General features: G+C 35.0%; 1 protein-coding gene across 6 annotated transcripts; it reads left to right on the plus strand.

Annotated features, from left to right (window-relative positions):
- The first annotated feature begins 51,576 nt into the window (after positions 1-51,576).
- On the plus strand, positions 51,577-120,235 carry Tank (TRAF family member associated NFKB activator). Of its 6 annotated transcripts, none has more exons than XM_026393122.2 (8): positions 51,577-51,718; positions 74,404-74,551; positions 90,954-91,065; positions 91,828-91,961; positions 109,227-109,303; positions 109,934-110,049; positions 115,167-115,747; positions 119,447-120,235. In XM_026393122.2, exons 2-8 carry the CDS (start codon positions 74,453-74,455, stop codon positions 119,621-119,623), a joined length of 1,296 nt encoding a protein of 431 aa, XP_026248907.2. In that variant the 5' UTR covers positions 51,577-51,718; positions 74,404-74,452; the 3' UTR covers positions 119,624-120,235. The 6 variants fall into 6 exon arrangements, with proteins under 6 accessions (XP_026248907.2, XP_026248910.2, XP_026248909.2 ...); XM_026393125.2 differs by having other exon boundaries at positions 91,843-91,961; XM_026393124.2 differs by having other exon boundaries at positions 90,957-91,065.
- Positions 120,236-121,896: the final 1,661 nt, after the last annotated feature.

Consider the following 121,896-nt stretch of genomic DNA (forward strand, 5'->3'; position numbering starts at 1 on the left):
TTGTTATCTTTGAGGGAAATGCAAGGTGTTATCTTTCCAAGGTTACTTACATTTCAGTGGGATAGTTTAGAAGATCTCAAGAAATTAATTCTTAATGGTTAAACCATAAGGACTGAAAGAGTAAGAAACAAAAATATCTTGGAAGAAATAGGACTCTCCCAGTAACACTGAAAGCCTATCCTAAATATGACACATCACTCATAAGGAAAGCTGTGTTTACAAGATGTACAACAGAAAGGAATTAGTAGGCACCAATAGCCTGGAAATGTTACAGAACTGTAAAATGTTTTTCCTGTCTTTCACTCTTCCTGTCTGTCCATTCATCAATCTTTCTAACCTTGGAATACTCAGTACCTGAACATCACACTGAAGGCAAATATTGTAAAAGATGAGAAGTAAAAACATTTATTATTTACTAGTATTGATAAGCATAAAAATTTCACTCTTACTTTTTCAAGGGACCAGTGATGTGGCTTAGTCTATACTGTGACCTCTCACCTTGCAATTCCCACTAAATGACTCAATTGAAATGGGGTGTTCATTTATTTATTTAAGTACATTTTTCAAAGTACTGAATAAAAGATAGTGACATTCTGGGTGACTAGTGGTCACCTTCATGAAAAATGGTCCATGTTGACTCTTCTCACTGACCTCTAACAGGATGGGAAACAAGGAAATGAGGAAGGAGATTGACAAAAAAAAAAAAAAAAAGTACAGGTTTATTTTACTCCTTATCTTACATTAAGTTTCCAAAATGGCTTCTTTCTTTCTTATATGCTCCAAATCTTTCCAAAGTGTATATAGTGCTTTACATTCAGTAATTTACTTTCTCATTCAATTGTTCTGATACTGCAGTTCTTTTAGATTTCACAATAGTCTAATTGCTTCATCATCTGTCCAGGCACGGTCCTTTGTTCCTTTAGTTTTCCTTCTTCCTCCCCTGAGAAACAGAGAGTGTGTTGCTTCCTGGCAGCTGTTCGGAATTTCTCACTGTGAAGACTGAAACAAAGAATTGGCTAGGTCTGATATATCTCTCAGTCAAATTACCATTGGATTTTATATTTATAACTACTGTTTCACTTATGATATAAAAGAGGAAACTTTGTTTCCCTTCTTCCAGTTTCCATTTTTCTAACCTACCACTATCACAAAACACAACAGACCATCAAGACATAGGCACATCATTTACTAATTTTAAAAAACAGAATGAGGAGGAACAGGAGGAGGTGATACTTTTCTAAAATATCCAGTATCTCAGAGTTTTATAAAATAATCCAAAAATTATCACTGTCATTGTAGACATAGCTTTTTTCTAATCCTCAATCTCATATAAAATCCCTAGATCCTAGACCTTTTGGCATTTTGAAGTAGTAATTATTGTAATGCTTGTCTCTATACCACTAAGCTCCCTTTAAAATGTTGGACTAAGTAACTATGCTTAAAGTCATCATCATCTAGAAAATGTTTAAAGTCTATTTTTATTGGTGCATCATAATTATACTTAATAGTTGGATTCATTATGCCATATTTACACCTGCACATAACATAATTTGGTCAATCTCATTTCCAACATAAGTTGACATACCATGTCACTGCCAATTTTTTACTAACTTGGAAACTTTTCCTTCTTCAAATGGGTCTTCTAGAAGAGAATGTCACATCTAGAATAACATATTTGATGATAAGTAAAGCCCATTTGCACTGTCTACCAAGGAGAATAGCCCCTCAGTTTCTCAGGCTACAAAATAGCAGAGAATTAAGTATGGAACAAGGTAAGCTCCTGTCTAAAATAGAAGACATCATTGCTATTTGTGCTATAATTGGGAGGAAGAGAATTCTTGATATAAATTTTACAAATATGCTAAATGATAATAAATTATTAATCAAGAGGGTTTTTTTTTTCCCTATGAATCATGAATACAGAACATGTAGAGGAAATTCAGTTGCTACTGCCATCTGGAAGCAAACTAAAGAGGTCAAAGACATCTAAGACCTAGAGAAATGTAGATGAGTTGATAGGATGAATAGCTGCTCCTTTTTCAAAAGCTGCTGACTTTCTTAACAACTAGCAATGTTAGACTTTTTATTGGATGCTTTATTGATTATTGTTTATAGCAGCATATGATGAAAGGATATAAATGTGCAGACAGGTTTTGAACAGCGAATTGCAGGGGAAATGTCAAATTTTAAAAATAAATCTAAACAGAGAATAATAAATGAGATAAGTCATTTTGACATTCAAAATTAATTCTGCAGTATAAAAATCATATGAAATTCACATTTGCCTCCATGTAACAAATGCTGCCCAGATTTGCATAGCCCCAATATAATAAGATTAAGAACATTTTATCATTGTTTATTCTTTGTGATCAATTGTTTATCCCGTGTTAAACAAATATTGTGGGAAGAATAGATTGGAACAGGCTTCAAAACTATTCCTTGGATGCTCATCAACAGAAACACAGAGAGACAGCCGAGCTCAGAACTTGGACAGATAAAATCCAACAGGAAAACCAAAAGAAACTGACTAGAATTTTAAATCTTCAACAATGAATAGAGTCATGGGATTACTGGTATAAATGCAAACCTGATGCTGCAGAAAATAACTTTGAATTTTTGTTTCCAAAAAATAAATATATCAACTTGTCTTTCCAAGGAGATCCTTAATGATACATGTGCCAGGGTAATGTATGCATGTATATATATAATGTGTGTATTTTATATATAGTCTTTTTTGAAAAAAGCAGGAGGAAAAAAAAGCATGAAGAACATATAACATATGGCACTCTCCATCGCCTCAGCTGGTGTTTGCCATTTCCTGCTTGTAACTTTCTTAATTTTACATCTTCCCCTCAATTTCAATATACCAGACATTTAAATCAGATTTGCAAGTTGGCCTTCCCATTTCTTCACTTGCTGCCCCTGCTCCTATTAATCTTTCTGTTATCATAAGGTCTATTTAATTTAAAAAAGAACTAATAATTGCAATGCCTCTGCTGTCTTCATGAATAATAAATACTGGGCTCATTGTAATGTGGCTGTCAGGGTAAGATGCACAGATGCAAGAGGCAATAAAGTAAAAAACGACTCTAATATTTTAATCAAATTTTGTAGGACTGATAAATGTTATATTAGTGAGAGTGGAAATCAGGGAGTGCCATGGAAGCAGCCTATGAAACCAAAAATAAAACTTATTTTGATTTTCTTAAGCATTACTCTCCAATTTGGGCCTCAGTTTTCTTAACTTCTAGACCTGACCAAAGATAGGCTACCTAATGAAGCAGTTCCCTTTAGGAAAGTCAGGAAAACAAAACTTCTTTAACACTCAGGCAAATGGGTTGAATATCTTCCTCACAACAACTCACTAGAATTCCAGAGCCTCAGTATCCTCTTCATGGCTAAAAAAATCTTCCTCACCAACTCCATAAGTGAAAGCCACTCCAAAGATTCTAAAATAAATAGCTCCTTGTTCACAGTAACTGGGAAATGTCAGTAACTCAGGGTTATCCTCATTCCAAGCCTCTTAGTACAGTCCTAAGAATGCTGCAGTCCTAAATGTTCTTCAGCAACTAGCCCCTGTGCCTCCAGAAGTACTCCAAGAAGTATTCCTGGTACATGCAGAGTAACTCAAGCAAAACAATACTCTGGTAGCAATACCTAAGAGTAGACAATATCAGTTAAGGAATGGACATGTCCAGATAGGGTTCAATGTTGACCTTTCAGATATTAAGGTGTACATGAGGGATCCTGAGATAATTTACTAAAAGTGTAAGTACATAAGCAGGAATCTGATTACATTTTCTCTGCACCACTAAGATAGCTAACAGAGAGCAGGAACTTCACATTATCTTAAATTTCCCACCACATGACAGCAGACTCACCTCAGAATCCCAAGGTAACCTCCTCACAAGGTAATGATCAGAAACAGAGAAGTATGATCTATTCCTTTCCTTGCCTTCCAGCCAACAACCTAAAATGGAAAATCACATTTTAATTTTCATTTCATAGCCATGAAAATTACTAGTCCCTATTGCTAATCCATAGTTCCTCCCTATCATATAGCATAAACATACTTCATTGGTTTTAGAAATTAAAACTCTCTGATGATTATAAATACCAGTTTAAATTTTTTTTAAAAAATTTACTCATATAAAAGAGCAGTCATTACCTTATGTCAATGTAAAATTAATTTCTCTACAAAGAAAGTCAAAAAATTCAAAATTAAAACATCTCAGAATCTCACATTGATCAGAGTTCCAAAACTAGAGGTGTCAGAATGAAATTTTGTCAAGAGAATCTTTGAATCTGTGAGAAATCATGTCTAAATAATGCTAAATATAAGAATTTACATTAACAAATAAAATGGGCAAAAGGATAAAAATTACACAGTGAAGGAAGGCCAAAACTTACCCTGACTTCACACAAAATTTAACATTCCTATTTTTTGTCCTCATGCCTTACTCTAGCTAGAAAATTCAGGCCTAAGGCCTGAGGCAATTAGGTATCACCATCTGCAAATCACACAGAAAATGATTGAAAATGTAGTATCAAAAGACTGACAAGGAGGAAACTCTCATGATGAGAATTTACAGAATTCAAGAAAGGAAAAAAAAAACAGTGAAGCCAGATGTCAAAATATGTATTTAGTGACTCATAAAATTTCATTGCCCTAAAGTAAAAAAAAAAAAAAAGGAATACCACAGTTAGGCAACATTTTCAGCAGATGCCCCTAAAATACTTCTAACTTTAAAATAGTTCTTCAAATTTTCTTGAAGTACTTTATCTTCCTTTCATATTTCTCTTGTCTTATTAACATTTTCTTACCACTGTCCCACAGGATTAGGAGTGGATTCAAGAAGAGAAGAAATCAAGATACACTGAATGTCAAATTTACTTGTTCCCTGCTTAGCCTTATCTACTCACACGTGCTCCAGATGTGTAGTCAGATGGAATAAGCTGAGAGATAAAACCAGAGAAAGAAATGGATCCCTTTTCATCACATTCCTCTTCTCCCTCTTTGTGAAAGGCAATTTACGAGACATATTTCTTACATTTAATGTTTTAACATTGTTTTATAAACCTTAAAAAGAAAATAGCACTGTGTATTTCACACTGGAGAAGCTGAAGAAAACTTAAGCATAAGAAAAATCCCCCCTTCCTCTAGCCCTGACCAACCTCCCTGAAAGACTTTTTATACTCCTGTAAAAGTGGAGACCAAAGGCCAGATTAGTCCACAGATACTGCTGTTAAATTAAGTGCCTTTCAAGAGCCACAATCCCCACCACTACCTACTATATTCCACAAGTCGCATCACACATTCTACCTTGCCTATTAGCCCCTGTGTGTATTTCAGATACTGGCCCCGCCAGTGAAGACCTATCTTCATATTATCTCATATAAACTCAGCATTAGGGGAGGTCTTTAAGTACATCTTCTAGAACAATCATTCATTACATAATTCAATTCTCTAACACATTATGCACATCAGAAATATCAAAAGAACTATTTCTTAATATATTAAGAAATAGATGCCTGAGTTTCATTTCTTACCTACTGAATTAAAATATCCTATGAATGGGTGGGGGTCTAAACATCTCTTCAGGTAAACTTGATGAGCATGGAGAAATACAAATTATTCCTTATCATGTCTAATAAGAAAGAACTCACAACAGGTTCTTCTTTTTTTTTTTTTTCCTAACAACGTAAGGAAGTTCTTTCCTCAGGCAAATCTTAGTGCTCAGACTAGAGATAGAGAAGAGTTACCTGCCTCTCAGCCCTGGGGTAGTTTGACAGTACATCAAAGAGCCTTGTCAAAACTCAGAGGGTTTGTTATAGAAACTAGTCTTCACTTCTTCCTCTTCCCGCCATATGCTTCATTCCCTGCTGGCTTGATGCTGAGAAAATTTTCTATCTCTATGCCCATGTGAAAGCTAAAGCTACCCATTCAGGTGTTGCAGCTGTCATCAACAATATCCTGGTGATGGGACGAAATAGACTTTGCTTCTGAAACTATGAAAAGAAAGCCAGTGTGCAGAAATGACACATTATGAAATGATGAAGTACAACATCTGGCTCAGAAGTGAGTCATCCAGGTGCCATTAACAAGACAAACAGGAAGCTTCTTTATTAAACAGCAAAGTTAAATTTCCAGGCTATTTTGGACTTTCTCTCTACAGGCTTATAAATCAGTTCAGTGAAAACAATGGATTTGACTAGATATTTGACCAAATTAGCTGAAATGACTGGTCACTATAACAAAGCAGAAATACATCCACACAGTGTTCATAGAAATTTAATCAACATGGATTTTAAAATACATCATTATTATACCGAGTCAACATTGTATGACACTTTAAACCTTTCAAAGCATTCACTCACAAATAATCTCATTGAAATGTTAATGAATTCATGTATCAGGTAATAATAAACCCATATGATAGATGAAGAAACAGAGACTCCTGTCATGTGACTTATGCAAATTTACTCAATTAGAATCAAAGCCTGCACAGATTCCCAGGTTCTCCAAGTCTAAGGCCAAGACTCAAGTTCTAAGGATCTTCAATCTTTAGATTCTTAATTTACAAGAGGAAGCTGCGGGGGAGGGGGGGAGGCTTAACCAAAATAAACGGTGATTCTAAAAAGCATGTGACTGAACAGGAAGAATGCAGGAAAGAAAGCAAATATGAGAAATATCTAGCCCTGGCTAACAAAGAGAGAAACCTGTCAGTCTTCAAATTGAGTCTTAAGGTACATGAACATCTACAAATGATTCCTAGGCCCATCAGGAACCAGCTGTCAAGGTCCCAAATTCAAGGCAGAGAACAGAAGAATGAGACTGTGCAGCACTTGCTGCAGCCACAGGGAAGAAATGAGACACATTTCTCTGTTAGGTAGATACTTTGAGAAACACTGAGGCTTGGGAACACTGTGGGAAAGAACACATGGAGTGTAGCCACATGGGTTTTCTGTACCTCAGCAATTGTGATGCTTCCTGACAGTCAGTCACAATAGTGGATTGAACTAAGGTTCAAAACAGATACTTAACTCAGCAAAGAAATCACTTCAAAAATGTAGTACACAATGTGTTGTTTGAGTCTGCCATATTTTGTTCAGTCATAGTAAATTGAGGGAGAATATCCCTTAAATACTAAGAAGATTAAAAATCCCTGTAAGATTAAACCCCTGGATCATACAACTCTGCTATGGAATTGTTAGCAGACTATAAATCTCTTTGGGGTTCAAACTACATAATTTCTTTTTAGTCATAGATTTTACTAGTTTTTAAAGTTGATTTTAAGGATGGGAGAACTTTCTCAAACTGTTACATATCTCTATACTAATATTTTAATATGATACATACTAAATATTTAATTATATATATATATATATATATATATACACACACATACACACTACACGTACACACACACTTTAGGAAAAGCCAACTTAGTTATATACATATGTATTCCAGTTTAAGGGAAAGATAATGTAATAAAATTCAAAATAATTAAATCAATAATTAGGAGTGATTATTTACCTTAGCAAATATTTATTAAGTACCTATCTTATACAGAAACTATATAAAATATAAAGATGCAAAGATGAGTACAGTTTGGTTACTGATTATCAGAAATGCTTATGACAGAGTTTTTCAGATCTGAGTTCTTCAGATTTTGGAATATTTGCATAGACTTTACTGGCTGAGCTTCCCCCGAATCTGAAAATCTGAAGTCCAAAAATTCCCCCAAATCTGAAACTTTCTGAGAGTTATATGGGTACTCAAAAATTTTCAGATTTTGGAAAATTTCAGATTTCAGATTTTCAGATGCTCAACCTATAACTAGGGCCCTTCTCTCAAGGGGTTTACTATGAGAGGAGAAGGAATTAAGTGTTATAAGGGGGAAAAATGGTACTCTGGGCATGGTGGAGACACAAATCAGTTGTCAAAGTTTGAGTGATAAGCAACCTTATATACTTCCACTAGGAATCTGGACTTTATATTATAGGCAAGGAGAATGAAAAGTTCTAAAAAATTAGTAATTATGAAAATCATATTTTATAAATAGCATTCCAGCAATAGAGAACAATATAGTTGAAAGGATGAACACCAAACATGAAAAAACCAAATGGAAGACTATAGATGAGAAAGTTCTGGAAGCCACTTTCACAACAGTGTGAATATACTTAACACTATTGAACTCTATATGCAAAAAGTAGTCAAGACAATAAAGAGAGAAAAAGAATGAAAGGCAAAAAATCAGAAAAATGTATTCACTTCTCTCTTACCCTCTTAGGAGTAAATTTCAATGTGCTTTGTTGTAGCAACACCCACACTGAATGAGAAAAATAGGATCCCAAATCAGGAGGTTGTCTTCTGGTCAGTCTGCAAATCTCTCAGAACCCCCACAGTGTCATGGAGCATCATCCAACATGGCACCTGAGCGTTAAAGAAGAAATAACCAATGAGGATCATGACCATATAGGTCCAGGAAAGCATCCTGTTCCCTAAGAAGCATGGGACTAGAGTGGTCACAGAAAATAGTTCAGAGTATTAGCTCTCTCGATCTGAAAGGTTCATCAATAGTGTGAGTATGGTGATTTCCTCAGCAAAGGACCACAAAGAAATTCCTAAGCCAGGGACCACAGTCCGAACTCAGATTTGTCTCATTGCAACTATCAAGTTGAGGGTCAAGTCAGCAAAGAACAGTGATCCACAAGAGTTCACAGGGCCAAGGACACTTCTGTAGCTCATTCAGCAAGAACCTAGAGTTCAGTACAAAGCAGACATCCCTCTACAATTGCCAAAAGGATACCTAACCTCTCCTCTCAACTAGATGCCATCTTGAGAAGGAGAGGGAAAGGAATACATTGAGAAGGGGAAATGAGAGTCAAAGCCAGGTTTTGTAATGCCTAAATCTTGCAGTTTTAGCAGTCCTCTTTAAGAAAAAGGATGCAAAATAAACATAGAAATTGCTATGAATTCTCCCAAGCCTTAAAGGGGGCCTAGGCAAGAGAGGGGCCCAGAAGCTTCTCGTCAGTCTACTGACAGAAAGAGACCCTGAAAAATTGAATCATTACTGAAAAAAGACTGTTTTGAACAGTAGAAATGAAGCTATGTGGTATTGGCAAAGCCAGTGCATTCTGCCATCAGTGAGAATGAGGTCTCAAGAGTACACTGGAATCAGTTGTAGAAAATAAAGTGAAAATATGAGACTTAGTGTATAAATTTCTACCACCTGCTACATTTTCTACATTCAGGATATAAGAGTCACTTTGCAAGTTGCACAAAAAGGAATAAACTGCTGGGAGTCATATTTGAGTTCTGTTGCTATATGAATTTAACCCAATGCATGCCCATAACAATGAGAGAGGAAAACCACTTGAAAGTAACATATGTGAAGATGGTTAAGATCACCAGATATCCAGCTTCCTGTGAATATTTTTCATTTTTCCTGGAATTACTATATATGTATACTGAGCTGAAAGCTACTCTATGGTAGTGGGTTCTCAAAAAGGACATGGGGTCCTCTCTTTTCCAACTACATAGCTGTGTGAAGCTGGATTTTTAAAAATATACACTTCAACCAAAACAACATTTCACAACAGATTGAATGCAGGAGCAGACATGCGAATCCAGCTGTCTTCTATTAAAGCCAGACATTAAAGAGATTTTCCAAAATAAATGTAAAACAATGCCACTCTCCTCACTAATTATTTTGTTTAAAAGTATATTTATATATGAATCTATACGATATATAATTATATTGCTAAGCTAATCTAATAAGTTAAATATGTTTATATTTCTCTAGTTTCTAATATGGCAAATATTAATAGAACCAACATAATCACGGATTTTGGGAGATCCTCAACAATTGTTAAGAACATATCCTGCTACCAAAGTCTGAGACTGATGCTTACAAGAACTTAAATGTGTGTTGTATAGCAAGCTTTATTCCAAAGGAATTGGTAATAAAATACTATCCTTTTACAGCATATGGGACCCAGAAGAGATTAAGGAGCACATAAATAACACAGGTAGCATATTAATAGTGGTTTTAGACCTCAGCTTCAAGATTATTCTCTCAAAAATCTTCCTTGAGGGCTGGGATTTTGGCTCAGCTAAAATTTTGCTAGCCTCGCAGGGACGGGGCCTGGGTTCGATCCTCAGCACCACATAAAAATAAAGATATTGTGTTGTGTCCATCTACACCTAAAAATAAATAAATATATGTTTTTTTAAACTTCCTTGATCACTTCATCCAAAGGGAGGGGGGGTCTGTTTCTCTTTCTTTCCCACTCCCTCCTTCCATGCCTTTTCCTCCTACTTCGTTCAGGCACTTTTTAAAAAAGCTCTAGGGCTGGGGATATATGTAACTAGTGGTAGAGCAGCACTTACCTAGCACATGTGAGGCCCTGGGTTCAAACCCCAGTAACACACACACACACACACACACACACACTCACAGAGTCTTATTTCTTTTGTTTCTATATGTTTATTTTCTGTATTTGCTACCCCTTTGTTGCCAAGGACCAGAAAGTCTTATTAAGTACTCTGTCCCTAGAACTTAGACAAAGACCTCACATATAGTAGAAGCTTAATTAATATCTGTTGATTAAATGAACTAAATAAGTATATTAAATACTTGCTTCCAGAGTTGTAAAATGAGCAAAACTGAGAAATCTAGAGAATTGTTTTTTTTAAAAAAAAATGCATTTGACCTTCTTTTCTGACCTACTAAACATTTCTTAAATATTAAAGGAGCCTCAGTTCTCACTGTGGTTTTTCTTGTGAAGTACCATGGTCTTGCCCACAGCCAAATCTACCTCGACCTGCACTGAGAGTATTTTCCATCAGTGGAAGATGATGCCCAGCTCCAGACTTGAGGGAAACTCGCTGAAGTGCATCAAAAATCTCACAAAATAAAGGTTGGATGTTTGCCTCCAACCACACTTAACTTCTGCTTTTTGTCTAAATTTGTTCCAATAATAGTAGCTTAGCTCTGATTCAACCAGAATATCAGAAAGTTCCACTCCTAAATGTATACATACACACACACACACGTGAGCACACATACATACATGCATTACATATTCACACACATATATGTGATTGACCCTGACAATTATAAACAAATATTTGCATCAAAAGGATATATATATGCTAGAGATAGACCTTTAAGTATTTTCACCAAAGCAAAGGATAATTTAATGCATTTACAAAGAACTTAGATTACATATGTGATCATCATTCCCTTGAGCAAGATGATCTGATCTTTGCTCATAAGATCAGGGACAATGCTTTTTAAGTCATTAAATTATATCTAGGACTATTTCCCCCTAGATCTGAACAATATAGCTATTGCAAAAGTGTCCCATGCTTAACATTACTTAATGCACGTCCCTAAGCCATACTGGCTAGGAGTATGACCTTGCTTAAATTACTGAACCCTGGGCCAAGGTGTTGCTCTTTGTGAAGTATAGATAATAACAGTTATCCCAGTCACTTACCCTAAAAGGATGTTGTAAAGACAGATGAGATTAGTGACAGCAGAGCTCTTTGTTTGAAAGGTGCTATTTAAATCTCAAATGCTATTATTAGGGCTCTCTGCAATTTTTCAGCTAATGGATTATGCAACAGATGGTACCTAGAAGAGGTTTAATATTATTGATATCTCCTTTGGGTTTTTTTTCTTCCCACCTCTCTTATTTATTATTTATTAAAATTTTATCTCCGATCTACATAACAACAAAAAACAGAAGGCTTCTGTGTTTGGGCTGAATTTGCCAAGATTACCTTATCCCAACAGTTTAAAATAAATTTTTCCCTCTATGCATTTGTAAATGCACAAGGTCTTAACTATTGGAATAACTGACACAGTTGAATTAAGCAGTTACAAGTGTGCTAGGATTTCATATAGGTGAGGAGATAGATTTTAAGTTAATTTAATTTAAAAACATTCTGTTTCAGAATTGGCAAGGGTGTGGAGAAAAGGGAACCCCTAAATACTGCTGATGGGAATGTAAATTAGTACAGCCATTACAGAAAAAGCATGCAGGTTCTTCAAAATATTAAAAATAGAACTACCATATGATCCAACAATCCCATCTCTGGGTGTATACCCAAAGGAAATGAAGTCAATATATTGAAGAGACCTCAGTACTCCTGTGTTTATTACAAGCATTATTCACAATAGCCAAGATATGCAATCAACCAAATTGTGCTTAGATCAAGAAAATGTGACATATTTCACAATGAAATATTCACCAGTCACAAAAGAATGAAATCTTGTCATTTGTGATATTGATGAATCTGGAGGTCATTATGTTGAATAAAATAAGATAGGTATAGTAAGACTAATACCCCCAATTATCTCATTTCAGGTTGAATCTAAAGTTGATCCCATGGAAGTAGAAAATAGATGGAGATTACCAGAGGCTGGTGTAGTTGGGAGAGGAGAAGGAGTAAATACTGATCAAAGTCTATATAATTACAGTTAGATACAAGGAATAAGTTCAAGAACTACAATATATAGTATAATGTATACATTGTGCTCTTGAAAAATAGAGTGCTCTCACTGCAAAAATAACCATGTGAAGTAAACATTTGTTAATGAACTAGGTTTAAGTATTCCACAATGTATATGTTCTTCAAAATATCATGTTTTACATGATAAATACATATAATTTTATCTGTCAGTTAAAAATAAATAAATGTTCTTTGTGATGTTTGATGTTTGTGCAATAAAAATGGGACAAAAATTGGGGCTGGGATTGGGGTTCAGAGGTGGGATGCTTGCCTACAATGTGTGAGGCACTGGGTTTGAGGCTCAGGACCAAAAAATAAATAAATAAAGGTATGTGTCCATCTACAACTAAAAATTTTTTTAAATGGGACACAAACTGTAAGTGCTACTCATACACAAATATTTATCTGGGATGTCCAACACAAACCCTAGAGACAAAACTAGAAAACTAGTAGTACCAGATATATACCAGTCATTTATAGTCCATTGATAAAAGGAGATCAGGAAGGCCAAAAATGGGTGCACTGGCCAGCAGGAGACAGAAGAGTTTGGAGGTTTTAGATAGGGCAGGTGGAGACATTACTGCAGGGATAATTTAAAAAAAAAAAAAAAACAAAGAAAGATCTGATTCACAGACCTAATATAATCTCAATCTCATACCCAGCATCCTTCACCATCAGCTTACTTTCTGCTTACAATCACCTCTAGCCAAACCAATTCCATTCTGAGGATGATTTACTCTTCCTTTTAGTGCAGGTTATTTCTATAGTTAACCCACTGCAATGATACAGCTCAACAATAAAGAATACATGTAAGATTGGAGAGGAAAATGCCTCGGAAGATACTTTACTTGGCTCCAATTTGGTTTAACCCAGTCGTGTAGAAAAGGATGCTGCTTCTGAAGCAAGCATCCAATGAGCAGGCTGCTGCTGGGCAAAATATGAGGGAAAAGAACAGGTTGTGCCTGTTTATTGCTGCTTGGTGTTGTTCCCAAATAAATGGATGCTAATTGAGAGGGAGTGTGGCTTCATATTTTATGACACCCTGGGTATATGCTAGGAAGTCTCAGGAGAGGTGATTTAAATTAAAGCTAATGTTAAACTCTGATTAATTAGCATTGCTGTAGAGGATTTCACTTTTCCCTGTTAAGGGAAGAATGTGCTATGTTACAGTTTTCCTGTTGTAAAATACTAAACTATATGATAGAGGTGAAGAAGCAATTTGGGAACTGAATGACTTGCTGGCAAGGGAGAACCAGACAGGATGGCATTTTACTAATTAAGATGAGTGGTGAACTAACCAGATGGGAGAAACATAGAGTGGAACAATGAAAAGAAATCTTCAGAATGACACCATTATTTTGGAAACTATTATAAATCAGCTGGGGTTGGGGACCTATAAGCAATTTCCATAAAAATGAGTTGGTGGCTCCTGAGCATTCTGTGGTAAAAAGTATTAAGGATGTTGCATGCAAAAGACACTGAACTCCATATAATTGATCTGTACCTGATGGAAGTATAAAAGTATAGCAAAGATGGGAGCAGACCCTACATTTGCCAAATACTGCCAATCAGCACACCAAGTGCTTTAATGTTGACTTCCCTTAATCTTAAAATCCGACAATGGCTTTTGCTTTGTTCCCATTTACACATTAACAGTGCAGCCTTTATGCATTATATCAAGTTTCTTCTTCGAATGCCAGGGTAAGAAGCGCCATGTTGGCTGCCAGGCACCCAATCTGTGGTGACTGCATCTCCAGTGAACTTGGAAGCACAAGATTAATTGTTTATAGACTGGACACAAGACACTAATGTCTGGCCATTGCATAAAGTACAACCAGGCCAGAGGAGCTTCCACGGATAAATGCAGCAACAAATTGAGCAGAGAAAGAAATTCAAACTTGTAATTATCCTACACATGGTTTGCTAAGGGAACTGAACTCCTCAAAGTCTCAGGAGAAAAACTCTGAGGTTGACCAGTATTCAACTGCCTACATCTGCCATAGAGGACTACTGTCATCTCAGAATAAAGAGATGGTTATTCAGCTCCCTGATGCAAGTCAAAACACACTCACATCTCCTGCTCACAAGGAGCCAGCATAAAATGGGTACTGAGCTGGGAGAACAGGTGTGTTTGTGCTTGGAGAAAGCAGCTAGGGATATGAAAATGACTTAGCAGCTGGTGAAAAAGAAGATTGAAGTTGTGCCAGGCAAAGGGTATTTTTTCCCTAATTATGCAAAAGCTTTAATTTCATTGATCATGTTGTTCTCTTCTTTCTCCATATAAACAATATAAGAGATATGTACCATCCCTTTGGGGAAGTTAAAATCATTGCCAGAGATGCTTATTAAAAGAATGAGTGTCAAGAAACACCCTTCCGTAGATGACCTTGCTGTTTTCTGAGGATTTGTGAACCATGGAAAGCTTAATTAGAAAAATAAATAAATAAAATATGTAATAAAATGAAATGTAGTCATAAGAGCTGGGGGGAAAAAGTCAATAGAAAGACTAACCTCAGAAAACAAGACCCAGGAAATCTGAAGAAAAAAATATATATATGCATATATGTATGCATATATATGCATATATATACACACATATATATGCACTTTTATTCAATTATTGGAATTTATTCATTTGCTCATTTAATAAAAATTTATCTAGCATGTACTTTGTACCAGGCACTAAGCTATATACTATTAGAAATTAAAAGTTCTGCCTTCTGCAATGGCTCATGATCTAGGGGTGAAAATAAATTTTTCACCCTAACTCAGTTGAGGTGTGGTTAGGGCAGCTGCTCAGATAGAACTTCATCCTAACAGAGGAGGGTTAGTCTGTCCTTTCATTTGGGGGAAAAGTTTAATTTTCTATGTTGAGTCTTATTAAAATTCTTCTGAAGATATGTAAAAAACTTGGTAGATGATTTGCATTGAGGGCAAAGACCTTGGTCACTCGTGTATGACCAAGTGACCCCAAAAGTCTGTGTCTCCCCGTTGGATTGCTTTGGAACTTTGCAATAACATGTTTCCAAGATACACTCACCAAATAAAGTGAAGAGCAGAAAATAATAAAATCAGAAAACACACCAACATTCACACAAAATAGAACAACTACTTGAAAATGTGCTAATGATTTCACTTGTCCTTAGCCTCAGATCTCTCCCATTCAAGGAAATGTGTGCCAAGCAACCAAGGAGCTGAGGCTACCTTGTGACTCCACAGCTTGTGGTTGTGAACCAACATTACACATCTCTCTACACTGTCAAAAACTGTATCGGCAGTCCTCAGAGCTGGAAACAGCAGCCACAGAATGAGGTTCCATGTCTCTCTGTTTGACTTATAAAATGTCAATCATTGTGTGGTCTCAAATACATTGACTTGCTCACTGTTTGGTAACATTGCAATGACAATGTGTTTTAAATATATGCTGGAAGGACAATTTAAACACTTGACAGCAGTGAGAGTCAAGACAGACCATATTTTCTTTTCTGAATCTAGTATGCAAGAGAATCTGCACATACTGCCAGAGTTTTATTGTCATTTACATAGTCTTTGAATGGAAAAGTGTTGGTTAAGCAGGCATTTTGTTGGTTGCTTTTACCTTGAGAGTCTGACATAGGGAATAGGTTACTAGCTGAATAGAACAAAGAAGGTCAGAGCCCTAAATATTTCCTATTTGTTTTGCTCATTCTCTGTGCGCTACTTTTTTCCTTTAACTCCACACTAAACTACTCTCTTGGAACTGGTATCCTTAAAATGGTCCATGTAGCACTCTAAAATTGGTCACCCATTTCTATTAGGGAGCAGGATCCAAAGAGAACATAAATATGGATGAGATATAAAAATCAGTATAATAGAATAATTTATTTAAATGTTAAATTGTGCTTTCCTCTCAAATTATTTTCCCTTTTCAGCTCCTTTCCAGAAAAAAAAAATCCAAATGCTTTAAACTCCTCTGCTCCAGGGTATTCCTTCCTGACTTTTTTTTTTTTTTTCAAAAAATTGTGAGCCCCTTGAAAATATTGTGCTACAGGGATGATGAGGAAGAAATAAGCCTTGCAGTGAAAGAGGGATCCCCTAATCTGAAAACAGTGGGTATCTCCCTGGGGTAGCTCCTCAGTTAAAAAGTCCATGACCAAGATTATCATGGAAGCATCAGGGTTGGCTACTTCAAGGGGACCACACTGTCTAAGACAAAGGCACACCAGAAAGGACCATAATGGACCACACTGGCTCTGCCCTCACTTCCTGAGAAAATTGAAATCTCTGTAAGGAAAACAGTGAAGACAAAGTCAGAGAATCACCACCTCAGTGACTTGCAGAAAATAAAGTAATAAGACATTTGTTATTCACACAAGTTTATGATTCCAAATTACAGTTTCAAATACAAAGCAGATTAACCATATTCATTAGCAGGTAACTCAAGAAGATGTCTTTTTCTCCCAGAAAATATGTGGCTTCTCTTATTTCTTCTTTGGCTGCACTTTATAGGCCAAGTACCATAAATTTACAATCAGAAGACCCAGAGTATACTGAGTAGTATTAGTTGTCAAGAACTAAAAAGACTATGATATTTTACCTTGTTGATGAACTAGCAATTTAGCATGGTGCATTTTCATGAACACTGGCTGATGATATGAGACTCTTGGGTCAAAGACAAGGGACTTTATAACTGACGGCACAGCAAGCAGCATGAATAGCATACTTTTTGTCAGTTCTCCCTTGTCCTCAAGTCCCACAGAGACAATACAGATGGGCCCAGAAAGATGCTGCATGTGCAATGGAGGAGAGCGACCCTGAACTTAGGGAACTGGAATATTTTATATTGGACAGAAAGTATGCTTGTCCTTTGTTCCAGAGAGAGTCACTATCTCTTCTGCCCCACTTTCTGTAAATACCTCTTTGATATTTGCAAAATATCAAAAAAAGAAGGTTTGAATTTCTCTCCCAAAACATGCAGAATTATGATAGAGACATAAAAATTATCTTTCAGCAGTGCTAAGTCTGCTGTAACACTTAAAAGGCTGAAAAAGCTTGACACCAACCCCTCAACAATTCCATAAAAGAGTTCAATTAGCTAAAGTGGGACTATAAGCAAAGAACTCCACTTTTCAGTGCTTCTCTTTCTGTGATTATAAAATGGGATGATATCTGCCCACTCATTGCTTATTTTGAGAAATAAAGGAAAAGAACAGTTTGACAAATGCTTTGAGTTTCTTGATGGACACTCTAAAATAGGAGAACACCATATACAAACATACTGGGTTCTAATCACACATTTATTCTCTGATGCCTTTGGGGGAAGTGTGATAAACATACAGATATTTTATTCTGATAAAGTAGAAATACTGATTTTTTAAAATGTTGAATGAGAATTTAAACCATTAGTTTCATCAAATTATAAATCTGACTAGATGTTTAAACACTCTTATTGAAGCTACTTTTTAGATTTCTTTAGAAATCAAATAGGTTTGCTGTTTTCTTATCATATAACTTCATGGCTAGAAAATAATACTGGTGTGGACCCTGAGTCCTGCTTATATCATCTTCCCCACACTCCTTGCTGTCCCACACACATAGATGGCAGCCCCCCCCCCATCCTTTCTGTCTTTATTTGCATTCAGGTAAACCTTTGGAGGCAACTTGTGCCGTTGTGTGAGTCTTGTTTCTATAAAGCTTAAAGTCTAGTGTGGCTTTATGTCCAAGTTCACCAGGCAGCAGAGAGGAAGTCAAGGCTGAAAGAATGAAGAGAGCTCATAGCTCTCAGATGGAAGACAGAAATTAGCAATTTTGCTAAAAGATATCCCTAAATTTTTCTGAAATGTGTTTATCTCCATGTGCTCTATAAACTCCTACATGAGAATGCCTAGGTCTATGCCCCAGGTCAAGTTAATCAGAACATCTGAAAATAGAGACTAGAAATATACATTTTAACAAGCACCATAAGAGATTCCAATAGCCACTAAGGATTGAGAACCTCTCCCTTAAAATTTAATCACCAATAGAATTTTAGTAATTATGTTCATCTTACAAATTGTAGAATACAAGACAAAAGCATGTGCCATTAATTGAAAGGCAGGGGAAAAGTATTTTTTAAATAAAATAGAATGATTTCCAAAGACCAAGTGTAGATAATGATATATAGAGATAGTCTTATTTCCTTTATTAAAAGATAAAAACTCTAGCTGGGCATGGTGGTGCATGCTTGTATTCCTAGTGATTCAGGAGACTGAGTGAGACAGGAGGATCACAAGTTCAAAGCCAGCCTCAGCAACTTGGTGAGGCCGTAAGCAACTTAGCGAGAACCTGTCTGAAAATAAAAATTTTTTAAAAACCTGGGGATGTAGCTCAGTGGTTGAGCACCCCTGGGTTCAATCTGGTATGTATAAATAAATAAATGATAAAGAATCAAAAAGGAATAAATATCCAACAATAGGAAAATAGTTAACTAAAGTATAGTTAACTAAAGTATGTAGTATAGTCACTCAAAGGAATATTTTGCAGTTGTTATAAGTAATATTTACAGAAACTATTGAAAATATAAAAGACACATGAGAAAACAAACAAAAATGTAGAGCACAAAATTGCAGGTACATAATTGCAACTGAATATATTTTGTATTGGGGGAAAGCTAATAAAGAAAATATTGGAGTTATAAGATTATAGGTAAATCCCCTCCCCATCCCTCACCTTTTTTTCAAAAACATATTTAATGTTGTATTTCTCTACACTTTAAGCTAAAGAAATAGACTTTTACAGAGCTTGGGAGTCCTAGCTGCAGCCTCTGCCTGACAATCCACTAAGTAGATTAACAACACTATTTTGTAAGCATCATGAAACAAGAGAATATGTGAAGGTAACTAATTCTGTTTACTTTGTTTTCTGATAGAGTATAGATTTCACATTAATATGTTAAGACCTTTTCATTTCTCATGACCTCATATTCAGTCACTTTTCAAGATTTCTTAACACACTTCACAGACCAGAGATCACCACCTTTCCTTTTCCCTCCCCTACTGTCCTCCAATACATGCATCTGCCATTCACTTTCCCCAGGGCTGCACTTTCACTCTTTGAAAACCCACAGGTCATCTGGCCAAACCTTAGAATTCACAATAAATTTTGCTCTGCAGTGCAAAAGTCTCTGGTTAACCTATCAAAATTGGACATAGATTTGTTGTAGTTGTTGCTCTACTTATGGTTTCACATTAGAAAGAGAGAACTTTTTACTTCTACTTATAAGTTGCAACATCCAATAGAGAGACTCTTAAGATGAAAGTGTATTTCATCTTATTTCACCTTTATTTTATAAGCAGTACTGTGCCTTGTGTCCAGAGTGCCAGGAACCATTGTTCATGAGGTGTGCTACACAAAAAACTGAGTTGTGGCCAACATTCAGCTGGAACTTTGCTTACTATATCTGTTCCTTTGTTGATGTAAGACCTGAAAGGGATATAGATTCCCTTATTGGGAGAAAAAAAGTCTACTATTAGTTTGTCTGTTTTTAAAGTTCTTGATTATATTATATTCCCCACATCAAAAATGCCTGCTCAGAAATGCATCAATATAACAGATGATCTGTGAATCATCTGGGCCAGACCCTGCCAAGACTTCTAGTAGTACTTAGTTTTTTCAGTGCAAATAGACTCCTGAACAGAGTATGGCTTGTATTTCCCCACTCAAGGGTCACATCTTCAACTTCAGTAACTGTCCTACCCAAGCACAATTCTGGGGAAGCCTGGCAATAATGTTATTAGTGTCTCTGGAAATGGCATATCTGCTTCAGGATGTAAAGTAAAAGATATAAGTTGACGCCATATAGCTACAAAAAGTCATTTTTAATGAGCTTTAAACTTCAGAGCTAATGTTTACCAGAACCTAGAACATTTGTGTATCTAATGAATCACAAACATTATTATTGTCATAATTATTGTTTCAGGTAAACTCTGAATAAAGAGCAGGTTGATGAATCTCACTATGATGTATAATTACAATGCACCAATGAAAGAAAAGGATAGGTGAAAAAAAGAAGTCGACAATTATGGTGACACAATTTTGCAGTCATTTATTTCAATACATCTGAAAGGAAAATGATTATGGGACTAAAGGAGCAAATTATAAAATAAACACGTATTCTGCCACTGTGGAACAAGAGACAAAAATTTTCTCATCAACAGGGCCTTTCAGTGGAATGTGATGGATATCATTATTCAAAGTACATGTATGAAGACTCAAATTGGGTGTCAACATACTTTATATATAAACAGAGATATGAAAAAATGTGGTATATATGTGTAATAAGAATTGTAATGCAAAAAAAAGTACATATAGAAAGGCATGAATTGGTGTGAACATACTTTATATACAAAGATAGGAAAAATTGTGCTCTATATGTGTAATAAGAATTGTAATGCATGCTGCTGTCATGTATTTTAAAAAAATAAAATCAATAAAACAAAACAAAACAAAAAACAGGGCCCTGATCACTCCCAACCATTTCTAGCCAACTTTCATCTTTCTGAGTTCCTAAGTTATGGATGATCTTGCTTTTTATCAGATTTTTATCTTTTGGGCTCTAATTGGATGAAGTATCACCAGTAATAATATTGAGACTGGGGCAAAGAACAGGAAGCAGATTATCCAAGAAAAGGAAATGGGTAGATAGCACTTCCCCATCAACAGGTTGCTAAGATTACTAACACCTCTCTCGGGGAGGGGAAGGATCATAATTTCCAACACAAGTTATTCCCCACCACCACCATTCTTTCCTGCCTTTTGGGGATTTCTGCAGGGAAGAAAGTAAATGCAAGTCCCCCAGGGACACCAACTCTGGGTCTCTGGCAGCAGTTCTCTCTCTCTCTCTCTCTCTCTCTCTCTCTCTCTCTCTCTCTCTCTCTCTCTCTCATATCTCTATCTCTATCTATCTATCTCTTCTGTTTTTTAAATAAAATTTTCTTTCTACTCTTGCCTTGGCTTTTCTTGGGTAGTTAATCTTCTAGGGTGGTAGGAGCAACAAAGACCCGATCCTGATTCCTGATTTTCAAGACTGGTATCAATGTCACCAAACCCCTCTTGAGATTCTGCTCTATTGAAAGGACTTTGTTCAGCACTGACTATAGAGAATTGGTCCTGATTTGTGTGTGTGTCAAGAACTCTGAGAAGATAGAGACCACCACTATAGCCACAGAGAGTTATGAAAGAAATAGATGAAGGCAAATGATTTTAATGAATAGGAAGAATCTAAGAGTGGATAATACTCAAGTGTTTTTTAGTGACAATGGATGATACCCAAGGAATTCCAGGTAGTCCAAAAGAAATAATACAACATATTCTTCTCTTACTTATATGAATATTATTTACACAGAAAAGGACTTGTTATATATGACAGCAAAAAAATGCCCACAGGTGATCAATTGCAGTACTACGGGATACTGTAAGCACCACAGAGATCTGGAGATTGGAGCACTCTTCAGGCTGTTTGACAGGCAGCAGAGAAAAAAGTAGAGACTTCGAAGAAAACTTGGGTTTAATCCTGCTTCTTAACACATTAGCTGTGCAACTCTGGGTAATTTGATAAATTTCTCTGAGTATTATCTACAAAATGGAAAACCAACCACGAAATTTCTCAGGTTGACATAAAGATTAAACAAAATTGATATAGAAAAAAAAAGAGGAAATAAGTCAAACATTAAAAGAGGTGGAGGTGGGGAGAGCCCCAAGTAATGCAGTAAGCTTCAGACTAGTTACAAAACTGTATTTTCCACTTTTCTTACCCTTACCCAGATTAACCAATGCTCACACCATGCTCAGTATTGAAACCATGGCTTGTGATTATCACATGTCCACACAGCTGTCCCAGATTCCCACAAGACTGCTTCCATTACTGAATCCACCTTGGGAATCCTTTCAACATCTTTAATCACTGCTATTTCATAGAATTTCTCATATTTAGTACTTTCTCTAGTTCACATCCAGCCAAACTATAACTTTTGTTTTAATTATTCAGTACTTAGTGTCCAGTTCATGGAACCACTGTCAAAAAGTTTTCCCTTGAGCCTGGCCTTAGTGATTAAAGCAGTTTGAATACACCAAATCACAGGGAAGAGGAAGCCCTAGAATAAACCATTGAGAATGGTCTGTTTTATTCAGTCCCATCAATAATTCAGAAATATAGAGTCTCAGGAATTCATGACAGTAACTATTGAGGATTAAGCCTAAACTAACCTCTAAGTCAAAGGGGTGAGAAGATTCCTCTTTTCACCCATCATTAAGGTTCATAGCTGACTCCCCTATAACAGGAGACAGATTTACAAGGGGAAAATATACAAATTTCTTTAATAAAAGATTTATTAACACAGGAGCCTTCTTAAATAAAGACCTGGGGAAGTCTGTGTCTTTTTATGGACAGTCATGCTGAAATATGTTAGAGAACAAAGAATCTAATCTAAAGGCAATCAACTGGAGGTGGGGGTACTCAGCAATGCTTGTATGTTCAGATTTTTCTTGGCCTTTTTGTCTGATATTCTTTCCCTTTAGGTATAAGGCAGGACACCTGTCCCATGAGTGTTTTCTGACCTAATTTCAGGGAAGATGGGTCAGAGAATCCTTTTATGATCAGCTCTTAGAGGAAGAAGGCAGGAGAAAGTTAGCGTGATAGTTAATATTACCTGGATGGGGAGATACCTAGAAATTTGGTAAAGAACATTCCCAGGTGTGTCTGTAAGGGTGTTTCCAGAGATATTTAGCATATGAGTCAGCAAACTGAGTGAGGAAGACCCGCCCAGAATGTGGGCAGCAGCATCCAACAGTCTGGGAGCCTGGATTGAACAAAAGATGAAAGAAGGGGAAGCTCACTCATTCACATTTGCTCAACCCTTCTCAAGCAGGTACATTGTTTGTTGTTGCTACCCTTTGTCTTTGGACATCAGACTCTAGATTCTTCAACTTCTGAACATTGACTTGTACCGGCAACTCTCAGGGAATGGGAGTGGTTCAGCTTTGGACTGGGCTGCATCATTAATTTTTCTTTTTCATTCTTTCTCATTTTCCTGAGGCTTTCAGTTTCTTTGAATAAACTACAGATTTCCCCAGCTCTACATATGGACAGCCAATATAGTTGGATTATATGATCAGTCTCTGATCATATAATCCAATTAAATAAATCCCCTCTTATGATCATATATACTTCTATTCTTCTAGGGAAGCCTGACTAATACAATCAGCAAGTGACCTTCCTACTCCCACTGTGATCTCAGTTTCCAAGGCACCAAATTTTGAGTTATCATGTTCTGAGCCCCCAAAGAGCCTACAATTCTATTCTAGTGCCACCCAGGTCTAACTTAAACAAAAGATAAAATACCATTCGTCTTATTGAACTCTCTTGAGCATCATTCAGACCTGGGACCAATCTGACCCTTCACCTAAACTTCCAGATATTACAAGGCCAGGATCTTTAGCCAAAAAGATTCCACAAGGATCTGGGAGTCAGACCAGCATTTGACATCTCAGCTGCACAGGGAAAGAAGAATGGGAATAGCCAAAGAATTAACAGAAAACAAATGAAGAGAGATGAGAAAAAGTGAGAGAGAGGAGACAAAGATGGCCAAAAAAGATTATGTAAGATACAGCTTTGCACACCTACCTAAAATATATTTCATATATGATTCATGCTATAGCAGACCCACCAGCCCTAATGAGATACATATGCAGATCATAGACCCTGGATCCTGACTTCAAACCCTGCATCTGCCCTTTATTATCTATGTCCAAATTTCTGAGCCTACTTTATCTTTTGAAAAGTGCCTAATTCACAGAATAGTTGTGAAAAAGAAATGAGAAAGTCTAGCCCAGCCCAGAATAGACACTCAATAAAAGTTAGCTTCTTGCTCTTTCCTTCATTGGGCTTTGCAAACTAGGTGTTAAGGTAATAAAAAGAATCTCCACATTTCCAAGATTAGCCTTTTGTGGAGCTGTTCCACTTCAAGGCAGTCTAATTAACACCCATTCTTCACCTTCACCCACGCATTCATCAGTTTCAACAACAGTTAATCACTAGCAGGAGGTCGCAGAGCAGAGCAGATCCAGGCCTTAATCCCAATTTATACTTCTGAGTATCTGTTTGCTATAGGAAATTTCAACAACATGACAACACAATACCTCATTTGTAGTTTTAAATATATATCTGACCTTCATATTTATGCTCCCCCGCATCCTAGTTCCTAACACTAAAAAATATATATTTCTAATTAAATGTTTACTGTATTTTTCATATTCGTTTATATAGCATATCATACTTATGTGATAATAGAAATGCTTTTTGTATATTGTAAATGCTAATTTTTCCTTCATATCTTAAAAGAAATAAAATGCCAGAATTTTGCAATGCTGACTGTACATAACAATGAACAGAGGAAACTTTTTAAATGCTGATGCTTGAAGCAGCACATCATGGCAGAGGTGTGTGGCGAGGCAAAGCCATTCTAGGAAGCAAAGAAGAGAAAGCGACCAGAGTCCCACCATCCTCTCTGAGGGCATGCCCTCATTGACCTGAGAACCTCCTGTTAGGTTCCATCTCCTAAAGGTCCCACTACCTCCCAATAATGCCACCCTGGCAAAGCTTTTATACATGGGCCTTTGGGGATACTCAAGATCCAGACTATAGTACCAAGTTCGAATATTGGTACCTATCTAAACCATCGTATGCATACCTTCCTTTTTGAGCTCAGTGCAGTAGATACACAGGTGTCTGGAAGGCCAGTTTCTGTCTTTACACCATCCCTTCTCCTTTCTCCTACCTCTGGTCAACATTGATAGGTTTTGTTATGTCCGAGTTATGCCAGTCCTCTCTCCTATCTGTTGAGGAAATGCCAAACTACACAAAAAGAGTTTTTCACTTTTTCCATTTTTCTAGAATATGAATCTCTGATCTCTATCAAGTTGCTACAGACAGCTTTATGCAGTGTAGGCTGCATGTATAAGCAGCCCACACAGTAGAAGCACCTAGAAGAAGAGCAAATTTCTGAGTCTCTATCAGATCTAATTCTGCCATCTTTTAAGATGTTATCTTGACTTCGTAGAGAAGGCAAAACTGGTTTTTTTCCCACATGCTTTAAAATTGCTTCAATAACAGTAGAAATGAAACCAAAGAAGAGTCTTTGGGAATTAAATTTATATATTAACTTCTGAATTGTTTACTGTTAGGCAAGCTGTGAAAGCAGAGGCAGGGTCCTTCCTGCTGAGTCATGATGGTGAGTTGAATCAAAGAGTCAAGCAATTGCAAGGCCACAAACTACACAACTCAAGCAAGGGAGGAGCAAGAATCAAGCCCAGATGATACCTCCATGATCAGAAACATGATCATTGAAATCAGGAGTAAAGCAGAAATAGCTCAGGACCATAGGCTGTTTGAGTCTGCAACCCACACCAAAATCAGGAAGACAGTAGATAAGAATGAGGCCATTATTTGAGAACCAAGAACACAAAAGATTAGAGGTAGATGGATGCTAAGCAGAGCCCTTTGATTTAGGATTTCTCTGGAAAGAAAAGTTAAATGGCCTTAAACAGATCATTTGGAAATCTTCTCTGTCCTAACTTGCAAAATAACTCTCATTTCCCCCATTCTATCCATTTGCCTACCTGTGAGAAACACCCTAAAAAATAATGAAAATCTGAGACATATTCACCAAACTGGTCCAACAATATTAATCAAAGAAATACTTTGAGACATATTCACCAAACTGGTCCAACAATATTAATCAAAGAAATACTTTGAGCAAACAAGTCCATATATCAAACTATCTTGTTCTACTTGTACACATAGCCAAAATCTAAACTTTGTTTTCAAATTGACTCAATAATAAAATTATTGATGTGTATAACAATATTAGCAGGATTTTCCTGTTGCTTCTGGTTATCATCTGAAGGCCTAGAGCAGAGAACAGTATTAAGAACCCAAATTGTCCATGAGTTTTCAAAGAGATCACCCACAAAAGCTCACCCAGAAATTCAACCCAAAAAATAAAAGGAGGCAAAGTGATAAATCCAACAAGACTATCATGGGGGTTGGGGTTGTTCAGAGAGAACACAGCGCATTTTCCCTATCTGTCTCAGGCTAGGTTTCAGGAGAGTACTCAACACACACAGAACCCATCAGTCAGATGAAAGGGAGGGCTACAAGAACCACTAATCAATATGTGCTGTCCACTGAAGTCAGTGGGGTATAGAGACTCTTACCTAGAAAAGTTAAAAGGCAAGAAGCTGGCCTGGAGCTGAAAACAGAACAAAGGTGGGGGGCAGGGGGGCGGTAATCACAGAAGTGACCCACAGTTTTGAGTGCAACAAGCAAATTAACACAGGTTTTCTGGTAGTCCAAAAATGGATAGTAACCAGGTCCAGTTACCCTGTTTGGGCTTCCATAATAAAATAGGATAGGGTAATTTATAAATAATACAAATTTATTGCTTACAATTCCAGACACTGGGGAAGTCCCAAGATCAGGATGCCAGATAATTCCATCTCTGGTGATGGCCTATCCCTCATAGATGGCACTTTCTTACTGAGTCTTTACATGGCAGGACAAAAAGGGGAGAAGGGGTAAACAGGCTCCTAAAACAAGGGCATAAATCTCATGATCTCTTTGCTTCCCAAAGACCTCACCTTTTTAGCCACTCCCCAACTCTCCAGTGCTGGATTTTAAAAGCAGGGCTTTATACCTTCTAGGCAAATGCTCTACCACTAAATCCCACCCCCAGTCCCTAGGGCCTCACCTCTTAATAACATCACCCTGGAGGTTAGATTTTAACATAGAATTTTTAGAGGATACAAACAGTGAGATCACAGCAACAGGTCTAAGTTCAGGTACCAAACCAAAGAGTCTGGATGGTGTATGCTGCAGAAGCTGGGACTGAAGAGCAATAGCAAGAAGCCAGAGAGATTCCATTTCTCATGTCAGGGACAGGACAAGCATTGACAAACAAATGGACATCTGTCCTACATGGAGGTCTCCAAAGTCAGATTACCATTTCAGCCCCTCAGTACTATATTTTCCAACCCAAACCTCTTCTCCTTCATAACTGCATCCCAAGCCTGGAAATTACAGACATTAACATATGAAATAGGGGATTAAAAAGTAAACGAATAAGTCAGAAAAAAAAAATAAAAATGGTCCACCAGGTCTCTTTCTTTCCCTTTTCCACTGGCAGGGAGAACAAAATATTGATTTAGATTGGACAAGCCTTTTTTAAACCTGAAATGAGACTGTGGATTAAAAATGAGGAAGGGAAGGGGCTGAGGTTGTAGTAGCTCAGTGGTAGAGTGCTCACCAACACATGTGAAGCACTGGGTTTGATTCTCAGTGACACATAAAAATAAACAAATAGAAATAAAAGTATTGTGTCCAACTACAACTTAAACAATAAGTATTTTTTTATATGGGGAAGGAAGGGGTCATGGGAGTAGCAAAGATGGTGGAATGAGATGGACATCATTACCCTAAGTACATGTATGAAGACACTAATGGTGTGACTCTACTTTATGTACAATCAGAAACATGAAAAGGTGTGTAGTATGAATTGAATTGTATTCTGCTATGATATATTGCAAATTAGGATAAATGCCAGAATTGTTAGTATTTATCTAAATGTCATCCAGGATAAAGGAAAAATTCAAAGAGCAAAGATGAAAGGCATTGGTGAGAAAAGAAACTAAGCTGTTTTCTGCTCCTACTATGACAAGTTTAGTTCATCTAATCTTATGGGTTGAATTGTGTCCCAACCAAATTCATGAGTTGAAGTCCTAACCCCTACTACCTCAGACTATGACTGTAAAGAAAGGGCTTTTAAATAGGTGATCAAGTTAAAATGAGTTCATTTGGGTGGCTATAATCCAATCAGACTGGTGTCTTCATAAGAAGAATAAATTTAGACACATGCAGAGGTAAGGGTGTGCCTGCACAGAGGCAGCAAAAAGATGAACATTCATCTGCAAGCCAAGGTAAGAAGCCTGGATAAGTTCTTCCTTTACAGCCTTCTGTGGAAACCAACCTTTTGGCACCTAGACTTTGGATTTCCAGGCTCTAGCACTATGAGAAATAAATTCATGTTGTTTGACCTACTTTGCCTGTGGTATTTTGTTACATCAGCACTACCAAACTAAAACATCTAACAAGCAGGTTAATTGGTGGGAGAGAAGAATTTGACCCCAGTTAAAATGTAACTGCTTCATGAAGGATAACTATTATACTTATTGACCATTAAACTTTAAGGTGATTGAAGACAGCAAATCCTTCCCAGAGACTGAGAAGTCTTTAATGGACATCTTAATCACCATTCCCTTTTGAAACTTAGAACACATGGTATCAAATTATTTTGATGAACTTCCAGATGACTACTCTCTTCTAACCACACAAATATAGCTAAAGCCTTGAATGCGGTACACGTATTTGAACATATATTGTTATGCTTTGAATGTGAGGTGCTCCCCAAAAGCTCATTGTGAAACAATGGAAGAAAATTTATATTTTTAGGAGACCCTTAATCGAATCATTGAATTAATCCCCTGATGGGGATTAATTATTTATTAATTAATTATTACTGGGTGGTAACTGTAGGTGGGTAGGGTGTGGCTGGAGAAGGTGGGTCATTGGGAGCATGCCTGTGGGATATATATTTTGTATCTGGCCATGGGAGTTGTTTTCTCTGCCTTCTGATCATCATATGAGCTGCTTACTTCCACTACACACCTCTGCCGTGATGTTCTGCCTCATCTTGAGCCCCTGCTTGCTCAGGCTCTGTGGATCAGTTCTGTCCTGGGAAACCAAACAAACTTTGCAATCTAATGGTCCACAACCATATCTTTTCCAGAGTGATTTAAATTACAGTCTTGAAAAGAAAGGCTCTTTTCTCGCATTTGTTCCTTACTTGGATATCTACTCAGGGTTCGAGAATATTCTTTTGAGTTATCTTTACCTTTTTTATACAACACCATCTGATATAGTTTATAATTATTTACATTAAACTTTTCCTATTCAAATAATAATATGTTTTTTTTATTGGACCTTACCTGATGTGGGTAATTATAAAGGTTTATTAATTGTCAAAATGTATGGATCTCAGTGTGACATCTCCATGTGTGTATATATCATGCTTTGATCGTGTCAAGAATAAACTCTTAATTCATTTATTTAAAAAACCAAAGTGTGCAAAGAACTAGAAATATAGTTTGACAGAGTTACCTCCTTAAATGAGCCTAATATCTAATCACAATAAATGAAAAAAAATCAGTAAACATTTAAATTCTGAAAAAATAGGCTGACATTAAATCTAACCAAAAACAAAATAAAACCTTCAATCAAACTAAAAATTCAAATCTAAGTATACAAAAGCCTTAAACAACTGTCAAGTTTAAATATTGCTGTGCCCAAATGAATACATTCTGCATTTAGTTTAAAAAAATATCTGGGGAGAGTAGTTTCAATTTGCATTTCTCTAATTGCTAATGATGATGAACATTTTTTATATGTTTGTTGATTGATTGTATATCATCTTCTGAGAAGTGTCTGTTCAGTTCCTTGGCCCATTTGTTGATTGGGTTATTTGTTTTTTTGGTGCTTAGCTTTTTGAGTTCTTTATATATCATAGAGATTAGTGCTCTATCTGATGTGTGAGTGGTAAAACTTTGCTCCCAAGATATAGGCTCTCTATTACTACACTGATTGTTTTTTTGTTTTGTTTTTGTTTGCTTTGGTTTTATTTTTGTTTTTTTCCTAAGAAGTTTTTATTTTTAGTACAACCCATTTATTGATTCTTGATTTTAACTCTTGCACAATAGTAGTCTTATTAAGGAAGTTGGGACCTAATCTGACATGATAGAGATTTGGGCCTACTTTTTCTTCTACTAGACACAGGGTCTCTGGTCTAATTCCTAGATCCTTGATCCACTTTGAATTGAGTTTTGTTCATGGTAAGAAATAGAGGTGTAATTTCATTTTATTGCATATGGATTTCTAGTTTTCCCAGCAACAGTTGTTGAAGAGGCTATCTTTTCTCCAATGTATGTTCTTGGCACCTTTGTCTAATATAAGATAACTGTAGTTATGTGGGTTATTCTCTGTGTCCTCTATTCTGTACTATTGGTCTACAAGTCTATTTTGGTGTCAATACAATGCTGTTTTTGTTACTATTGCTCTGTAGTATAGTTTAAGGTCTGGTACAGTGAGACCACCTGCTTCACTCTTCCTATTAAGGATTGCTTTAGCTATTCTGAGTCTCTTATTTTTCCAGATGAATTTCATTAATTCTTTCTCTGTTTCTATGAGGAATGTCACATCAATGTTTAGCAGCACAATTCACAATAGCTAAACTGTGGAACCAATCTAGATGCTCATGAGTTGATGAATAGATAAAGAAAATGTGGTATATGTACACAATGGAATACCATTCAGCATTAAAAGAGAATAAAATCATGGCATTTGCAGGTAAATAAATGGAGTTGGAGAATATAATGCTAAATGAAGTTAGCTAATCCCCAAAAAACAAATGCCAAATTTTTTCTCTGATATAAGGATACTGATTCATAATGGGGTTATTGGGAGGAGCATGAGAGGACTAGACAAACTCTAGATAGAGCAAAGGAGAAGGAGGGAAATGTTGTGGGCATGGGGATAGGAAAGATAGTGGAATGAGATGGACATCAAGTACATGTATAAAGACATACATACAAAAAAATATCTGAGGAAAGAAGGAAAAAGGAGCATTTGCTTTCTGCAATAATATTAGTACAAAAATAAGCCACATAAAAGATGTTGGAAGTCTTATGTCTTCAGTCACAATATTTCGCACATTGTATGCAAAGTCCCACACATAAAATGTTAGGAATGAGAATCATAATGCCAGTCTCACATGATTGTTGTAAATTTCAATACTTAGGCCCAGTGCTTGCCATGTAACAACTTCTCCATAAACACTGTTCATTAGGGTTCCTGTTGTATTCATGACTTCTTTTTCATTATATTGAGTATTATGACAAGAAGATTGCAGCTGACTATAATAGAAAATGAAAGTGAACAAAGCCTGTCCTGCCCACCCATAGATAGTAGGTGAAACTAGCTTTCTAAACTCTACATAGACAATGAATGAAAGTAGATAGAGGCAGTATGGAGATTATGTAGACAAAAAAAAATCATCTAAATAACTTAATTTCCCTCCATTTCATTTTCCTGCAGAACTTGCAGGAATTCACCATATGATTTCAAGTCAGTGAAGAAAAACATAGCAAGGAATAAACAACAACAACAACAATCCATTTGTGTGGTTTCACCATGTGCTTAGGGTTTTAAGTTCTTTACACATATTAATTCATTCAGTTAATAAAACTACCAAAGATTTAGGCAATTTAGTCAAGGGTAGACTCAGGGTTTGAACTTTACACATTATGGTTCCTGCACCCGTGTACCTAATATTTCTGCAAGACTGTCTCTCAACAAAGAGGTAATTTTTTAATCCCTCTGACATGCTACAGAAAGTGACACAGAACTCAGATCTATGGCTTCCTTTCCCCTCACTGATTAACATATAGCAACTGATGAAAAAAGTATTAACGAGAGCTGGGGTTGTGGCTCAGTGGTAGAGTGCTTGCCTAGCATGTATGAGGCACTGGGTTCGATCCTTAGCATGACATAAAAATAAAATAAAGATATTGTAGCCACCAAAAATTTAAAAATAAATATTTTAAAAAGATTAATGATTAAATAAATGACATTGAAAAGAGGTGTTCCTAGAAAGTTTTTGTTCCCATTTGAACAATATTTTAAAATCTGAAATTCAATGACAAGAGAGACAAAGCACCCAGGACTTTCACCAACAGAATAATTAGAAAACATTCTCCAGTCACATCCCACTCAGCTTTTAAACCTTAACAATGTCTTTCAATTTTAAAGCCAGAGATGACCAAGTACTTTGGAACTAGAGTCTTTCATGCCACTGGAAATCTGTGAACACTATAGTCAACTGTTTGATATTGAGGAAATCAATCAATCTCAATTTCCTTCTTTTCAAAGTAAAAGAATTCAACACAGTTATCTACAGAATAGCATGCCCCATACAAAATTTCTCCTACACATCTAACACTATCTCAATTTTTCCCCCTTAACCAATAGCTTCTGGTTTTACTTGGAACCCATGTTTATTGAATCTCCCATTGTGGATCTGGCATCCTGTTAAATATGATCAAATTAAAAGGGAACTTAACTGGTGAACCAAGAAATAAATAACACACAAAGAACCTTGAAATCACTCTGCAAGCCTCAGCTAGTTAATCCTCTCAACATCCCCATGGAGTCAAGCTAAACAATTTTCAAAGGTCAGATCTCATTGAGAGTCTGACTTATTTTATTAAAGTCACAGAAAAACCCTGAGTTCATGGATTATCCTTTCTGTCTCTTCCACTTTTCTCTTTTCCTAATTTCTGCCTCACTATCACTGTGCCCTAGAGGTTACAGGAGGGCTAATGTATTTTTTTTATCTCCCCATTTATGGAGAATTACAAGTATGAACTATTAATCCTGCTAATATTAGAAATTGTATCCATACTAAATCACTATGCTGTGTGTGCTCACATAGAAAATTATTGATGACCTTAGAAATCTCACAGCAATTTCAATTTTATGAATTTATAAATCCAGAAGAAATATATTTCAGGTAACACAGATTTTTTTCTATCTTTCATAAGTGCTGAAACTCTGTAAAGGGAGTTCATTAATTTCTATTTCACCCTTATATCTAAACGACTTTTCTAGGTTTCTCAGTTTAGAATGAAAATGCCTATGAGACATATTATTTTGGTTGGTGGTTCTCATTTACATTAGACAGGAGAAATCTCAGTACATAGATGAAAATAAAGGGGCTATTTGGCAATAAACTGAAGGTATTGCTATCTTGGCCACTAAAAGAGAAAAGCAGAATTTGTAATGCCTGAAACAGACCATTCTATCGTGAGATGTCTCATTCCCTGATGAAATTCTGTCAACTTAGAGAATATTTTTAAATATTTATTTTTTTAGTTTTAGGTGGACGTAATATCTTTATTTTATTTTTATGTGGTGCTGAGAATCGAACCCAGTGCCTCATGCATGCATGTTAGGCAAGCATGCTACCACTTGAGCCACATCCCCAACCCCAACTTAGAGAATTTTTATGGAAATTTAGATAGTTCACTTTTTTATAGAAAGTATCACGGATTTTTTTATAAGACTTGCTGAGATATACATAATAGACTAGAAAGGAAAAGATTGAAGTATGAGTAAACCTGCAGAAACAAAATGTGCACTGTCGTCTTCCTTAACAAACAGGAAGAAATCTGCTCCAAGGCTGTCATATTTTCCAAAACTGACACTTGATCAGAGGCAGCAAGTCCAATCTACTCCTCCAGTTTTCAATGAGCACCTCTTCAGCATCCTACTCCTTCTCCCTTATCATCCCCTTGCTGTCTCCAGTTGTTCTATAGTGGTATATCCTCAGTTAATTAATTTCTTGTCAGACTGGAAGCATCTAAAACTGTGCATAAGAAGTAATCAAAATAGTAAAGAAAATATTTGAACTTCCTATCAACTCCCCTAAAATTCTATGCTATCAGTGAATGAGACCCTGCACTCAAATGCACAATAATAGTAAACATCCCAGATGCACTGTAGTAAAGTTGTAAAGAGTGTGAATCTTGCTGGGCACAGAAGCTACGCCTATAATCCCAGTTGCTCTGGAGGCTGAGACAGGAGGATCGCAAGTTCAAAGCCAGCCTCAGCAAAAGCAAGGCTTTAAGCAACTCAGTGAGACCCATCTCTAAATAAAATACAAAATAGGGCTGGGGATGTAGCTCAGTGGTCGAGTGTCCCAGATTTCAATCCCCAGTACCCTCACCAGAAAAAAAAAAAAAAAAAAGAACATGAATCTTGGAGACAGATGCCAGGGCGTTTTATATCCATAAAAGAGCTCTACCGTTAATATGGTATTTATAAAGATTAAATGAAGTAATACATGTAAAATACTTAGAATTGTGCCAGGAGACAACTGTTTCTCTGCCCACACAGCACCGTTTACTCTGTTAATCAATGAGTAGAATAACATATTGTTTGGCTGTGTCTTTTCCTTAAGATTGTGAGCTCTTCAAGGAAATCAAAGATTTTAATAACTCCTGTACCTTACACATAATAGATAATAAAGTTGTACTAAACAAATAATAGTACCTGGGCTATAGTCATTGCTAACTCATCTGAGACTTTGTCTTTCAAAGTTCCCAAACAATGATCATTCATCATATTTGTCCGACACTCCAGGAAGAGGAAACTCATTACTTCCCAAGGTGATATATTTCATCCTCTAGATGAGATAGAATTTGGTGCATTCTATAATGAATCAAAATTTGTCTTCCTTATTGTTCCTGCTTGCTGGTCTGAGGCTTGCCTTGAAGCTATAAAAAATGCAATTGATATCTGAATACAGTTATTTCATTCTAATTGGTCTAAGCTAAATATTCTCTATTCCTGGAGAGACATACATACAACATGGATGAGTATTTACTAATAACTGACTTGTCTATAGTTTCTTTTTAATGCTTTTATAGTTGTCAATAACCTTTATTTTATTTATATGTGGTGCTGAGAATCCAACCCAGCGCCTCACACATGCTAGGCAAGTGTTCTACCACTGAGCCACAACCCTAGCCCTTTGTCTATGGTTTTAAATAAAGGTATCCAGAAAAGATGGATCAGAAAACAAGAGTAGTGCTTCCCTCATTCTAGAGGGAATTCTAAGGTAATGTTGGTTTGAAGATTTCTTTTTTTAGCATACCCATATTACTGCCTCAAGCAAAATGCAAGTTAATTTTATATGACTGCTACTAAATTGAATCTCATCAACCTTTTCTGGGCTCTCAAATTATTTTCTGGTTTTTGTTTGTTTGTGGGATAGTGGTAGGGAGGGGAGAAGAAGTAACTAGACAACTTTATAATTATCTCCATTAAATTCCATGTTGGCATCAGCCAATTATTTGAGTTTGTCAAAATATTTTTGGAAAATAAATAAATAAAAATATTTTTGGATTTTGATTCCACCAACCTTTGTTTCACCGTATATCACAAAGTGTCCTTTTTCCTTTTGATTACCAAAAATGCATAGTTGTCATATAATGAGGAGGACAGAGTGCTGGGGAATCCAGTATTCAACTGTGATTCTATTCTCAAAAGTAAAAGACTTAAGGTACTTCTTAATTGTTCAGGCTATTTGTGTATCTCATAGATTTTGATTTATTTTTTAAGAATAGATGCTGAGGACCTTAAAATGGTGTGTATTATCAAGAATATAAATAATCATCTGCAATGTTTAAAAGCAAGTTGAGGGGCTGGAGTTGTGGCTCAGCGATAGGGCACTCGCCTCACATGTGTGAGGCCCCTGGGTTTGATCTTCAGCACCACATAAAAAAATAAATAAATAAAATAAAGATATTGTGTTCAACTACAATTTAAAAAAAAAAAGAAGAAGAAATGTGTTTCTTTAAAAAAATGCAAATTGAGATTTTTAGAAAAAAATTTACTTATAAAATTATGGAAACAAGAAAAAAGCCATATATTCAGGCTTTAAAAATCAGAATTAATTCATTAAGAATATAGAAAAGGGTGTAAAATAAATTTTTAATTCTTGATCCTTTTGCTTATTCAGTTCCTGGGTATCTCTGCATGGGTAGTTCCAGCCCTGAGTACTATTTCTACGCCCACACAGCACCTTTTACTCTGTTCATGAATGAGCAGAGTAAAATGTTGTTTGGCTATGTCTTTTCCTTAAGATTTTGAGCTCTTCAAGGAAAGCAAAGTATTTTAATAACTCCTGCACCCTACACTTAATAGGTAATGAAGTTTTATTAAACAAATAATAGAAAAAGAATACCAGCTGCATCTGCCTACAAATATAAGACCAATTATTATGCTAGGCTACATGAGGAATAGAGATTCCCCTACTCTGCCTTCCTCTTTTCTTCCATTAAGTGGGGACACCTTTAATTCTATAACTAAGAGACAAAATGTGAGTATCCCCACTAAGGAAAGCAATACTGTGGCATAAATTTGCATTAAATCACTAATTAGTAATATCAGCTACTCTTCCCAGGGCACAGTTTATACAGGCTGGGAAGTAGTAGAAAAAAGAGTATCCATCATTTCTGCTGATCCCAACCCTCAATTTAGAATGGATCTTACATCTTAGGGTCAGCCCTACTGTGGTCTTGGGCCAATAAAAAGCAGCCTACCATCAAATAGAGCCCAGAAAATTTTGCAGCTTCCACTTATATCATGCGTGAATCATGGATGCATCCTGTGGGTGCGCATTTTGCTCATCTGAACCAAGTTTCTCAAACACACACCCCATATAGCCTAGCGGCCTAACTAACTCACATCATGGCCAGAGGCATAGACATCATTGCACCAAGGTCAGCAACTAAGAGACAGGGCTTCCTTGCCCCTCCAGTCTGCTATGGAGGATTCTTCTTAGGAGGCCTTCCACCTGAGAACCTTCTTGCCTCTTAGCGGTGCTATCCTCATTCTTTTATTAGCAACCCCCTTGGCCATTCATCACTGCCTGAATGGGAACCTGACTTTTTGCCTTCCAGCCTCCAGCTTGGGCTTGGCACCCTTTATCACCCTCTTGCCCTGGTCACTTTACCATTCCTGGCTTGGCACCATTGCTCCTTCCTCTCCTCCAGGAATTTCTGCATTTCTGTCAGCTCTGGCCACATGGTTTGTGACTCTGAGAGGAAATAAAAAGCAGAGTAGGGAGCAGGGAGTCGGAAAGGGAACCCATAGGAATAACAAAGATAAACATTTCCAACTGCCTTACATTCTTTGCTTAGAGGCGGAACTGGTCAGTGACATAGGTTTTATATTTTATGCACTCTGATAGAATTCCTTCAAAAAGCATCTCTAACTTTAGCTTCTTTGTCATGGCTTCGGGAGGCTCTCTCAGGCAATGCCCCAGGAGGCTGAGGCCAACATCCCCAGGAACAGCTAGCCTTATGGGAGCCTGGGTGTCCGCCAAGTCCAATTGCCAAGGCAAATAGCACAGGGAGGGGGCTCAGGATGAACAGATCAAAGAAAGGGGCATTTCCCAGTTAAGACAGGAATACTGCTTTAAAAAAAAAATGGTGTTTTTAAAATCTTGCTCATTCAAAAACGTAAACGCTTGAGACTTAAATTTTCCTCTCATCAGTGGCCATCTCACTTTTTTGTTTTGTTTTGCAATATTTACAGCAATAGCTGGTTTTATTTTTTATTGTACCTGAGAACATTTAACATTTAGTATTTCATCAGTAAGATAGCTATAAAGCATGAAGTGCTAAAGGACATTATGCTTAATTAAATATTCAATGAGTAAATGAAACATTTTATATCACAACATTACTCAGCATTTTAGATACTTTCAAAATTATTCTTCCAAAATACTTCCATCATAATTAACAATATCTCAGATTTAGTTAACATGTCGTCAAAGAGAGGACAGTGTTTTAAAATAGAAAAGAAACTAGACTAAGAATCAGAAGTTGTAAATTCTAGTCCTTTTACTAACTGGAACTGTGGATGAGGCCTCCTCAGACTTCTTATCTGGACCAGGCAGGAGTTGAACTGGAAACTACTCAATTGCTTGTCTTTTTCCAGCTCAATAACTTGATGAACCGAGAATGTCATACAGTAAAAAGCAAAATTATAATTCCATTCAAAAGACTCCAATTTTAATCTGAGTGTTGCCTCTAACTTCCTTTGTGACAGTGAGCATTTACCCTCTTTTGTTTCCTGTCTGTTATGAAAAGGAAAAGGAATAGATGTGTCTATAAACATTTCCAGCTCTAAAATTTTACAACAGAAAAATGATTGTGGGGCATATGTCACCTTCCATTTGCATGTAAAACCTGTTGCTCTGCTCCAAGTAGCCTGAGAAAATATACACTTTGGTAAAGCATTTCCCTAGTATGCTAGAACAGGCATTCTCCTACATGAAGAGTGAACCTGAGTTCTCAAAGCAGAAAAGCTGCCTGCAGAGCCTTCTTTGCTTCTCCCTTCTTCTGAGTACTTGATCTCAGGCTGTGGAATCCAGTAGAAGCCTTATTTTATTAGGCTTATTCAATATAAGAAACAAAAACAACTATATTTAAATTTGGTTTTTACTTTTTGCTTAGAAACATAGTGTTCAAAAAGTAACTTCTTAAAGGCTAAAAAAAAAGGCAATTATCAAATAAACTTACAATTTCTTACCTGAAAATGTGCTTTATCAAAAATATTTTTTGTTTACAATTTCTAGCTTTTTGTTAAAATATCTTAACTATTCAGGTAAAGGGTCTTTGCTTCAAAAGGAAGTCAGAGTTACAGTCACGAGTGGCTTACAGAATATTTTCTGGTAGTTTTGCTTCATTTCAATATCTTGCCACAATTGGCTGTTGATAGTTACAAATAAGGAAGTCTTCAAGTCAGGGGATTTCTCAGTGGAAGTTCCCAGTTCAACAACGGGAGAGCTCAGGACAGTTTAAGTTGCATTGGTAAATCCTGTGCAAACAGCTTCCAGAATGTGTAACTGCCTACATCTTTAAAGAGAAATACGCTGTGATGGAAGATTTGTAACCTGGAGAAGAGGTAACCAAATTTTATTAGTTTCTATCAATTCTCAACCTTGCAAGGTGGCCTGAATGTCTTCTTATGTATTGCAAATTTATTCCACTCCTGTACTTGCTGAGAAATGATTATGACTCAAAATGCCTTTGTATTCATTGTCACAGTTGGAAATTTAGCCTTTAAAAAGCCAAAACCAAAGGAAAACTTAAAATACTGCCATCTTTTTGTTTTCTAACTTCAAGATGGAATTTATTATGCCTCTAACTGAAATGAGTTTTTAAAATTTACATCTGGAATAAAAGCCTTCTTCAATGAGTGATTTTTTAAAACATAATGGAAGACTGAAAGTTGTTGGGCTTTATATAGCTTGCTCGTTTGAAAAGTAAATTAATATTGGATGGATTTATACTTTCTTTGGGTTATTATTTTAAAAAATTGACTCCAGCCTGATCCAACATATCTATTCAAATATCAACTCATTTAGCACTTTTCTACTTTGTAAGAATCACAAGATAATGAATATTTCATTATACTAAAGTATTAACCTTATATACAACCTACAATGCCTATTTTAGAATATTCAAACTTACTAGAATTACAATAATCTAGTCTTATTCTGGCCTTTTTATTTTCCTAATAAAAATGAATGTTAAAGATTGTGTTATTGAGTGCCTACTGGAAGAAAATAGTCATAATAACTCTTAAGTGACAGTCAGAGAGCACTTAAATATATATTCATATGACTTCTATTTCAATGAATTTCTATTACAACTGCCCTGCCTTCTTATAATATTAAAATACTATTTAAGAGAAGTCTTACCCAAGTATAAGATGATGGAGAAAAAGGAAAGTTACTTTACCAGGTCACAGAATAATCACATCATTACTAGCAGCTGTCTCCCTTTACTCTCCTCTCACTTCTACCCCATTTCCTCACCCCTCCAGGGTGCACTTCCATATGTGCACAGGTGGACACACTGTCTGCCTCTGAGATGACATGGAGTTGTATGCCCATCCCTAACTGTCTGAGATTCCTGCCTAACAGTAATTGGGGCCCTAGAGCAATGTCCAGTTATTTCTCAAAAATACTTGTGCTCATGAAAGAGATGGCAAACTGGATGATTCAAAGTGAATCTGTTAAATTCCCCTGAAACAAAGTTCTGGTTGGAATTTTATTAAACTTGTCCACTAACTTGAGGAAAATGATCTTTCTTATAGTAGAGGACCCTCCTGTCTGTGAATATTCTGTCTTTCTATGTGTTAAGGCCTCAGCAAACATTAGGGTTCCTTGTTTATTGTAAAACATATTCCAATATATTTTGTTTCGTCTTCTTGTGTGGGTAGTAGGAGTGTTATCTTGAAAAGGATATTCTTTCCACTCTATTTCCTAACTAATTACTGCTAACATCTTGATTTCACAATTTAATCTTTCATCCACCATGTTATTGCTCTCTTATTTTTTCTAAATTATGTCATTCACATGCGATGTTAAAATAGATTAGAAATACATAAATACATCTCCTCCCCTTTTTCTCCTCACCATATTGGCCAGAATTTCTGGAAGGGTGCTTAATAACAGAGAAGAGAGCTGTCAACCTTGTCTAGTTCCTGATCTCAGTGGGAATTTCCCTTCGTGGTTAACATTAACAATGACGTTGGCTGTTGGTTTGAAATAAACACATTTGTCATACAAAACAAATAACTATCAAATATCCTAGTTTATTAAGGATGTATTTTAAAAAGAAAATGATATTTTATGCTAAAGTATATTTGATGTCTTTCTGGAATCATTATACAACTGTATATTTTTTCTACTTCAAACTAAATAGTGTTCTGCTGTGACACAAAACAGTAATTGCATTTTTAAAAATTCTATGTTACCCAAAATCATATTTAGATTGCTCATGTAATAAAGGTAGATTTATAGCTACAAGCTGTATTTTATTATTGCTTTGATTAAAATAATAAATTAACCAAAACCAAACCTACATATTTCCTCTTTTTCTCTTCAATCCACATTCTTAGACACCTCTCCTCTATTATTTTGGCTTCACAATTCAGTTCACAACTCAAGCTAACAGAAAAGAATGAAAACAATGTGGCATAAGCCAAGGAACCCTATCCAAGCAGAGCAACCAGATACATTAAAAAAACAGCTGTTCCTCTGTTTTGTGAAAACAGTTTTCTTATTATTATTACAGTGTTAGTTGCAGACCACAATTCAGTTATCACTAATAATGGTATGCAAAATGTATGTCAAATTGATTAATCTTATATCATATTAAGAAAACATGTACTTAAAAAAGAAATGTTTATATTTCACTGAGAATTTTTGCATTTATATTCATGTTAAGTTAATCTATATATTTACTTCTGGAACCTGTCATTGATGGGTTTCTGTGTTAATATTAGGCTAACTTCATAAATTAAAATGATAAAACTGCCAAAATGTTTTTAAAAAGTTTAATGAAAGTTATCTGTTTCTTGAAATGTTTAAAGGACAAATCCATAACACCGCTTAGCCTTGACCCCATTTTGGAGGGGAATTTCCAGTGTCTTCTATTTTTATTGATCTGTTCAAGTTTTATGCTACTTTTCACACAGTTTAATTGTTCATTTTTACTTTGAAATTATTCTATCAAATTTTTGAAATATATTGGCATACATGGTATTGTCTTGTACTTTTTTTTATCATCTCCATAACTATATGGATAACCTTTGTTATTGCTCATTTTGTTCTTTCATGGTGATTCCCCTCCCACCCCACCCCCCACAATTTGACATGTCACAAAGTAAATCTCTTGGGTGTATCACTCTTAAAGTTGGCTGATGTTTAAAGAATTCATTTTTTAAATTTTTTATTAATATTTTTAATACCTTTTCAGACTAATTTACTTTTTACACTTCTCAGTTGGTGGGTTGAATATTTATTTTATTTACTTTTAATGCTTTTTATTTAAGGCTAGGAAATGTTTAGGACCATTTTAATTAAATCTTATAACTTTTGATATGTCATTCTTACATTATCATTTTACATTTTTGGTTTTAAGGAGCTTGGGAGGTTACTGTTAGTTTGCTTTGCTTTTGTTTGTTTGTTTGTTCATTTTAGGTGCTCAGGTTTGAGCCCAAGGCCTTGCACAGGCTAAGCATGCATTGTACCACTCAACTACACCCCAACCTCTATTTGATATTTTTTAATTGAAGTTTTATTTTCTCTTTGACCAAAAAGTTATTTAGGGGGCTGGGATGTAACTCAGTGGTAACACCCTTGATAGCATGAATGAGGGCCTGTCTGATCCCTAGTACCACCAAAAAAAAAAAAAAAAAAGAAAGAAAGAAAGAATTTAGGACAATGAAGGCTGGGTTTTGTTTTTGTTTTTTATTAATAGCTTTTACTTTTCCAAATAGCTTTAGATTTAGAGAAAAATTAATACTCATGAGAGTTTCCATATATCACCATAATTTCTCCCATAACTCATAGCATCCCTTATTATTAATATCTGCACTAGTATAGCATATTTGTTACAATTAATCCAAAACTTTTAGTTTTGTTGATTGTTTTGCTTTTCTTTATTTTGTTTATCTCTGCTCTATTCTTTAACAGTTCCTTTTCCTACTAACTTGATTTGGTATGCTCTTCTTTTTCTTGTTCCTTGAGTTATAAAGTTAGGTTATTAAGGTCAGATCTTTCTTCTTTTTAATGTAAACATTTAATGTTATCAGTTTCTCTCTGAGCACTGCTTTCACTAAATCCCATAAATTTTAGTATGTTGCAATTTTGTTTTCATTCATCCTAACCAAATGTAATTTCCACTGTAACTCCTTCTTTGATCCATTTTTAAAGAATGTGTTGTTTGCTGGGGATGGCACACACGGGTAAGGCAGGAGGATCTTGAGTTCAAAGCCAGCCTCAGCAACATAGCAAGGTGCTAAGCAACTTGAGTGAGACCCTGTCTCTAATAAAATACAAAAAAGGACTGAGGATGTTGCTCAGTGGTTGAGTGCCCCTGGGTTCAATCCCAGGTACAAAAAAAGGATAGTTTCCTTAATTTTCACAAATTTATAAATTTTCCAGTTTTCCTTGAGTTATTGATTCAAGCTTCATTCCATTTTGGTTGAGGAAAATACTTGTATGATTTCAACCTTTTAAAATATATTAAAAATTGTGACTTAAACTTTGTTTTCTCCTGGAGAAGATTCATGTCCACTTGATATTGGTTTGCACTCTGCTTTAGTTTGATGGAGTGCTGTGTTTATGTCTATCATGTCTACTTGGGTTACAGTATTGCTCAAGTTGTTTCTTTTTCTTTTTCTTTCTTTTTTTTTTTTTGTTTTTCTATCCATTGTTAAATGTGGCATAATGAAATTTTCAATGATTATTCTAGTACTGTCCATTCTGTCAGTGTTTGATTACATATTTTAAGGAACTGTAGTTTGGTGGGTAGTATAATTGTTATATTTCCCTGACAAATGACCCCTTTGTATGTGTGTGTGTGTGTATTTTTTTCTTATTTGTGTCCTGAAACAGTGTTTGACTTAAAGTCTAATTTTAGGATAGCCATCCATCTCTCTTTTGGTAAATATTTGCATGTAAAAACTTCTTTTTCATCTTTTACTTTCATCACTTTGTGTCTTTGATTCTAAAGTAAATCTCTTCTAAATAGCATATATAGTTTGATCATTTAATTATGGTATATTATTCACTTTGACAAGCTCTACCTTTTGATTGAAGAAGTAAATCTATCTATACTTATAGTAATTACTAATAAGGAAGGACTTACTTTTGCCACTTTGATGTTTGATTTCAGTACCACTTTTCTTTCTTCCTTTTTCATTTCATACAAAGTAAAGTTATTGAGGCTTCATGATAGACTAATAGTAATGACATTTAACGAAACAAATCCAATGAATGTAACTATCTACAAACATTAAACTTTTCACAAAACATGTCATAACCATAAGGTTATGGCTTATAATCATTCACAGTAATCTGACTGCCTTTGCATTTGACAATAACATCCTCATACAAGTGAATTTGTTCATGATTAGCAAAATTACAAAATGAATCAAGGTCACTTAATCAAGAGTCACAAGAACAAAAAAAAAATATCTAGCATTGCAGGACTAAGCAAGAGGTTGCAGCTGACAAGACATGATAATATTTGTCTAATTTTATTTAACAATTTGGTACAACAAATAAAATAAGTATCTCCTTTTGAGTTACTAGAAATAAAAACAACATTGGTAGTAGTAACATAACTCACAATTCTGTAAGAATCTTCCTATAATGCCATGTTTTGAGCTGCATGTCTGTCCTTGCTACTGCTTGGTGAGCATGAACACTTATAGGTGTTCACCTTCTAGATGAGAAGCTCCTTCATACTAACTGAATAATCCTTGTAAATCTGGTGACCCAGTCACTATCTCCATAACTAGCAAAAGCTTCTGCATGCTCTTATACCATTTTTCTATTCCTCACTTCCTCCATTACCACCTTCTTTTGCATTTAATTCCTTGGAGTGTACAGTTTTATTTCCTCTTCATTTTTTTCTTGGGTATTTTCAAAAGATATTTGCTTTGGTACTTGGTCACCACAGGAATTAAGATTAATGGAATAAATTTACGACAATCTAAACTGAATTGATACCAGCTTGGTTTTAGTAACATTCAAAACTCTATCCTCGTTTAATTCCTCCCTTATGTGTAGTCACAAATTACGTATTATATGCCCATTCCTATAGATTTATAATTATTATTTAGACATTTGTTTTCTTAAGTCTTGTAGGAAATAAAAAGAATAGCAAAAAAATACAATCATGCTGACATTTATATTACCTATGTAGTTACCTTTATTAAAGTTCTTTATTTCTTAATACAGTTTCAAACTATTTCCTAGTGCTCCTCCCCCCCCCCTTTTTTTTTAGCTTTAAGGACCCTCTTTGTCATTCTCTAAGTAAGTCTATTAACAACAAACTCCCTCTGCTTTTGTTCAATGTCAACATTTTTAAATTTCTCCTTCATTTTTTGAAGGATAATTTTTATTGATCCAGAATTCTTGGTTGACACTTTTTTCTCCAGCACTTTAAATATGTCATCCCACTTTCTTCTAGTTTCCATATTTTCAAAGACAATTTGACTGTTAATCTTATTGAGGACCCACTGTGCACAAATGTGTCACTTTTATCTTGCTAATTTCACAATTCTTTGTCTTTGGCTCTTGACAGATCATAGTATTTCTCAATGTGGATCCCTTTGAGTGGATCCTATTTGGAGTTTTTTGAGCTCCTTAAATGTGCAGATTCCGTTTTTTAACTAATTGGAAGTTTTTTATCCATTTCTTTAAATATTTTTTCCTGTTCCTTCTTACTTCTTCAAAAATTCCATAATGCCTATGTTGGAAAAGTTGATGGTATTCCACAAGTCTACTGGGTTATGTTCACTTTTCTTATCTCTTTTTTTCTACTTCTCCAATGGGATAATTTCATTTGTCACTTCTTCACATTCTCTGCTTTTTTTACTGCCTGATCAAATTCTGCTATTGGACCTCTCTAATGAATTTTTTGTTTGTTATTCTCCTCTCTAGGTCCAGAATTTCTATTCTGTTCTTTTTTATAATTCCTACCTCTAATATTCTCATTTTATTCATAAATCATGTTCCTGATTTCCTTTAGTTCTTTGTCCATGGGTTTTCTTTAGTTCTTTGAACATTCTTACAATAATAGATTGAAAGTCTTTTTCTAGTAAGTTCACTATCTGAGCTTTCTCCATGTGAACTTTGAAAGACATTTTAATTGATTAATCATGATTACCCATTAAATTTTAAAAATCAATTGTATACAAAACAACCTGTAAGTTATAGAAATTACTGATATTAGCCAATATAGTTTAAGTTCCTCCTATAAGTCAAACCCTATTCATATATTATTTCATTGTCCAAATACAACTTTTGAGGCAAAGTATTATTATTCCCTGTATTTGACAGATGACGGCAGTGAGGTACAGGGTTAGTAAAGTCATATGGTTAGTGAATGACAATCCAACATACAAATGAGGCAATTTCTACAGAAACCTTACTCATAAGGCATGTTTTAGCCTCTCTCATCTTAAGTTTCCTCTTGTGAAGGCAACGACCACCCAGGCCGCTGCTTAGTGGCTGTAAATTTTTTTTTAATCAGTGGTAAAATTCATCCTAACTTCAGAAACATCCAAATGTGTATCTTGGAATTTTAAGTGTAATGCATATCATAAAGGAGATGCAACACAGTGAAATAGGATCCCATTTCTGAACCCACTGTCCTAAGCTACAAGGGAAATCAAGAGAAGCCTTACATAGAACTAGACTTTTCAGCAGAGGTCTCAACAAACCAGGCAAAATGTGAGGAAAACATCTTAAAAACTGAGGAAATCACATTTACAAACATATGAAAAGGACAAAAGAGGGAACATTCAAGGTTTCAAAAGAGGTTCAAAATCTCTAGGAGGAAGAGGCAAAATATGAATCTAGAGATGTGGGAATAAGGCTCATTTCAGGCTCAGAATTTGGACATCATACAAAGGTAATGGGAAAAATTTTTAAATGACATAGGGACATAATAACATCAAAAATACAAGAAAAGGATGCTGGGGGTATTGTTCAGTGGTGGAGTATTAATCTAACATGTGCCACACCTTGGGTTCTATCCTCAGCCTGGCCAAAAGAAAAACAGATAAGATACAATGTGAGAAGAGTTAGGAGGCCAGTTCAAAAATTAGGAATTGATGGAAACTTGAACAAGGGGTGGCAATGGAGACAGAGCAGTAATAGAGACAAATTGTGACAACAGAGATCTAAGTATGCATGCAAGAAATATTGTAGAGGAGTACTCTCACATGATTTACCTGATTGGGTGACTGATTAAATGTTGAGAATTAGAATTTTATTTCTTTGTTATATAGGCAATGTTTTCCTTTTCTTCTTTCTTTTAATGGAAAAAAATATATAATTTTAATACTACTTGTAGTTATTTACCTTTACAGTTTAAAAATCCTAAAATAATACTTCTTCAGTTATCATAGTTAGAATGAAATTCTTTCATTTCCTTACCTCCAGATATAGAGAACATGAAAGAGTAAATAGTAGAATACTTTTACATTTTGATACTTCCCTTTCACCCACTTGACTTTTGTTGTTATAATTGGAAAGTTCATACCATATTATTATTATCAAATTATTTATTAAATAATTATTTTATCTTATATCTTAATACTTGTATATTGTAATGCCACTGTGTAGTAACTGCCTGATTCTTCTATATATGTAATTCACAATAAACTTAAGTTCCTTTAAGGTAGGGCTGTGTCTTGTTCATCTTTCTATCCCTAAATCTTAACAAATAGCAAGCATTCACAAAATATTTGCTGAATAAATGAACTGATATTACATTTAATATTGAATTTTTATCAGGATAGACCAAGACGTTTAGCCTCTTTTCATTGAGTCATTTTCTTTTCTAATGAAATTATTACATTGGATCAAAGTATTATTTCACATCTCTTCTGACATATCTTTGGTTGCTATTTCTTCTGTTCCACTTATCCTGACATCATCTTCAGAAATAAGTTGGAATGTGATCTTGCCATTGTTTCATTTACTAGTTAGCATCTGTTTCCTTTCCATTCCCTTTCTGGAGAATTTTTCAAGCTTTTACTCTAGTCTTTGATTAAATATTATGCAGTATTAATTTGCATCCTCATGTCTAAGTAATATTTAAATTTTGCTATTCCATGTTCTGTGTCCTTAAATCCTAACTTATCCAACTTTGTTTTTATTTTTCCCAACATCTAGTTCTCACCTTATTTTAGTCTAATACCTTATCTTATATTTCATATCTTTTTTCATGGAAAACACAAAACAGCTTCTTTTCATTTATCTCTGCTTCTAGTAAATCATTTTTCAAAGTGTTCACTTTCTTTGCATTTTGAGGACTCTCCTTTATGCAGCATAATCTTTTTGTTTGTTCGTTTGTTTTTTGGTTCCTAGAATTGAACCCAGTGGCACTTAACCACTGAGCCACATCCCCAGCTGTTGGGAGTGGCTGGGGTCCAAAGACTAACTTCCCCATCCCCCAAGAAGAGACATCCAATGGTGAGCCCTGCTGGCACACATGATCCTTACCCACCAATCAGACTAGCCCTGCTGGCTCACCTGATCCTTACCCACCAATCAGACTAGCCCTGCTGGCTCACCTGATCCTTACTCACCAATCAGATTAGCCCTGCTGCTCACCTGATCCTTACCCACCAATAAAAAAGCACCCCATGCCAACTGTCAAACGACCCCCCAGCTCTATAAATATGCAGAGCTGTTCCTCAATAAACAGACATTTGCTCTGACTACGAGCCTTGTTCATTCTTTCAGCCCTTTTGTGTATTTTATTCTGAGACAGGGTCTCCCTGAGTTGCCTAAACTCTCCCTAAGTTGCTGATCCTGGCTTTAAACTTGTAATCCTCCTATCTCAGCCTCCCGAGCTACTGTGATTACAGGTGTGCACCACTGCATCCAGCTCCAAAATATTTTTTAAAATATTTTTGTTGTTGTTGATAGACCTTTATTTTAATCATTTATTTTTATGCAGTGCTGAGAATCGAACCCAGTGCCTCACACATGTGAAGCAAGCACTCTACAACTGAGCCAGAACCCTAGCCCCCCAAAATATTTTAATAAGCTTACAGTTTCCCATTTTCATCCCAACCACTCCAACATTGATGCCACATCTCTGCTTACTAACAAGAGTTATATATACGAATGAGTGATGAAAAACTGGAATAAAATTACGTCACTCTTTTAAGGAATTATTCCTTGAATAAATGTCTGAACTCCCCAGTCTTCATTAAACACATGGTATGTCAACTCTAAAAAATAAATAAATAAATAAATAAATAACACCATTTTCAGAAAAGGAAAATACATGACACCATTTCAACCCCAAATTCACCCATCTAAAATAATTTTACCAGCATTCATGCATATTTCATATATGCACTCTCTTCTCTTTGTGACAACATCATGGGGATAGAAAAAGCAAAAACATATATTTAAGAAATGCGTACAGAATTTTTTTCCTTATTAAAAGCTTTAGCACCCTTATATTTCAAAATGCCTATGCATTCAGCCTTAGCTTCCAAGTGGATTATTAAATTCTATAATTTCAATCAGAAATCTTCAAAATCCTTCCTCAAATTTACTCAAACTTAGTACTGAATAGTCTAGACTTCATCAAAATTAAAATTTTCTGCTGCAAAACATTGTCTAGAGACTGGAAAAATAAGTCACATAACTGATAAAGGAGTGTTATCCGAAATACACAAAGAATACCTAAAATTCAGCATTAAGAATGCATATTCCTTGTTCACATAAATATGTCAAAATAGACCCTAATGTCATATGTTACCAAAAAGAACAAATAAAAAAAGAATCATGATTTTATTATAAGAAAAAGTATTCAGCAAGCTCTAGATACAACTATGATTTAATACTGTTTATCTTTAATTCATTCAGTAAGCAATTGTCAAATGCCAGCTATATGTCAGACACCAACTAGGTGCTAAGGAAACAAGGACAAATAAAACCAATGTCTTGACAAAGAAGGAGGAGGGGGAGGAGGAGGAGGAGGACAGAAGGGGAAGGAGAAGGAGGAGAAGGAGAAGGAGAAGGAGAAGCAGAGGAAGGAAGGAAGGGAGGGAGGGAGGGAGGGAAAGAAACCACCAAATTAAAAAATGAACCAAAGACTTTATAGATACTTGCCCAAAGAAGATATACAGATGACAAATAAGCATATGAAATGATGCTCTCCACCTCATATATCATCAGGAATTTGCAAATAAGAAAAACAATTAGATGCCATCGAATACTTGTTAGAATGACCAAAATATAGAACAGTGACAACACCAAATGCAGGCAAAGATTAGGAGTAACAAGGACTCTCATCATTTGCTGATGGGGGATGTAAAATGATTCAACTACCTTAGAAGACAGTTTGGCAGATTCTTACAAAACTAAACATTTGGCAGATTCTTACAAAACTAAACATATCTTTACCAGAGCATCTAGCAATCATACTCCTTTTCATTTACATAAAGGATTTGAAAATGTATTTCTCAGGAAAGTCAGCGCATCATTGTTATAGCAGCTTTATAGCATCACTCTGGTGAAGGATGTTGATTATGGATAGGCCTATATGTGTGAGGTCAGAAAGCATATGGAAAATTTCTGCACCTTCCTCTCAGTTTTTGTGTGAACCTAAAACTGCCACATATTTGTTCTTTTATTTTTAATTTAAAGCAATGGTGTATTGTGTATTTAACTCAATTGTACACTACAAGAAACTATTCAACTGGTCCAAATGCTATATACATGAGAAATTTCTGTTTGTTAAAAAACAACCCCCCCAAAATGTTTGTTTATTGGTACTGAGAATTGAACCCAGGGGTGCTTAACCACTGAGCCATATCCCCAGCCCTTTTTAAATAGTTTATTTAGAAACAGAGTCTGGTTGAGTTACTAAATGCCTCCATAAATTGACAAGTCTGGCTTTGAACTGGCACCTTCTACCTCAGCATCCTGGGGCGCTGGGATTAACAGGAGTGCACCACCACCACCACGCCCAGCAAAACAAAAACAAAACAAAAACAAAACTGCTGTTAACTATGGTTTGGCTTTCACTTTCAAAAATAAGCCCACTAGTCAAGCTAACCAGGTAGAATATGCAGCAATTAGGCAGATTTTTAAATCCTTGAACTTATTGGCCTAAAAGAACAAGTGTAAATGAGGTAGCCACAACCTGATCCTCTTCCTCCAACTAGGAAACTTATCTCCCGGTATCTGCCTATAATTTCTATCTTTAAGCATAGCTAGGAAATGGATTAATGAGGACATTTTAATTCATGAGAAATATTCTATTAAAGTTTTACCTCCATCCACCAACCATTCAACCTTAGCAAGTGCATTTATTGAAGAGTATTACTAATTGGGCAAAAAAACACATGAATGCATGTTTCTCAAACAAATAGACAGCGTTTCTCAAACTGCTGCCTTTAACTCCCTGAATCACATTCATGTGACAATCTATTGAAAATGCAAGTTCCTTGGCTTCACCATGCTTCCTCTGAACCACAATCTCTAGGGGTTCATCGGTGGATCTACACGTTAAGCTTCTCGGGTGATTCTTGTGTATTCTCATATACAAAACAGACCTGGTTACTTATTTTAACCAAATTTTTAGCAAGCCCCTAAGGAGACCTTGAAGCTGACATTGGGCTCCCTTCCGTGGCTGCTCCGTTTCCTGTAGGGGAGACCCAGCGGAGCCGCGGTGGGCGGGGCTGGGCGGTGCCGGGTGGCGGGGAGGGGCCGGAGAGGGGGGTGCTGGCCTGGCCGGGCAAGGGTAGAGGGTGCAGCGTTAAAGGCTCCGCGCGCAGGCGCTGCCCTCTGAACTGGAACGGAAAACAACTTCCGGTTGCGGTCACTAGATCAGGTACCGGCGACCTGTAGCGTGAGAGAGCGTGGTGGAAAACCCTGAACTGTGAGTAAAAAGTTCGTGAGCCAGTTGGTATGTCCGGATCCGTCCAGCAAGCCGACGGAGAACTTTGTGTGAGCTAGAGGGGGGCGCTGACAGTTTGGGCGCAGCTATGAGAAAAGCTGGAGTTGCGGAGGCAATCAATTCGCGAAAGTGGGGAGGGATTTTGTGCGAGAGAAACCACGCCAGTTGGCTTTCCGGAGCCGACCCGAGGGACTTTCCGGGCCCACGACGTCGGCGCAGCAACGCCCCCGCGGCCAAGGCTGCTGGGGAGAAACATGACCCCGCTCTTTGGACCGGGAGGTGGGGACTGCCGGGTATGCATTCGGGGTGAGCGGTGACCCTATCCAGAGGGTCTCCCCCACCTATCGGGAGAGGGACTGCCTCCCAGAAGCAAGTACGAGGGTGGTCACCCTTTTGAAAGCGTCTTAATAGGTTCCTTCTGTTGTTTTTCCCAAGGTAGTTGCACAATTTTGCGCTCTACCTTCCTGTGGGGTGTCATCATAGTCTTGTCAATGAGAAGTTGGGTAACTTGCCAAGAGGGTCACAGAGAGATTGGTTGGCTGACGCGGAAAGAGCAGAAGCAATCCCCGTCCACAGTGGGACCCTGATGTTAGGTGAAGTCCTCGCACGGGTGAAATCTGACTAGTAAGGAGCTACAAAAGCAAAAGGCTGCACTCGTCAAAAAGTAGGAGGGGGGATGATACTCAATTGTGCTCTTGATGTTATATCAAGACCTTATATCAAGCAAAAGTAAAGCAGCCTTTCTGTCATTTAGCTCATGGGAGAAAGCTTTTGACAAGGTGTAAGGGAGAAATGGTGTAAAGGAAGTGAAGTGATGTGAAATAGAAGAAAAAGAAAGTGATCTGCCTTCTTACCGGGGTTGGAATACACGTTTTAAAAGGAAAGGTAGCAGAGATGCAAGAGCTGTATTCTGTTGAAGAATTGTTTTGTTCCCCACTTTGAAAGGAGTGGTGAACCCTCAAATGATACAGCCGTGTACAGAAAGTCAAACCCCTTTTAAGCGCTTTTCCCAACCGTGTGTAATCCAAAGCCTTCCACATCTCATTTGTGCATTTGTTATTTCACTTTCTTATGAAAATGAGATTTTCTATGCATATAATTATATAATCTGTTTCAGAGAAAAAATGTGTAGCAGAAGTCTTGCAATATGTAGCTCTGTTTGTTGTAATATCACATTGTTATTCCTTTGTCTAGATGTACCATAATGTAGTTAACCATCACTTAATAGGCCCTATCCATGTATTTTGCCCATTTTTCGCAATTAAAGACCTACCAGTCTTTTAGTTTAAAATTCCCAGTTTTTTAAATCTCTTATAAGAAAAGTCTCACTCAAATCTTCTATATTGTGTGTTAATTCCTTTTTAAGCTTTACTCTTTTGAAATCTAAAAATTATTTTTGTACCTTGTATAATATAGGGATTTAATTTTTTCTTATGTTTTCATGAATGGATAATCATTTTTCCTGAAATAATTTATTGAAAATCAGTTCTTTACCAACTGACTAGAATATCTCCTTAATGTAGTAAATTCCCATGTGTCAATGTCTTTTTTAAAAAGATTTATCTGTTGCCTTGATCTGTTTGTTACTACCTGTACAAATACCTGTCTACTTTGATTATGACATTTTTTTAGTAATTCATAGGGCAAGTCCCTCTTCATTTTTCTTTTTCAAAATTGTCTTGAATATTATTGCATTCACATTCCACTAAAATAATCTTTAGGGGATTTTAGCCATTATGTTTATATATCTGGCCAACTTTCTAAATTTGTTAATTTTTATACATGCTCTTAAATTTTTAAGAAAACAATCATTTAAATATAGTAATCTTATCTCTTCCTTTGTATTTCTTTCCTTTAAAGAATTGCTACCCTCTCTAAAACAGTGATAAATAATAAAAATTCTGGTTGTCCTTACCTTGTTTCTTAGTTTAGTGATTTTATTCTGTCACCATTAAATATGAGATATACCATTAATTTCTTTTTTTTTTTATTCTCCATGATTTATTCATACTTATTAGCATTGGCTCCTGGCTACGAGATATCAATACATATGAGGATACAATAACTAAAACCGAGTACATACATAAATCTGCTAAGTTTTCAGTTCCTTTCTTACATTAAAGCATAACAAACGGAAAAACGGAAAAGTAAAAGCAATGAGTTTAAGGCCTTCCATCCTGGAAGATACAGACTTGAGATTCTGGCTCCAGAATTTGTGCCGTCAATACCATTCTGCTCTCTCAAAACTATATCAGAGCTAGGTCACTGCTCAATGGCAGAGTATGTGCTCAGCACATGTGAGTGCTTGGGTATCATCCCCAGCACCAAAATGAAACAAAACCCTAAATAAAACCAAAACCTGAGACATTGCTGAACTAGACCTAGTCTATGGTTTCTTCCTTTGTTGAGAACCTTATCTTGGCCTAGCACTTGGGTTAACTTAAGTTAAATCATATCATTTTTACCAGGACCATGTACACATTTTTTTCTTGCCTTTTGAAGAGTGCTACATTGTTTGTCTTTACCGCCTTTGGTTAGCTATTGACTGCTCTGCTTCCAGCTCTTCCAGTTGCTTCTTCTCTGCACATTGTCCTGTGAAATCACTCTAATGAATTCTTTGGACTTACTGTTCCTCTCCTTATTAAGAACAGTGCCTCTTGCCTACCTCAGAGGTCAGCAAGTTTTTCTGTAAAGAGTCAGAGAGCAAATGCTTTAGGCCTTGAAGCCCCCATGCCAATATCCTGTCTCTCTTCCTCCACCTCCTTTTCAACATTTCCTCTTCTTCCTCCTCCTCCTTTTTTTTTCTTTCTTTTTTTCTTTTTCCTCCACAAGCTTTTAGAAAGGCAAATTCATTTTTAGTTTGATGGGGAAGGGCATACAAAGCCAGGACACATGGTAGATTTGGCCCTTGGGCCTGCTTCACATAGAGTTGTTTCTTCAGGTCAAGAGCCCTGGTCCCTGGGGTAAAAGCATGAGGCTGCTCATGCCAGCAACAGTCGTACTGGAGACCTAGCTTCCCTGGGTGTTGCTGGCCACCCTGAGCACTGGGAAAGACGTGTCTCCACAACACCATTCACTCCTTCCCAGCACATGGGTGAATTTGAAAGGGCTGGCTTAGCCCTTAGCATGCTTCACAATCACATCACCTGGAGGATGGATGGGACTGAGATAAAGCTCATGCTATTGGATTGAGGATCTCACCATGAGAACCACTGAACTGTAAGCCTAAACTCCTTAACATTATGTGCAAAGACCCTCACTGTCTACCTCCAGACTACCTCTTTATTTTATTTTTTTTTTAATTTTTATTGTTGGTTGTTCAAAATATTACATAGTTCTTGACATATCATATTTCACACTTTGATTCAAGTGGGTTATGAACTCCCATTTTTACCCCGTATACAGATTGCAGAATCACATCAGTTACACATCCACTGATTTACATATTGCCATACTAGTGTCTGTTGTATTCTGCTGCCTTTCCTATCCTCTACTATCCCCCCTCCCCTCCCATCTTCTCTCTCTACCCCATCTACTGTAATTCATTTCTCCCCCTTGTATTATTTTTCCCTTTCCTCTCACTTCCTCTTGTATGTAATTTTGTATAACCATGAGGGTCTCCTTCCATTTCCATGCAATTTCCCTTCTCTCTCCCTTTCCCTCCCACCTCTCATCCCTGTTTAATGTTAATCTTCTTCTCATGCTCTTCCTCCCTACTCTGTTCTTAGTTACTCTCCTTATATCAAAGAAGACATTTGGCATTTGTTTTTTAGGGATTGGCTAGCTTCACTTAGCATAATCTGCTCTAATGCCATCCATTTCCCTGCAAATGCCATGATTTTGTCATTTTTTAATGCAGAGTAATACTCCATTGTGTATAAATGCCACTTTTTTTTTTAATCCATTCGTCTATTGAAGGGCATCTAGGTTGGTTCCACAGTCTTGCTATTGTGAATTGTGCTGCTATGAACATCGATGTAGCAATGTCCCTGTAGTATGCTCTTTTTAGGTCTTTAGGGAATAGACCGAGAAGGGGAATAGCTGGGTCAAATGGTGGTTCCATTCCCAGCTTTCCAAGAAATCTCCATACTGCTTTCCAAATTGGCCGCACCAATTTGCAGTCCCACCAGCAATGTACAAGTGTACCATTTTCCCCACATCCTCGCCAGCACTTGTTGTTGTTTGACTTCATAATGGTTGCCAATCTTACTGGAGTGAGATGGTATCTTGGGGTGGTTTTGATTTGCATTTCTCTGACTGCTAGACTGGTGAGCATTTTTTCATGTACTTGTTGATTGATTGTATGTCCTCTGAGAAGTGTCTGTTCAGGTCCTTGGCCCATTTGTTGATTGGGTTATTTGTTTTCTTATTGTTTAATTTTTTGAGTTCTTTGTATACTCTGGATATTAGGGCTCTATCTGAAGTGTGAGGAGTAAAGATTTGTTCCCAGGATGTAGGCTTCCTATTTACCTCTCTTATTGTTTCTTTTGCGGAGAAAAAACTTTTTAGTTTGAGTAAGTCCCATTTGTTGATTCTAGTTATTAACTCTTGTGCTATGGGTGTCCTATTGAGGAATTTGGAGCCCGACCCCACAGTATGTAGATCGTAGCCAACTTTTTCTTCTATCAGATGCCGTGTCTCTGATTTGATATCAAGGTCCTTGATCCATTTTGAGTTAACTTTTGTGCATGGCGAGAGAAAGGGATTCAGTTTCATTTTGTTGCATATAGATTTCCAGTTTTCCCAGCACCATTTGTTGAAGATGCTATCCTTCCTCCATTGCATGCTTTTAGCCCCTTTATCAAATATAAGATAGTTGTAATTTTGTGGATTGGTTTCTGTGTCCTCTATTCTGTACCATTGGTCTACCCGCCTGTTTTGGTACCAGTACCATGCTGTTTTTGTTACTATTGCTCTGTAGTATAGTTTGAAGTCTGGTATCGCTATACCGCCTGATTCACACTTCCTGCTTAGAGTTGTTTTTGCTATTCTGGGTCTTTTATTTTTCCATATGAATTTCATGATTGCTTTATTTCTACAAGAAATGCCATTGGGATTTTGATTGGCATTGCATTAAACCTATAGAGAACTTTTGGTAATATCACCATTTTGATGATGTTAGTTCTGCCTATCCATGAACAGGGTATATTTTTCCATCTTCTAAGATCTTCTACTTCTCTCTTTAGGGTTCTGTAGTTTTCATTGTATAAGTCTTTTACTTCTTTTGTTAGGTTGATTCCCAAGTAATTTATTTTTTTGAGGATATTGTGAATGGAGTGGTTGTCCTCATTTCCATTTCAGAAGATTTGTCGCTGATATACAGGAATGCCTTTGATTTATGCGTGTTGATTTTATATCCTGCCACTTTGCTGAATTCATTTATTAGCTCTAATAGTTTCTTTGTAGACCCTTTTGGGTCTGCTAGGTATAGAATCATGTCCTTTGCAAATAGTGATAATTTAAGTTCTTCTTTTCCTATTTTTATGCCTTTAATTTCATTCGTCTGTCTAATTGCTCTGGCCAGTGTTTCGAGAACTATGTTGAACAGAAGTGGTGAGGAGGGCATCCCTGTCTTTTTCCAGATTTTAGAGGGAATGCCTTCAATTTTTCTCCATTCAGAATGATGCTAGCCTGAGGCTTAGCATAGATTGCTTTTACAATGTTGAGGTATGATCCAGTTATCCCTACTTTTTCTAGGGTTTTGAACATAAAGGGATGCTGTACTTTGTCGAATGCTTTTTCTGCATCTATCGAGATGATCATATGGTTCTTATCTTTAAGTCTATTGATGTGAATAACATTTATTGATTTCTGTATATTGAACCAGCCTTGCATCCCAGGGATGAATCCTTCTTGATCATGGTGCACAATTTTTTTGATATGTTTTTGTATTCGATTTGCCAGAATTTTATTGAGGATTTTTGCATCTAGGTTTATTAGAGATATTGGTCTGTAGTTTTCTTTCTTTGAAGTGTCTTTGTCTGGTTTAGGAATCAGGGTGATGTTGGCCTTGTAGAATGAATTTGGAAGTTCTCCCTCTTTTTCTATTTCCTGAAATAGCTTGAAAAGTATTGGTATTAGTTCTTCTTTAAAGGTTTTGTAAAACTCTGCTGTATACCCATCCGGTCCTGGGCTTTTCTTAGTTGGTAGTCTTTTGATGGCTTCTTCTATTTCCTCAATTGATATTGGTCTGTTTAGGTTGTCCATATCCTCCTGACTCAATCTGGGCAGATCATATGACTTAAGAAATTTATTGATGCCTTCACTATCTTCTATTTTATTGGAGTATAAGGATTCAAAATAATTTCTAATTATCTTCTGTATTTCTGAAGTGTCTGTTGTTATATTGCCTTTTTCATCCCGTATGCTAGTAATATGAGTTCTCTCTCTTCTTCTCTTCGTTAGCATGGCTAAGGGTCTGTCGATCTTATTTATTTTTTCAAAGAACCAACTTTTAGTTTTGTCAATTTTTTCAATTGTTTCTTTTGTTTCAATTTCATTAATTTCAGCTCTGATTTTAATTATTTCTTGCCTTCTACTTCTTTTGCTGTTGTTTTGCCCTTCTTTTTCTAGGATTTTGAGATGAAGTGTGAGATCATTTATTTGTTGGTTTTTTCTTTTTTTAAGGAATGAACTCCAAGCAATGAATTTTCCTCTTAGAACTGCTTTCATTGTGTCCCATAGATTCCGATATGTTGTGTCTGTGTTTTCATTTATCTCTAAGAATTTTTTAATTTCCTCCTTGATGTCTTCTATAACCCATTGATCATTCAGTAACCTATTGTTCATTCTCCAAGTGATGCATGATTTTTCCTTCCTTCTTTTATCGTTGATTTCCAGTTTCATTCCATTATGATAATTTCTAACAATTATTTATCAAGGAATTTTCCTTTAATATTTCCGGTTTATTAGAATTTTTACAGAGAACAGATTTTGGATTGTGGCCAAAATCATTTTTTGGCAGGCATGGGAATCTGCATTGGCTAGCACTCTGAGAACAGTTTTAAATAATAGTTGTTGGGTGCTCATTTGGTGTATTAATTTTTTATTCCATTAAGACAATATCTTTATTACTCCTTAAATGAATATTTTTATCACAAATGAAAGTTGAATTTCTTAAAATGGCTTTTTGGCATCTATCATAACCTGTGTTTTTTTTATTTGCCCTCTTAGTTTGCTAGAATAATTTAGCATATTTTCAGTTTTGAACCAGTTTACACCTGGTCATAGTAAAATATTTAAGCATATACTGAATCCTTTTGGTAATTTTTAATTTAAAATCAGTTATTAAGTTTCTTTTTCTGTGTTACCTGTGCCATATTTTAATAATTAAGGCAATGCTGGCTTCCTAAAAAGAACTTGGAAGATTTCCTTACTGTGCTCTAAAGGAGTTTTAAGTAGCATAAGAACTCTCCTGTTTTAAAGTCTAAAAGTATTCTTTCATGAAACCACCAGCATCTGGGAATATGTTGTTCTTAAGGTATCAACAACATTCAGCGAAGTGGTCCAGAACTTAAACAAAAAACTCCTTAGAGTAAATCCAAATAAATGAAAAGGTCAGACACCAATACTGTCAAGAGAAAAGAGCTGTTTTTCTGATCCTGGTCAAAACCACACACACAACTTTTTTTTTTTTAATTGTCAAGAAAAAATGCTATAGGTAGACTGAGACTGATAAGTAAGATGCATTACTATTCTTTTTCTCCTCTTCTCCAGTTACACTATAAAAGAAAGAGTACTGCTTCTACATGGGCAAATTCTTCCATACCATGAATGAAATCAGGAGTGAAACAATTGGGATACAATTAGTTTCACTTTGTTCTCACTAGCTTCCTGATTTTGCCAGGAAATTTCTTGCTTTAAAAGTAATAGCCATGGGGCTGGGGCTGTAGCTCAATGGTGGAGCACATGCCTCACAAATGTGAGGCACTGGGTTTGGTCCTCAGCACCACATAAATAAATAAAGCTCTTGTGTCCATCTACAACTTAAAAAAAAAAAAAGTAATAGCCATGCTTACATTCTACTCTAGCCAAATCCCACAGAGAATTTCAAAATAAGCAGAAAAAAAATACATAAGCTTAACCTGCTTTATTTCTTTGATATGAAGTGGAAACCATTGGGATAGTTTAGGAGACTTCTAAAGAATACAAGCCAACCATCTAATAAAAGCCCACCTCTTTGCTCAATGAGTAGCTCGTTTTTAATACATAATTAATATTGTTAAGTAATATTTGGTAGAATTATTAACTTTTTAAAAAAGATGATTCCAAATACTTTTTGGTCACTTTCAAGAATATGAACTTAGGCAGATTTAGCAATATGTATCTGAAATATGAAAGCTACTTTACAACACTCAGGTTATTTTCAGTAGGATGTAGGCAGTATGTGAATGCTTATATATTTATTTTACTTTATGGTCTATTAATGTAACAAGTAATAGCCAAGCTGACATGATGGGTGGGGGGGGAGGGGCTTGCCCTGTAACAAAGAAAGATTGTGTGTTTTTAAAATCATATCCGTTATCCAAAGGTAGATGATAGCCTTTGATACAAAACTTCTTTATTCTTATACAGTACATAATCTTATTGGCCATTTTGCCTTTTTTGTTTTCCTACACTTTATAAACATATGTTATTATGTAATTTAACTCATTTGTGTTCAATTATGCTAAGTCAAGTTTTAGTTTCTATTTCTTATAGGGTTTATGCTGTGGCTGCCATTTCTCCCCTGCTGTCTCCTCTGCTTGATGCCATGATTTTGAATCATGAGTAAATGTAGAGAGGAGACTATTACTTAGAATAGGTAATGAAAATCTCTTTTCACCCAAGATCATGAATTATCTTTAAGAAGGTAGGTGGTCAGTTAGCATGCAAAGTTTTTTGAACCAGATGCTGTATTTGACAGCTGTTCACAGGCAATTTATGCAATCCATGCAACTGAAAATAAGTTGAATCCCTAATCTGTAAATTCTTTTACTTGTGGTAGGATACACATAGAATTTACCAACCATAACCATTTTTAAGTATATAGTTCAGTAGTGTTGACTGTCACATTGTTTTGCAAACAAGAAAAATTATTTTTAAAGGATTGTTTTTAAAGGAAAAGAATTTGGGGTGATAAATAATGGTAATTATCTCATGGGAAAATATCCTGGACAGTAACTTGACTTTTCTTCCTTTTACCTTCAGATATAAACTCTACATAATGGTACTTATCAGCAATAAGTAATTAAAGTAAACAGTTTGATTATAACTAATCTGCAATAGTTTTTACTTAACCACCAATATTTTCTTCTTTATAAGTGAGAACAGTCTACTGAAAATTGTTAACAGTGAAAACAAAGTCTGACTTTTTAGTCATTAAGGAATTACTTCAACTTCAATGGACTAAGAAAACTAATGTTAGTTCCATTTTTAATGGTTACTTAGTAAGTTGAAGATATGAGTTCTTAAAATATTTCCAGTAGGATGATAGGAAAATTTTTCTATTGAGAAGCAGAACAAACTTAATTAGGTAATTGTGTTGTGGAGTGTTACTTAGATCCTTTCAAGCAAAAGGATATATTTTTAAATTATGTGAAGAAAATTTATTGGAACCAGACAGCAATCAATTGTTATTGTGGGATATTTAAAATGATTTTAGTGTCCATAAAAATTTATTCCATAGCATTTACTGTAATATAATTTCATGAGCACATATATTTGGTATCCCTAATGTTTCTCAGCTTTTAAAAATCATTATTTCTTCCTGACAAAAATCTCTTATGAGTAAGAAAGTCTGCTTCTTTTTCCCACATAGTTCTGTTCCTCTATTTATCCGAATACAAATTTTCTCTAGTTTTCTCATTCACCAATATTCTACAGAGCTCTGATTTAGATGATTTATGCAAACAGATTAATATTCACCATTTTAAGTTGCATGTCCTTTCTTTTCCATCTCACAGCCCCTATTCATAGGGGAACATTCCCCTTAAAGATCACTCATGTGGCTGGCCACGTAGTAAGAATTTTTTAAAATTGAAATTTTTTAAAAAAGGACTGGGGATGTAGCTCATTGGTAAAAACTCGTGGGTTCAATCCTGACTACACACACACACACACACACACACACACACACACACACGAAAAGAAAAATCACTCATGTGCCTGAGCACAACTAACTGAGCAGTGCCACATTTATGTTATCGTAAGAAGGACAGAACATCACATGCCCTGTTTCCTTCTGGTGTTTTACTATTTAGTTGTGCACTTCTACCAGTAACATTTGATAAACATCTTAAGAGAAAGAAGTATAGTCATGCCCATATGAAATTTTGGTTAGTGATGGACCACTTGTGCTACTTTGGTTATACCATCCAACCTAGATGGTATGCCACCTAGGTTTGTGGAAGTGCAATCTATAATATTTATACAATGACAAAATCACCTCATGACACATTTTTCAGAATGCCATCCCCATGGTTTGGCAACCCATGCCTATACAATGGAAACAGCAAAGTTAAGACTCATGGGTGAGGTCTTTGAGGCTGAAATCATTTATCTCTTGGGAGATAGAATAGAAAGTTTCACCAAGTTCTAACATTCAGAAAAATAGAAAACCTTTACTGGGTATATAGTATACAGTTCAGTAGTCTTGCATTTAATCAGTGGAATTGTCTTATCTTGTTTATCCTGATAAATTTAGCCAACAAGCTTATGAAAAAATATAAAACACAGGCTGGACATAGTGGCTCATGCCTGTAATCCCAGCAGTTTAGGAGGCTGAGGTAGGAGGATCACAAGTTCAAGGCCAGCCTCAGTAACTTAGTGAGGCCCTGTCTCAAAATAAGAAATAAAAAGGGTCAGGGATATGACTCAGGGGTTATGTTTGACCCTTGGGTTCAATCCTTGGTATCACCCCCCACCCACACACACACACACACAAAATTGTGACACTGCCAGATTTATGATAATCAAGTATTTTATTATAGCAGCTGCCTAATTGGAATATTGTTTAGTACAGTGGGCTATGGGTCTATTCATAACCAAAGTGTATAGCCTGGAAAGTAGAAATAGAAAGGTAAACTGTTGTTTGAGGAATCATGGTATATAACTCTCTTAAAGTGGGAAATGATAATAAATACATGTTAGAGGTGACAGTTCTCTTCCATTTTCTTTCTTCAAGTAAGGAAGACACACTTATATTTTCAAGGGTCTTTAAAGGTCTGTCTTACCATCCAATGTAGAGGATGTATTATATATGTATATGTACTATGTTATTGACTGATTCTCTGCTTTTTGCTCCTGATGATTTTGGCAAGTGAGAAGGCAGACATACAGTTAAGAAAAAATGTTTCTCATTTATTCGTCTCTTCCTTTGCTAACGTGCCAACTTTTCTGGTACAGAATGTGACTTTTTCTTATTATTCATACCCCAAGAGGTGGGAAAGGCTGATGCCTTTTCTGAGACAGAGTGGAGAGGGTAGCAGTTATTCAATTTGATTTCCTTTCCCCATCCTGAAACTACTTTAGATTTGTGTTGACCTCTCACCACAAGTGTGAATCCTAGCAGAACACATTGACCCAGAAGTAGAATAGGCTTAGCAGTGGGGAAAACCCAGGAGAGGGGCCTTTCTCACCTTCCAAATCACCCACAGGATCTCTCAGCCCACAGAAAAAAAAATAGACTTTCTTAAAGAATTACAAATCATACTGGGGTAGAGATGGTAGAAACCTTTCTTTAAAGCCTGTGATTTTCTTCAAACTTGGGCTCCCAATACATGTAACTGATCAAGTTCAGCTGTTCTGGTTGAAATGCACTATTAGAGGTGGAACATTGTTTGGCTCCTATACCCCCAGATTTGGTAGAGCTCCTGAAGCAGTGCTTATCCTTGTTATTACTTTCCTTATCTAGGATTGGTTGACTGTCATTTGGCAGAATAATACTGGCTCAGAAGGAACAGAACTTAAGACACTGTGTTTATGAAATAAGGAGAGAAGTTATTTTTAAAAAGTAGGAAAGATTGGGAGAGTTAAGAGTACCAGATCAGATGATTTAGTATCCACATAATAGGAGTACTGAAAAGAGATGCAAAAATAAGGAAGTACGTGTGTGTGTGTGTGTGTGTGTGTGTTTTTCAAGAAAATTCCCAAGATATGAAGGATGAGTTTTCATATTGAAAGGGCCCATCAAACACCCATTGCAATGGATGTAAATTTCAGAATATACTGGACAAAGACAGGAAGTGGATAGGAGCCCACTAGTTTCTAAAGGGGGAAAGATAGGTGAAGTGCAATATCAGGAATCAAAATGGGTCTGGGCTTCACCAAAAACAAACAAATGGAAGCTAGAAGACAGCATAGCAAAGCCTTCAAAATTCTGAGGAAAAATTACTTCCAACCTAGAACTCTTTCTCTGGTCACATTGTCAGGTCTGAAGGTAAAGATATTTTCAGTTAATGCAAAGTTTTAAAATTTTTTACTTCCCTAACACTCTGTCTTAGGAAGCTGCTGAAGATTTGGGCCATCAAATGAAAATGTAATACGAGAAGAATTAGGATACTAAAAATGAGGGATTTGATTAGAGGGAGAGATGGGCAAAGGAAATTCCCAAATACAAAATGAAAGTAAGTCCCAAGATTAGAGGGCTTTCCATCAGACTTAGAGAGCAACCAATCTAGATTTAACAGAAAATTCAAGGAGAGATTCATCAAAGAAGATGAAACTGATAGAATATCAGAAGTGTCTTAATATACCAAGAAGTTATATTACTGATAATTGGAAGTAAAGCAAATAAAAAATTTGGTAGGGGCCAGTTTTCAGGAAAGGAAAAGCAGCTATAGACTTAAGCAATGCATAGTAAGAAGCAAGTACAGTAAAAGCTGGATGTTAATCTAATTAAAATAGGATAAATAGCTATTAGGAGAATAAGGAGAGTGGAAGGAGCGGGTGATCAGAGACAACTGAATTCTTATTTTGCATGGTAAAAAGACAAGTAAAACTGAAAAATCAGTAGTGGAAATGCTACGTATTATTTAGAGATACACAGATAAATTCCGAAAAGAATCAGCCAAAAGAAGTTTTTGCTAAGGTGCAGCAGGAAATGGGGAAGGAAAAACAGGACTATTGTTTTTCTTAAGTCTTATAGAGCTATTTGTCTCATTAAGATACAGCTATTTAGCCAAGTGCAGTGCACGCCTATAATCCCAGCACCTCTGAAGGCTGAGGCAGAAGGATTGAGAGTTGCTGAGGCAGCCTTAGCAAGGGTTAGGCCCTGAGCAACTCAGTGAGACCCTGTCTGTAAATAAAATACAAAGTAGGGCTGGGGATGTGGCTCAGTGGTTGAGAGCCCTGGGTCCAATCCCCAGTACTAAATATATATAAACAGCTACTTATAGGTTTGATAAAAATAAAAACTAAATTAGGTCCTATGAGCATATATGGTTATAGGATCGGTGTAATTCTCCATTATGTACAATCAGAAGAATGAGAAGTTTTATTCTGTTTGTGTAAGATGTGTCAGAGTGCATTCTACTGTCAAGTATAACTACTTAGAACAAATTATTAAAAAAACTAGGGGCAAGATCTAATAAAGATTGTGATTTCACTTCAGAGGGATCTGGATTTATCTGGTTCTTGCATTTTCTAATTCGGGGACCTTAGTCAACTTATTTACCCTTTGAAGTGCTGTTTCCTCATCTGTAAAAGAAAGACCACTTATGCTCCTGTAGAGGGAAGATTAAATATGAGGAGGCTTATGTAAAACACCTGGCAATTAGGCATCACTTTCTACCATTCCTCTCCTGTTCCTCATGAGGAAATAGGGAACCATTCTCTTCATTTTTAGGATACTTGCTATTGAAACAGAAGATTTAAATTGTTCTGGTCAGTGGCTTTGTGCCTCTTTGGATTGAGGATATGCTATTGGGATCTATATCTTCTCTCAGTTCTGTATTAGTTTGAGAATTTAAATGAAATTGGGATGATTAATTATTGATAAGGAAAACATCATTGCTGCTTGGTAGGAGAAGGGCTATGGTCACACTCAAATTCTTCCACTAGACTGTCATTATTAGTAAAAAAAAAAATTATATACACTGATGACTATGGGAATTTAATGGAAACAAAATTAATAAAGTGCTGTTATCCTGGGCCCCCTGCCAAAGTACCGAAAAGAGAGAAGGTCTACCTTAGCAACTGCTGTTTTTATTTCCATATTCTATCCTGGTCTTCTGGAACAATTAAAAAAACAAACCACTATAAAAAAAGCCATTTTATGAAACTCTATTTTTCTTTATTGGTACATGTTTGTATAGTATTACAGAACTTTCCCAACTATGACTGCACCCTCCCCAACCTTTGGCAATGATTTTAAATGTCTTGGATGTCTCCACACTCAAAATTTTTATCCAAGAAGTCTGAGACAGGGTTTGCTGGTCTATTTTTTAAATATAGTTGTGCAACCCAGGTGATTCCAATGTATTGACCAGTTGGGAACCAATATCCTGTAGCATGATTCTACCCCCCAAATTCTAAACTGGAGTTGATGAACTAGAGTCCACAGAAAGAGTAAATGACTTGTTCATTTTCACCCATAGCATGTCTAAACTGGACATGTATTTTGCATGTACCTGATTTTACTTTTGGTTGGCTAGGCTTTTTAAATTAGACTCTAATTTGTAAGTTGTATCAGAGAAATCAATGCACAAAATGTAGTCTAGCTAAAAATTAAGTTTTGAGTATTTATTTTATAACATAATTTTAGATTTTTTTCCAGAGACAAAGGGAATAAATCAGCATATCAAACGTTTTTATCAACTCTTGTGTCCCCACAGGATGACATAGCAAATGTTTGAATTTACTAGATTTGAGTCTTCATGTTTAAGAAAAAGTGGCATGGCCCTACAAAGAGTGGAAAGTTGGGTATTTCTGGCACATGTGAATATTTAAAAGGTTGCTTGTTAGGCTACCAGGGATTCTGGGTTCCTTATTTCAGGAATATTTAAGACAGTGAGAGAGTAGATTGCACAGTATTAAAATATTAGATCTAGTTTTAAAATAACATTATGCCTTTAAAGTCACATCCTAAACATCTTGGGAATGACTAGAAGTAGAGATTTTGAAATCTCTGCAGCCTTATTTATTATCCATTGGAGTTTTCACAATTACTTCTAATAAAACAAGTTGTGACTTGCAAACATTTGTCCAACAGCCTCTAGGAGTCCTCAGGGAAATTAAAAGCAGAGATATGAAGAGCTGTGCCAGTGGTCAAGAGCAAGGAGTACATCCAGCTTTATAATTATGAGGCTTTTGCTTGTTCCTCTTTATCAGTGGTAATATTCTTGACTGCCCAGTAATTTAAAATTGTGCTTTAAAGAGAAAATAGGCCTTTTTGCAAAAAGAACCTCTGTCTACTGATATGTCACTCTCTTTTTATAGACGAACTCTCTCAGATTCTGTTCCTTCATGATATTGTTTTTGATACAGTAAATGACTCAGGAACACTGGAGAGGCAGCTAATCTGCTAACTTATAAGACTTTAACTACTGTTTCAAAAACAGCCTTGCCTTTTATTAATCTCTTGCAGCCTGTGACAGCTCTTATTTTGTGTGTGTGTTTTGGGGGACTTTTCTAAGATTACTGAATTTTTTTTTTATGCTTTTCTGGTCAAGACTAGAAGATAAATACAAACACTTCTACTCTTGAGAACTCACTACTAGTTAACATGACTTTATTGTCATAAGGTTGGTAGTGTAGAAGAGAAATCCCACAAACACCCTGACAAGACTTATTTTTCCTTATTTCCTTATTTAGCAGTGTATAAAGGTTAACAGACCAGAGCATTAGATAACATTCCCACCTATTTGATTAATTAGGGGAAAGACTGTGACTGTTTGTCTCTTTCACAGTGTTTTAGTCAGCTTTTTCGCTGCTGTGACAAGATGACCTGACCAGCACAACTGTAGAAGAAAAGTATCCAGGGGCTTATAGGAAAAGTATCTACGGGCTTATGGTTTCAAGAGTTTCAATCTATAGACAGCAGGCTCCATTCCTCAGGGCTCAAGGTGAGGCAAAACATTATGACTGAAGAGTGTGGCGGAGGGAACCGGCTCATATGATGATCAGAAAGCAGAGAGAGAGAGAGAGAGAGAGAGATCTCCCCTTTGCAGATACAAAATATATATCCCATAGCCATGTCTCCAATGAACCACTTCCTTCAGCTACACCCCACTTACCTCCAGTTACCATTCAGTTAATCCCATCAGGGATTAATTTACTGATTCCATCAAGGCTATAATCCAATCATTTCTCCCCCAACCCTTCTTGCGTTGTCTCACACGTGAGCATCGGGGGGACACCTCACATTCAAAGCATAACACCCCGGGAGAAAAGCAGTGCTACTATGTGTTCAGCAGTGAATCAGCCAGGATACAGACCTTCTCCTCTTTTAGAACACCACTTTTCATGGGTTTCTAAAAGAAAGACCTTGTTGGGGTTTTGTTTTGTTTTGTTTTGTTTTATATATCAATTCAAACTATAAGATGTCCAGAGTTGATCAGGCAGCTCCATAAAATTCAAGAACCCAGTTTTATCATCCCTGAAATGTTGCCCTCACCAGGGTAATACGGGTGACTTACCACTACAAAATTCCATCCAGCTGAGAAATTAAAAAGGTGAAAGGGAAAGCTTGTTTTGGAACTTACATTCATTTGCCAGTTTCAGAATATAGCCACATGACTATACCAGCTAAAAATAATCAGTACTTGTACATAAAGAGCAGAAGGGAGGACTGGGGATGTAGCTCAGCGGTAGAGCACTGACCACATGAGCAAGACCCTGGGTTCAATCTCTAGCACTGCCAAATTTAAAAATAATAATAATAATTTAAAAAGAAAAAAGCCAAGGAAAATGAATATTGTGGAACAAATGCCATATTCTTCATACCTGGTTCATTTAAACTCTGCAGACTATGAGATGACTGATATGAAAACTAATGCTCAGTGAAGTTAAATAAATGGCTAGAAAATTACAGATCTAGGATCTGAATTTAAAGCCTTTACTTTTTTCATTCTACCTACCAAAAGTTTAGCTCCTTTTGTGGGCTTATACCCATCTCACAATGCAGAATGCTTTCAGTCCATATCCAGGAACTCACAGTTCTTAACAGTCCAGCTTTGCTCAAAAGTCCAAGTCCAAAGTCTTCTGCAAGACTGCAGGAAAGCACTTAGCTATGAGCCCCTGTAAAAATCAAAAGCAGTTATATATACCCAATATAAAATGGCACAGAGTAAATAGTCCCATTCTAAAAGGAAAGAATAGTCATAGAAGGAATGGGACCAAAATAAGATAGAAACCTAGCAAGGCAAACATTATGTTCTGTGGATCTACATTTGACATCTGGAGCATGTGGTAATGAGATGTGGGACCCAGAGGGCCCTACGGCCTTCTTGGTTGCCAGCCACGTGGCCTCTTTCTTGGGCTAGATCTGCTTGCTGCCTGCCACTTTCCTTGGCAATTGTTCCTGGCATCTCCAACTTCTTGGGATCTCCATTGCAGCTTCAATTTCACTTTCACAGCTTCACATGTCACCCTCCCAAAGGCTGCCCACATGGATTCTGGCCCTGCTATATACATTGTCTGTCCTTACAGGCCTTCCTTTGAAATCTCAGTAGAAACCTCCATGACTCCCTAACCCCAGCATTTTTTCATTCCTGCTCAACCAGCACAATGTGGATAACACCAAGATCTGCTACCAATAGGAGCAGTAACCAGGACCATTTGGACCACAGCTGCAGTGACCTTTGAGTGCCTTAGAAGCTGAGCACTAAATCCTAGGGAAACAATTTCTTACACAGCCCTGTGGGAGTAGGGTACTCTGTGCTATCTTCAGAGTCTTTCAAACGAGTTTATACTTTTTTATACCCCTGAACCTTCAGTGAGTGAGGTCTTGGTGATTCCTGAGGTGCCTTCAAGTCATCTTTTTCATTGCTTCTGTGCAAAGTATGTGGTTTTTCTTTAATGGCACTAATCTCTTCAACAGCTGCACTTTTCTGGCCTCAGTTTCAAATGTACTCCTTTTCAGGCCAAACTGCAAGTTTTTCAACTCTTTCTACTCTGCTTTTTGTTCCCACGCTTAAAGGAAGTGGTTTGTTGCTAGGGGTTTTCTTGGTTCTTGTCCCTGAGCAGGCACTCACTTTAGCTGGGAAGCTGGAATGGGAATCTGATGCCCTCTGTTCTGCTTTCTTGCTCAAACCACCTGGTCTTTGGGTGAGAAAAGAAGTAACTTGCTAGAGGGGAAAAGATGAGTGGGTGAATGAGTATCCAAGCTTCAGGAGAATTGCAGAGGGTGGGCCAGGGGGCTGGAGTGGGAGGTGCATTCAGCTAACCCAGCTACCTTCTGGAATGTCAAGAGTGTCTTAATCTTTTTCCATGTAGTAAAAAAGGAAACCAAACCAAACCAAGAAATGAAGTAAAACACTAAGTAGAGTATTTCCAAGAGATTTCTCTAGCTTCAGCTTCCTGGGGTTGGGGAAAGAGACTAGCCATGAGATTTGGATTTGAGCATGTATATTATCAATAAAAATTTTGCCCTGGAGCCAGGCAGATTTTGCAGAAAAATACCAAAATGTAATTGAAATGTAATTGCTTTCATTTTGAAATTAATTCTACACTAACAAATGTTTTGTAAAAATAAATGAACAAGTGGCTTTAAAGATCAGGGTGTTAATATTTGAAATTTGGCCAATTTAATTAGCTAGGTCCCAGAGTCTCCTTTTTTTCTGGTCAGTATCATTGATCTAACACCTTTTTTTTTTTCAATTGTGAAATAGAAATTAAATTTATCATGTATTTATTTGTATCAACTGAAACTTTATTTCCTCAGTATACATTCTTATTTCAGGAAATAGTATGCATCCATGTGGAATTTACTCAGCAGCTCCTCTTAGTGACATTTGTGTGATCTAATTCAAGGACCTGAAGTGAAGATTCCACATGATTTGCTTGCATATGATGCGGCTATATTTAATGCAGCATTTACATTTTTAAAAAGAATGCACCTTCTTGATGGAACAGACATGCATTTTTAACTCACAGACTGAAGAACTGTATAACAAGGAAATTCCTTAAAAATCAAGTCCAAACATCTTTTTTTTGTACTGGAGAGAAAGAAACTTGGGTCACAGAAGATTTAGTGAACCTTAACTAAGGGTCAGTTAGTAATAGAATAAAGTATGAAATTAGATGGAGTCCCAATCTTTAATTCATCACAGATTTTAAAAACCAGGTGTAGTTTATAGATCTTTTGCCATGACATATATAGCTTTTTAAGATGATAGATAATCTAGCCACTTCAAACCTCTAATTTTTATATTAGCATATTTTGGTATATTTCAGTCCCTGTTACTACTTGTAGTTCAGTTTTCTTTCCCGCCTTGCGTACTTATTTTTAACCTCTTATATTTTTTGTAAATTACCTTAAATACCTTTTTTTAAAAAATGAGAAAGTAAATAAAGTACTCAAAGTGACACTTTGTATTACTGGTAATTGCTTATGTTTCCATCGACTCTTTGGCTAAGCAGAATTTCTAGCCATGTTAATTATCTTAACAGGATTTTGTCTTTTTCATTTATCAGAGGTAGCTGTGGGAACCATCTTCCCAGTGGAATGACTAAAAAATTATTATTCCTTCACTTCTTCAGAAAGTCATGACACAGTGATACCTATTACTTGAAATTATTTTTTTTCATTAAGCCTGGTAGACAAGTTAGATGCACATTTAGTATCTTAAAATGAAAGACTTTGCTATGATTGAAATGTTACTTGTAGCCAGTCTTTAAAACAGCATTGTAGGAGCTGAGTTTGTAGTTCAATGGTAGACCATGTACTTTGCATATGCAGGGGCCTAGGTTCAACTTCTAGCATAAAAAACAAAGAGAAAAAAGTTTTTGATTTATGGTCAGTCAGGTTTTGACAAGAGTGCCAAGACCTTTCAGAGGAGAGAAAAAAATAACCCTTTCAACAAAGGGTGCCAGATCACCTGGATAGTCTCATTCAAAGGAATGAATCTGGACCCTACCTCATTCATATGAAAAATTAATTCAATGTGGAACTAAGACCTAATATAAATACTAAGATTATAAAACTCTTAAAGGAAACTTATGTGAAAGTCTGCATGACCTTGGGTTAAGCAACAGTTCCTTAGAAATGGCAGCAAAAGAGTATAAGCAACCAAAGAAAAATATAGGTAAATTGGACTTCCTCAAAATTTAAAATGTATGTTAAAGAATAGTATCAAAAATGTTAAAAGAGCTTTGTCCAACAGTGAAAAACTCCCCATGAGAACATGCCTCTCTTTACAAACAAACTCCTTTTTTTCTGCTCTAGAAGAAAATGAGAGGAAATACCTGTTGCCAAGCCCCAATTCCTGCCTCAGGTCTGAAATGCCCAGAATGCTATAAAATCATCAGTCTTTAGCCAAACACAAATGGTAGTTTTGTGTGTTGGTTGTTCCACTCTCTTCTGCCAACCTACAGAGGAGAAAAAGGGCTTGCAGAAGGATATTTCTTCAGCAGGATGCAGCTCTAAAAGCACTCTGAATCAAGATGGGAAACCATCCCATGAACACATTTGAATATTTAAAAGAAATGAAAGAGGACTGGAGGTATAGGTCAATAGAGGATAACTTGCCTAACATGTGAGGCCCTGAATTTGAATTATTTGATCCCCAGCACCACACAAAAAAAAAAGAAAGAAAAAAAGAAAAAGAAAGAAAAGGGTAGAAAAAAAGTGAAAATAATACATCTATAAAATGGGAGAAAATACTTGTAAGTTATATCAAATAAGAACCTAGTTTCTAGAAGATATAAAGAGCTCTTACTCCTTAACAATAAAAAGACAACTTGGTTTAAAAAATGGGTACAAGATTTGAATAGACATTTCTCAAAGATACATAAATGACCAACTAGCACATAGAAAGATGCTTGACATCATTAGTCATTAGGGAAATGTAAATCAAAACCACAATTTGGTACCACTTCACTCACACCCACTAGGACAGCTATGATTTTTAAAATGGACTATAAGAAATGTTGGCGAGGATGTGGAGAAATTGGAACTGTTGTGCATCACTAGTGGATATGTAAAATGGTATAGCTACTATGGAAACAGTTTGGCAGTCCCTCAAAAAGTTAAACATAGAATTACCATCTGACCCAGTAGTTCTACTCCTAGGCATGTATCTGAGAGAATTGAAAACATATGTTCACACAAAAATGTGTACACAAATGTTCATAGTAACTTTATTTATAATAGCCAAAAAGAAAAAGCAACTCAGATGTCCATCAACTGAGGAATGGATAAACAAAATGTTGTATATCCATACAATGGAATATTATTCAGCCACATAAAGTAATGAATACTGTTACATGCTACGATATGAATGAACCTCAGAAATAATATCTTATGTGAAAGAAGCCATATATAAAGGCCATGTAGTATATGATTCCATTTATATGAAATGTCAAAAACAGGCAAATCCAAAGAGACAAAAACAGATTAGTAGTTGCTAGGAGATGGGAGGAGAGGAGGAGAATTGGTACAAATTTTAATAGGTTCAGAGTTTCTTCTGGAGGTGATGAAAATTTTGAAATTAGATAATGATGATAGTTGTACAACATAGTGAATATATTAAAAAGTACTGAAGTGCTTGCTTGAAAATAGTGGGTTTTATTTTATCTGAATTATATCTCAAATGAAAATACTAAAATTTTTTAAAATATGTGTGCCCACATATAAAATGAAAAATGTTGTGACAGATTAGAGACTTGAGTATAAAATATTTCCCAAAGGGCAAAATAATTTGCTACCTTCCATAACCAGTAGAGTACTTTTGTCTATTCTGTGGCTTTTAGATGGTTAAGACAAAAGTCCTGTGTTGTGGTTTTTACGGCTGGACAGGAAGAATCAGTCAGTAGATAACGCAGAGCCAAGGAATGTGGTTAGAGATATTATGCAAACTGAAATGATAAAACCAAATTACCTCCTTTGAGCAAATTACCTGTGTTCAGAAACAGCAGGGAAGTTGGAAAACTAATAGGTAATGGGGGTAGGACAAAAGAGATGTGATTTTTATTTTTTAATGTACAATTCAACAGCAGCTCTCCTAGATTTTGTGCTAAAATAAGAGCATTTTCACACATTTTAATTGCTCTGTGATAACAACAGTGTGAACTCCATCCACAAACATTTATTATCTATTTAATTTTGCTCTAATTTCAGTGTAGCAAGAATTCACCTTGTAAGTGGGAGTAACTGTCCATTTAGTGAAAAGAAATCCCTTCCTGCTTTGCTTATCCTGTTGTACATTTCTATAGTAAAATATTAATTTTAAAAATGTCCCTTTTATCTCTACATATTTACATATTACATTTGTAGATTATAATTCTCAAAATAGCATTTTTATGAACTAGAACCTCACTTTATAAACTGCAACATAAGTAAATAATATTTAAAACTTAAAAAGATTTTATATTTCTGGTCAGGATTTTAGATGAAACTTTCATTTTTTATAAACCTTTATAGCATTTGGTTTATGTTAAACTAGGAAAGACTTGTCTTTTAAGATACATTTCTATAATGATATTTGTGTAACTTAATAACTATCTAAATTATCCCAATTATTTTCCAGACTTGCCATTTATTCCATCCTTTATAGTGATGCTACAGGACAAGAGGGAATGGATAAAAACATTGGTGAACAGCTCAATAAAGCATATGAAGCCTTCCGACAGGCATGCATGGATAGAGATTCTGCATTAAAGGAACTGCAGCAAAAGGTGTGTGGTTCTGATTTTGAAAGTTGTTTGGTTCTGGTTTTGAGAAAGTTGTTAATCCCAGTAAATGAAATTTGAGAGTCTTTTGCACCTGAAAAAATATTATATTGTTAGAAACTGGAAAATTATAATTACTGAAACATAGGGATATATTAATTGATGACATTAATTTGAGATTTTTTGTTACCTTTTTAAAAAATTATTTTGGGGGCTGGGGTTGTGGCTCAGCAGTAGAGCACTTGCCTATCACATGTGAGACCCTGGGTTCAATCCTCAGCACCACATAAAAATAAATAAAATAAAGATATTGTGTCTAACTACAACTAAAAAATAAATATTTTAAAAAAAACTTTAAAAAATAAACATCAAAAAAAGTTATTGTGACCTGTGATATAAGTTGATTTGATGGGTTTGTATTAAGATGATTGTGTTTAGGAAAGAGAAAAAAATGGTTTCCATATATAATTTTTAAATATCAGTGCTTATTTTTGTATAAGAGTAAATAAATGTAAAAACAATTTTATGACAGATTGGAAGTTAAAAGTATCACCGTCTCTCAGCTAGTTTTGTTTTTTGATTTTTTCTTTTACCTTGTTATTTGGATGACAGGAAGATTGAAAATCTTAAAATATACTGGAATTTAATTTGTTAGTCATTTATAAAAAAAAATCTTCCATTCTTTATGACAGTTAAAATACACTTTTTCAGTGAAATCTTTCCTGTTTTATTAAAAGTTTCAAGCTTTAAATTATTGCTGTACACATAGCATTTCTGTTTAGTACTTTCAGCATCAAAATAAAGAAATTTGGAAGACAAAAATTATTTAAGCTAGTAGTTCCTAAGCACATGTATGTCACTGATCTATCATGAGGTTTTCACCAATCAGTAGCAAAATGAGAAAAATAAGAATAATGTAGTGAACTTTTTGTAATGCTAAATGTATTCTACTTAAAATTCTGTCCTCTAATCTGACATTATGTTCCATGTTTCTGTCTTATTAAAGATCAGAATTTTATTAACATACACTTATGAAATGATAATGGGAGGATTGTTTCCTTGTTTAGTGTCATTACTTAGTTGTATTTCAGAGGTCCCCAGTTCCATTCACACATTTTGTAATTCACTAGAAGAACTCACAGTACACAGCGTCCAGTCATACTCATAACTTACGATCTACTACAGTGACATGGTAAAGATACATCTCCAGATCATTCATGGAAAAAGACATCAGGAGGAGTCTAAAGGAAGTCATGTCAGTCTTCCTATGTAGTTTCCCTCCAGCTTTACAGATTGTTTGTAAAGCATAAGAAACTCCATTTGAGATTCAGAGTTCAGAGGTTTTGTTTTTTAATTGAGGGCTAGTCACATAGATACCCTGTATCAGCAAAAATCCAAAATTCAAAAGAAAAGTATGTGTTCACCACAAATTTCATCGTACATTGAACTACGCTGGCACAATAGTCAGTCTTATCACTTAGGAAATGTTTTCAAAATTCAAGTTCTCAATGCCATTCAAGGGTCAACCTTACAAAATACACCTTTTTGAAGATAACATCCTGAAGCTGAGCATGATAGTAATCCCAGCCACTCAGGAAGCTGAGACAGGAAGATTACAAGTTTCAGGCCAATCTAGGCAATTTAGCAAGACCCTCTCTCAAAATAAAAAGGGTGCAAGAAGTAGCTTAGTGGAAGAGCACTTGCAAAGTCCTGTGTTCTGCAAAAATCCCCAGTTCTGCAAAAAGAGGGTAGAGGACAACCTCAGGCCTACCATGTTAAACTGTGCATGCACTGGCTGTTGAAAGTAGGGACTTTTAAATTGGTTCACTCATTTAAAAAAAGAAGAAGATGGGGCTGGGGTTGTGGCTCAGTGGTAGAGCACTTGCCTAGCATATGTGAGGCACTGGGTTCAATTCTCAGCACCACATATAAATAAATGAAATAAAATAAAGGTTCCTCAACATCTAAAAAAAATATTTTTTAAAAAATGAATAAATATAGAATAAGAAGAAAGAATGATTTTTACTAGCCTATAACATTTTGAAGTCTAAGAAATACAATAATTCTTACTTGTCTCATAAATACAGCATAGAACTACACACTTCCCTTTCTCCTTTCTAGTTGATAATATACTGGTAAATGCTTATATTATATGTCCTTGCATTCCTCAGAAACCATCATTTTTCTTTGTGATCCTCCTCTTGGTTTACTAAAGAATACACATTATATCAATAAGTGAACTTATGGACTATCAGTTCTTTTTTATATATAGGTAATTTTTAGTTGTTGATGGACTTTATTTTATTCATTTATTCATATGTGATGCTAAGAATCAGACCCATTGCCTAACACATGATAGGCAAGCACTCATTCTACCACTGAGTCATAACCCCAGCCCACTATCGGTCTTCATTAGAGGTGGATAGTAGAAAGAGGGGAATGATATGATGAGTCTTCTGAAAATTATTGCAATTAAGTTTAGAATTTGGATTTCTGATTCTTTCCACAAGTATAAGGAATATTCACTTGTAAAAAAAAAAATAAGCAAAAAACAACAGCAATAACAACAACAACCAAAAAAAAGCCTTTATTGTTCTGTTTTACATTTGGGTTAAGAAGCAATTCTACATGTGTCCTAGAAAAGTTTTAGAAATGTAGGATTAGGAAAATAGAACATTGAGATATTGTTAGGTTAACTCCTACTTTTCTTGCACTGGCCAGTGTGGTAAGCAGCTAGTAATTTAATCCCTTATCATACCATGAAAGAAGGTTTACACATTAAGCATATATCCCAAATAAAGAAAAAGGGTAAAAATTTTAAATTGATGTTTGTCATGTACTCAATAGTGAATGAAGGAAAAAAGTATGCTGTCTGTTCTTTTATAGTAAAGTCAAGGTAGTGGTCTTAGGTATAGTCCCAAAAAAAGAGAGAAAGGAAGGAGGGAGGGAAGAATGGAGGGAACAATTATTGAGTGCCTACTATGTAGTAGGACTTTGATGGAGTTTTGAAAATACTAAAACAGGGCTAGGGTTGTGGCTCAAGCGGTAGCGTGCTCGCCTGGCATGCGTGCGGCCCGGTTCGATCCTCAGCACCACATACCAACAAAGATGTTGTGTCTGCCGAGAACTAAAAAATAAATATTAAAAATTCTCTCTCTCTGTCTCTTAAAAAAAAAAAAGAAAGAAAGAAAATACTAAAACAAACATTGATGCCCTTAAGGAACTTTTAAAAGTTCAAATAAGTGATGAATAAAATAGATATTTTATTATATAATAAAGGATAAAAAGATGATCAGTAGTAATTACTGAAGTGAAAGTATAACAGTAAAGATCAGTGCAGGATAATATATGAGCATATAGAAGAGGCACCTAATTCATCTTTGTAAATCAGGTCATCAGCTCCATGTGAGTTAATATTTGGACTAAGATTAAGTTTAGTAAACTAAGATAGAAGGGTCCTACAAGTTGGAGGAGCAATTTGTGTGGTGCCTTGCATGTACCACAGGTGGTACTCTCGCTTCAAAATGAATGATGGACATTGCAAGCAAAAAAGCTACAAGGATAGATTATGACCTGATCATAAGGAGCATAGCTAACTAGTTTATACTGTATCCTATTCAATGAAAAATTACTTAAAGATTAATATGTTCCTTAGAAAAGTCTTTATTAGTGAGATAGAGATAGGTAGGATACAGAACAATGTTGAATTCAGCTCAACATTAACATATTTTATTCTAAGCATTGTTCCAGGAGTAAGGAATATAAAACTATGTGGCAACCATCAGTTGCACTTTAAGCACTCTAATAATTGTATTTATACAAAATTAAATCTTAATATACAATTACTACTATTAAGTATATGTATTACATATTATACTTTGGTTTGAAAAAAAATGAAAGACAATCATTTCAATACATCAAAATAAGGACCTAAACTAATTAAGCATTTTAGGGATGAATTGGGGAAGAGATCTAAAATTTCTTTAGACGATACATTGGAAAGTAGGTGGCACCTGAATGTAGGCCATTTCTGAGGGTGAAGGCATAGACTCTGGAATGATACCTAGGAATCTAAAATCAATGACCAGATTAAAAGTGGTGCTGGATGACGGAAATCAAGAGTATAGAAGAAGGTGTAGATTTAGGGATGGGGAAATAAGACTGTGTATAATTAGATTTTAGTTAATAAATTTCATTACCTGTGGGTCATACAGATGAAAATGGATTGTTTAAACATGGATCTGGAAGCCTAGAAAGAGTTTTGAGTTGGAGATAATAGTTGCAGTAATAAATAAATGAGGTTTTTTGTAGCTTTAAATGTGAATAACATTTCCCATTTAGAGTATATAGGTTGAAGGTATATTTGAAGGACAGAAATGGAGGAAGATAAATGGAAGGAAAGAAGGCAAACCAGTTGGCTTTCTGAATCTAGAGATTCAGAACATTAAGCAGTTGAGAGACATAGGAATAAAGCCTAGAGAACATCAATATTTTTAGAAATAGACATTTAGAAGGGGGAACCATTAAGGAGATTAACAAAAAACACTAAAAGGAAGGAAACAAATTAACAAAGAGTGATACCATAGAAGCCATTAGAAAAGAATTTCAAGAAGAATGTGGTAGTTCGCAGTAACAGATAGCTAAGAGATCTAGTTAGATGATGCCTGATAAGCATACGTTTCATTTGGCTGAATTGAGATTATTGACATTTATGAAGACAGTTAAGTGGAGCATGGAAGGCAGATTGCAGTAGGGCTGAGAAGAATTAGGAAATGAAGGACTAAATGCACTATAAACTATATAGTCAAAAGGCTTGACTGTGAAGAAGAGAAATAAGTTGACAGGATTTTTGGGTTTTTTCTTTCTTTTAAGTTGAGTGAAATGATGTTGGAGAATAATACAGTAGACAGAAGAGAAAGTTTGAAAGTAGAAGAGGAGAAAAAATAATTGATGCCTTCCTATAGTCAATTCCCTACACAACAGCCAGAGTGATTTTTTTTTCCTTCACTACTGGCAATTGAACCCAGGGGTGCTGTATCACTGAGCTACATCACCGTCCCTTTTTGTATTTTATTTTGAGACAAGTGTCTCTCTAAGTTGCCCAGGCTGGGCTCAAACTTGAGATCTTCCTACCTCAGCCTCTCAAGAAGCTGGGATTACAGATGCAAGCCACCACACATGGCCAGAGTGATTCTTAGAAAAGATTGTTTGAATGTTATCAGTCTCCTATTCAAACTTTTGCATTTTTTCCATGAAATAAAATTCAAAATCCCTTCTATGGGTAACCAGGGAAGAGTATAATTTGACCCTTGACCAACACTTTGTCTTTTTCTCTATGCTTTTCACAGTTTTCCACACATTAATTTCTTGCTATTATTCAGATACATTCCTGCTTCAGGGCCTTTGTGTTTGCCAAACCATTTTTCTGGAGTGGTGTGGATATCCTTTGGATATTTCCTTGGTTTCCCCATTATTGCTTTCATGTTGCTCCTCAGATACTACCTCTTCAAAGAAGCTTTTCCTAATCATTTTTTAAATGCAAGAGCAGCCTCTGTTACTCTCTGTCTTCTAACCCTGCTTGCTTATTTTCCTTCAGAGCATATATTACTTTGACATTATATCTATTTAAATCTGTTTGTCTCCTGAATAAGAAAGTAAACTCCTATAAGCCTGAGTCCATGTCTCATTCACTGTTATGTCCCCAGTACCTAGCATATAGGTGCTCAAATATTGGTAGGACAGAAGAGAGGATCAGTAAGAGGAAGAAAAGGAGGTAGTCAGTTGACCTCTAGAAATTCAGAAAAGAGAAGAAGCAATGAAATTGAAAGCAAATCATTTGAAATTATGGAATCTGAGAAGAAAAAGAATAAAGGAAAGTAAAAAATAAAAGCCTGTGGAACTTTTGAGGCACCATCAAGAAATTGACCATAAGCAGAAAGCAAACACCTTTTTCTCTCAGGACTGGAAGGAACAAGATTAAAAAGTAATCACAAATGAATATAAGTTTGTAGAGGTAGTGGCAGAAAATTAGAGGGATTTTCTATGAAGTATAAGATGAGGTCATCTACCATCAAAATGGCATTTTTTCTTGTCCTTGCCCCAACATCTCAGCATAGCAAGGTGTAGTTGGGAGAAAATGGTTCAGTTCCTAGTTCTCTTCCTGAGAAAAGAAGAAGCATAGCAGAACTTTGTGGTGAGCCGTTTCTGTGTACTGTGGCCGCCATTACAAGATGGCGCTGATAAGCTCCGTGGCCTGTGATAAACAACTCCTTATTTTGGGAGAGTTGGCACGTAGCTGTAAAATACCCTATGAGAAAGATCCACGTGGCAGTTGTGCATTGGGGCTTTATCTGCTTTATTAAGGCTGGGGCACGTAGTAGTAGTAGTAGTAGTAGTAGTAGTAGTAGTAGTAGTAGTGGTAGTAGTAGGAGTAGCAGTAGTAGTAGTAGTAGTAGTAGAGAGAAACAAGCTAAAAGACATGTCTAAACAAAGGCCTGAATAAACTGCTGAAGGAAGAATCCTGTGTCGTGTTTCCTTTGCTGGCGAGGGGACGCGGCAGTTGGTGGCCCTTACGGGGAAACCTCCTCGAACCCAGGATCCAGAACCTTCAGCAGTCAGGGGTGGTGCACTATATAACATTGTTATAAAACTATATAACATTGTTTTAAAAAAAAATTAAAGGAGATGCCAATCTATAAAAAGAAATCCCGTGTTGTTGGAGTAATTACTGCCTTTCTTCATTTTACAAAAATTTACTCAAAACAGTTAAAAGAACTAAATGTAAGAGTTATAACAATAAAATTCTTAGAATAAATCATAGGGAGAAACTCTCATGATACTGGATTGGCAATGATTTTTTGGATATGGTACCAAAAGCAGAGACAACTAAAGAATAAAGTAGATTAATGAGATACCACCTTACCCATTGGTATGACTGTTATGAAGAAACAGAACAAAGGTGTTGGCAAGGAGGTGGAACAATAGGAATCTCTGTGCCTTGCTAGTGGGAATGTAAAATGGTATAGCCACTGTGGAAAATGGAGAGGCAATTCTTTAGAAAATACAGTACCCCAGTTTCATTCTTGAGTAGATGACCCAAAAAAAAGTGTAAACAGAAGACTTGGTATATACCTCAGTAGGCACAAGACCCTGGGTTCCATCACCAGTAATGGGCGGGGAAGTGAAAGTACGGACTTACACAAATATTTATACACCCATGTTCATTGCAACGCAATAGGCAAAAAGTAGAAGCTACTTAGCTGTTCATCAGTGAGTGGATGGATAAACAAATATGGTATGTACATCAACAGAATAGTATTCTGTTTTAAAATGGAAGGAAATACTTACATATGCTACAATATGAAACCTTAAAGATACTATGCCAAGTGAAATAAGCCAATAACAAAAGGACAAATATTCCATTATTCCACTTATGTGAGGTATCTGGAGTAGTCTGATTCATAAAGATAGAGTAAAAGGGTGGTTGCCAGGGGCTGAGGGGGAGAGAGGAATGAAGAATTGATGTTTAATTGGCACAGAATTTCAATTAGGAAAGATTAAAAAAAAAAAGTTCTGGAGATAGATGGTGATGATGATCTCACAACAATTCAGCTGTATTCACTGTCATAGAAGCGTATAATGAAAAATGGTAAAAATGCTAAATTTTATGTTATGTCACAGTTTTTTAAAAAACTATTATAAAAATAGACTAAATCATTGGTCTGGTTCATATTACTAGCTGTGTTTTATTGCTTTTCATCTGTCATCTATCTATCACAAACTCACCAACTTGAGTTAGTACACTATATCCATTCAAGAGCATTCTGTCAAGCAAAGGCACCCAAAATGATATGAGAGGTAAAAATAAATAAGGCCGATAAGTGATTGTTATGATATTGTTGGCTTTAATGATACTTATTCCAAAAAGTAGATAATTTAAGATGTACAGAATATGAAGTAATATTGCTCTCTCACTCCCCAAGATTAATCATTCTTAGCAATTTGGTATATATCTTTTTGAGTCATAATTTTTCAAAAATAGATCAAGGGCTGGGAGTGTAATTCAATAGTAGAACATTTGTCTAGCATACGTGAGGAACTGGCTTTGATTCCCAGCACTGGGGGGTAGGGAATAAAAAGCTCATAGTCTAATACTGTTTATTCTGTTAGTTTTTGTTTTTGTTTATTATTGTTTCTATGTTGCCTAAGCTAGTCTCAAACTCCTGGGCTCAAGCGATTGGCCCGCCTCAACCTCCTGAGTAGTTGGGATTATGGGCGTACATCAACACATCCAGTTGCTTATTCTATTTCTTGCAGTGTGTAAGCATTCATTTTTACCTACACTAAGAGGTCTTCTGTCTATCCCAAAGTAAAGTAATATTGCAATCTAAGTAGGCCCTGACTTAGACAGCTTTTAATATGTTTACAGAATAAAAGATTATTATATAGGGTATGGAGTATAGGATGGTAGAGTTGGCTTGACCTTGGAATTAACTTTTGTACAGAATAAGTTGCTGTTTCAAAGGATCCAATAAATACAATGCTGAAATAATAGAAAAATTAACTTCTCTCTCATGTAACAGTTCAAAAATGAGTAGAACAGGGCTAATAAAACAACTCTACTATCTTTAAAATATGGTTTTCCTCTCTGAAATTATAGTAGCTGCTCTATTGTTACCACTTCCCTTCCAGTGAGAAAGGTGAGAGGAAAAAGCTAAAAGCAGCTTTCTGATGTCCAGTTTTTGTACAGATCACTTCCATTCACATCCTGTTAGTCAAAATTTAGTCACATGATCACACCTAGTAATGAGGAAGCCTGGTGAATCTATCCTCTACCTGACTGTACAGGTACCAAGCTAAAACTCTGTATTGCTGAAAGAAAGTGAATATGAGAAATAATCAGCAATCTTTGCCACATCTTTTGGCTAACTAGGCTAAGTTACCTGGGAGTTTCAAACATCTCAAGAATCCATAATGATATAGAATCATTTTTATTACTCATACCACTCATTCACTGTTCTGTAAGAGAAATCAAATATATTTAACAAAAACAATAACTTCTGTTGCTTTTTTGACTGTTTTTCCAGAAGAATCATTAATAAAATAATACAAATATTATTTTATTAAATTAATTAAATTTTTTAAACTAATGGGCATTAATTAGCCAGGCACAGTAGTGCTCACCTGTAATCCCAGCAGCTTGGGGTAGGGCTGAGGTAGGAGGATCACAAGTTCAAAGCCAGCTTCAACAACTCAACAAGACCCTAAGCAACTTAGGAAGACCATGTCTCAAAATGAAAATTAAAAATGCTGGGGTTGTACTTGGTGGTTAAGCACCTCTGGGTTCAATCCCTAGTGCAAAAATAAAAAATAAAAGACAGATGGCCATTTATAAGTCATGAATGATTAGGTTATAGAAAACCTCCTGCTGCTGACCTCTCCTGCTGTCCCAAGATCCTTTGCATTATGTAATCAGAAAGTATAAATCTCTTTGTTGAAAAGAAATGTGAAATTTGTCAGTTCTTGCCCAGTCTTGATTAAAGGAGAAAAATGGCAATTTTATGTAGAAAAGAAGCAATCTTCTTAATTCTAGAATAGTTCAGGTCCTGTGCTATAAGTTGCTTTTTATTTGTATCTGTAATAAAGGCATAATACTTAAAACCATTCAATTTGCTGAACAAGCAGCCTTATTGACCAACCAGTGAGGCTGAGGTGAAGGTTTTAAATAAGACTAAATTTGGCTATGCTCTTTTTATCATTAACCTTCTCTAATATTTATTGTTATTCTGACAGTAAATATAAAGCAATAAGGACTGCTTTGTTGTCAGACTGCTTTATTCAACAACTTTTATTGAGCCACCAGAAGTAAAAATTCTTACCCTGAAGGGTTATGTTAACCCTAAAAGCTTTAAAACATGTTGTAAAGGAATGCATAAAGGTACAAAATACCTATTGTGGGTACCACATTTAAAAAAACTTTTTTTCACTTTCTCTTGAGATGTAAATGGCCTCATTATTGTCTATCATCCTTCATTTTTTTCTTTATTTGTTCCAACAAAATATGTGCTGTGTAAAGTGTTGGTGGTGATAAAGCATTTTATTGTTTTTAAATTTATTTATCAGTGCATTATGGTTATACATATTAGTCCGGTTCATTTTTACATATTTTATAAATGTATATAACATAGTTTTCTTCATATCAGTTCCCAGAACTTCATCTTTCCCTCCCTTCTTCCATCCCCCTGAATCATTTCCTCTACTCTTTTGATCTTTCTTCTCTGTATTTTTAATTGATGCATTATATTTATATGTAAAATAGGAATAAATTATGCAATGTTCATATATGCACATAGCATAATTTGGTTAACTTCATTCTCCAATTCTCCTTTCTCCCTTGGTCCCCTGCTTCTACTTTATTGATCTTGTTTTTACAAGATCTCCCCCCCCCCTTTTTTTTTTTTTCTTTTCTATTCTCTATTGAAGGTACTGGTAGTAGTTAAAAGTGCTTTCTGATTAAAGTCTTTTTTCTTTTACACTACATTGTTAGTACTTAGCTGAATTCACTTTTTATCCATCAGAATTTAAATAATTGTATGTTTTTTCCATATTTTTATTTCCAGAAATTTGGGTTGTCAGTATAGTGTGTATGTATATGTATATGTATATATATATATATATATATATATATCCAAGAGTATTTGTTATTAAAAAATATTTACATTATGACATTTATTCTAATATGTATTGAGCACCTATTAAAAATATTTACATTATGACATTTATTCAAAAATGTATTGAGCACCTACTATATTTAAAGGATTTGAACACTGTGTCCTTATAGAAGGGCAAAAAGGACTGAACCTCATGCAAATAGTTCTTCTTAAAATCCTAATCCCATTCATCAGGGAGGAGCCTTCAAGACCTTATCACCTCTTAAAAGGCCCCACCTCTTAATATCATCACAATGGGAATTAGGTTTCAACATGAATTTTGCAGGGTACACAAATTCAAACCATGGCATTCTGCCCCTGGCCCCCAAAATTCATTTCTTTCTCAAAAAAAAATACATGGCATATTTATATATGGTGTATATTCATTCTGTCCCAAAAGTCTTAACTCATTCCAGTATAAACTTTAAAATCTAGGTCTAAAGTCTCATCTAAATAGCATCTAAATCAGTTATTGGTGCAACAAGGTACAATTTCTCCTGCAGCATATTCCTTTCTAGCTATAAGCTTGTGAAATTAAACAAGGGATGTACTTCCAAAATACAGTGGTAGAACAGGCATAGCACAGACATTTCCCATTCTAAAAGGAAATAGCAGGAAAGCAGAAAGGGACAACAGGTTCTGACCAAATCTAAAACCAAGAAGGGCTAATATTGAATCTCGAGGCTTGAGAATAATCTCAAATCCGTGTCCTGTCTTCTGTACACACTGAAGTGGGTCTGGGCGGCCCTCAAGGCTCTGGGCACCTATACCCACAGGCTTTGCTGGATACAGCTCTCTCAGTTTGGAGTCTCATACCTTTGGTTCTCCCAGGGTGGAGTTGCATACTTGTAGCTTTAACAGTTTGGAGTCTTCATGGCAGCTCTGCCCCCATAACTGCAGTAGACATTGTCCTTTCAGGAGCTCTCAGAAGTGGCCCAAACCTCACAGCTCTTTTAAACATTGACCTAGTGGTAACTCTATGTACTTGGCTCATTATTAAAGGAAAGGAACAAACATTTGCAAAAAGCTAAATGTGTAACAGATATTTTATATGTCATCTCCTTTAATCCTTCAGATAAATATTATTTTCGTTTCAAAGATAAAAAAGTCAAAGGTTCAAAGAGGCAAATAAATCAAGACCAAAACAGAATCATAGAATGAAAATAGTTGGACATTGTTTATTACTTGGCATGCTGAGAAATTGATGGTGGCATTATCACATAATAGTAAATAATCAAATCTAATATCTGTCAAATTACAGATCTCTATATAATAGTCTTGATCTGAAGGGCAGGGGTGTGCAGGACTTATAACCTATTAGGCAGAGAATGGTTGAAGAAGGAGATGTGTAAGACAGGCTATATGATCTCATACTTTTTAAAAAACTTAAAATTGAAGTTGATGATTAGCTTACCAATGTTTGACTAGAATGCATCTAAATTATTAGTTTTATCTAAAGTAAGATTATTAGTTTCTTTCTTTATTGGGAATAATTTATTATCTTCCTTATGAATTGTGGAGCTCCCTATTGAGAGCATTTGTAGCCAAGCAGATCCTTCAAGGAACCTTTCATTCTCTTTGTTAATCTTGGAGCAGTTCGAAAGGTTTTTAAATTGAGACTATTTTTTAATTCATTCATCATTTATTAAATTCTTTAGTAAATCATTAGAAGAAATCCATGGTATTTTTCAGACTATTGGAATTAGCTCTTAAGAATAAGAATAAATAATATTTTATCTATTTAGGGTATTACAGATGACTGAAGGACACTTGAACTTTTTCCCTATTTAGGAAATGAGCACACTATAATATGTGAAAAATGAGAACATTCAATGTCAGGATCAGGAAAAAATTCAATTTATAGAACTCTATTTTAATATTTATGAAACTCATGAAAACTTGAACAGCTGTATGTCCAAAATTACAGGAAATATGTTGCCTTAGTTTTGAAGAGGAAGGATTAAAATTTTGTCTTGGTAAAAGGGCAATTCTTAAGATAAACTTTTTGCTTTATTTGTGATAGTCTAGAGTGTAAATGGACAACCATTTTTAATAAATTTAAGGTGTATACCTCATTTGATCACAATTCTTTTAAATTTTGCTTTCAAAAAAACTAAGAAAGAATACAATGTATCTTATGACACAAGTACCTGAGTACCTGTTTAGCTCTGTAGATGCTGGTAGACCACTTGTTTTGCTAGTCTTTGGAATTAGAAGGAGTGTCAAGTACACAGAAGCCAGAGTCATCTTGGCCAGATGGTGTTTGATACAGATGGATGGTTAGTTGTCATGCAGATCTCCTAGTTGGTAACTTGTTGCTGCCATCTGACTCAAAGAATCATTCACACACACTGGCTGTCAAAAGCATCTTCTCTTCTGTCTGTTTTAGCTGTCATGTCTGTGCTCTGTACAGAAGTGTTGACAAGACATTGCTGTTGTACATTTTCAATGTGGTTGTTAGTGATTTTTCTGTTTTGTGGGGTCTTTGATAGTACTGGAATGTGCTTGCTTTGTAATTGTATTGTTTTTTAAAAATACTGTGACCATGCAACAATTATTTGACTTTTAAGGATTTTTTAGATTATATGTTTATTCAGATTTGTTCAGTAAACAAAATAATTTAATAAAAATAAGATAAAACTCGTTTCATTTAGTTTCCAGACCTAGCAAATAAACTGAATTCTATTGGTTCCCCCCCCCCCCAATTTAATATAATAGTTATTTCCAGACTCTTCATAGCCTGTCTCTGGTCAAAATCTTTATATGCTTTTCTGAATATATATTTTCTCTCCTCAAAGTACTTCCTAACAATATAAGCTTTCTTCTCCTGCACCCACATAAAAGCCTTCAAACATTGTCTTTTACATCCACACTCTTCAAACTTAAAATTCTCTTTGTCTTATTCACCTACTGACCTTGTTTCTATTTTTCCTTTTTCCTCCTTGAAATATAGGCAAAGCCATTTCTCCCTCCATTCCTTCAGTTCATATCTGAAGGCATATCTTTTTCTCTTCTATTTTATTAACAATTTAATTAAGTGTATTCAATTAATATTTTGGTAAGCATCTCAATATATGCCAGGCATTCTGTGATCTTCTGGAGACATCAGGAAGAAATAAACTGTGCCCATGAAGAATTTATAGAATCTAGAGGGAAATCAGACACAGACTATAACTTCTATAAGGAAATATATGAAAAGTACAGTGGAGGATATAGATCATTTCTATTCTCTTTCCCCTGCTAGCAACTTCCAGATAGATTTTTTTAATTATTACAGAATTTATTTGAGCTTTATAATATGTAATCAAGGGACTTAAGAAATAGTTCAAGTCTTCAACTTGAAATTACTGTTGATCTATTATTTTTTCCAGGATATACTAAATACATTTTCAGGATTATTCACCTATTGTAATTTTACATGCAGATGTCATAAAGTATCTTTTTAAGTCAGAGTAGATGATGAAAATTGACTGGCAGAAGCTTTCTGAGTAGATTACAAGAGAAACTATATGATCATTTGGGTTCTTCATTAAAGTGGAGAAAAACCCATAGTAGGTAAGAATGACTGAGACTTAAATAACTTAGACATTTGTTATGGGCTGTTTTTTGGGTAGGTAACTTAATCTCTGCACAATAGAAGGCTTATCCAAATATAGTTAAAAACAGGTAATGGATGTTTATGAAGAACTTTTTTGAGTTCTTTGGAGAAAGTTCAAAATGCATGGAGGCACAAAAGATTAACGTGTATGCTGATTACTCTGTTGTAGTCTAGATAATTTTAAGGTATTAAGAATTTGATGTAGATGTTTGAATCCTTTCAGCCAATCTACCCTAGCTGTGTTTCTAGCAGCTTGAATATGAATTTATTTAAGAATAAGATGCCTTATCCTGAGTAGATTGGCCCTAGATTAGACTTGAGCACCTAAGGATCTATTCTGAGACTCTCAGTCATTGAACATGTGGTCCATTCAACAACATGGCTAATGATCACTGTATACTTAGAAGACTCATTCTTTTGTTCATGATGACAAAATATATTTGAATTCTTTATCTCATTTTCCCCCAGTAAGCATGTGTTTTACGTGCTTTGCAGAGTTCTATGGGGAATGTCAACTTAACATAAGACTTTACTCAGATTACTCTGTCAGTTATTCATTTTTGAAGTATAATCCTTATAAAAGTTCACCTTCTATTTTGGTAAATGTGGTTATTTTGTTTTAATTTCTTGAATTAATCTGTATTTGAGAATCTAGGAACAGCCATATGATTTATACTTCAGATTTATTGGTCTCTGAAAATAATAGAATTTCTTGGAGCTGGGTTTGTGGCTCAGTGGTAGATTGTTTACCTAGCATGCACAAGTAACTGGGCTAGATCCTCAGCACCACATAAATGTAAAATAAAGATATTGTGTACACCTAAAACTAAAAATTAAATATTAAAAAAAAAGAAAATAATAGAGCTTCACTAGTTGTGAATTTTGATTGAGTCTTAATCAAGTATTTAGTATAGGAGGAGATGTGGGGATAGGAAGGATAGTAAAATGAACAGACATTATTACTTTATGAATATATGTGACTACATGACCAATACGATTCTGCAACATGTACACTCAGAAAAATGAGGAATTATATTCCATTTATGTATATCAAAGTGCATAAATGCATTCTACTGTCATGTATAACTAATTAAAACAAGTTAAAAATTAAAAAAAAAAACAAATATTTAGTATATACTGAAGGACTCTTTAAGTTTATTAGGACCCCTTTCATATTTCAAGGAATTTGCAATTTAATCATTTATTTGTTTCTCCAATAATAGAAATTGGTAAGGATCCTCTATCATGTTTTGCTAATGTGTTTTTATAACTACTAATTTGGTAATTGTAATGCAACATTTTCAAATTCTCTTGAAAGTTTACAACATATGTTTTCTTAATATACACTTGTGTCTTTTTTCATTGCTTAATTTTCATAGCTATTGCAATAAAATAGTGAAATGGATAGATTAAAAGATAAGGGAGGGGCTGGGGTTGTGGCTCAGTGGTTGAGTGCTTACCTGGCACGTATAAGGCACTGAGTTTGATCCTCAGCACCACATAAAAATAAATAAAAATAAAACAAAGGTATTGTGTGTATCAACAACCAAAGAAATGTTAAAAAAAAAAAGATAAGGGAAATTATGGTACTTAAAATATACAGTGATCATTAGCCATGTTGTTGAATTACTACAACTTAGAAAAGAAGTTTCTGACCAGTATACTTATATAGCACTTCTTTTGTGTTTTTATATTCTAAAAACAAATTCAGAAGTATTTATTTGAAAGACCTGACATTTTAATCTTTGTAAGTTAGTATTTTTAAAGAATCACTTTAATATAACATCTGTCTTATCATCCATGCTTTTTAAAGGATTAAATTCAAATTACTATTAGAGTTTTTATTGTAACTGAAATACCAAAAGACTGTACCGTCAAATCTTGACTGAAATCTCTTCAAATAAGATGATTTTTTAAAATTGTATGTGTTTTAAGTATCTTAAATCACTGATGTTTGTAACAATTACAAATACATTCCTGGAGCCAATTGTAATTAAATTTTCTTAGTACCTGAGAAATGCAATATGGGCAACTCCTAGTAGACAGTAAATGTATGTTCATGTCTGTCAATAAGTATCAGGCTAACTGGTTTTTATGTCAGCAGACTGAGAACTATGAGCAGAGAATACGTGAGCAACAGGAACAGCTGTCACTTCAACAAACTATTATTGACAAGCTAAAATCACAGTTACTTCTTGTGAATTCCAGTCGAGGTATGTTTGTAGTTTTTGAACCTCTTAGAGAAAAGAAAGGTGAAAGTTGAATTTTACTTTTCCATTGTCTCTCAGTAGTTGTGATATAATAAGTGTAGCACAGCTATACATTATGATTATTTAAATGAACACTTGCAGAATTTGTGGAAATGGATTCTCACATTATACTGTATGATAAGACTAGGTTGATAAAACTTCCATGAAGATATTCTGCCATTAATAGCAGAAGTGTTTTTAAATATCTATGCCTTTTGAACTAAAACTGAGTTCAAAGATCCTAGGGATATCTCATAAGAAAATAATCCACAGGTGATAAAACTTGTGGGTAACTTTTATTTTTTATTCTTTATGACATGCCCACATTTTCTAATTTGCCTGCAATAAGCGTGGAGTAGTTATATAAATAATTGTCTTAAACAAGAAAATATGATAAATTACAACAATATGACAAATTATATAAAATATGATAAATTTTCTTAAACAAGAAAATATGATCTTTGTTGGTAAGAGAATGATATAGAAAGCATATTTCTAGCTTTCTGAATTCTAACATGTTTTACTGCTGACCTTGGAAGAGTAAGGGTTTTTTGTGTTTAGTAGGAAAGAAAAAAACTAAATGGGCAACTTTTCAAGGTAACTGTTATCTAAATAATTTTCAAAACTTAAAGCTTAAAATCTATTTTTTTAAAAATGTAGGGGGGGTATTATTTTTACATTTTCAAGTGATATCAAAAATAAGAGTTTTCTACTGATGTTCAAAAGGTTTTTATCGTGCAGATAACAGTTATGACTATGTTCCCCTGCTTGAAGATGGTGAAACAAGAAAGAATAATTTGACCTTTGATCAGCCACTTGATAAAGTGAAATCTGGAATACCAAGAGAAAAGCAGTCAAAGGTGAGAAATTAGGTTCCACAGACTTCCCAAATTATTTAGTCAGTATATTATTAGGGTTAGGGTGGGCAGGATGTAGGTAAAAAGTAGACAAGATTCTTTTCAACCCTAACATTGCTTCTGTAAAAAAGCAGCCTTTAAATGCAGATATACAATATATCTTCCTCATTTTATTTTCCTGAGGTGATCCACCATTGGAATTTCAACAGAAGTTCAATATATACAAACATATGACATATATATTCCTAAATAGAAGAACTATTTTCAAGTAGATTAAAGGCTTACATTTCATATTTTCTAATATTTTATTTTTCTTTTCACAGGCATTTAACAAAGTTCTAAAAGTTTAAAATAAGGTAGATAGTAAGATACAGATGATACTAAGTTTGAAAATTACTTTCTACTTTTTCTTTAATTTCAGTGCTCAGTTTAAGAAACAATACAAAAAAACACTTCACCTAACAAGCATAAGCATAAGTTTTTGTCATTGAAGCAATACAGAAATACTTATATCTGCATGGACATATATGCAAAGATTATCTTGCTACATATAATGGTTAGAAACAAGCTAAACATCCATTAAGAGCAGAAAAGTGTATCTTTAGAAGCAGTTTAGAAAATTAAAATAAACTGATGTTTATATCTTTCCTTCTAAATAAAGCAAGAGATTTTATTTATTTGTCAGGGCTTTTCAGTTACTGATTCCACAACTAAGACTATCTTAGTTATTATTTAACATCAAATCTGATAAATCCAATTTTGACATCATTTTCAATAAATAAAAATTTTAGAATGAGAAATACTCTATAGTATCTTTCACTTCTTTATTCTGTTTATTAGAAGTGAGTTACTAAATGCACCAGGGTGAGAAGAGTATTAATGTTTTATAAATATATTTTAAAAGCATTATAGGCATTATAGATTGTCAGTTACATAGAAGAGGGTGCCAAAGATTAAGTGGTAAGGTAGGGGAGAGGGCTGCTATTTAACTCACCATCTGATAAACGTTAATGAGAGGTAAAGGCATTTGGCAGAATTTTGTAGTAAATTCAGGAACTGGGATTTAAGTGGTAAAGTGCGTGCTAGACCATGGATTCATCCCCAGCAAGAAAAAAATACACATAAAGTGAATTCAGCTTTCTGAATTCTGTCATGAAGGCTGGAGATGTAGCTCACTAGCAGAGCACCTGCCTATCATGTGTGAGACCCTGAGTTCAGTCCCCAATATTACCAAAAAATAAAAATAAATAAAATTCTATCATTTGGGACAGGGGTTGTAGCTCAGTGGTAGAGCACTTGCCTTGCATGCATAGAGCCCTGGGTTTGATCCTTAGCACCATATAAAAAAATAAATAAAAGATATTGTATCTATCTACAGCTAAAAAAATATTTTTAAAAAATTCTATCATTCATTTGAAAGGAAACAAGTATCATAGCCTATCATCTTAAGAACAATTTTTAAAATTCCATTATGAATATAAACTTTCCAAAGAAGAATAGCTGAGCAGTGCTAAAAGAACCAAGAAACTGTTTCATGTTGTTACTGATTCTAAAAAGGGGTGGGAATGTAACTCAGTGGTAAAGTATCCCTGGGTTCAATCAAAGCAAAAAACAAAACAAACAAAAATTGAAAATATTTGCAGATAAGAAATAAAATGCATACACTTATTCTTCTTTGGGGGAGCAGATAGCAGGGATTGAACTCAGGGGCATTTGACCACTGAGCCACATCCCCAGCCCTATTTTGTATTTTATTCTGAGACAGAGTGTCACTGAATGGCTTTTGCTAAGGCTGGCTTTGAACTCGCAATCTGCCTCAGCGAGTTGCTAGGTTTACAGGCATGTAATTCTCTGCACCCAGCTCACAGTTCTTCTTGACAAGCATTATTTATGTTTTGTTTGCAGGACACTGTTGTCAAAAATAGTAACCTGTTTACATGATAGCAGTTAATTATTTTAATAAATTTGTTCTTTAAATATAGATTATTATTTTTAGTTTATTTTTTAATATACTACATCATTTTTATGATCTCAGAAATGAGATTTTTATGTTTGCTCCTTGTAGGTATTTCAGTTGATGAACTAAATACTATCTTAGGTGTCCAAGGGTTTGACAGAAATCTTTTGCACTCATCTTTCTATCTGACTTTTTGAAGGAAATTATACAGAATTCTACAGTGTTTTGATGTAAGAAAATATTTAGGGAGCAATAATAAGAACACAAAAGAATTTGGTGATATTGGTAAACTGTTTTTCTTCATTCAGAAATTCTGAATTCTGGTTATATATCTGACACTACCAACCACTGGAGAACAAAGAAATGCTGTCCCCATCTCTTTCATAAAGTCTTTTTTTTTTTTAACTATTATCTTTATTTTTTAGTTGTAGATAGACAATACCTTTATTTGTTTATCTTTATGTGGTGCTGAGGCTCGAACCCAGTGACTCACACGTGCTAGGCGAGAACTCTACCACTGAGCCACAGTCCCAGCCCCAAAGTCTTCATTTCATAAGCAAAACTGACATTACTGAATGTTATAAAAGTATTCCAGATTCTAAAATCCAAAACATGAAGTAAACATAGTATTATTCAAATGTTTAACTATTTAAAGAGATTATGTGTTCTAGTTCCAAATAGCTGATTTTGTGCTTCATTTCTGATTATAAATGCATATATGTGTGTGTATAAGAAATGTGTATATATATATATATATATATATATATATATATATATACTCATATATATATTTCTGATTTATTCTTTATATATGTATTTGGTTTTTCATCTGAGTTTCTCAAAAGCTTAAAAATAGAATGAATACATGGGCTAGGGTTGTGGCTCAGTGGTAGAGCACTAGCCTAGCATGTGTGAAGCACTGGATTCAATTCTCAGCACTGCATATAAAATAAAGAAAGGTCCATCAACAACTAAAAAATATGTTAAGAAAATAGGATGAGTACAGTTTTTACTAAAAGATGCCAGTTAAATAAATGGTTTGCAAATTCTGATATAGCTACATTGTGATTAGATCAGTGAATTAGGTAGCTTTGAGAAACAGAATTTTGTAGGTTTAGTTAAAAAAAAAATGAGGTCGTTAGGGAGCTGTTCAATATTTACATGAAGGAAATATGATATGCTGTACCTGGCAATTGCAAGTAAATATAGACACTCTGACATGTTTGAGAAAGCTCATGTCTAAAAATTCACTTGTCAGTCACTTGGAGAAGAAGTATTTATTGAACTTACATTGTCTCAGCCTTGCTAGTCATTGGCAGCAATATTAAAAGAAAAAAAAAAGAGTAACAACATGCAAATTGAAGATTTAGAGACCCAAAGTAATTAGGAAGCATTATAAAACAATATGATAGGAAATTTAGCCTTATATAATTTAATGCTATAACTTAATTATATCATGTAATTAAAGCTAATGAAAATAAAATTCTAATTTTATGGCACTGATAAAACATATGGAGGACATTAATTTAAAAATTAAAATTCCTAGTGAGCTTGAGCAGTGGCTCAAAATTGAGTTCATGTAGGGAAAATAACTCTTATCCCAATGAATTGACAGTAGGCTTCAGCAGAGACTTGAATCTTAGTTTAGGGAAAAGAAGAAAAGTTCTCCTTTAACTATCTTGGTTAGTGTATAAGGATATATACATAAGCTCAAATTTTCTATAAGATTTTTATGGAAAAAGGATAATCTCTAGATAAGAACCAGAATTATTCCAGATCACTTTGGATAACATTGTATAAACCAAGCTCAGTGGTAGAATGCTTGCCTAGCATATGTGAGGCACTCAGCACATATAAATAAATAAATAAGTAGATGTCCATCAACAACTAATAACATTTTTAAAAAAAGATAAAACTGAAGGTTTTTAATAAGTTTCATTTACACATACATAACCATTTTTAAGCAATATAATCATGGTTTCCTAGGCATTGACCTAGTATGTTCCTCCAGTTACATATGCTGTTTTATTAAGCAATGTGACCTTGAATACTTCTCTGCTTCCTAGCCTTTTGTGTTTTATAAAATTCTAGTTTCACAGATTTGAGTCTCAGATGGTATCCTCATCCTTGTATTGCTCATATTTCATATCCTCTGGACTCCTGGGACAACTCCCACTTAGGGATATCCATCTGAGTTTTGGGCCCCCATTGTTTCTCTCAGCACAACTCAACACTAGACATTTTTTTCTGTTGCAAGACTCAAACTATTTGTTTAAGTTGGTGCATATTGTCCAGATACCAGGTTTTATATACATTGTAAAAGCTTTAAAATAGAATATAGTATACAAGTATAAGATAAATATGTTTTTCGACATTTGAACAAAAGTTTAAAATTAGGCCTTATACAGGATATCTAACAACCAAGTGATTTCCATAAGAAAGTTAAATCTGATTTATATCATCTTAACACATAGTATTGTATGTACCTTTTCTAAAGGAGGAACTTGAAATAACTTGACAGCTTAGGTTCATTACTCAACTTTTTTTTTAAGTCCCTACATTTCTTTAATGTTCAGTTTTTTTCTTTTCATTATGTATTAGACAGAAATAGCTATCCTAAACTGAGGTTTATAGAGAACTAGAGAAAAATGTGTTTTTGTAAGTTGTACCTCAGGATCCTTGGCTTCTCAGTCAAAGCAAATGTCCCATTTTCCCTAGTTTTGTTTCTAGAAACTGGATCAAATTTACCCTTTTTACATATAACACTTATATGTGTATATTATTCATCTCTTTGGAGACTAGTTTTTTTTTTTTAGACTCTCTGGTAGAATATAATTAGAAGAGAAAAATTATCTTCATCATTACTAAAGATCAGAGATTGGGTTGTTTTGCTTTTTTTTTTTTTTTTCTTTTCTTTTTTGGCAGTGCTGGAGATTGAACCCAAGATCTTGCCTAGCTAGGCAAGTGTTTTACCACTGACTTGGGTAAAGTCTCTAAAGTTTTTGCTAAAGTGACATACTAAAGATGAAAAAAAAATATTGATACCAAAGCATTTTAATATTTACATTGCAATTTCTCTTGGAGAAATTTTGTTTTTATATTGTATTATTCATTCATTTTAACCCTTTTCTTCTATAGGTCTCTGTTTTTTAATACAGTACATAATTTTAGGGTTTTTGCTTTATTATAATACTGGAAGTAATTCTGGGGAAGAGAAGAAAATGAGAAGTATCAAGTCACTTTTTTAATTCTTTTCCCTAACTTATAAGCAAATTTAAATGTGTCTGATGTGACTGGTTATTTTCCCCTTATTTCCTCCTGTTAAACCCTTTCTCACAATTCCCTTCTTTTTTCTTCTTCTTTTTTTTTTTTTAACTTTTTCAAAGTCCACAAAAAAAAGTTGCTATATTCTATCCAGCTCTGATTTCTCTCCACCAAGGGATGAAAAGCTGTTCTCTCAAACTCAGTAGGTAAGGAAAGCTTCCCCAACCTGTTTTCTCTTGTTGTGTCATAATCTGTCATCCTAAAAGTTCTCAAAATTGGATTTGAATATATTTATTTTTCCAGTGCTGTGAAATGCTTCTGCATGTAGTCTGTTGTGATTTTTTGTTGATATTGAGTTACACGACAAAAATTCAGCCTCACATAAATGATGTTTTTGGAAAAGGGAAGCTTTTTTAGTAATTATGGATATTTTCCTTTGATACTACACCAAAACTTGATAAGAAGTAGTTTCTTTTTTTATTTTTTGTAGTTGTTGATGGACAGCATGCCTTTATTTTATTTGTTTCATTTTTATGTGGTGCTAAGGATTAAACCCACTGCCTCACACGTGGCAGGCAAGTACTCTGCCACTGAGCTACAGCCTCAGCCACAGTAGTAGTTTCTTAAATGTTAACTGCAGCCTGGTATCTAAAACCATGTCAATGAACGTCTCCGCTACATTAAAAACCATTTATCTTCCTTATACTTTGAATTTCTTTTACAACATTATAAACTGGTCATTTGGGACATACTGGTTTAGTGAGTTGTACAGATTACAGATCTCCCAAATGTTGACTTAGTTCGTTGTATAATATTTAAAAATCACATGTAACATCATCAATGATCTCATCCGAAAAGTCTTCAAGTATTGGGCAGCTGTCAAGCTTACTGTGACAGGTACAAGTTTTCCAAAATTTTAATTTTCACTTGAAAGCTCAAATTTTATCATTGGCAGCAAATCTTGTCACTTGTTTTCCTTAAAGTGACAGGCTAACTTCATTTTCTTTTCGGAAAATGTCTGAATAACCATAGTCTGCATGTCAGTCATTCTTTCAAGTGAAAATGGCATTCTATTTAAAAAGTGACTAGTTCAGCTTGCAACTCAAAGAGTTGCACAAGTTCTTTTCCCCAAGACAACCATTGTACTTCAGTATGCAGCAGCATTTTTTTGTGCATCCTTCCTGTTTCCTCACACCAAATACTTAAAAGTTTTGCTAACTTGAGATAAAAAATTCAATAGAAGTAATTTTTACTGCATTATTAAGAACAGTCTTAGGTGAAACCAGCCTTTTCTGATTGTTTATTCTTTTTTACTGAGTTTGTGGCATTAAAGAACACAGTGAATACAGTTGGGTACCATGGCCTTGGTAGCACTCTGGCATCAGCAGTTTTATACACCATTGCTTTTGCCATGTAAATGAATTGTAAACACCAATTTAGTAAAAACAAATGCAAATTGCATTTTAATAGTATTAAGAAAGTAGTTAACCTCATTTCACCCTACTTAAAAACTAGTAAGTTATCGGTTATTCGTTTATGGATCCTGAATGAAAACAGACTGGATCAGAGAAAAAGGACTTTATTAGTTACAGCACAACAAGCAGAAGAACATCATATCTGCATTGCTCACACCTTGGGATAACACATATGGACCCAGAGAGATGCATGCAGATGCAGTAGGTTACAATGTAATAGAGGAACCCTTTATGTTATAGCTAGCACTAAACAAGCTTAGTCTTTGTCCAAGGGTGATATTATCTCATCTTTCAAGTTTCCTCTCTGCAAGCACAACCCTGAGAAATGTACAGGTAAAGATTAGTCATAACCTTATATTATTAATATGTGAAGCAAAAATGTGCAGAGACACTGAACCCATCTCAGATATCCTTTTCCCATCATGGATCCCTTGAAATAATCTTGAGACCCCCAGGGATCATGGACTATATTTTGAGAACCACTGGTATAACTATAATTTCCTCTTAGAAAAATCAGGTTGCCTTTTTCTCAGTAAGATATTACTTACATCCTACTGAAAAAAAAATGTGCTAAAAATACCCTAGCATCTTCTCAGGACCTTTATGTATGCAGAAGATTGTAATGCTTACTTATCAGTCCTTTTCACATTTATTGGATAATTTGTTGTTTTATACATTTATACTTTAAATTATGATACTTTAACTTAGTAACTTATTTGTATCTATTATATTAAATCCAGAACAAACTGAATTTTGACTCTAATCTGTTAAAAGACAATGTGGAGGCTGGAGATAGAGCTTAGTGGTAGAGCATCTGCTTAGTATGCATAAAGCCCTGGGTTTGACTCTCAGCATCACCTACCAAAAAAAAAAAAAAAAACAAGAGGAAATAGGTATCCACCTGGTACATTGCCTAATATGTTTTACAAAACTATAGACCTGTGAAATGCTGCATTCTGTGCTCTCTGGTAATTTTTTAAAGCATAAGAATTATATGTAGAATCTGAAATCAGCAGTAAGAGAGCCACTTGTCTTTATTTAATCACAGGATCTCTAGCTAACACTTTTCCCAGTGTTGTATTTTAATGTCCTCTTACTGGATTTGTAATCCCTACAAAGACATTACTAGAATTTGAGAGTAGGAGAAAAGAAGACTCATCTAATTTTTCAGTTGTACCTAATGTGTTTCACTTTCTGAACTTTCTTCCTTGCTTAAACCTAATTGTTGGGCTGGCAATATAGTTCAGTTGATAGAGTGCTCGCTTTGCATGCATAAAGCCCTGGGTTCAATCCCCAGCACCACAAAAAAAAAAAAAAAAAAAAAAAACCCTAATTGTTACATTATGAAAGTTGACTTTTTCCCTGGAAGATTTTTTTCTTTGACAGTTAGTCATCCTTCTGTATTCTAGAGTCATAATAAAACTGTTGTAAAGTAGTTTCCACCTATTCCATGTCATTAACCTGTGATTTTTTTTTCTTCTCTGATCAGTCCCTTTTGGAAACACCATAAATCTGAGATGGGTATCTGTTTTCTTTCTTCTGCTGTGTTTATCGATAGCAGTAAGATTTTTGCCTTCCAACTCAGTTTCATCTAAGTAATTCCATATCTGATATATTTGTCCACTGTTCCTTCTACCCCTAATTGCTCTTCACTATTTAGCATTAAGGACAACACATTTCCCTCTACATTTCATCCTAATAATACCAGAGGGGCCACTGACTTGTCTGTATCCCTTATTAAGAGCATCTGGACAATATTACTGCGCTGGATGGACAAGAGGCCATAGGAGATCTCCTTGTTTTCCTTCTTATTGCTGCTAATTGAATATTTTCTCCTCCATCCTCTTTATCTGTGCTACAGCCTGAGAATCCTCATTCCTGCCCCTGGCTCTTGTTTCTTATATTGCTATAAGAGTAAAATGACATCTTTTATATAAAAATGAATCGAAAACTCCTTTCTACTTTTTAATAAATGTCCATTCCTTTTGAAATGAAGATAAAGTTGGTGAGACCCTCAGTTTTGTTTTGAATTTTACTTTTCCAAGAACCTAATCTGTTTTTTGGGATTTCTCCTGCCCTGCATTATTGTTTTTGTTGTTTCGTTTTGTTTCTATTTTTGTTTTAATGCAAGGAAAAATGGCCTGACATTAAAAATAGAAACTGGAAGTATAAACCAGATTTGAGGAACAGGTGGTAATGTGGTTATATGTGTCTTAAAACTTGGTGTTCCTCAGCCAGGGATATAGCTTAATGGTAAAACACATGCCTAGGATGTACAAGGCCCTGGTTCAGTCCTTATTCTCTCTCTCTCTCTCTCTCTCTCTCTCTCTCTCTCACACACACACACACACACACACACACACACACTTCTACAACAGACACCAGAAGAAGTGAACATGATGTATTAGACAGATTGAAACTTTAGAATGGCTAATAAGAGAGAGATTGGGCCTGTTTAGTAGAGTTGATATGAGAATAGATCATATAACTAAAGAAAGGTAGAAGAGGGAAAGAGCAGTGTACCCAGTTCTGAACCTTAGAGACTTTTCAGAGGCTTTTAGAGACTTGTTCCTTATAACCTTAGGAACAAGAGGGACCAATGAAAATACCAAAACGTAAGAAATATCATGTAATTCTGGGAACCAAAAATAGTTTCAAGGAGAAGCTGGTTGGTCATATAAAAATGCTTACAAATTAAATTCCAAATTATGCAGAATGAGAGGTTTAAAAAAAACATTAGATTTTTATGGTGAAATCTTAGAAGAATGGAAGAATAAAAAACAATTTAATAGTTAAACTTCCATTATAACATTTATAAATCAAGCAACATGCAAGAAATCAACCACCTGAAGACTTTGGAAACCAAACTTGACATATTTTGGAGGAGAATAAAAAATGTGAATCAAGTAATTGGCTAAAAATGAATTTCCAGTTTTCCAGAATTTTGTCCTGATAGTGGCCATAGTTGCATGTGGAGGCATAGCAGTAGCTTAAATTCCAGCAGAAAGCCCGCTGTAATTCTTGCTAGAAGAACCAGGAAGGAGAATGAAACCAGAGTAACCATGGTTACTAGAAAGTGAAGGAACCCTAGAGAAAGAGAACCCTAAATTCTGTTTAAACTCATTCCAAATCTCTGGCTCTCCCAAAGCTAACAGGACTAACTGAAAGCAGTTTGTAGTTAAGGTTAACCGTCTGATCTGAGCTGCTGCTCTCCATGGAAGTGAGTTTGGAGTCAGCTAACCAATTTTTTTAATTGTAAAAACAAACATGCCAACACTTTCAGCACCATGTAACATAATAATTACTATGTTTAAGATATGGTCCAAAATTACTCAATATATGAAGAGCCCAGAAAATGTGACCCATTTACAAGAGAACAAATACCAATCCTGAGATGATTCTGAAATTCAAAGTATCAGGAAAGAACTACTACTTTTAAGTTCAGTTCTTTATTAGCAAATAGTTGAATTAAGAGTAGAATTAACAGTAAGATACCCTGTTCTTGTGCTTTTTTGTGTGTGACAGGCCAGTCTTAGAATCCTAGAGCTAGTTTGACTTGGTACGATATGTAAATGTTACCATTCTTTGTTTCCCTCTTTATGCTGGATAACTAACTGTAACATTTAGTTTCTCTAGCAGCCAAGGCCAAGGATTATGGCTGAGTAATTAAACACAGGCAAAAAGGCACAACTTCCAGTCACAACTACTCTATGTGCTAGAATTCAGACAAATTATTTGATCTCTCCAAAGCAAGCTAAGTTTGTAAGCAAACTTTAAAATCATCATGAAGTATTTAATATGTGAGGTTATGTGGACTAAGCTAAAAAATGCATGCAGATTAATTAATAGCTATTTTCAAGAAGATATCTTCTGTTCATCATGGTAATGGTAACAACTTTAAATTTGTACTTAACTCTGGAAAACAGTATGGAGATTCCTCAAAAAACTAAGAATGGAGCCATCATATGACCCAGGTGTCCCATTCCTTGCTATTTATCCAAAAGAACTAAAATCATCATACTGTAGTGATATAGTTGCTTCAGTGTTCATAGAAGCACAGTTCACAAGAGCCAAATTATGAAGTCAGCCCAGATACCCAGCAATAGATGAATAGATTAAGAAAATGTAGTGTATAAACACAACGGAGTTTTACTTATTCATAAACAAGAATGAAATAATGGCATTTGTAGTGTATATACACAATGAAGTTTTACTTATTCATAAACAAGAATGAAATAATGGCATTTTCGAGTTAATGGATGGAATATCATGCTAAGTGAAATAAGCCAGATTCAGAAAATCAAGGGTTGATGTTTTCTCTCATGTGGAAGCTAAAGCAAAATAAGGGAAAGCAGGTGTTGGGATGCACTTTCATAAATATATAGGGAAGATGAGTAGAAGATAAAGAATGGGAGGGAAGGTAGAAGAATAGGAAAGAGGGAAAATATGAAATGATTGTAACAAAATCATGTTATATACATGTATAAATTTGCCAAAGGGGATTTCACCATTATGCATATGTAGGAAGTACCAGTCAGAAAAAAATAAATGAGTGAAAGGAAGATTAGTAGAATAGAGGAAAGAATAAGGGCAGGGTGGAGGGGTGGAAAACTAGGGGTAATGGAGGTTGAAATTAAATTCCTTGAGTGTATGATTTTGTCAGAACAAACCCAAACATTATGCATAACTGTAATGCTCTAATTTTTTTAAAAAATCTTTTTGGTTAAAGAAAAAGATTTTCCCAACTCAGTTCTGTTTAAGCATAGTGTTTAGGGAAACAAAGAAAGGAGTATGAGAAGCCTTACTTAAGTTGGTCTTAACTTACACAATTTCTATTGAAAGGCATCCCCACAATTAATATCTACCTCTTACGAAAATAAATTCAAAAAGAAATATATAGATGGTACTTAATATAAAGTAAAAGACTTAAAAAACATAATTTCAAAAGTATTAATCTTATTTCAAATTAATGTCAGAATTGAAATTATAATAATTGAGATAGTACTGGTAAAAGATTTTACCTTTCTTAAAAAGCATGTTGTATCATAGAATTGGTAGAGATGGGGGGGTTATATTAAATCAGAACTCTGTAAAAAAAACTTGGAAGTAATTAGGGTGTTTAATTTTATTTTTATATTGTTTATTTTTTTGCCACTTCCTTCAGAACTCTGGGATGAATCCCATTTTGCCCTGGAATTGTTCCCACACTGGCAGTGGGTTTGCCTAGCACACTGTGTCATGCAGAACAGATTTTGTTCCATGCAGAAGAGGATTTTGTTCCTCTTGCTTTGCTAGGTTTTCAGGAATGTTAAGGAGGGTGTGAGAACCAAAGATTTTGTATGTCCATGAATTCCTATAGATTAAATACAGTTTCTTTGTATTTTTTATCTTTTGTCTTCAAACTTATTTTACTATGCTTTTATACTTATTCTTATTAAATTTCCTTTCAAAATGTTTTTCTAGTTCTGTTTTACACCTGATTCTTTTCCTTTTCTCCTTCTCCTTAATTTAGCCAAATCCAATGTTTGACTTCATCATCCATTTTTACCTCAGTGTATATGTATGTATAACTGGTAAGGAAATTTTCAACCTCAGTCTGTCCTTTAACATTTCATTCTTAAGTTTCAAAAATCTAGATGATAAGTGAGTCCTTACTTGCAGTTTATTTTTTCACTATTTATTTTAACTTTTCTGTAGTAAATTCTGTCAAACTAGTTATTTATATCATAGGTGCTCACAGTTTATATTTCCTTTACCAATCCATCCTTTTATTACCTTGGTGTATTTCTTGGTTTACATTATTCAAAGTAAGAGCATAATTCACTTTTCTGTTTTAAGAGCATAATTCTGTTGAGCATCATCCAGAAACTAAACAAAAATTGACTATGCTTAGTTGCCTGAACCACCAAAAAGTAAATATTTCTTTGCATTTAAGGCTCCCAACTAAAGTTAAGAGGGAGTCTTTGATATGAGCTCTGGAATAAAGTGATAGGCATTGCTATAGATCAGATACGTGCCATCAAGAACTTCACTTCTTTATTTAAAATTAGCCTTTTAGGGAAGGGAAAGTAGCTCAGTGACACAGTGCTTGCCTACCAGGCACAAAGCCTTGGATTCAATCCCCAGCAATATAAAAATAAATAACTATAGTCTTTTCAAGGTAAAGTTCTTTATATATGAGAAAATGTGCATTATGTTAAAGAGTTTAGTCAAATCGTTTTTTAAAAGTTCCATAAGTCTATATAATTTTACTTTCATTTTTAGTAGCAGCTATAACAAAGATAACTGTAAGGGAAAATATACATTTCTTTTTTTGAGAAGTTGCTATATACCAAATCCTGGAAGGTAACCCAAAACATTTTTTTCCTTGTAGTGTCGGGGATCAAACCCAGGGCTTTGCACATGCTAGGCAAGTGGTCTTCCTCTGAGCCACATCCCTAGCTCATTTTCCATTGTCTTTTCATTAAGAATAAACCTGTAGTTGTATGCAGTGGCACACACCTATAATCCTAACAACTTGGAAGGCTGATGCGGGGAGATTGCAAGTTTTTGAGGCAAGGCTGGGCAACTTAGTGAGATCCTGTCTCAAAATAAAATTTTAAAAAGGGGGGAGGGCAGGGGAACTGAGGATATAGCTTAGTGGTAAAGTACCCCTGGATTCAATCCCCAGTACCAAGTAAATAAATAAACAAACTTGAGCCTGTATGGTTACACACAACTATAATCAGAGATACTCAGAAGGCTGAGGCATCAGGATCAAAAGTTTAAGGCCAGCCTGGGCAACTTAGTGAGATCCTGTCTCAAAATAAAAACAATAACTCAGGGCCTGGGTTGTGGCTCAGCAGTAGAGCACTTGCCTAGCATGTACAAGGTCCTAGATTCAATCCTCAGTACCACATAAAAGTAAATAAATAAGGATATTTTTTAAAAACATAACTCAGTAGTAGAGAGCTTGTGTAGTATGCATGAGGCCTTGGATTCGATGCCCAGCACAGCAAAATAATAAGTAAGTAAATCTGGTTTTAGACTAACAAAATATTAGTTTTTCTCCTTTTTAAATATTATTTCATATTAAACAACATATATTTTTATAATACCTAAAGTTGAAGTTTAAATTGATATACACTAAGTCAAAATTCTCTCAATTCACATAAGAGGAAATTTAAGGAAACATTTCACAACATCCTCCAACTGTTTCAGATGGGTTTATCTTAATGGATTTAGTTGAATGACTTTTCCAGTGCCATACTGGATGTGTATTTGACATGTAAAACTCATTTCAGCATTCATTCTACAAGATTCACATTTCCAAACTGGTAGTTGGAACAGCTTATGATGTTAAGTATTTTAAGTTTTAGTATCTTAATTCATTTGTTGAATGATGTAGTGCTTAAAATCTAAAATAATATTCAAAAATTCTCTTGCATTCTTATTTGAAGTTAAAATAACCTCATCTTCCTGAAGTACAGGATCCACTCAGATAATATTTGAGAATAGAAAAAAAAAATTTAAATATCTTTTTCTATTTACTTACTCTGAGATGCTCACCAAACAGAGGAATCTTCATTAAGTGAGGTAATAGCATCAAAAAGAAAGTCTGAATTTCTAAGAAAAGTATTCAAGTTGCCATTGACTTTTATCAGTCCTAAATCCTTTGAAAAATAATTTTTTGTAGTGATAGATGGACAGCATGCCTTTATTTTATTTGTTTATTTTTATGTGGTGCTGAGGATTGAACCCAGTCCTCATATGTGTAAGACAAGAACTCTGCCACTGAGCTACAGCCCCAGCCCTGAAAAATAAATTATTGTCTTCAGAAAGTTGTGTAAGACTGCTACAGTGGAAAATAACATCAATATGCTATACCCATGCTAAATAAACCCTACTTCAAAACATCTGTCAGGGGGCTGGGGATGTGGCTCAAGTGGTAGCTCGATCGCCTAGCATGCGTGCGGCCCGGGTTCGATCCTCAGCACCACATACAAACGAAGATGTTGTGTCCGCCGAGAACTAAGAAAAAATAAAAATAAATAAATGTTAAAATTCTCTCTCTCTCTCTCTCTCTCTTTCTCTCTCTGTCCCCCTCTCTCTCTCACTCTCTCTTTAAAAAAAAAAAAAAATCTGTCAGGAAACTGCTCGCCTTTTTTTTTTTTTTTTTTTTTGGTTTGGTTTTGGTTTTGTTTTTTTCCCAATTAGCATGTTAAGAAGTCCCTTTTTGAAATTTTTTTATTGGATGCCACTCTGATTTTTCATTTGACATACATGAGCAGATTAATTTAGTATGAATGATAGAAGGTGTAGATATTGCTTAGTATAACCAGTAATGCTTTTCTTAAGTAACAGAACAAAAATAATAGTAAGTAGAGCTATGTTCTTTACCTTCATGGTTCAGGAGGCCAAGGCAGGAGGATTGAAAGTTCAAAGCCAGACTCAGAGCCTTTCCTTAAGTAACTCAGTGAGACCCTGTCTCTAAATAAAATACAAAAACAGGTTGGAGATGTAACTCAGTGGTTAAGTGCCCCAGGATTCACTCCTCAGTACCAAAAAGGGGGAAAAAAAAAAAAGAAAAAAAGAAAGAAAGAAACTAAATTTAGATACTTCATAGAAATCCCTAAGTGAGTCTTCCCTTTACCCTCTGCCTGAACACCCAGGGCATTTTTTTACAACAAATTTACACACACTAGTTATCAAATCCAAACATCACAGAAGTGAATTGGCACCAGTTAATTTACTAAGCCAAACAAAAGTTTATTATTCTTTTCCAGCCTTTTCTTTCGCCTATCTTCATCTCCACTAGATTTTAATGATTCTTTAACCTTTCAGAAGCAGTCATTCCTAGTTTCTGTCAAAATCAGAATTGGAAACTAGGATATCATCTTTACCACTTTCTGTAATACATCTTCAGTTTTAGGCTAAAATTACAAAGTAATTCTTTTTGGTTCTTTCTAGGTCCTAATAAAATAACATATTAAGAATTTTTAATAGTAATTTTTCAAAGGAAGCCATTTCATTTAATATAAACACTTCATTATTATTTAACATATTAATTGCCAAATAATTTTATTCTCTTTATATCTGCTCTGACTTTTTGATGTGGTTTTAATAATATAATCTATTTAAAAGTTGTTTTGTCGTAGTGTCCTAAGTGATTGGCTAGCTATAAAATGTTACCTCTCTTCCTGTCCATACTAAAATCTGTTAAGTGTTGTAATTGTACTTAATGCCAAAGAATAACCTTGTCTGCCACTTTTAAAAACAAACTGTGATTGTGAAAATGTCTTCTGACTACTTTTTAAAAAGCTCAGTAAAACAGTTTTAGTTCAGAAGGCGTGGCCTAAATGTTTGCTAGACAGAGTATGCAGCAAGAAAATGATCTTTTTTTTTACCTCAATACCATGATATAATATATAAAATCAAATTGTTTAGATTGCCAACATTTTATTTTACTAATTCTACACTACTGCAAAATAATACTATGGTGTAGGGTATTCATTTAGGAAAAAGTCAGGAAATGAGAGCAATATATACTAGAGAACATGTTAATTTTAAGAAAAACAAACTGAAATCAAGTCTTTGTCATCTTAGAGGACAAATAAGACTCCTAAGATATTCAGAGCAATCTTTTGAAAAGCAAAATTAAAAGGGGAAATACTCAGGTGATAAAACAATTAAGTAAAAATTGTCATTTTACTAATAGTGACAGTGACCTTAATTGAAGAAGATCAAAATTCACCAAAGATATGTCCTCTGGTTTGGATTTGAATTTGAATTATATAGTTTGGGCTGAATTATGATTATATAATAGCCATTCTTCAAATCTCAGAATTTGTTAGTTTGTAGCTTCAGAAAGTACACAAAGATTTCTACACATATTTAAAGACTTTTTAAAAATCTGAACCATAGAATATAAAGTATTACAACATGTTCTTTAGTGTTGACTTTTTCCAAGATCAAAACAATTGTAATACCAGTGTAAGCCACAGGGTGGGAGTGAAAGGCAAGAACTTGTATTGAAGCAGCTTAAATGTATAATTACATGATCTTTATAAACCTTAAAAATGCTTGTTAAATAATAAGTAGCTGTAGCTTGGTTTTATTTTTTCTTCCTCTTATTACAGCTGCATTCCTTAGCAAAGAACCTACAAAAACAAAGACATTAATACATATAGGCCATTATTAGTATTATCAAAAGGAGTTAACACAAAGGTTTCACTCAATTTCTAGTCATATGAGGTGCTTGGTATCACAGTAGCAATTTTATCAATAATTGAATTTGTGAAATTCCTTGAATTGCCAGTACTGAAGATAATAATTGAAGAATTACTATCAAATTACCAAAATGCTTCATGCTTTAAACTTTTTATTTTTATTTTCCTTTCTCCTTTATCTCATTTAAAGAAAAAATTCTGTTGGGCATCATAAGCTATTATATATTTTGTGTATATATGTACACTCCCTCAATTTGTTTTTCAATGGAGAAGATAAATAAATGTTCCTTTGTGTTTTCTGTTAACCAAATCTCGTTTGAGTTTGGAAGCAATTTAAAGTATGATCATTTTTTGTGTCTTTAAGGTGAGAAGACAAGAGGTTTCTTCTCCTAGAAAAGAAACTTCACCAAGGAGTCTTGGCATTCCTTCATTCCATGAAAGGTAGTTCTGCATCCTTTTTTGCCAGCTCTTAAAAATTACAAATTTTGAAATATGCAGTACTTTATATTTATATATATATTTTAATTTTAGCAATTGTAAGAAAACAACTCTCTTTTAGAACTGGAAGAAACCAACCAAGGCTCCTACACGTTAAAATGACCTAAATAAGTCATATAGTTAATAGTAGAGCTAGAAGTAAAAGTTGAATTTTCTAAAGTTCTGCTATTTCAATAGACCATGTATTGTGGTCACATTATTTTATATGGATGAATCCTATTGTGAACCTTATCAAAGTGAGGAATATTTCATAATTCTATTTATGATGTTTACAGAGAAAAAAAGTCTGTACATTGAAGTTAATGTGTGAATAAGCCAGCATTAATGTGATGTGTGAATAAGTAAATATTCTGATCTACACTACATTTATGTATTAGAACTTTTAATTTAGCACTTATTTTGTGCCTGGTTCTCCAAACATTAGAGTTGCTTTTGGGGACATTTTCTACAAATTTAAAATAACTTTTAACATTTCTTTAATTTAGTGGTACATAAAATAGTGGTATGTAAATTTTATTATGATAAAAAATATTTGGAGTTAGTTTACATTTTAAAATATTGATTTGTTTTTAGGGGTAATATAGAGAAGACTTTCTGGGATCTCAAAGAAGAATTCCATAGAATTTGCATTCTAGCAAAAGCACAAAAAGACCACTTAAGCAAACTTAACATACCAGACATTGCAACTGGTAAGGTTTGATTTAACTTTCAGTCATTTTGATTATGTTGGTTGAATTCGTTTGAATGTGAAATATTTGTGAATGGCTTCTTAAGTGCTAAGGATCTCCATCTTACCCCACACCCACTTATACTTGAATTTTGTGCTGTATTAAGTTCTGTAATGTATTATGTGCTGTAATTATTGGCTTTTTTTCCTCTCTATCTTCATTATACAAAATATATATAGACTGAATTGAATGACCCAATTACTAGTCGGCTTAATTAGAAATCCCATCTTAAAAAAATACAAAATAAGTATAAAATATGCCTCTCAAAGTTTTTGGTTGCTATTTAGAGGTCATATTGCACTTTAACTCATATGTTAGTAAGCAGCCTTGAAGAAACACTACCACATATGAGCTAAGTAAAATGATAGCATCAAGTTTGTTTTTAACTTCTACCTAAAATTACATTGAACTCTATGGATAGTTTCTGATAATTTGGTTCAAGAATGAAAATGTAGTATGCACATTTCCTAAGGGCCATTTCTATTGGAGGCACAAAAAAATAAACTTAGTATTAAATGCAACTTAAAAGGAATATCTATTTTACATATGTGTTGCTGTGTGTTATTTAAAAGTTCTGCCCTTCCCTAAAGTCCCAGACTGGTTTAGTCAAGTATTAATAGCAAAATACCAGAGATTGAGTCTGATAACAAGCACTTCTGTAAACAAAAGGAAAGTAAACTGATCATTCGTAATGATAAATTCTCTTTTACCCTTGTGAGTTATTCTGCAGATAATTCCCAAGTGATGTGATTTACAGTTTTCACTCTGAACGATACTGCAGCAATACTGACTAGCACCCCTTTAATTAAAGATCACATTTATAGCTCTAACATCTAAGCTGTTTAAAAATCATATTACAGTCAAATTTTGCTTTCTGCAACTACTACATTTTGTTTTCAGAAAAGCTATACAGTATAGTGAGGAAGAAACAAAACAATCTCTATAAATAGACATAATTTGTTTCTTTCCCTTTCTTACCCCTACATCCCCCAAAAGAGCTCAATTTCTTCATCTTAATTTTTGACATTTTCATGAGAAATTGATCTTTGGACAGACTAAAGATATTGTGTCTGAAGTAAATATTTTTATTTAAAATATGCTAGCTACGTGGAGATGTAGTACCTAGAATTCATAAATATGCTTTGTGAACATCAACATCTTATCAAAACATTGCAATGGTGATATATTCTTTGCTACACAGAGAACATACCCCATTATCAATGGCTTAATACTTTGACCATTTTTAAATTGCACAGGTCTAAATCTGAGTATGTATCTGTCAACTAGAACACTGGGTGTTTAACTTCAATTTCTTTCCTACTAAAACTGCTTCCTAGCATTATTCTTATGCTTTATATAACTATGTCACAAATAATAAATACAACATTATTCTTGAAATATTTTAGATATTTTATGCTAGAAAATTCACTGACATTTTGTTTGGTCCAAATAGAAACCAAAACTACTGCCCTAACAGTAGTAGATCAAATGGGAAGAAAGAAATAGGAATTAAAGATACCTATTTAGAGTTTTCAAATATGTATTCTACTTTGAATGAAAATATAGAGGAAGTATTTCAAAAATGATTTGTATAATAAATCTGGAAAACAGTATATTTAACAATATCGTTCCTATGTTATTTTTTGTTAAAATTTGATTTTTACTTTTAAAGAACTGAATATTTATTTGTTTTAAAATGATGAGTTAATAGAATTATACATTTCCTGTTTATTACTTTATTTTTTCTATTCACCCACATATGGCAATAGTCTTGAGAAAGGATAAAGATAGAAATGTATGTTTAGCAAATATGTCTTAAGGAAAAATTGTGTTTGATCCAAAGGGAGGATCCTATTTCATTGGCAATTAGGAAAGAAGAATATATAGGATTAGGGATTACAATCGGGATTACAATCGGGTAAATTTTTTTTTGTCAATATTAATGGTAATTAGACTGAGAAGTAATATAATGAGTAGCTGTACTCAGAATTTGGAAATTTTTTGCATCTTGCTTGCTTTTCCTTCCCTGAAACAGACAAAATAGAAAAACTATTTGCTCACCTCAACATGGTTCTCTGTATGGTGTCAGGATGACAAGTATTTTCATGCAGCTCATTTGACTTTTAAGTTTTCTAAGCTCAGATTTCTAGTAGCCTTAGGAATCCTGGGTTTAAATCTCCTTTCAATAGATATTTACTCTCATCACATGAGCAGATTAACTCAAATTATTTTAAGTGGCTGAAGTTGTATACCAGCTAGCTGTGCTAAAAGAAAATATCAGCTTTATTACAGCTGTTTGATTTCTCCGTGTTTTCTTTGCAAGGGGGATAGGTCAACTGCAAGGAAAGTAATTCCAAGCACTTTTCTGTCAATTTGAGGACTCCTCTCTATATATAGAAACCAACATGTTCAATTTAGCATAATGGTTCCGAGTGAGTACAGACTCAAGTTTAAGACTGCTTGGGTTCCAGTGCCAGATATACCACTCACTAGCTGTGTAGCCTTGGAATTAACCTTTCCATCTCCCAGTTTGTTCAGACATGAATTGGGGATAATAATAGTGCCTACCTTGAGATTATTCTGAGTACTAAATGAATTAAGACACATATAACAATTACAACAGTGCATGGCACATGAAAGGGCAATTAATGTTAATAGTTGTTGCCATTAGCAGCAACAGCAGATTCTAAAGCATTCACCCGGATCTTGTGAAGATCATTTAATAAGTCTTTCCTCCTTCTCAGGTGTTACAGAATTTGATTATTGTTTCCTAGAATTTCTTGCCACCCTCAAGTCTACTGTCAGGAAAAATGACTACTTGAGAGTTAATGGACTGTTCAAGAACCTTGGAGTCAGAGAAATCCAACTAAGCAATTGAGCTTGTTTTCAATTATAGTACTCTTAGTCACAGAGTATGTAGTAAAGTAGGTTATTATTCTAGACTCTGTGAAGAAAAGAATACAGATTCATTCAGAATTCATTTATTGAGGGCATACTGTGTGCCAGGCACAGGGCAGGATACTGGACAGGAAAGTGAGAAACAGAACATAATTTAGGACCTCAGAAAATCTACTGTAATGGGAGAAAGAGAGGCATCCATAGAAATATAACACACAGTGTTCAGTCCTCAGGGCACCTAAGAGTCATGGGAGAACCATCCAGAGAAACTAATGTCTAGGCTAAGATATGAAGAGCAAATTAAGAGTTGGGCAAAGAGAATGGGAAAAGACAGGACAAATCAGGCAATTTGCACAGCATGTGAGGTCCAGAGACAAGAGTATGATTATTTTGGAAAACTGCACAAAGTTCATTACATGTGGAGTATGAATTAAAGTGGGTATGGTGAAAAGTAAGGATGGAAAAGGTGACCAAGGGGCCAGTTTTGAACAATTATAAATGCTTTTCTAAGACTAAGGGTTTGGGGAGTTTTATTAGGAAGATAGAATGACCAGATTTGAACTTTAGAAAAATTATTTTTAGAAAGAGGATAGAAGGGAAAGTTGCAATATAGAGAAAAAAATTGAATATGAGACAACTTTAGAAGCATGGAAGCATCTCAAAGGTTGTAATAATCTAGTAAGAGGCGATGGTGTGGACGAAAGAGAAGTAGTAGGTATATGACTGGATGACTAAAGAAGTTGGTTGCATATCATATCCAAAGACAAGATATCCTGTGTCAGAATGTGCTTTAGCAAAGGATAGAGAGGTGTCATGAAACTATAAAAGTCAGAGGAATACAAAGGAACTGACATTTGTTAGATGGCTACAAACATGGATAGAAACCATGCAAGGTGCTCAGTGCACCCTATTCACTTAAACCCACATCACTGTGACTGTACTCAGTGATGTACAACTTCACTGGTAACAATCTTTTTTATGATGCTAATTTTTTTAAATTTTTACTATTTATCCACTGAATAAGAATACTTACATTACCAAACTCACTGCCCTCTTAAAATGACATTGTGGAGCACAAGTTAACTTTTTCTAGTATCTGAGTATCATTAACATGGGAAATGCTTTGATCTTTGTTTTCTTTTTGTATTGCAAAATATAACTCTTTTTGATCTTATGTTATTAGTAGTGGTTTCTGAGATCTTACATCTGCATTTTTGTTTTTCTTGCCTCCCATGCTTCCAGCTCTTATTGATTTCTTTCCTGCTTTAACAACTCATACCCCCTTTTAATTTGCTGTTTCAAACCAGCTATGAGCTAAAGAAACATCAAGCTCATTTGAATAAATCTAAAGTGAGAATAGAACTTAATTCATTTATCTATGGACTTGAAGCTCTGACTCCTCATAAGTTCTTTCTTTCTAGTTTTTGATTATGTCCTATATAGCTGAATTTGTTGAATAACTAGGGTTTTATTTAGAACTACGTCAGCCCTGGTGCCTACGTGATATCCACAACCCCTTTCCCCTTTTTTGTATGAGAAAATCATACATTCACATGCGGTTTTCTTTACATGCATCCCCAAATTGCATCTTTTGCCTCCATCCTCTTCCTTCTTCCCAGCCTCCATCACTGCTCCCTCATATTATTGAGAGCAGGATTATTCAGAGTAGACAAAGGCTAAACTGATTAATGAGATACTTAGTTACACAGTGATATTGGGGGGAATAAGTCATCTAATTCATGTAGTAAATAATAAATTACTTAATTTACATATATATATACCTAGTAAGTATGTTCCCTTTTAACAACTTAGTTGTCTAAGCAAGCTCACAGTTGCGGTTTTGGATATTGACAAAATGTTTAAATGTATGCGCTATAAGCAAATGTTTTTTTAAGTGTGGAGCAGTGTAACTGTGAACAAAAATGCAAAGCTCACAGCAAAAGACCTAGGAAAAGACAAAGTAGTTAAACTGTTACTAATAAGCTTGTTCTACTTCACCTGCTGCAGGCCGATAATATTCCTATGCAAGATGGTAGCAATGTAAAAACCCCAGTTGTTTTCAGTTGCCATAATAACCAAAAGAAAAAATAATACTTAATAAGTTCAAAGCTGATTGAACAAATTTTTAAGAATGATTTGAATGTAAATGTTTCCTTTTTGTGTTCTTTTTTTCCCCCCAGAAACACAGTGCTCTGTGCCTATACAGTGTACGGATAAAACAGATAAACAAGAAGCGCTGTTTAAGCCTCAGGCTAAAGATGATATAAATAGAGGTGCACCATGCATCACATCTGTCACACCAAGAGGACTGGGCCAGGATGAGGAAGACACCTCTTTTGAATCACTTTCTAAATTCAATGTCAAGTTTCCACCTACGGACAGTGACTCTACTTTTTTGCATAGCACTCCAGAGAGACCCAACATCTTTGGTCCTAGCACATCCGAGGCAGTGTGCCAGGACAAATTTAATATGAAACTCAGAAACAACACAGGAAACTTTCTTAAGACAGAAGAAACTCTGTTCGAAATTCAGGGAATTGACCCCATAGCTTCAGCTATACAAAACCTTAAAACAACTGACATAACAAAACCCTCAAATCTTGTGAACACTTGTATCAGGACAACTCTGGATAGAGCTCCATGCTTTTCTCCTGGAGACCAAAATGCGTTATATGTAAAAACATTCCCACTTCAGGACCCAACAGATGCACCTTTTTCCTCATTGGATTCCCCAGGAAAAGCTATCCGAGGACCACAGCAGGTAACTGTTTTGCATTAACATATTTTATTATGTGTGAACACACATTTTGCCACACGTGCACAGATATGCCTCTCTTTTAGATTATCGGACATCCTTTTGAAATTAATAATTAGCCAAAGTTAAAAAGCTTTCAGTAAAACATGCAAGTCCTGTGTTAAAGGACACAAAATTTTAAAAGATGAATATGCTAAAGCTCTATCATAAAATTTATGACAGATTTTAAAATGCATGTAAGCCTTATCCATATCTAGTATGGTACCAGTTTCTTAGTCTCTTATTCAAAGCTTGTTTACTTGTACTAACAGAATTCATCATTAAATTTCATAATGTGAAATAAATGGTGTTTATCTATTAAAAAGTTTGTATATATCATACTGAATCTTCATAGGAACACAGTTATCTATAAGTAAATTATTGCATAATATATTCCTATTTATCAAAATAAATTGTCATTTAATACTTCTATTCTCAGTTTTACAGTACATAGATCTGTAAGGTTTAATGCTTGTTTTGGTTGCTAATCTGGCACTAATATCGCCACCTAATACATTTTTTAAATAGTGTCTGCATATGTGTGGTTTTAGTCAAATATTTAATGTTTCCAACAAGCTTGAAGACTACTTATAGCCTACCAGTCCACTTTTACTCTCCCTTGTAGGTTCAGATTCTACCACAGAATGATTCTATTTGTTTAAAAAAAAAAAAAGTTATAATGCCTGAGGGCAAATTAAAAATACATAATTGTTACAGTAAACAGAAGCTTATAAAAATACAGATTGACATAAATATCTATATAACTTGCAAACATTTGTTTGATGGTCTCTGCTTTGAGATATTTAATTTTTTTAAACACTTGATTAAATATCCTTTGGCTTTAAGTACTCCTATAGGTTATAGACTTTTTCATCAACATGCAAAGAAGGCAGTAGTCAAGCAGTAGTGTATTTTAGTAACGAAAAAACTAGGCATTGCTGACAAGCCTTAATTTTAAACTCACTTATGTTCTACATTGTACTTTATTTCACATCAGTCTCAGTTATAGTTGTTACTAAATGAAACAGATTAAACAATTTCATTTATTGCAAGTAGAATTCCTGCAGAGCTGTGAACTGTATCAGTTCTAATGCTTGTTACTTTTTTCTCCTTTATCTCTCATGCCTGTTCTTTGACTAGTTAGTCTGTGCATGCATGTTTCAGTAGATGGCACCCTGTATTGTACATTTGCTTTCTATACTGCAGCAAGGGAAACAGCTGGTATGTGATTACAACTTGATAGAAAAGTATTCAACTTAAAAAATGCAGGAGAATTGGTGTTGAGCTATCACAAGACATGGGGCATAAGGTTAGACAATTGATATTTTAGCAGAAAAAGCAAAAAAATTAGTATGATTTGAAGGCCATGTTACAGTTTCGGATTGAAAGAATAGTTCTTAAAATGGGTTTTAAAAACATTTTAGTATTTTATTAGTATTAATAAAGTTCAGGGCTGGAGTTGTAGCTCAGTGGTAGAGCACTTGCCTTGTGTGTGTGTGTGAGGCACTAGGTTTGATTCTCAGCACCGCATATAAATAAATAAAAATAAAGGTCCATCAAAATTTTTTAAAAAATAAAGTTCATATGATGAATTCAAAATTCTTGAGTTGTGGGGCTGGAATTGTGGCTCAGTGGTAGAGCACTTGCTTAGCATGTGTTAGGCACTGTGTTCAATTCTCAGCACCACATACAAATAAATAATTTAAAAATTTCATCAACAACTAATAAAAATATTTTTAAAAAATTCTTGAGTTGTTCATAGTAATAGAAGTGATTTTGGTTACATATTACAAGTTTTTACTTTATATCAATCAGTACTACTAAACACCTATTTTATACATGCAGTTATCATAGCAAAGATTTTAAAACGATCAGCTTATTTTTGTTCCATGTGATATTTCTAACTTTTGTTGAGTCAGTGATTGGGCTCCTAACTAAACTCTATGAAGAGACTAAATCTGAACTATTAGATAGTTCCTACTATATAGATCCTACTGGAGAAGGATTTTTGGAGATAAATTGGCAGTGGAAGATTGGCTTATCAAATTTGGAAACTAAATTACTTATAGGTTAAATTTTTTAAATCTTCTATCTGTAGCCATATCAATTTTTCATTAAACCTTTTTTGTTTAAAATGCAGATAGGAAAATTTGTTTCTTAGTTAGCTCAACTAAATTTTTGTTTATATACTCATGACAATTTTTTTCATAGAAAATATTTTTCTAAAAAAAATTATTTTGCCCCAAATTTTACATAATCTCCATTTTAAATATTACTATATTTCTTATGAAAAGAATTAAGTCCATGTTATTATAAGCCCTTTATACTGAATCTTGCTGCATAGACATATTTTATGTATTTACACAGAGTGTATATCTGTCCAGTAAGATGTTTATAAGAAAACAGGCCATGCTTTTTTTCAATTAGTAATATACTATTTATGTAATAAATGATTGTTTAACTGAAATGAAGGAAGTTAAGGGAATGAAAACTGTCAGATGCTAGACTATGCTGTGTTCCTTTACAAACATATTAGTAATAGGAGCATAAAGGATTCTTTTTAAATTGGCTTCATGGGATGATTCTCCTCAAAATACCAGAATTTAGCTATGTCCAGGTAATTTATGTATGTCAAGGTAAGAAAGATTTTTTTTAAATAATCTATACAGTTAAGGATAGTAAGAAATTTTTCCGTCAACCCCTGAAGGCACCTACTATTAAGCTAAATGCTATATCTCCTCTTTCTAGAAGTTTTTTTTTTTTTTTTTTAAGATAAATGTAGTTTTTGAAAGGCATTTATTTGCTGGTAGTTGTAATAGAGGTTGTTCTATTAAATTATATTTTTTCCATAATTCTTTAACTGGACAAATGTTGACAAGTTTCACTTTATTCAGAAAGAATAAAACCAAATTATTAACTAACAGAAGCAAAATAAGAAAGAATGTATCTGATGGTAGATTTTGTTGAATATTAATTCAAATATTTAAGTTTTTCCCAAAATACTGAATCCATAGAATCTGCTTAGTAGTTAAAAAGAAAAATTTTCTTTTTAAAAATCAAAATGCTGTTTCTCATATATATATGTATGTATGTATGTATGTATATATTAAGTATTTGCTTATCAAAGTAGGGAAATTTACATTGCTTTGGATTAAGCAGTGTAATCACATGTGCAGTGTGCCATGTGTTAATAAAAGCCCTATTACTCAAGATTTCTGTTATAAAATACAATAGAATTTAATTAAAATGTCCTATTAAATATTGACTTATTCCTAAACTACTGCTGTTGACGTAATTGAGTATTAAAAATTGCTTGTGCTACAGTTGCAGTGTTTTTAAATAAGATAAAATTTGGAAGTGTGTTCCCAGTTCTGTTTTTTTGTTTGTTTGTTTGTTTTGTTTTTCGTGGTACTGGGGATGGAGCCCACTCTATCATAGAGCTACACCCCCAGCCCAAGTGATTTTTAATCAGAGTTGGTTATGTCCTTTATGAAAAAGAATTGAGTCATGTCCTCGTGCTAACTCCATGGAAAGGTAATATGCTTTCATATTAGGGAATTTTGTATATAATCTCATACATAATCATTCAAATACTTAAATTTGAAATTCAATGTAAGTTGATTTTGAGTACAAGTAACAGAAGATGTTTTTGTTTGTTTCCTGCAGCCCCTTTGGAAGCCCTTTCCTAATCAAGACATTGACTTAGTGGTACTAAGTGGCTCAGACTCAGAACTGCATATACCCCGAGTATGTGAATTCTGTCAAGCAGTTTTCCCACCATCCATTACATCCAGGGGGGATTTCCTCCGGCATCTTAATTCACACTTTAATGGGGAGACTTAAGGCACACTTAAAAACAGATATGTCAAGTTGTGTGATGATTTGGGGTTATTAATACTACAAATACTTGATTGTAAATTAAATTCAGAATCATTTATAGAAAAATCTAATATCACAGCTATTTGAATTTTTTTCTAATCTTATTTTGTAACTTTTATTATCTTTTAAAAGATCATCTTGTAAAAAAACCAATTCATTGTATTCATGTTTACAGTATTATTACCACAATTCAAAGTGATGTGGCTAACAGAGTTGTAAAATCATAATTTATGTTGTATCAAATATCTAAGCTTATTGCTTGGATTTCTAGTGAGAGCTATTGAGTTTGAAAATGTTGTAAATCTTAGGGGATTTTGTTTTGTTTTCATTTAAAATATTACATTATTTATACTACAAGTAATTTCTTTTAAGTAAATCTGTAAGAGGATAGCAGACAAAATAAAAATCTAATACTAAATCCAAGAAATTCGATGCCCAGTGATAATTATTTAAACACTTTAGATTATTTCTAATAACATATGTGGTTTTTAATTTTTGCTGTGTATACCTATATGATGAAATGAATTAAATATTAAAAGAGTTACTTATGTTATGATCATTAAAGTGTTCTTTGTTCCTGAGGTAAATAAATAAATAAGTCATATTTGTGGGAAGTTTATAAAAATCCTGTTTTCTCTTTATTAGCCTGATAGAAGGGTGATGACCGGATACAATGGCATGTATTACAATGGTACATCACTTTGAATTTTAAAATCATTTTTCAAACTGAACTTTCTAAAGTAACATTTTGCTTTTAATGGGAGCAAATATAAAAGCCTGTGAGGACTATCCATATTTATTAACCTAGATTAATTTAGATTAGAAACGTTAACATTCTTGTTGAGAAAATTGTTATTCATTGTTAGCAGCCTGATTGATGGCCACTGGAAGACATTTGAAAGAGCGGATACCAAATTCAGAATTCTGCAAAATTGTTTAAAATAAGGCTTCCTTTCCTTTTTCTTCCCTATGATTCTTGCATTGGGGATTTATCTTTTCCCCTGGTTTTTAAAAATATATGAGGCATAGCTTCCATTTTATGAAGCAAACATTGATTTGCAGCTCTCAAATAGAAATTTAAGCCTTCGTGAAGCAAATGTTTTAAACTGGAGGGTTTGGAATGGGGGGATTTGAGCAGGCCCCTGTGCTACTGTGAAGAGCCTTAACTTGTGGAAGAATGAGAGTGGTGCCTCGACTTCTCGGGGTGTCAAGCACATCACATTGACATCTTCCTCACCAAGGTGACATGGCGATTATTAGGTATTCACTGTGAAGGGTTCTGAGGCATGTACATCTCTTTCCTTGCCACTGGGACTGAATGGAAATGCCTAGACAATTATCCAAGCCTCTTCCCTTCCCCCTTCCTCCCGCCCACCCAGCCTCCCCTCTCACTCCTCCCACACACAAAAAAAATTAAAACTAAAAACTTCCCAGTGTGTACCAGCCAGAATATAGCACTGAACCTATCTCAGGAAAAGGGGATCCTTTTTACCTCCTTTCTAGAAAGGATGATTCCCCCTCACATAGTTGAAATCTACTAGCTTACCGATAACCAAAAATTAAAATAAAATAAAAACTGGCCCAGTCACTGACCCTTCTTCTCCTGTCCATCCTTTCCCCCACATCCACTACTTTTAGTAAGAACCGGGGACTGTTTTCTTTGGGGTTCCAGCAGTACCCTAAGCTCCAACTTATGAGGCAGAGGCCCTTTTGGGCCAAAGAAGAGGAGTCTCCTGTCCCGCTCTGCAGAGGTGGCACTGGTCTCAGCTCAAGAGGTGGAGTGGGTACCGACCAGGTTTCTCCCTCTGTCTCTTATTACTGAGTCGTGCAGGGGCTGCCTCTTGGCATCTGCTAAGCGTGGCCGGGTAAGAACAGCTCCCAGGTAAAAAAGCTGCACACGCAAAACGCTGAGTCTGAAAAAACCACCCCCGCCGAGGCGAGGCAGTTGTGAGCGGGATGCCTGAGAAGTGGGAGGTGAATGTCCTCGGGAGGGCCCCCCCGGTGCAGCTTTCCCCGGAGGCTGAGGCTTCTGCCAGCGGGGACATCTGCTTTCTTACACTCCAGCCTGGCTCACCCCGCCCCCTCAGCCCCGGGTTGCGTGGTTATTTTACCAACACGGGAGGTGGGGGGAACTCAAGGAGGTAGAAAAGGGGTGGCTGGAAGCTTAGAAGATTTTCTTCCCACTCCCCCCAAGTCCCCTCCTTTCTTCTTCACATCTTTTAACCTTCAAGGTAAAG

This window comes from Urocitellus parryii, chromosome 1 (assembly GCF_045843805.1).
Source record: "Urocitellus parryii isolate mUroPar1 chromosome 1, mUroPar1.hap1, whole genome shotgun sequence".
Classification (NCBI taxonomy): domain Eukaryota; kingdom Metazoa; phylum Chordata; class Mammalia; order Rodentia; family Sciuridae; genus Urocitellus; species Urocitellus parryii.

What these genes read in the sequence shown, in the direction of transcription:
- Tank (XM_026393122.2), top strand. Translation starts at nt 74,453, where the DNA reads ATGGATAAAAACATTGGTGAACAGCTCAATAAAGCATATGAAGCCTTC. An exon ending in ATTCCTTCATTCCATGAAAG is followed by an intron (nt 109,304 to 109,933) that starts GTAGTTCTGCAT and finishes ATTTGTTTTTAG; the next exon opens with GGGTAATATAGAGAAGACTT. An exon ending in CTATCCGAGGACCACAGCAG is followed by an intron (nt 115,748 to 119,446) that starts GTAACTGTTTTG and finishes TGTTTCCTGCAG; the next exon opens with CCCCTTTGGAAGCCCTTTCC.